General features: G+C 37.0%; 1 protein-coding gene across 1 annotated transcript; it reads right to left on the reverse strand.

Annotated features, from left to right (window-relative positions):
- Positions 1 to 5,849: 5,849 nt before the first annotated feature.
- Positions 5,850 to 119,996, reverse strand: JHY (junctional cadherin complex regulator). Its single transcript, XM_043996665.1, has 8 exons — positions 119,580 to 119,996; positions 87,847 to 88,363; positions 44,500 to 44,607; positions 32,962 to 33,602; positions 30,348 to 30,642; positions 19,068 to 19,148; positions 10,322 to 10,450; positions 5,850 to 6,375 (listed from the first exon to the last, which is right to left on the reverse strand). The coding sequence occupies exons 1-8, from the start codon at positions 119,939 to 119,941 to the stop codon at positions 6,169 to 6,171; spliced, it is 2,340 nt and encodes a 779-aa protein (XP_043852600.1). The 5' UTR covers positions 119,942 to 119,996; the 3' UTR covers positions 5,850 to 6,168.
- Between the last annotated feature and the right edge of the window lie 15,040 nt (positions 119,997 to 135,036).

Below are 135,036 nucleotides of genomic sequence, written 5' to 3' on the forward strand. Positions count from 1 at the left end.
TAGTATTCCATTACATTCATATACCACAGCTTGTTAAGCTATTCCCCAATTGATGGGCATCTCTCCATTTCCAATTCTTTGCCACCACAAAAAGAGCTTATGATCTCTTTGGGGTACAGACCCAGTAGTGTTACTGGGTCAAAGGGTAGGCACAATTTTATAGCTCTTTGGGTTCCAAATTAATCTCCAGGATGGACCAAACATTTTTTCAAATAATTCCTGGCTAATAATAGATTTCAAAATTATAATTCTTACTCATTATCTCACCCCTAATAGGTGATAAGAGATAGCATAGTTTAATGGAAAGAGAGGTTTCTGAGGCATATGACCTAAGTTTGTATCTTAGCTCTGATGTTTACTAACTGTGTGTTTCTAAGGAAGTCACTTCACCTTTAATTTACTTATCTGTAAAACAGTGACAATAATAGTGACATAACACTTCACAGAGTTGAGTTAAGGGTACAGGGTGGTTCAAGGGACTACTTAAATTTGATCTTCAGGGTGGTAAACTTTTGTTTGGGATTTTGATTCATGAACTCCGAGTGAGGCACAGGAAGCAGCATGTACTAGGAAAGCCAAACTATCACCACCACCTTCACCATCATCTTTCCTCAGACATTGACAGTGACAACGCAGAAACCTGAATGCAAGAGTCCTGGGAATAGCAGTGTCCTCTCAAACTACCAGACCTGCTTCCAGCCCAGTTCCCACAGTCACTATTGAAGGGAAAAATCATGATGGATATGAAGCTCACTATCTTCATTAACCCCTGGAACAAATATTGACCAACTGCCACCAAGAGGTAGATTGGCACAGGAGACCTGTTCCCCTTCTCCCTACTCACCTCCCCCAGCATTCCTGCCACAAGTTCAGACCTTACAGCCATCATCTGGGGAGATAACTCCTCTGGAGAAGGGGCCAGACATACCCGCCAAATGCCAGTCACATACAGAGTAGGCAAACCCACCTAGACACCCTGAGGGAGAGACAGCATGTGCCAGGAAAACCAAACTATCACCACTACCACCACCACCACCACCACCACCACCACCATTTTGACCACCTTGTCTCTTCAGCCCCTGATGGAGACAGCCCAGGATCCCGAACCCTAAAACCTTGGAAATAGCAACACAGACCACCGCCTTCAAACATCATCCTGAGGAGCAATTCCTATCAACATGCAGCATGACCACTGTTTCTGCAGGTGCTGTAAAACCCCAGCTATTGAAAAACCATAAAAAAGTTTTTGCCACCCAAATCTTTGGAGCTGTTATATGGTTCAGCATCAGAAGCTGGTATGATTTTACCAGTGGAAGTTACATTAAATAAGAGATATTAACATGTGCTTTGTCACTGCCCCCTAAGGGCTATGATACTTTTCCATCTGACTTGTGGTTGAAATCTTCCATATGTACTGTCTGTCTCCTTCATTGGCATATGAGCTCCTTGAGAGCAGAAATTGTCTTATTTTTCTATTTATCCTCAGAGCTTAGCACAGTGCTTTGCACACAGTAAGTACTTAATAAATACTTCATTCATTTATTCATTCATTCAATCATCCATTTATTCATTCATTTGTTCATTCATCTTCAGATGGAAGTGGTTGATATAACCCCAGCACCTCCTGCAGGACTGATGCTGGATATTATGGGAGGAGCTGTCCCTTTGCATTGGCCTATAAAAGGGAGTTAAAAGATCTGGCTCTTTTCCCTTTTGGGAGAAGAGATCTGGGAGCACAGCAGAGCTAATTATGGACTCTAGTTCACAGCTGCCTTTGCCCAAGGCACATGGGAGCTACATGTGCTCTAACCTGTGTGCAGGGAGGGGAATTCTTGGCCCTAAACTTGAAGACCTCTCGACCACTCCACAGCTATGGAGAGGGGAACCGTGTGGTCTGAGAGAGTTTCTGAACTCTAGCTTCAGAGGAATGTTTAAAGTTCTTCAGGGATTATCTCTACAGCAATCCCAAGTTTGAGAGTTCCAGGATTTAGCCTTCTATCAGAGAAGAGGGAGTTTCTGAGAATTCTTAGAGTCCGTCTCTCTGGAAGAGATCTGCACACTCAGCCCTCTAAGTTGGAGAAATAGCAAGGGAATAAAGGTATGATAAGGAGGAATGAAGAACCAGGACTTTGAACTCTTATTACTCTGCTTAATTTGGACTTTAAGGATCCAGTGGGAAAGAAATTGTCCGTCCCACAACCTCGGTTTTCCTTCTCTTCTGAGTCGAATCCAAGTCCATTTAAACTGTATGCCTGTATGGATCTCTGTGGGGTGAGAGTGAGAGTCGTGAAAATGTTGGGATACTAGGCAACCTAAGGATGCTTCCCTTCTGACAGGACTCGAAGCCCTTGGAATAATAATATATGGTTCAGTGTCTGTATGCGTCTTTGTGGGGGTAAAAATGGAATTCATAGTAATGTCAGGGAGTCATCTGTCCAGCTACCCCTTCTGAGGGGAGTTTACCATTGGGTGGCACTATAAGTCCAGAGGACTTTAGGATTCTGCAAAAGTGGGACTCACCGAAGAGGAAAGAGAATTGTATTAGTTGTTTATGGATCATTGAAAATCCTTTATGTGTTTTGTGCATTTGTTTATGAGTGTCTGAGAATTCTTTGTGTTTTCTCTATCTTCTATGGGGTGGAATAAAGGCTGTCCCATACCTATTATTTGCATTGTTACCTTGAATGTGTGTATATTCAGTATATGCTTGAGTACTAGGTCTGGGTGCCCTTTTTTTCCCTACACTGGTGGAAATATAGTTATGAAATATATATGAGCAAGAGTGTGAGATTTCCCTGTATGTGGGCTAAAAGGTTTATTACTTAGCAGAGGAGGGAAGGGTTACATTCCATGATTGAACTCAGTCTGTATGAACTCAGAGCTGGAAGAAAAAGGGGAATGGGTTATATAAAGTGCTTTATAAACTTTAAAGCACTAGATAAATGTGAGCTATGTCAACCACCTACTTCCAAATGTCTTCACTATTACCCTGGAGAGTCTCTAACTTTTGGAGACTCAAACACTTCAAGGGTGCATGGGAGGCAGTTACAGTAATACTCAGAAAATTCTTCCAAATAACTGTTGTATGTTACTTCACAAGTCACTTAATATCTGTATCCATGTATGTATGCATGTTTGTATATATAGATATAGCATGTGTGTACACGCATACATACATACAAACACACATATGCACAGGGTGGGCCAAAAGTTACAAAGCGGTTTCAATATTTAATAACTCCTTTATTTGTTGTTTTTAATTTATAATACAATAGCATCATATACAGTATATAGGAAATAAATTTATATTACATGTGAATAATAAAATATAGCAAAAAATAAAGAAAAACAATTTTCAAAAATTATTGAAACATAATGCTTTTTGACCCACCGTGTGTGTGTCTTTCTCTCTCTGTGTAAAACAAATAAGTTGGAGTAAATTATTTCTAAGATCTCTCCTGGCTCTAAGATTCCAAAATCCTGACTTTGCATCTCCCTTTGTTAAACTACGTGTGGAAAAAAAAATCCTAGGAATAACTTTCTAGTTCCTCCTATTCTTTTCTTCTTGATCTGATTGCCATTTTGCCTCTAATGGCATGGTGGCTTTGGGAGGGAGGCATCTAGATTTCTGTGCAGCTTTTATTTCACACCAAGTTATATAAAAGGTTTCTGCGCCTTGAGGGCAAATCCAGAAATTGAACACATTTATAATAATGTAAAGGAAAACACAACTTTCCCTCTGCATAGAATTAATATTAAGCATAAGTAGATGTGGCCATGCATATCTAAACTTTCTACATAGGATCAAGCAAATTAAAGGAATCAGTAAAAACCGCTATTCTCCAATAATGGTTTATTTTAAGAGATGGAAAATTTACAGATGCATTTCAGGTGTAACAGGTAAATTAGTAAAGGTAATTATCAAAACTTTCATTCACTAAATGATCCAACTATGAGCAACTGTAAATTACTTAAGTTTGCCTAGAATCACCTTGGAAGCGATGGTGGTGGCATAAGAGCAAAAACAGTTGACATTGTTTTGAATTAGTTGAGATGTACAGATGCCTAAGAAAATTTATGTAACCAGATAAAGATGAGTCTTCCTGAAACCTGCCCCTCCTCCAATTTTTAAAAATTTCTGTTGATGTTCTACCATCTACCCAGTAGTTCAGGTTCAGAACCTTGAGGCCACTTTTATTTTTTCCCTTCCCCTTTCTTCCCCTTCCTCTCTCCTTCAACATCCCTGCCCCCATCCCAATCTATTTCAAGGTCCCATCAATTCAATTTCTACAATATCTCTTGCATCTGCCCCTTCATTTCCATGAACACTTCCACCACCTATCTGAGGTCCACATCACCTCTTCCCTGGACTATGACACTAGCCTCATTTCTTCTTCTAGTCTCAGTCTCCTGTCCAATCAATCCTCAAAAACAATAGTTTTGAGCTCTAAAGTTCAAAAGTGCACTTAAGATTTTGGGGATATCCTGTATAATCAAATCACACCCTTGCACTAGTAGCTCTATTGATTATAGATAGGCTAAAAGAAAAATTCCTTAAACTAGCATTTAAGGACCTCTATAATCTAAATCCATCTAACTTTTTTACTTCACATTCCTCCCCGCCAAACCCCATGTCTTCTGTCTCAGCCAAATTGGACTGGCCAAAGTTTCCCTAATCGTACCTGTAGTCTTTAACTACTGGTATTTACACAGATCATTTCCCATGCTTGAACAACCTCACTCTCTTCACCTTTGAAATTCTTTTTCTTGAAGACTTAGTTCAGATGTCATCTCCATGAAACCTCCCTGATTCCTCCTAGCTGAAAGGGATATTCTTCTTCTTTTTTTTTTTTTTAGTGAGGCAATTGGGGTTAAGTGACTTGCCCAGGGTCACACAGCTAGTAAGTGTTATGTGTCTGAGGCCGGATTTGAACTCAGGTACTCCTGACTCCAGGGCTGGTGCTCTATCCACTGCACCACCTAGCTGCCCAGGGATATTCTTCTTACAGCATTTTATCAGGCTTTCTCCTTTGCTCCTTGAAGATGTGGACTGTGTTGTTTTTCATCTTTTTTATTCCTAGCTGCTAATCTAGTGCCTGGCATCTAGTAGGTACTTAATAAATGCTCGTTGTATTGAAATGATTTTTTTCAAGTATATTTCTTTAGACATGACTGATTTCAGTTGGGTACTTCTGGGTCCACTCAGTTAAATCTAATAATATGCTTTACCTTGATGCTTTAAAAAAAATTTTTTTTTTTTTGGTGAGGCAATTGGGGTTAAGTGACTTGCCCAGGGTCACACAGCTAGTAAGTGTTGTGTCTGAGGCTGGATTTTGTGAGATTTAAAATTGGATATTAGAAACTGTTAATATTAGACATTATTACATAATCTTCTTCTGCTCTTTTGTGGCCAAACCAGGGAGGGTGGGAGGGTCCTTAAGATCCCTTTGTGGTTGCCAAACTGTGATGTTTAATCACAATTTGAACTCAGGTCCTCCTGACCCCAGGACCAGTGCTCTATCCACTGCACCACTTAGCTGCCCTCCTTGATGCTTTCTTAGAAGAGAACACTGAAATCTGCTCATCTTGAATTGGTACAACTAACTGTGCTCCCATTTCTGGATTTTTCCACAATAGACAGCTACACATATATGTTATATATGAAACTCCATCTATGATTTTCACAGTTTTGTGAAATGGTTCAAAATCTACTTGTGCTCAATTAGACCATGTAAATTTTATTGTGGGAGAAAAATGAAATTCTTTTAAAATATTTTCCTTAACAAGAAAGAGACAAAGTATAAGCAGAAAAATTTATTTCATATAACATCATTGGTGGCATTTTGTAAAACAAAAATATGCATATTTTTAAAAAACCAACCCAAACATCCAGTATTATCAAACTAAAAGGCTTTATTGTCTGGTCATTAGTCAGACCAAATTCTTACTGATTTGAAAAGTAAATGATTTCAATATGATTTCTGACCTAAAAGAAAGCAAATTATGGAACCACATAATATGGCTCTATATTTTTAATCCTATGGAAACACATATAGGCTGTATCCTGATTAAAATGAAAAGCAGTCACTGTCTACAGGGATGAGTTGGATTGGAGTTCCCTTTTTTCATCTACCTTGCCCCTATTAGGTCTTCATAAGGACACATTTTCTACACAATGTGAAGGACTTTGAAAGCAGCCACAGCCTGTTTTTCTCTTTCGTGTCTGCTCTGTAGCACTTCTAGCAATGAGATTTCAGGTAAATTCCTTTCTTCTCCAGAATAAGACTGATTTCTCTTTTGCTTCGATTCTTGATCATTCAGATTCGATGGCAAAACTGGTTTAGGTTTCGGAATTTTCCTAGCATATTCCAAAGCCTGAAAAGATGAAGATTAAAATTCATTTGAAAGGGAAAGTGAGACCAGACTGCCATCTATCAAGTCAATTTTAGAAAATAGCTATTTGTATTAGAAAAGAACTTTTTAGTAGTAACCTGTTCTTCCTCTCTCACACTCAAAATCATGTAAAAAATAGAGATCAAATTGAAAATGCACATAATTCAACATGATGCAACACAATTTAAACAAAATAAACTAAGCACAATACAATTCTGCGTAGGAAAAATGCACAGACCAAGATTGAATCACGTTTTCTTTTATTCTTGGAATGACCGCAGAATAAAATTCAGCTTCTTCAAAATGTCAGAGATGTGTACGTCTAATTTAGTCTGACATTCTCATTCAAACCAAGTTTCTTTTACAGAAATAGCAAGACCTTTTCATCTAAAAAAGACTGATTTCAGTTGGAAACTGAATGCATAATTGCAGGTCATGTAAAATATAGCCATGGTTATAAAAGCATTACTGTTCCTAGAGTACCAGAATTCCAGCAGCTTTTAGATACAGGAAATTACCTTCCTCTTCTACTTGGTGTGCTTCTGAGAAACATTCAGTCTGCTATCTGTAATTTTTAATTTTTGAGGTCAATGCTGAGAAAGATATTTCAATGTTTATAAAATTGTTGAATGAAATGTTAAAGCTTATCACAGTATCCAGCTTTAATATTTAATATTAACAAATACATAGTGGAATAACAACAACAACAACAACAACAACAATATCTTCAAGAGCTGAAATGAGCACAAACAGTATATTTAGGGTCAGCAATGGGGAAAAAACTCCCTAGCAAAATTCTAGATCTTTCAGTGTATGTCTAACATAATCACAAAACCCTTTTTGTTTGGCGGTATCAAGAAGTTTCATGGGAGGGAGAGAGAATATGAGCCTTGAGGTCAGGATAACTGGGGATCAAATACTACTTCTGACACATAATGGCTGTGTGACCCTGGGCAAGTCACTTCACTTCCTCAGGATCCCAGCCATTAGTTTAAGAGATGTGGAACTGTCACCCATCCACAGTGGTAAAGAAAGTTTCCTAACTGGAGGCTTCTCCACATGTTTGGATAAAAAATGTAATAGCACATATTGTATACACTATCATATACTATTGTAAAGATGTTATATAATAATTATAATGTGCTGTGCAACATAGCACAATAAACACAAAAAGGTGTTTTGTTGTTGTTCAGTCGTTTCAGTCATGTCTGATTCTTCATGACTCCATTTGGGGTTTTCTTGGCAAAGACACTGGAGTAGTTTGCCATTTCCCCCTCCAGCTCATTTTAAAGATGAGGAAACTGAGGCAAACAGCATTAAGTGACTTGCCCAGGGCCATACAGCTCATAAGTATCTGAAGCCAGATTTGAACTCAATCTTCCTGACTCCAGGCCCAACACTTTATCCCACTGCATCATATATTATCTTATTTGATAATAACAACCTTTTAATTTATGTAGAATAGGTAGTACAATTTCAATTTTAAAAATGAGGAAACTAATATTCAGAGAGGTCACAAAGCTAGTTAAATTGTAAAGGTGAGTTTGAACCTGGGTTTTCCAACTCTACATGCAAGGTTTCCATTGTGCTTAAGCCAATCAATCAATAAATCAACATTTGTAATGGGTTTTTTATGTGCCAGGGACTGTGCTAAGCACTAGGAATACAAAAAGAGGCAAAAGGGGGGCAGTTAGGTGGCGTAGTGGATAGAGCACCGGCCCTGGAGTCAGGAGTACCTGAGTTCAAATCCGTCCTCAGACACTTAACACTTACTAGCTGTGTGACCCTGGGCAAGTCACTTAATCCCAATTGCCTCACTAAAAAACAAAACAAAACAAAACAAAACCCCAAAAAGAGGCAAAAGAGAGTCCCAGCCGCCAGACCTTAAGGAGCTTACAATCTCAGGGAAGTCAACATGTCAACAAATATATACAAAACAAGCTATATATAGGATAAATAGCAAAAAATTAACAGGTTGAGGAAGGTTTCCTGTAGAAGGTGAGATTTTAATTGGGACTTAAGGGAAGCCAGGAAGGTCACTAGTTGGGGTGGAGGAGGGAAAATGTTCCAGGCATAGAGGACAGTGAGTAAAAATGCCAGAAACCAAGAGATGGATTGTCTTGTTCATGGAATATGAGGAGGACAGCATCACTGGATTGAAGAGTGGGTGTTGAGGAATAAGGTGTAAGAAAGGTAGGAGGGGACTAGGTTATGAAGGGCTCTGAATGCCAAACAGAACATTTTGTCTTTTCCCTGGAGGAAACAGGAAACCAATGGAGTTTTTTGAGTAGGGGGCTGACATGATCAGACATGTACTTTAGGAAAATCACTTTAGTGGCTGAATGGGGAGAAGGTTGAGACAGGCAGACCTACCAGTAGTTAGTGGGAAAGATAATACATTGTGTTTTGGACTTAATGAGTTTCAGACATCTAGTTGGCAGCCAGTTTGAGATGTCTGAAAGGCAGATGGAGATGGGAGATTGGAGATCAGCAAAGAGATTCACAAAGGAAAGGTAGATTTGATAACTGTCAGCATAGAGATGGTAATTAAATCCATGGGAGCTGATGAGATCACCAAGTGAAGAAGCACAGAGGGAGAAGGGAAGAGGACCCGGGGAGAACCCTGAGATACCTATGGCTAGAGGATGTAATCTGGAGGAGGCTCCAGTAAAGGAGACAGAGAAGGGGTGGTCAGAGAAGTAGGAGGAGAACCTGGAGGGAAGGGTGTCCTGAAAACCTAGAGAAGAGTATCAAACAGGAGAGAGTCATCAACAATGTCAAAGGCTGCAGAGAAGTCAAAGAGAATGGATTGAGAAAAAGCCATTGGATTTGTCAATTAAGAGATTATTAGCAACTTTTGGTGGAATAAGGTCAGAAGTCAGATTGTAAGAAGAGGAGAGTGAAAGGAAGTTACGTCTCCGGGAATTCCTTGTTAGACAATCTGAATAAATAACAGATTGAAAAAATAAAGTATCACCATGGAAACTTCATCAAGTGGACTGAGAACTTAAGGGGCTTAATTTAAAATTTTAAATATGACAGCCCTTAAAAGGAACATGAAGTACAAATTTCTAAAATCACCAGAGTATCAATTTGTTCCTCATTCAAAAGGTCTGACCTTACTGTCAAAATTGGGTGTTTTTATTAAGTTAGAGGACTGGGCTCCAAAGCCTTGTGACTTTATAATGCAAGTTTCACTAACTTCATAACTTGTGGTTGGATGACTACTGAGAGCAATAACGTTTTGTGTTTTATGAAGTCTTTTTTTTTTTCCCTTGGACAGGTACCTAAAGTATGTCCCTAAGATTTACCTAACCTGGGGGTTGAGGTAGGCAGAAACAAAAAGGTAATTCTTTCTAACATATGAACAAGAAATAATGAGAGGATTAATTTTTTAGTTTATATGTGGTGGGATCAGAGAATCAAAGTGCTAATCAATTAATCTAGAGATAGAAGGGCCTTTAATGATCACATAGTCTAACCCATTATTTTACAGATGAGGAAACTAACGTGATATAACCTTCTCTCATAAAAACACTTCCTTATCTTATTTTTTACATGTTATAAGCTGGAGGGGGGAAATGCTACATAGAAAAAATACACATAGAGAATTAAGCATAACGAACAAAGAACTAGGTGACAGGCTTAAGATAGCACTTTATGTCTGTTGAGTGCTAAATGTTATTTAATAATATTATGTTTTGTCTTTTGTTTTTTTGTTTTGTTTTGTTTTGTGGGGCAATGAAGGTTTAGTGACTTGCCCAGGGTCGCACAGAATAATATTATGTAATTACTTTAGAATGAGTGTTTCTTTGGTAGGGAAAAACTCCTAAAGTTTTAGTCCTCAAAAAGGGACAAAGGGGTCAAAATCTGATTTATGATTAAATCCTTGTTAGAGCCCAGATCCTGGTAAGAGAACTCATCTTACCTTCTGACGAGAAACGGAAGGTTTACTCTCCAGTTTTGCTGTTTGTGGTTTTGACCCAGAGGACAGAGATTTCATGTTGTATTCTTTAACTTGTTTTGCATATTCCTTCTGTTGCTTTAATTTTTTGATCTGTTCAAAGAAATAGATTTGTGATGAGATTCTGGTCTTTGGCACCATTAAATAAATACCAGACCTCCTTATTCTAAATTTATAGTAATTTCAGGCCTCAATGGATGATTAACTGTAGAGAAAAAAAAGTGTGATAGTAATGAAATAGTTAAATTAATTTTTCTTCTACAAGCAGGATCTTTCTCTGCTAGGCAGTATCCGTTCTGCAATAGCATATGCATGGTGTACTTAGCAGTGCATAATTCACATATATCCACTTCTCTGTTGCATTCACCCTATTTATTTTCTTTTTCTTCATTAAAGTATTTTATTATTTTCCAGTTACATGTAAAGATAGTTTTCAACATTTGTTTTTATAAGATTTCTAGTTTCAAATTTTTCTCCCTCCTTCCCATCCCTCCCCCCTCCCCAAGACAGCAAGTAATCTGATATAGGTTACATCCTATTTATTTTCAATTTTGTGTCTAACTTTAAACAATATGTTCTTTCTATGCTGTGTTTCCAATAGAAGAAAGAAGTAGATACACTTTACTCAGTTGGAAATGGTTTACTCTTAAGTGTCTTCTCTGTAGCCACTCTTAGAGATTTAATTCTAAAACATCAAATAAGATGAGCATTTCTATATACAAAGCATCACAGAGAGGTTTCAACATACAGTCACATATACCTTGCTTCTGTCTGCAAGTATGCAACAAACTCAACATGTTATTTCAAAGCCATCTTATTTAACTATGTTTTCTATTAACCTTTCTTCTATTCTTTTCTGTGCATTTTATTTTATTTTGTCCAAAGGAATGTTATATGGAAGGGAGTGATTATTTTTCTAGATGTAAACTCCATATTTAATTTTTTTTTACATTAAGAATGGTGATATGTACACTCTGGTTCTTTAGCCCTTTAGGAATGGAAATTAATCTTTTTATTACCTATAAAAATTAGTTTGCTAAGCAAATAATATGCATAAAGAGTTTCAAAGGAAATGTCAGGTCCATTCAGGGGTACAAATGCAACATTTTATGTAAAATAAAAGTGGTTTAAAAATCCTTCAAAGGCCCTGTATTTCTTTCTTTTTTCTTTTTCATTTTGGTAAACCAAATGCTAGCTCCTCTTCCTCACAACTCTCCTTCCTCCAAACTGAAAAACAAAACAAAACATCTATCAAATAAATACGCATTGTCAACAAAACAGATCCCCAGGTTGGCCATGTCCAGAAATATCTGTTCACTCTGAACCTTGAGTTCATTATCTCACTGAAGGAGGTAGCATGTTTCATCATAGGTCCTATGGAATTGTGGTTGGTCACTGCACCAATCAGAATTCTTTTTTTTTTTTTTTACAATTTATTTAATTAATAAATTATTATTATTATTATTATTTTGCGGGGCAATGGGGGTTAAGTGACTTGCCCAGGGTCACACAGCTAGTAAGTGTCAAGTGTCTGAGGCCGGATTTGAACTCAGGTACTCCTGAAACCAGGACTGGTACTCCATCCACTGCACCACCTAGCTGCCCCCCGGTCATTTCTTAAAGTACAATAATTTCCCTTACACTAATATACCATTTGTTTGGCTGTTACCCAATTAATGGGTACCCATATGAATATTCTGTTTTTTCTAATATAAAAAGAGCAGCTGCAAATATTTTGTACATATGGGTCTTTTTCATCTTTGATTTCCTTGGCACTATACACCTAATAACTATCTTGCTGGCTCAATGATAGTTTGGTAACTTTTCGAGTATACTTCCAAATTGTTCTCCAGAATGGCTGGACCAACTCATGGTACCACCAAGATTTGTCATTTTCCATTTTTTTGTCATTTTTGCCAATCTGATAGGTTTGAGGTACAACTTCAAAATTTTCAGTTGAATTTATCTAAATCTTAGTGATTTTGAGCATTTTTATATGTATATTAGTAGTTTGGATATCTTTCTTTGAGAACTGCCTATTAGTATCTTTTGACTATTATACTGTATTTGGGAATGACTCTTGTTCTATATTTAAATCAGTGCCTTATATATCTTAGATATGAAACCTTTATCAAAGAAACTTGCTACTAAGATTTTTTCCCCAGTTAGTTGTTTATACTCTGATGATTTTAACTGCATTAATTTTGTTTGTGCAAAGTATTTCTATTTTAGACAAATCAAAATATTCTATTTTTTTCCCTTGTGATTTCTCTGTCTCTTCTTTGGTCATGAACTTTTCTTGTTCATCCCATAGTTGCAATGGGTATATTCTTTCTTGCTGCTCTAATTTATATGACCCTTTATATCTGAGTCTTATTTCCATTTGGAACTTATCTTGGTATATGGTGTGAGACATTTGTCTAAACCCAATTTTTCTCTGAATGCATTGCAGTTTTCTCAGAAATTTTTGTTAGTGAGTCCTTGTCCCAGGATAAGTCTTTGGGTTTAGCAAATACTATATTACTATGAGTGTTTGCTTCTGCATATTGTGTACCTCATTTGTTCTACTGTCTTCGCTACTCTTTAGCCAGTACCAAAGAGTTTTGATGATTATAGTTTGAGATCTGATACTGGTGGGCCCTGTTCCATTCCATTCTTTTTCATTACCTTCCTTGATGTAATGTTCTTCCAGATGAATTTTATAAATTTCCTAGCTCTATAATGAAGTCCATTGGTGGTTTAATTGTGATGGAATTGAAGAAGTAAATTTACTTAGGGAGTATTGTTAGTTTTTATTATATTAGCTCAGCCTGACAATCAGAAACTAACAACCCCACAATTACTCAGTTGTATGCTTCTTTTTTTTTTTTTTGTGAGGCAGTTGGGGTTAAGTGACTTGCCCAGGGTCACACAGCTAGTAAGTGTCAAGTATCTGAGGCTGGATTTGAACTCAGGTCCTCCTGAATCCAGGGCCAGTGCTTTATCCACTGTGCCACCTAGCTGCCCCCAGGTGTATGCTTCTATAAAGAATGTTTTGTAGTTGTATAAATATATTTCCTCAATTATCATCTCTGTGCAGATGACTCTCAAACCTATTTATCCAGTTCCAAATTGTCACCTGAACTCCAGTCTTTCATCTCCAACCACCTCTTGGACATCCGGTACAGGAGCTTAAAAATTCATTATATTCATCCCTTACCTTAAACTCTCCCCTTTTTCTTACTTCCCTATTACTATTGAGGGTATCACCCTTCTTATAGTCACCTGGGCTTACAACCTAAGTATCATCCTTGATTCTTCACTCTTACCTCCTCACTACACAGAAGAGAACAAAAAAAAAAAACCACACTTAAAAGGAAGCACAGAAAAGCAGGATAGTTTTGAAAAGAATGTAATTTTTATTAGTTTTTTTAAAAAAGTAAACTGTGAAATGCTGTGAAAGAAAACATGGGAAATGGAAATTTTATGGTTTTATATTGAATCCTCTTTTTATGCTGTGCTGTGTACATGGAAATGCTCTTTTTTGGGGTCTTTTTATATTTAAGACTTCCCTCTCATTATTTAGTCTGGTGCTCTTCCTCAATCTTTTAATTTTTATTTTATTTTATTTTATTTTTTGCAGGGCAATGAGGGTTAAGTGACTTGCCCAGGGTCACACAACTAGTAAGTGTCAAGTGTCTGAGGCCAGATTTGAATTCAGGTCTTCCTGAGTCCAGGACCAGTGCTCTATCCACTGCGCCATCTAGCTGCCCCGCTCTTCCTCAATCTTTACTGGAGTAGTTCAAGAGACCAGGGCTGTACCATTTCGTCTCACGTAGCCATCTTGTCATCTAACAACCTACAACCACTATTTGTTTTGTTTTAAATAACTTTTGCTATTTTATATCACCACAATTTTCCCAAGTGTATTTCTTCCTCCCTTTCCTAGAGAGGCATCCTATGTAGCAAATAGTATTTTTTTAAAAGACAAAAAAGAAAAAGAGGAAAAAAATTAGCATAATTGATCAATAAATTGAAAAAGTCTGAAAATATATGTAATGTACAATACTTGCAGACCTTCTACCTCTGAAAAGGGATGGGGGGAAGTGTATAGGGAAATTTTCTTATCAATGGCCTCCTTGGAGGATAAGCCTAGTAATGGAATCTATCTCTGAATCAAAGGATTTGGATATCACTTTATCATAATTCCAAATTGCTTTCCAAAATGGCTGTATTGGTTTATAGCTCCACCAACAATGTTCTAGTATGTCTACCTTCCCACAATTCCTCCAATATGGAGTATTCACATCTTTTGTCATCTTTGCTATATGAAAGCATGCTTCAAATCATTAATATTAAAAGAGATGCAAAACAAAACAACCCTGAAGTTTCATCTCATACCCTGCAAATTGGCAAAGATGACAAAGGCTAGATAAGAAGCTGATCATATATCCAAAACATATAAACAACACATATGTGTATATGTAGAAGTATGCAATAAATTTAACTCTATATACATACATGTACATGTCATATACATATATGTTATCCATACATAAATATGTTTATTTGTTTGCTTATATAGCCAAAAGTGATTACCCACAAATTAGATGAGTGGTCAAAAGAACTAAAAGTTCTCAAAAAACATGATTCAATCTGTATTCATCAGTTCTTTTTCTGGGGATGGATAGCATTTTTCATATCAAGCCCTTCAGAGTTGTCCTGGAACACTGTATTGCTGAGAATAGCCAAGTCATATTGCTGTTACTTTATACACAGTACATTTCATTTTGCATCAGTTTATGTCTTTCCAGGTTTTTCTGAAAGCATCCTGTTCATCATTTCTTTTCTTTCTTTCTTTCTTTCTTTCTTTCTTTCTTTCTTTCTTTCTTTCTTTCTTTCTTTCTTTCTTTCTTTCTTTCTTTCTTTCTTTCTTTCTTTCTTTCTTTCTTTCTTTCTTTCTTTCTTTCTTTCGTGGGGCAATGGGGGTTAAGTGACTTGCCCAGGGTCACACAGCTAGTAAGTGTCAAGTGTCTGAGACCGGATTTGAACTCAGGTACTCCTGAATCCTGGGCTGGTGCTTTATCCATTGTGCCACCTAGCTGCCCCACTGCTCATCATTTCTTACAGCACAATAGTATTCCATCATAATCACATAATCACATACCCCAATTAATGAGCATCCTCTCAATTTCCAACTCTTTGATACCAGAAAAGAACTGCTATAAATAAATAAACATACACACATATTGCTATATTTTTATACATATAGGTCCTTTTCTATTTTTCAAATCATTTAGCATACAGGCCTAGTAGTGTAATTGCTAGGTCAAAGAGTATGCATGGCTTTATATCCCTTTGGGCATAGGTCCAAATTGCTCTACAGAATGGTCAAATGCGTTCATAACTCCACCAACAGGGCATTAATGTCTCATTTTTCCACATCCCCTCCATTATTTGTCATTTTCCTATTCTATTCTATTAGTCAATCCAATAGGTATGAGGTAGTACCCCACAATTGTTTTGATTTGCACCTTTCCAATCAAGTGAGTTAGAGCATCCTAATTAATTTCTTTCCCAGTTTATAGAACACTGTGTGAGGCAGCTAGGTGGCACAGTGGATAAAGCACCAGCCTTGGATTCAGGAGGACCTGAGTTCAAATCTGACCTTAGACACTTGACACTTACTAGCTTGCTGTGTGGGCAAGTCACTTAACCTTCACTGCCCCGTAAAAGAACATTGTGTTATTGAGTTCCCTTGTTCCTGATTCTCCCTTGTCTAGTCTGTTTCATCAATCCACTCCTTTTTTAAAACAACACCATATGGCTTTGATAACTGCTGCTTTAAAATAAAGTTTTAGGTCCAGAATATTGACCCTTTTTCCTTACCTCTTTTTACCATTTCTCTTGATAGTCTAGATCAGTGGTGTTAAACTCAAATAGAAATTGAGGCCACTAAGCTGTACATAAGGATCCCTGTGGGCTGCACATTGACTTAGTTTAAAATGTAATATTATATATGTTTTATTGTGCTTTTATTTATTTTATTACATTTTAATCTGGCTTGGGCTACACTCAGGAGTATTGAGGGCTGATTAAAGCACACAGGCTGTGTGTGTGATATCTCTATTCTAGAGCTTTTATTTTTACAAATGAATTTTGTTATTATTTTATCAAGTTTTGTAAAGCATCCCTTTGATAATTTTATTGGTATGCCATTAAAATTACAAATTAACTTTAGTAGAATTGTCATTTTTATTATATTGGCATGGCATGGACAGGAACACAGACTATTCCTCCAGCTATTTAAGTTTTTCTTTATTTCTTTAAGGAGCACTTTGTAGTTGAATGTAAATAATTCTTTTGAGTACTTGCGTAAATTGATCACCAGATATTTTATGCATTTTTGTTGTTATTTGGAATGGGATTTCCTTGTCTATTATTGCCTTTTGTATTTTTTATAATTATATAAAATGCTGTGGATTTTTGAGGGTTTATTTTCCTAAAGCTATTGTCTCAGTTTGTATTTTTGATGATTACCTAGGATTTTCTAAGAAAAAAAATCATATCATCAGTAAATAGGCATTATTTCCACTTTCCTCTCACTCTTTTCTCAACCCCTTACAATCTGGTTTTTTATCTTATTTGATCAAAACTGCTCTCTCCAAAGTTACTAATGATCTCTTAGTTGACAAATCCAATGGCTTTTTATGAATCCTTATTCTCCTTGACCTCTCTGCAACCTTTGACATTGTTGATCACTCTCTCTCCTAGATACCCTCTCTTTTTCAGGTTTTCAGTATACCACTCTCTCCTGGTTCTCTTCCTACTTAATCTGACCACTACTCCTCTGTCTCTTTTGCTGGATCCTCCTCCAGATCATGCCTTCTAACTATAGGTATCCCTCAGGTTTCTGTCCTGGGTCCTTTTCTCTTTTCCCTTTATAATACTTCATTTGGCAATCTCATTGAATTTAATTAAATTCACTCCCATGAATTTAATTACCATTCCTCCGCTGACAATTCTCAAATCTACCTGTCCTGTCCTAACCACTCTGTTGACCTCCAATCATCCATTTCCAGCTGCTTTTCAGACATCTCCAACTGGATGTCCACTAGACATCTGAAACTTACAATGTCCACATAAAACTCATTTTCTTTTCCTCAGCCTCCGCTCCCCCAACTCCGCCCCATTATTGTAGAGGGTAACACCATCCCTCCCAGTCCGTCATGCTTATGACTTAGGAGTTATCCTAGTTTCCTCACTAACTCTTACCCCCTCATATCCAAGCTCTTGACAAATCTTGTCAATTTCACCCCCTGCAACATCTCCTGAATATGCCCTTTCTCTCCTCTGATGTTGCCACCACTCTGGTGAAGGCCCTCATCATGCCTAGATATTGCAATTCTTCTCACTCTAATCCATCCTCCATGCAGCCACTAAACCGATTTTCCTAAAACCTAAATCTGATCATGTCATCCCCCAACTCGACACCAGTGGTTCCCTATTGCCTCCAGGATCAAATACACAATCGTGTTTGGTATTCAAAGCTCTTCATGACCTAGCCCCCTTCCTGTCTTTCTAGACTTCTTACATCTTACTCCCCGCATCAGGTACTTGTCGATCCAGTGACACTGGCATTCTGGCTGTTCAATGAACAAGACACTGCATCTTTTGCTCCAGGCATTTTCTCTGGCTGTCCTCCATGCCTCAAACATTCTTCTTCCTCCTCTTCTACTAACTTCTCTGGCTTCCTTTAAGTCCCAACTAAGAATTCATCTTTTACTAGAAAGTTTTTCCACCCCCCCCTTAATTAAAGTGCCTTCAATTTCTCATGCTATTGCTATTGTTAGCATTTTCAGTACTATATCAAGTAACAGTGGGGAGAATGGGAACCATTGGTCTACTCCCATATTTACTGGGAAAGGTTTTAGGGTATCCCCATTTCATATGATGCTTTTGATTTTAAACAGATTAAAAAATTTTTAACATTCAATTTCTTTTTATTTTAAGTTCTAAATTCTCTCATCTCCCTCTTAACCATTGAGAAGTTGAGGAAACCAAATCCATTATAAATCTATATGTATACATATATATACATAAATATATACATATATAAAATATATATTTATATACATATACAAATTCCCATATTAGTTATATACAAAATGTATATTTCATTCTACATAGTTAATACATCATCTCTCCATCAGGAGATGGATAACATTCTACATCATTGATTCTCTGGAATTATGGATAATCTTTGCATTGATCAGAGTTCTTATGTCTCTTAATATTGAACTAATTTTAATTGTAGTCATTTTTTCCACTAGAATACAATTTGGGAACTTTACAACTAACTGAAATGCATATAAATGGATGTTTCAGTTTGTATTGGTTTTATGGAAAAGGAATGGTCTGGGCTACTATTAATCCTCTTGTTAGACATGACTGTTAAAAAATTCTATATTCATGTGAAGTTAAGAATTTATGTTCTAAGGACTATGCTAGCCACTGGAGATATATCAAAGAGCTCACATTCTAATGGAATTTAAGACAAAGAATTAGGATTAGGGGTTGGTTTTCATGCGTGCGTGCATGCATGCGTGTGTGTGTGTGTGTGTGTGTGTGTGTGTGTGTGTGTGTGTGTATAATGTTTGGCTTAAAAATACAGAAACAGTCCAACACCTCAGTTTTACGAGGGAGGGTAAACATTGTATACTGCACTCACTTTGTCTTTGATGGACTCAAAGTCAGGTCCAAGGCCTCCAAGCTTCACATCTTTTTTCTGGTAACCTTTCAGCCTGTAATTCTAAAAATGCAATCACAGAAAAAAAAAAGTTAGAGAGTATCCTTTAAATGCTTACATGTAGCCCAGCCCCCTGTATGCTTGAAAGGGAAAATTATGAAAATGAAGAATGAACAGAGAGCTCTGGTGGTTTGTAACTTAGCCATTTCTGGATTCTCAAACTGGATATTAACACTGTGATTTGTGACCTATGAGTTAATATTTGTCTTAATTTTTCCACTTCTAAAAAAGGGATGATTTAAACTTCTGAAATTGATTGTTTCTAAAACTGCGACATTGAAACATTGTATAAATATAACTACAAAATTGAGTTATTTACAGCTAAATCCAATTTGGTGGTAACTAAACTAAATATATTTCCTAGAAGTAACTTAACTGAAATAGATAAGTATACTATGTATACTGCTTAAATGAAAAAATACACTTTGTCTTACCTTTTCATAATATTTTTCATTCATAATATTATTTTAAAAATTTGCCAGAAAAGAAGCATAGGAATCAGTAATTATACCAATTTTTCAATGGAACAGAGAAAAATGATTAAAAGGAAAAAAATCTACTCATAATCCATTTATCCTATTCAAAAGCAAACAAGCATTGCTATGTCTTAGAAGGACTTAAAATTAATTTTGCTTAGTGATTTTTTAGATAATTTATTGGGCATAGAGAATACTTCTTTTTTTTTCCTTTTGATGAGGCAATTGGGGTTAAGTGACTTGCCTAGGGTCACACAGCTAGTTAAGTGTTAAGTGTCTGAGGCCGGATTTGAACTCAGGTCCTCCTGAATCCAGGGCCGGTGCTCTATCCACTGTGCCACCTAGCTGCCCTGAGAATACATTTTCATAGTATTACTTATCAGCCATTTAATTTTTTTTTTTTTAAGTGAGGCAATTGGGGTTAAGTGACTTGCTCAGGGTCACACAGCTAGTAAGTGTTAAGTGTCTGAGGCCGGATTTGAACTCAGGTACTCCTGACTCCAGGACCGGTGCTCTATCCACTGTGCCATCTAGCTGCCTCTCAGCCATTTAATTTTAAGAATATAACCCAATACAATAAAACTTCTGGTTGTTATTGGAGTATTGGTATTTTGGAATCATCATAAGAAACAAAGCAAAACAAAACACCATTGTTTTCCTGAATTTGGTGGAAGTCTAGGGAAATGATACCACTTCTGTTTTTACCATTATAATTTGAGCCCCTACTTGCCACGGGCAGTAGAAGCCTTTGTGGTAAAACTGATTCCTTTTTCTTCTTCCTTTGAGATTAATTTATTTCTAGACAGTATTGGGTATTATATCAAAGATGATGCAAAGAGATTTAGAAGAAGATGATTAGTTCAGTGTATATCTCCATTGACTTACAAGTCATAGTGAAGGATTGGATCCTTTGTAGAAGCTTTATTGAAAGTAGGTGGAATATTGGTTCTAAACAAATACTAAAAGCTTTTGGTGGATTCATGTCCATCTGTTAAGGTTAAGGACTAAAATTTACACATTTTGAAAGCAATTTTTATTTTCATGTGCATGCTGCTTGGAGGTCTTTTTTCAACAACATTTAAATTAAAAAAAAATTTTATTTATAGTTTTGAGTTCCAAATTTTATCTCTCCTCTCCCTCCCCTCCCCCCTTCCTGAGGTGGTAAGCCATCAGATATGGGTTATACATGTGCAGTTATGCAAAACATTACCATATTAGTCGTTTTGTACAAGAAAACTTGAATAAAAGAAAAAAATGAAAGGAAGTGAAAAATAACATCCTTCAGTCTGTGTTCAATCAATATCGATTCTTTCTTTGGAGGTGGATAGTAGGCTTCATCATTGATCCTTTGGGATTGTCTTAGATCATTGTATTGCTGAAAACAGTTAAGTCATTTACAATTCTTTGGAGATTTTCTTAATGTAAACCCTTTCTTTTCCTGATCTTCCTTTTCTTTTTTTTTTTTTGCCCTGTAATGAAGGTTAAGTGACTTGCCTAGGGTCACACAACTAGTAAGTGTCAAGTGTTTGAGACCAAATTTGAACTCAGGTCCTCCTGAATTCAGGGTTGGTGCTTTATCCACCTAGATGTCCCCCCCCCCCATCTTACTTCTTAAATAACAATTTGGCAGAGATCATACGATCACAGATTTGGAGGCAAGAGAGAACTCAGAGACAGAATCCAACCCCCTCATTTTACAAATGAGAAAAATGAAGCCCAATGAAGTTAAGTTCATTACCCAAAGTCATATAAGTAGTAAACTGCAGAACCAAGAACTGAACTCTAATTTTTAAAAACAGTATGCTCTTTAATATTAAAGTTTGTATATCCATTTAGAAGATACTATGGAATGTGATGCAAGGTGGTCCAAACCTGCTTTTTTTTTTTTTAGTGAGGCAATTGGGGTTAAGTGACTTGCCCAGGGTCACACAGCTAGTAAGTGTTAAGTGTCTGAGGCCAGATTTGAACTCAGGTCCTCCTGAATCCAGGGCTGGTGCTTTATCCACTGCACCACCTAGCCGCCCCCATTTTAGTTTAACATAATGTGGAGAGCAATATCACCAAAAGGTGCTCTATCAACTGCTCCACCTAGCTGCCCCCCAAACCTAATTTTTGCTGGACTGCTTTACAGTTTTCCCAACAGGTTTTTTTTTTTTTTTAATCAAATAGGGAGATTTTCCCCTGGTTATTTATGTTTTATACTTTATCAAACACTGGTAATTGGTTTTCATTGTTTCTGAATTTCCCTGTCCCACTGATCTATCTTTTTATTCTTTAACCAACATTGAATGATTTTGGTGATTGTTGCTTTATTATATAGTTTGAGATCTGGAAGTGTTATTTTCCCTTCATCCATACTTCTTTTCATCATTTCCCTTTATATTCTAGATCTTTTGTTTTTCCAAGTGAATTATTATTTTTTGGGGGGGGCAGTGGGGGTTAAGTGACTTGCCCAGGGTCACACAGCTAGTAAGTGTTAAGTGTCTGAGGTCGGATTTGAACTCAGGTACTCCTGAATCCTGGGCTTGTGCTTTATCCACTGCGCCACCTAGCTGCCCCTCTGAATTACTATTTTTTAAAGTTCTGTAAAGTATTGCCTTGGTACTTTGATTGGTATAGCATTAAAAGTATAAATTAATTTTGGTGTCATTATCTACCATCTGTTGTCCTTTTATTATATTGGTATGGCCTAGCCATGAGCACTGAATATTGCTCCAGTTAAATTGTTATTTATTTCTTTAAGAAACACTTTGTAATCAAATTTATACAAGTCTTTTGTGTATTTTAGGAGGTTAATCCTGATATTTTTTGCACTTCGTAATTATTGGGAATGAGATTTCCCTTCCTATTATTGCTTCTTGGGTTTTGTTATTATTATATAAAACTGTTATTGATTTTTGAGGATTTATTTTCTGTCCTGAAACTGTGCTGATGCTCTTGTCTAACCAAATATCTTTACTGATTCTCTAGGATTTTCCAATAAAGCCATTCTATCATCAGTAAGCAGGTATAGTTTTATTTTCTCTTTATTTCTCTTTATTCCTTTAATTCCTTTATCTTATTTTATTGCAAGCATTTCCAGAACTATATCAAATAGTAGTGAGAAGAACGAGCATCCTTGCTTTATTTCCATATTTATTGGAAAATGTTCTAGTGTATCCCCATAGCACATGAGGCTTATTTTTGATAAATGCTTTACACTCTGTAGGGTTCTTTCTTTTGTTTTGTTTTGAGCATAAAAGTGTTGTTCATTGTCAAAGGATTTTTCTGCATCTATTGAGATGATCATGTGGTTTTGGATGTTTTATTTTTTAATATGATCAATTTTGCTGATTTTCCCCATAATGCTGAACCACACTTGCAACCCTTGTATATATCCCACTTGATTATAATGAATGATTTCTTGGATAAATTGCTGCTATCCATTTGATAGGATTTTGTTTGAAATTTTTGAGTCACTGTTCATTAGTGATATTGGTCTGTATTGTTCTTTGTTTTGTATCTTTCCCTGGCTTAGGCATTAGGACTATACTTGTCTCATAAAGGGATTCTGTTAATGTACTTTCTTTTTTGAGAACAATTTGTAAAATATGGGTACTAATTGTCTTTAAAAGTTTGAAAGAATTCTCCTGTGAATCCATCAGGACTAGTTTCTGTTTTGGTAGCTCCTTTAGAGCTAGATATATTTCCTTCTCTGACATAGGGGCTATTTAAGATCTCTATCTGGTCTTCTGATTGTTTGTATAAGTCTATGTTTTTGAAGGTATTCCTCCATTTCTTTTGTGTTCAAGGTTTTGTTAGCATACAAATGTACATAATATGTTCTCATTATTCTTTTTATTTCTTCTTGTTTTTCTGTGCTTTCACCTTGCTCATTTGCCATTTTATTGATTTGATATTCTGCTCTCTTCTTTTTAATCAGATTAGCTAAGGGTTTATCCATTTTACTAGTCTTTTCAAAGAACCATCTTTTAGGGGCTTTTTTGTTTTTTGTTTTTTTTAGTGAGGCAATTGGGGTTAAGTGACTTGCCCAGGGTCACACAGCTAGTAAGTGTTAAGTGTCTGAGGCTGGATTTGAACTCAGGTATTCCTGACTCCAGGGCCGGTGCGCTATCCACTGCGCCACCTAGCTGCCCCCATCTTTTAGTTTTATTGATCATTTTCATGGGTTTTTTTGTTCCCAATTTAGGCACTTTCTAATTTTAGTATCTTTCCTTTTGTGTTTATTTTAGGTTTAGTTGATGTTCTAACTTTAAAAAATGCATTAATTCTCTCTTTTTATGTTGTTAATACATGATTGTAAGGATATGATTTTTCCGTTGAGGACTGTTTTATCTTTTTGGTATTCTCTTTCATCATTATAATTTTCTTTTACATAGTTACTGTTTCTCTGATTTGTTCCTTGGCCACTAATTATTTAAGATTTCATTGTTAAGGGGCAGCTAGGTGGTGCAGTGGATAGAGCACTGGCCCTGGAGTCAGGAGTACCTGAGTTCAAATCCAGTCTCAGACACTTAACACTTACTAGCTGTGTGACCCTGGGCAAGTCACTTAACTCCAATTGCCTCACTAAAAAAAAAAAAAAATTTCATTGTTAAGTCTTCATTTAGGCCTGTACCTTTTGTTTGTGGTCCCTGAACTAATTTCAATTTTTATTGTGGTATGGTCCATACAAGATGTATTAATTATTTCTGCCTTTTAACATTTGTTTGCAATATCTCTTTGCCTTAGTACATGGTCAATTTTTGTAAAAGCTCCACGTGGTACAGAGAAATATTCATATTCCTTTGCTGTCCAATTTAGAAGATGCCATAAGTCTTTTAACTCTAGTTTCTCCAGCTATTTGTTCAGTTCCATATTTTACCATTTGATTATCTTTTTGTTAAGACTTATTAAAAACTGATAGGGGGATGTTGAAGTTTCCTGTTACTGTTTTGTTACTGTCTATATCTTCTTGAAGCCCAGATGTTTTCTTTAAGAAATTGGAATGTACAAGTTTATAAATGATATTGGTTTGTTGTCTATGGTTCCTTTCAGCATAATATAGTTTTTTAAATCTCTTTTTATTTTTTGAATGTTTGTTTTTCCTTTGTATGATAGAATGGTAGCAATGCCTACTTTTTTGGATGTACTTGATGCATAGTAAATTTTTTCCTCATCCTCTCAGTTTTATTTTTTGTATAACTTTGTTTTTATTTTTAAAAAAATTTTTAATTTTAAGTTTTTGCGGGGTAATGAGGGTTTTGAGTGACTTGTCCAGGGTCACACAGCTAGTAGGTGTCAAGTATCTGAGGCTGGATTTGAGCTCAGGTCCTCCTAAATCCAGGGCCAGTGCTTTATCTACTATGCCACCTAGCTGCCCCTAACTTTGGTTTTTTTTGTTGTTTTTGGCGGGGCAATGGGGGTTAAGTGACTTGCCCAGGGTCACACAGCTAGTAAGTGTTAAGTGTCTGAGGCCGGATTTGAATTCAGGTCCTCCTGAATCCAGGGCCGGTGCTCAATCCACTGTGCCACCTAGCTGCCCCAACTTTGTTTTTAAAAATGTGTTTCGGGGCAGCTAGGTGGCGCAGTGGGTAGAGCACCGGCCCTGGATTCAGGAGGACCTGAATTCAAATCCGGCCTCAGACACTTAACACTTACTAGCTGTGTGACCCTGGGCAAGTCACTTAACCCCCATTGCCTCGCCAAAAAAAAAAAAAAAATTAAAAAATTAAAAATGTGTTTCATGTTAAGTAACAAATTGTAGGGTTTTGTTTTCTTATGCAAACTGCCACTCTTTTTTGTTTTATTGAATTGTTTAATTCATTCACATTTAAAATTATGACTTCAGTTTATATTATCTTCTATCTCTAAAATTGCTTTTTGTTTTTGTTTTGTTTTGTTTTTTTATTTTTTGGGGGGCAATGAGGGTTAAGTGACTTGCCCAAGATCACACAGCTAGTAAGTGTCAAGTGTCTGAGTCCACATTTGAACTCAGGCCCTCTTGAATCCAGGACCGGTGCTTTATCCATTGCGCCACCTAGTTGCCCCCTAAAATTGCTTTTTAAAGTTACAATTTTCCCCCTCTTCTACTCTATCTATCTATCTATCTATCTATCTATCTATCTATCTACCCTCTTCTACTGTAAATAGTACTATGTTCCTTCATTTACTTTAACCTTTAAAAAAAAGATGGTTTTGTTCCCACTTACTTTCTTCCTTTCACCCCAGATTTCTTCTTATTTTTTATCCCTTTATAGTTTATTTATTAGTTCCTTTTCTCTCCTATTTTCTGGTTATGTATTTCTTCCCCCTCTTTTTTCTTCTTAGTCAAATGGATTTCTCCTTCCTCTCTACCCCAATAGCTATGCCTGTTCATTAATTTTTTAAAATTTCATCTTGCACCTCTTACTAGAAAGGGTTTCTTTCACTCTCTTCATTATCCCTCCCTTTTTCTGTTCATTCTAGACTCTCATTTTGATTCACGACTCCTACATTTTTTCTTGACTAAAATATACTTATTGCCTATAAATTACATGTGTTTTTTCCATAAAATGTAATATATAGTCTATATTTTACACACAAATTCAATGGTTTCTGATATTTAGGCATAAATCAATAATCATTTCCCTCTCTTCCTCCCATCCAAAAAAGGGCAAAAAATCATGAAGGCCCACTGTAGGGAGCATAACAAGATAAATGAGAAATTAGTTATAGAAGATGTTAGGTAAATATAAAAATATTGTCATTTAATCCCAAAGGACTAATGATGAAGCATACTATTCACCTCCAAAAAGAAAGAACTGATATTGATTGAGCACAGACTCAAGCATGCCATTTTTCATTTTATTTCTTTTATTTTTTCCCTTTTATTTGAGTTTCCTTGTGCAAAATGTCTAACCTGATGTTTTACATAATGTCTCATGGTTGGGCCCCTCCCCCACTACATCCCTGATTTTGTAGCACACCAATGATCTAGACCTTCCTGTTTACCTTTCTTTCCACACATATGCCTCAAAATTTCCCATGTCTATGCTCTTCCACTCCTGCACATGCCAGTTGTCCCCAGGGGTTCCAACTCCCTCACTCTCAATGTAGGACAAGTAGACTTTTTAAGCATCAAATCTCCCAGGCCTCATCCAGTATAGGGTCCTCATCTTCCTTTACTGACTATCTCTCTTCATCCATAGGAGCATTCCCATCTATGGAATCTCCTCCCATTTCCAAAGTAAGGCCTCCTTTCCAACTTTTGCCCCTTCTTCCTCATTAACTCCCCTGTAAACTTTTTCCTTCTGAGACCAAAGAGGTCACCTTTCCCACAGTGCTAGCCCTTGATTTGACTCTGGCACATTATGTACTCCTTTATATCCCCCTTTCTCTCTCCCTCACCCATTTCAGGAATCTTCCAATGATGTTATATAGTCCCATAAAAGAAGCATTCACCTGTAGACAGTGTTGTCAGACTTATCATAATGCCCCCAAGTCAACCTCTTCACTGTTACCTCTACCAGATTTCTGCCTTCACCCGTCTCCTTATGTACATTTATAAATGTACATTTATAAAATGTACATTTCTTCCTAGTCTCTCTGTTCTCATCTGATTGTAGTTGCTGTCTTTGCCTGCTGCATTTAATTCACTCTTCCTGTAGTTCTGTTGTTTGGGGTGTTCAAGAGGCAAATAAATAAATAATCTCTTCAGTTCTGAAGAACTAAACATTTAAACATCTAAACATGTTTCAAACGATTCTTTATTACTGAACATCCATCTTTTTTCCTTTATGGTCAAGCTCAGATTTGTAGCATAGGTTAACTTGGTCTACATCCTGAAGTCCATTGTTCTCTGAAACCCATTATTCCATTCCCTCTTATATTTTACAGTAGGTGAAGAATAGTCTTGCAGTATTGAAATGTCCCTTCCTTTGTATTTATTTGAAGGTCTTTTCTCTGATGGATTGCAGAACTTGTTTCTGAACTGAATTGTTAAATTACTGTATGTCTTGGAGTCTGCAGCTCTTTTTTTTTCTGGAGGTGATCAGTCAATTCTTTCAATGAAATTTTATTTTCTATATTCAGAAGTTCTAAATAATTCTCTTTTATTATTTCCCTCATTATGATGTTAAGGTGTCCTGTCCTATCATTCTTTTGGGAAATCTCTGATCCTTAGGCTGTCTTTGATATCAGTATGTTTTGCTTGCAGAATGAATATATTTTCTTTTAATGTTATTTTTTTCTTTTCTTCTTCTAGATTGCCCTTCATTTCTGTGTATTTGCGTTAAATGCTCTACCACACCTTTTCAATCTTACTCCTAACTTCATGCACTCTATTTTCTACCAAATTGATCTACTTAGAATCCAACATTCCATCTCACATTTCCTACTACCTCCTTCTTGTTTGGAATTATCACTGGGTTCTGATCCAATCACTGGAAGATGAAAAACAAAACAAAACACACCTAGTCCTAGTAACAAATGCAATATATCTGAAATGGAAGAGAATGAAGAGGTTGATTCCTTGAACTACATATGAATCAGCTTAACTTTTGATCATTCACTAACCACTCACAAAAGAGACAATGTAAGTTTGGAGAATTATTCTTTACTCCTTTCACCACAGATATTCCAGTATCAATTGGAAAAAAAAGGTCTCAATTTTTTTTTTTTTTTGCAGGGCAATGGGGGTTAAGTGACTTGCCCAGGGTCACACAGCTAGTAAGTGTCAAGTATCTGAGGCCGGATTTGAACTCAGGTACTCCTGAATCCAGGGCCGGTGCTTTATCCACTATGCCACCTAGCCGCCCTACCACCTAGCCGCCCGGTCTCAATTTTTAAAGAAAGAAAGCTGGAATTCTAAAACAATGGCAAGGAGGGAAAGTATGCTGCAAAAAAGAGTTTCCATCAAGTGCTGGCTACTATTCCATAATATGTGTTATTTATATCAAAAATTTAATTTTCAAGTGATGAGCTAGAAGCGAGTTGAAGTTTCTTCCAGATAATTTAACTGAAAGTCCTATGTCTGGATTTACTAGAGTTTGGCTCAAGCTGCTTTAGTTGGTTTTCAAAGCTACTTTTAAAATCTTGCCAACATAAGCCCTTTGTAGTCTTTTAATATTGAAAAGAAAGATTAAAGATTTTCTTTGCTTTGTGTCTTCTTTGCAGATACAAGCCTCTAAAAGTTTTTAATTGTGACATGGGGCCACAATAATTTTTTACTAATAGTGAAACCCCTATTCTGAAACCATAGTATTAGGGAGAAGAAACCCTGCTCTAAACAAGCTCTTTCCAGGATGTGCTACTGTATGTATGAGTAAGCAGCAGCCACTGAATCAACTGAAACTGGTGATGTATAAATATTGTAATATTACACATTTACTCTTTAAATTGTGTATCTAATTATTCATGTTTGTGGAGAATAGTACAGAACTCTTCTAGTAGAAGAATCCACAAAGCATGGCCATTTGGCTGCCAGTGACTAATCAAAACTCTTTTCAAGCCTGTAGACTTTGGACAAAGTATGTCTGAATTAAAAGTGACACTGGGTGCTTTGTGAGGACTTGGTTTAACTTTGAAAAGTTGTACCCTGCTGTGGGGACACAGCAGTGTAATTCTCCAGGAAATTCTTCAGATGTGTAAGTGTGAGAAAGTTACTTGAAAAAAAGACAAAAACAATGTCTCAAACACTGTGGAACAGAGAATGAAAGAAATTTGCACTGCAGTTGCTAAATCTAATCCAAATAATGCCTTCTTAAATGCAGTCAAGCAGCAGTACATAGACTGCTTGCTACAACAAATATATAAGTAATTACTTTAGCTTAAAACAGGCTGCTTTGGGGCTTCCAAAAACTTATTAAATGTTTGTATGTCATGGGCACAGATGGATATTTTTATACTATTATATCATCTCCTATGTGTTAATGATTACAGTATAAATGTTGAGAATTCATAAAGTAGTGATCACAGAACTTCTAGGAGGACAGGAATGATGATTAAGGCTCATAATTTTTATAAAAACTGTAACTTCTAATATGGTTCAGTTTGATTCCCTTGGAATCCAAAAGATTTGATCTAACAAATGGGCATGACATGGATAATGATTCACTCCATCTGGTGCCAAGGCTACCTGCTGTCCTATACAAATATCTTTATTCTAAGTCGTTTTAGTCCCTGGAATAACTTAATGGACAAACAGTACTTCTGAGCGTTTGTCAGATAAGGGTCTAAGGTCTTTAAAACAAAGGAGAAAAAACAGTCAAGATATAAATGGATAACATTTTTTTTTGACGAGAAGTAGTTTTTGGATAAAAAGAAAGACTTGGAAAGAATCGGAATCTAATTTTAGAAGTTAGAAATTGGAGGTACTATTCTCTTGGTGTTATGTGAAGGTATATATATATATGTGTGAAGGTATAATACATATATATGTGCGTTTTTCCTGTGAAACAGGAATCTCAGGGGGTTCTTGAAGTTAAGTTTTGAGAGTCTTAAATTAAAAGCACTAAGCAGAATTGAATTCAAAATGTGTTTTTTAAGGGCAATCCCTGATTGGCATGACTCCTAAGTGAGGAAGGATAGATGCCCTTCCAATTCAGCATTACCAAGGCCCTTATTTGAACCCCTGTAATCCACAAGGTTTGAAAGAGCCAAGCCACCTGTATATTCCATAATTACAATCCATACAGCTGCATATCATTAAAAATCTAAAAGTGGTTTAGAAATGTTATGTTCTTTTTTGATGGATAAAGATTCTTACCTTACTGGAAACTCTGTCCTTATGCTTTTTCTGCTTCTCCAGTTGTAACAGGTAGCCTTCAGAATTGCAACGACTAAGTGTTGTCTGACTTCTCTGACTTTTTCCAGTATTGAGCTGGGCTTCACTGTCTACTCTTGAAAATATTGATGGAAATATGGTATTGGAGGAAGTCACTTCACTGGGTTGTACTTCTGTCAGCTGTGTTAAGGCTTGTTGATGCTGCTCCATTATGTGGGTGAGCTGAGTATTTGGAGAAACCCTTGCCGGTTGACTTTCAGATGAAGGGCGGAATTTCCTTGATAAAATGAAATTAGTAAGATTCTGAGTTATCAAAATACTGATGCATAAAATCAGTAGGCTTAACAGTTTCCCCCCAAACATGAATATGATAGATATGTATATACATATATATGTATAAAGTTCTGTTGAACTCTTAAATGATTTTAAAAATTCTTACCCAAAATGACTCTCTGGGTTCAGGAGATCATGGGAAATTTAGGTGATATAAAACAAAAGATACCAATACATTTTAAATGGTTATTACTAACTATATTTCTTTAGGTATTGAGAAAATATTAATTTACCTAATCATATAATAGAAAGGCTCTCAGGAGGTCTTTTAGTCTATTTCCTCGACTCTAAGAAGGATGAAAATTAAACTGCCAATTACAGAAAAGCTTCTTTCTTATGGAAACACTATATTTTATAATTGACCTAAATAAATTATAGGGTTATAGGATTTAGAGCTAAAGAAGGATCAAATTCAACCAATTCATTTTATATATGAGGAAACTGAGGCCCAGAGAGATGAAAAGAACTTCACAAGGTCCCACAGGTTCCAAGTTAAGAAAGCTGGGATTGAAGCCCAGTTCTTTTTACTCTAAATCTAATGTTCTTTTCCATAATCTCTATAGAGCAAATGTATTTTAGGTAATTTACTTGAATGCCTTAGAGCAGCTTTTTCCTTGCTTGTTCATAAGTAATCTTGTAGAATTTTTTCTCTTACTAGTTCACAGAAATTGTATTAAATCCCTTTTAACCATGAATTTTGGGGTTTTAATGGTAAAAAGGGACACAACAAAGTAAAATACTCAAGAAACCTTAGCATACAAATGATTTCTTCTGTATTTAATACAAAAAATAATTTTGCGTTGCATTGTATTTGGTTGTACAAATGACAGAATAATAGGTAGATGTTATTAAATCAACAACTGTATATTTGCTTCAATTAATACACCTGTAACTTATAAAGGCATACAGACTAAGTATAGCAAGACAACAGATTCAGAGATGGAAAGGACATTAAAGAACATCTACTGCAACCCTATCATTTTAATAATGGGTAAACTGAGCCCCAGGAAAGCTAAATGACTTATCTAAGGTCACATAACAGATGTTAGACATGGGATCCAAACCCAGGTCCTCTGACTTTAAATCTCATATGCTTTCCAAGGTACCACGATGGAACATTTATGAAATATCTTCAACAAATAAGAAAGAAGAAATTTCAGTGGAATGGATAATTACCTATCTTTGCTCATGATATTCTCTATCTAAAACCTTTTAAGAACTAGTCTAAAACCTACCTCTACCAAGAAGACTTCTAATAATATAACAGCCCACAGTGATCCTTTTCTTCTCAGAACCTCTATTACATTTATGATTAATGTTATAAAGTTTAGTTCTAAATCATTCTCTAATTAGTTCATACATATTTTGTTTCTTTAAACAGATAATTAGATCCTCTGGGGCAGGGATCATGTCTTCTATTTCTTTTTTTTTCTTTTTTTTTTTTTTTAAGTGAGGCAATTGGGGTTAAGTGACTTGCCCAGGGTCACACAGCTAGTAAGTGTTAAGTAAGTGTCTGAGGCCACATTTGAACTCAGGTACTCCTGACTCCAGGGCCGGTGCTTTATCCACTGCGCCACCTAGCTGCCCCCTTTCTATTTCTTTTTTATCTTCCTAAAATGCCTAATACAACTTGGGTTTTGGTTCTGACCTGTAATTTCATTAGTGTGGGGAAGAAGCATGGAAATGTTCTCCACTGATGTTTCTTTGGTTACTAATTTATAATCTTAGAAAGTTGCCTAAAAAAACTGAGTATTTCTGTTCTTTGCCCATGGTCATGGAGCTAGTAAGTGTCAAAGATAGGTTTTCCTATCTCAAAGGCCAATGCTTTTTCCATGAAGGTGACAATGTTGCCTCCCACTGGGCACACAGATATTTGTTGATTAGCTGATCTTCAGAAATATCACTTGAGGGTTGGTTGTCTTTTGTAAAGATAGTCTTGCTTTCTTCCTTCATTATCGATTTCTAGTTTGTCTTGAGTTCTATGCTCCATCCCTCAACTTCTTATTTCATTTTAATGGCAGAAGTAGAAAAGACAAGTAAAATGAGAAGAAATATGTTCAAAGTAGATTTTTCAAGGGGAAGCAGGAACCAAAGGAATTCTAAATGTTATTCTCTCCCTGCCCATTCCCTTGTACTCTTTAATATCCTCTGATAGTCCATGTGAATATTCCCCAACCCTCTTTTCCTCAAAACGAAATTCCTTTTCCTTTTCCTTTTCTAGACATCCACCTCTGACAGTCCTTTGATAAAATGGATTCCTTACCATAACATATCTAAATGATTATAGCTTGATTCTGAACAGGTCTGTTTCGGTTGTCTCAGAGGTGAAGCTTTGTTTTCAAATGATCCTTGATTATCCACATTAGAAGTGGATTTAGAGCCTTTGTGGCGTCTCTTAGATGATCCATTAATGTAGCTGAAGTCCCAATCAGGTTGAATGTTGAACTTGTAAATCAAAGAGCTACTTTCTTGGAAGTGTTGATGTCCTCTTTCTTCATTAATAAGCAATAAGGAATTCAATCCAGCAGGATTTTTATAAGTGGGTTTATTAAAAGGTTGTTTAGAAAAAGGAATGTTACTGGGAGCTTCCTTGTAATGTTGGAGTCTAAAAGTATTCAAGTCTTGTTCAATATTTATTGAAGGGCCAGTTGGTTTAATCAGTTTATACTGTCCTGTGGACAGAGAATTCTGGTTACCTTGACTTACATCTGGCTCTTTAGGCACACTGGGCTTAATATGCGAGTTTGGTGATTTGGGCCCACTCCAAAGTTTATACTGTTTTCGAACTTTACGTACGCCTTTTCTTCTTGAAGGCAGCGGGCCATCAGTTGTTTCAGAAGTTAGCTGTCTAGGCACTCGGGTGAATTTTGCTCTTTCAGATTGAGACCACTGTTCTTGATAATCCTAAAAAGATATTTGCAATTAATATAAATAAAATTGAAGGAATGGTACTTCCAGGTCTATATACAGGAATTTTATACTAATGAACCCAGATTATGAAAGATATAATGGGATGTGGAGAGAAAACACTTCCATTTAGGGCTTGGGAATCCCCAAATGGATTAATATTTCCCATAAGCTAACCCCCCCATACACTTTTATTATTATCTTATTTTCATATATTTTAAATTAATTTTTCTTACACTGAAGGGTGACATTCTCAAGTAGGTTACCAGGGAATTTGAAAGGGTCCTCTGGTTCTAGGAAGAAATATGGTAATGACATTGGAGGAGGTACCTTTCCCCTCTGTATGCAGTAAAGTCATGTTCTATGAACAGAGAGAATGATTGCACTAAATAGTTTTTGCTGGTGATTTTTCATATTTAGGAGAGGAAGAACACTGGAAGATCAGAGGAAAATAGTAAGCATTGGCAGGCGTGCTATACTTCTAACAAGAAATACTCTGAGTAAACTATAAAGCAAAAAAAAAAAAAAAGCAAACTATGAAGTAAACAAAAATAGCCATGTCATTAAGAAGCTTTACAACATAAGAGTGCATAGTGAATTTTTTAAATGCATTAAAACTTCTGATTGATTGGCCAAGCACAGGTTTGCCATAAAATGCTATTCAGATGATCAGATCTTCTTACCTATACTGGTAATAAGCTAGAAATGACCTCTTCACCAGATGAAACAAATTAGATTTCATTCAGAGGAAATATAAAAGCATCTGTGTAATGATAGGTCATCTATGAAACCACAAGGGTTGTTTTGCTTCTACTCAACATAGTCCATGCTTAGACAATTAAACATCTGGGGGAAGTATTTCAATCTCAGAACAATCTTCATGTTTTTCAAAATCTTATAAAAACAAAATGTACTCTGGTTCCAAGTATAATAGATACACTATGTAGCCATATAGTACTATCTTCATTTAGAAATATTTTCTAATAAATAAAGCATGTATTTGCTTTTAAAAAACTACCTCTGTTGAAAGGACTTTGGAAAGAATGATTATATGATTATAGAAAAATAATAACATACCTTTATGGATCAATGTAATCCATTTTCCCCTCTCAAAACACATGTTTAAAAACCACCTTCTAGTCCAAATGCTACATAGGCTATTTGGAGAACTGAGATAATTATCTAGATAATTCAGGCAAAAAATCTGCTATTGAGGAAGAAGTTAGGTTTTTGCCTAAATTATTATGTAGTAAGTAATGTTTATAAGTAAACTCTCAGCTTACAAAGCATTTTCTTCACAACCTGTGAGGCAGGTAAGGCAATCATAAATATTCTGTTGATATGGAAACTGTGAGGTTACATCAAGTTGTAGAGAGAACATTTCAACCTAGAGTCAGAAAAACCTGAGTTTACATTTTGCCTTAGCCATTTAATAGCCTGTATGTAACCCTATTAGGGGCAGCTAGGGGGTGCAGTGTATAGAACATAAAGCCTGGAGAGACTTACTAGCTGTGTGACTGTGGGCAAGTTACTTAAATCTTATTTACCTAATTTTTTCATCTGTAAAATGGGGACATACTGGAGAAAGAAATTACAAACCACTAAAGTATCTCTGCCAAAAAAAAATTCCATGGACAAAAAAGTCTATGGGGTCACATAATGTTGGACACAACTGAATAAATGAACAAGAAGGAACCTGGTGCAAGTCACTTAACTTGTGTGTCTGTCTCTCTAAGGTCCCTTCCAGATCTAAATCTGTGATCCTATGAGAAACTAACTTCCTCCTGGTCATATAGCTAAATATTGTAGCCAGGACTAGTCAAATCCAGAACTATTATACAAGTGAATTGTACAAATTGGCTTCATTTAAAGAAACTCATTAAAAAAGTTAATTTTTTTACTTCACATTACCTCTGTAAACACTGCTCAAGTCTTCTGTGTTTATGTAATAGTGAATATTATTTTATGTATAATAAAATCATTGTAATAAGGTTCAATTTGGAGTTATTACTGTTGAATCAGTCCATAAAACTTCAATGTGATAAAAATGAGGAGAAAAATACTAATTTGCAAGTTCTGGAATTTGAGTTTTCTAGCAGCCTAGCTGAGATCAGATTTTTCACACAGAAATATTTTCTATTTGCAGTACTCCAAAAAGGTGGGCTTACTTATTCTAGTCCCTCCTTCAACACACTTAAATTGGCTTGCATAGGGAAGTACATGTGCAAAAAAGAATTATCTATTTCAAGTGTACATTTCTCTATAAGGAAAATTCAGCCATCCAGAAGAAAATTATTATTTTAAAGTCCTTGTAGATGAGTACTCTGTAATACTGGCAATGGGTTCCTTTTTCAGTAGTGTTTTGCCCTTTAGTTCTGGACTTTAATTGTTATAAAGGAAAAAAATTTCAGAACTTCCTATCCTAGCACCATCCAAGTCTATTTCTTAGCATCTTGTTTCAATTACCCACCATCACCAAATACACAAAGATAATGCAACCAGTCAAAGAAAAAAAAGCCAAGTATCAGATATGAGATCCTGTATTACCACTTGATTTAAATCCTGTTATTACTACTATTCTAACTACAACAGAGATTACAATGGGGCTCTTCACAGGGTGCTTGGTCAACAAAGGACAAGGGGACTCATCATTTTATGAAACTTCAACTGTCTCAAGTGTTAAATCTCAGATCACACAAAATGTAAGTGCTCTAAGAAGGTGTTTCAGGTTCTAGAAATGAAACAGGTTCGGGACCTGAGGAGATTTAAAACATCTTCTAAGCAGCCTACTTAAGATACCAGGTTTACTGAAGATTTATTACCTCACAATTAAGGCATCATGTGTCACTCTTTAGGTGGCAAGACCTAGGTTCCCTGAAGTTAAAATACAAAGCCAAGCTCAGGCCATTTAATCTCCATCAGCATTGAAATACCCCATTTCATCTCAGTCTCTCTAGGGTTCTTTTGTTATCAACACTTACAGTCACTAAATACTACATTCACTCAGAACTAACGGCTTAATGGTAGTAGGTATTAACTTCTAACAGTGCAAGAGCAGGACATTTTGGCAAGAGCTTTAACAATGGGGAATACTGCCTCCTAGTGCCAAGATGATAATTTGTTAGTAAGACTTTTTTGGGGGAGGGCGGGGGAATTGGTGCTTGCACATCCTGTGCCATGAAAAAAAAAATTTCCTCAGTTCTATAAGAAATAGTAACTAGCTGTTTCTTTCTTACTAGCTTCAAATTTGGATGACCCAGATAGGAGAGAGCATGCATGGTATTGTCTTACAGCAAACATCTCATTTGCCCTAAAAGAGAAAATTGTTCTTAATATTTTATGGTTCTGATTCACTTACCAGAATCCTATCATTAGTGTAGTTACAGTTAATGTAATCAGATAAGAACCACAAAATGAGTTCTGGTTCAGTTTGGTTTTTTGTTCCAACTTTTGAATTAATATTAAATTAATAATAAAATATTACCACTTCAAGCTTGGTTTGTAATTATCACTTTATAATCCTAGGACATTTTAGAGTACAACATTATTAACTAACTATGCCTCTTGATTCAGTTAGGAAACACACAATACAGGGAGTATAGAGAGGAAGTCTATCTATTAATGGTGAAGGGAATCTAGAAAATTGATGGAAAGCTATTTAATATAGCCAAGAGAAGTTGTGAAGTTTCCTTTGGATTTTTTAAAAAGAACTTTGAGATCCCTCAGTGAAAAGTCCAATATAAGGAGTATCACATAGCTTTCTCATTTTAAAACTTTTCTCTTTATCGTTTCTCTTTTCCTAGGCAGAATCTTTCATCTGCTAAGAAGTATGTGCTCTCAAGTCTTTGTCACCTCTTTGTGGGACTCCAGAAATAGCTTCTTAGACTTTTTCTCCTCCATCTTCATACCAGTGCCAAAGTAATCCTTCTAATGAATAGATCTGATTCCAGCACAAAAACCCAACAATCCCAGGTCAAAAACCTTTAGTGACTCCCCTTTGACTGATGAATAAAATGCAAACACTTTATCCTGCCATTCAGAGCCCTCCAAAATCTTTCCTCAACCTATCTTTCCACTGTATGCCCAGTGTTTGGCACAGTGCCTGACACACAGTAGACATTTAATAAATGCTTATTGAATGACTGAAAGCATTCTTGCCCCTTTGTAGCATTCTTACTTGATCTTCTCAGCTATAAATCATCCCTAATCCTCGATCTCTCAAAGCAGTCACTTTCTTTTACTTCTTCTCTGCATTTCATCTTGTAATCAGTTAAGGACTATAAAATGAGGTCTGGTTCAGTTTGGTTTTTGTGTTCGAACTTTTGAATTCATCTATAGTTATTTATGTATAAGCCTAATTTCCTGTACTAGATTGTAAACTCTGAGATCAGACTGTGTTGTTTTCATTTATTTAAATGCTTTAAAAATTTTTAAACTAAACTTAAATAAAACAAGCATTTCCATAACATAGTAGAATAGAAAAAAAGATGACTACATATGAAATTACAAATCTGTTATGTTACAATTACAAACTTGCTATTCCTTTTAAATATATAATAAAGTTATTATGTAACTTTCTTTTTTCCCCTTTTTTCCTCCTTCGCCCCTTGAAGATAGCAACCATTAGACACAAATATGGATATACACATGTAAAATCATTCTATACATACTTCTTTTTATCAGTTCTTTCTCTGGATGCAAATAGTGTCTTCCTTCATAGGTCCTTTGTAGGTAATTTGGGTATTTGTAATTGTTAAAATGACTTAGTCGCTCAAATTGTTCACAAAACAATATTGCTGTTGCTGTATACATTGCTCTCCTGATTCTGTTCCTTTTGCTCTTCATTATTTCATGCAAGTCTATCCATGTTTTCCTAAGATCACTGAGCTCATCATTTCTTATAGCACAGTAGTATTTCATTACAGTCATATACCACAACTTGTTCAGTCATTCCCCAATCCAGTTCTTTGCCACCACAAAGAGAGCTGCTATAAATATTTTAGAATATAGAAGTTCTTTTCCTTTTTCCCTAATCATCTTTGGAAACAGATCTAGTAGTGGTATTGCTGGGTCAAGGGGCATAAGAGTGTTGTTTTTAATATCTGTATCCCTGGTGGCTTTGGAAAGTTCCTTACACACAGAAAGCACCTAAAGAAATGATCATGGAATTGAACTGAATTTCTGTACCTCTAAGCAATGGCCACTAAGAATTTGGCATCTGATTCAAGGCCATACAACTAAAGGTAGATGCAGAAAACCTAAAGAAGTTCTGGGGAGAGCACAAGAAGAATGAAAGAAATTAAGCCTTAAGAGGAGTTATTAAAGGAACAGAGATTCCTCAGCTTGAAGAAAAGGCCTTACGTTGATATGTGAAGGATGATGAAGAAAACGAGCAGCTGTCCTTAATCTTCTCTGGGAGCAGAAGGAAAGATCAAATGTTTACATTTTAATATGGAAACTTTAGCTTAGATGTAAAGTAAAGTTCCTTAATAGTAAGAGTTGTTAAATGTTGTACTAAGTTAGTGAGTGTATGGAAATGTGGAGGCTCCTCTTTTAGAGGTCATTAGAAAGAGGACAGGTTTTCATCTGTCTCAGGAGTCTGTATGTTGTGATTTCTATGTTTTCCCCTTTCCCCCTGGATATACTGTAAGCTTTTTGAAGGAAGAGACCTATTTTGTTGCCTATGGAATCTTACACAGTGTTTTTCTAAGTGAACACAATAAATATTTGTCAGTTGACCGAAGATGTTTAAATGCCATAGGCAATAAAATAGGTCTCTACCCTCAAAGAGCTTACCATATATGCAGGAGGAAAGGGGAAGATGATGTGTACACTTATTCACTTTGCCTGAGTATACCCCAGTGCTCTCTCTAGGCCCTGCTTCTCTTATTTCCCTATGCTTCCTCCTGGTGATCTTCACTTTCCATGACTTCAACTATCACCTTCATGCAGAGGACTCCTGGATGTAGCAATCAATCTATCTCTCTATCTTGCCATCATCTATCTCTTCATTATCTATCAGTTTGTTTATCAACAAATATTTAGTAAGCCCTTAATATATACTGAAGCTCTGGACTAGGCCATGGGACTATAAAGACAAACATGAAAGAGCCCCTGACCTTAAGGATTTTACATTCTATTGAGGGAAACAACATGTACTCCCATATACAAAGCAAACACAAGGCAATTTTGGGGAAAAGGCAGTTAGTAGCTAGGGATATAAGACCTCAGGGGGGGGGCCCACACATTTGAGTTGAGCTTTGAAGATTAGGAGGCAGAGATGAGACGGGAGTGCATTCTAGGTATGGAGATAGCCAGCGGAAGGGCATAGAGAGCAATGGTGTGTGTGACAGTAGCTCTAAGAAGATCATTTTGGCTACATCTTAGAGTACATGAAAAAATAATGTGTAACAAGCCTGGACAGATAAATTGGAGCTAGCCAGGTTGTGGAAGGCTTTAAATGCCTAACAGTAGTTTGTATTTGATCCTAGAGGTCATAAAACATTATTAGAGATTTTTGAGGTGTGATATGGTTGAACCTATTCTATAGGAATATCACTTTGCAGCCGTGTGGAACTCAAGTTCCACAACACTAACTACATATTTGTTCTTTGCTTATTTCCATCATGTCTGAGTCTTTGCAACTCCTTTTTGGGGTTTTCTTGGCAAAGATATTGGAATAGTTTGTTATTTCCTTCTCTAGCTTATTTTACAGATGAGGAAACTGAGGCAAACAGGATTAAGTGAGTTGTCCAGGGTCACAGCTAGGAAGTTTTGGAGGCCAGATTTGAACTCATGTCTTCCCGATTCCAGGCCTGGCAGTCTAGCCACTGTACCATCTAGCTATTTTTCCAAATGGATGTGTGGTAGGCACATCTCAAACTCAAAATGTCCAAAACAGAACTTATTATCTTTCCCCCCAAACCCTCTTCTCTTCCTAATTTTCTCTATTTCTATTGAGAGCACCCCCATCCTTCCCTTCACCCATAATCATAACCTCAGAGTTGGTCTTTTCTCTCTTCCCCACATTCAGATAGTTGCCAAATCTTGTCAGTTCTACCTTCACCACATGTGTCACTTTAGCCTTCTTTTTTCCTCTTAGATACCCCACCCTACTTCAGGCTCTCATTGACTCTCTCTTGGACAATGACAGCTGACTCCTAATGGGCTTCCTTTCATCTAGTCTATCCTTTTTCCAATTCTTCCAAACAGCAGTCCAGTTGATATTCCTAAAGCACAGTTTTGATCCTGTTGCTCCTTTTTGCTTCTGGGATCAAATGCAAACCTGGCTCCAGCCAATCTTTCCAGGCTTATTATACATCCTCTCTCGTGCACTCTCTGTCCATGAAACTTCCTGTTTTTCTGCTTTTACACAAGCTATCCCCTATGCCTCTGTAGGTAGAGGAGAAAATGGAAGCAGCTTCATTTTGTCTGTAGTTCCTTTATTTTTTTCCTGACTCTGTTTGTCTATCACTTTCCTTTTCTACTAAAACAGCAAATATTCAGAACAGTCCTATCTATTAGGGCGGGGATACCATCCCTATTCCTATCCCCAAAGCCCCCAGGAACAAGCCTTTCTAATCAAGAGGTGTTCAGTACCCAGTTTATCTCCAACCTAATCAAAATCTATCTAAATTCCTTCAGGGAATCTCAGCCTGCATAGGTGGTGCTCACTTGCTGGCAAACTCAATAAACCCTCGCTGGTTCCTAAACTTTCTGGTTCTGGTATTGCTTTGTTTTGGCACCAACAATTTTACTCACACCTCAAATATATTCCTCTTTACCTGTGCCTCATGGATTCCCTAGCTATCTTCAAAGCTTGTTTCAAGCTTCATCTCCTACAAGAAGTCTATCTTGATCCTCACAGTTGCTATTGCACTCCCACCAGAAATGATTCTCTACAGATATGGGTACATAGAGGTTGTTGTTGAGTGGCACAGTGGAGATAGAGCTGAACCTTGAGTTAAAACCTGTACTCAAATAACCTGTACTCAAATAATCAAATCTGGCCTCACATACTTACTTGTTGTGTGACTCTGGGCAAGTTCACAACTGGTCTGCCTCATTTTCCCATTCTGTAAAATGAAGATAATAAGAGCATATACTTCCCAGGGTTGCTGTGAAGATAAAATGAGATCATACTTGTAAAGTGCTTTGTAAACCTTAAATTACTGTATAAGGTAGTAGCTGCTATTATCATTATTATTATTATTATTATATTTCTTATTTAATTATATACATGTTACTTTCCCCATAGAGAATGTAAGCTCCCTGAGGGCAGAGTCTATTTTGTCTTTGTCTTTGTATACCCAGTGCCTAGTACAGTACACTGCCTAGAAGGGTGGAAATGTGCATGGTAGGCCTGAGAATCTCTTCCTTACCTCTCTTTGTTGTTGTCCTTTCTAGGTCTAACATTCAGTAGTCATATTTTTTCTCTTTGTATTTAGTACTGTACTAGAAAGAAATATATAGAAGGAAGCAAAGTCTCAATTTCGTCTTCTTCTTCTGTGAAAGTCATCCTTATGTGACTTTTTTTTTTTTTTAGTGAGGCAATTGGGGTTAAGTGACTTGCCCAGGGTCACACAGCTAGTAAGTGTCAAGTGTCTGAGGCCGGATTTGAACTCAGGTCCTCCTGAATCCAGGGCTGGTGCTTTATCCACTGCGCCACCTAGCTGCCCCATCTTATGTGACTTTTTAAATGGACTCCTCCATATGTAGAAGAAGTAGTGAGGAATGCTAGACTTGGCATCAGAGAGAGCTGTGTTCAAAACCTGTTACCACAGCATACTGGACATGTGATTATGGGAATATCATTGAACTTCTCTGAACCTCAGTTTCTGTATGTAAAATGAGGCAAATAATCTCTCTGGTACTTATTCGTAAGGTCATGAGGCTCAAATGAGATAATGTACATAAAGCACTTTGGAAACTTTAAAGTATGTAAATATCAGTTATTATTGTTAGAAATCAGGTAGCATATTTTTACTTCCTATCTAACAGAGTTGTGAGGAAAGTATTTTGTAAAGCTTTAAGGTATATATACATGTAAGTTATGCTATTAGTTGAGTGCTTTTATCCTTTGATTGAAACTCCTGTTCTTTAATTACAGAATTAATAAACTTGTGAACATTGCATACTACAATAATCTTGCATGGTTCTGATGTATAATTTAATCAAACAGGAATAAAAGTCTTCCAGATCTTGGGCGTGGGAGTGGGGCTGAATGGGCATATGTTTTGCCTTCCTTCATTTCAAAGTCCTCTTTTGTGACTATTTTCAGAGCCTTTTTATTATATGTAGCTTAAAATGGACTAGTTATTACGACATGACAATAGGCAATAACTTGTGATTTTACTGGTATGAGAACGCTGTCAAACAAGTAGTAATAATAATAACAACATACATTTATATAGGGATTAAAGGTTTGCAATATATTTAACAGGTTATTTTATTCGAACTTTTCAACAACCCTACATCATAGGTGTGATTATAGATAAGGAAACTGAAGATAAAGGAAATTAATAATGACCATGGTCAAATATCTAGTAAGAATCGGAGGTGTAACCCAAACTCAGGTGTTCTTACTTTAACACTTTATTCACTATTCCAAATGCCTTTCTATCAAAAAAGATTGCATTTTCTGGGTTATTTCAAAAATGTTTCCTCTCTTAAGTAGTGATAAAACCTAGTAATCAAATAATGATTCAATATATACATTTTTTTAAAAGTCACCTACTGGAGCTTATAGTATTGACAAATTCAGTAAAAATCTCTGAGTTTAAAAAAAAGGATGCTGGGGGCAGCTAGGTGGCGCAGTGGATAAAGCACCGGCCCTAGATTCAGGAGTACCTGAGTTCAAATCCGGCCTCAGACACTTGATACTTATTAGCTGTGTGACCCTGGGCAAGTCACTTAACCCCCATTGCCCCGCAAAAAAAAAAAAAAGGATGCTTTGTACTTCCAATGTCCATATTAGTGATCTCATTTCTAAAACAGTGTGCAGTAACTAGCACTAAACTAGTAGATATGAGACATATTCTAGTTGTGTGACCACAGGCAAGTCACTTAATCTCTCAGTCTCTAGGCACTCTCTGAAGCTATAATTTACAGATCAGTTATTGATGTGTATCTATCGAGGTAGTTTCCACATTAGGAGCATCCCATAATGATGAAATCATAGGTCCAGATTAAAAAAAATGGAGAAGCAACTTTTAGGCATTTAGTATGGCAGGATTCGGGAGAGAGAGAGAAGGAATTAATCATTCAAAGGTACAGTCCTGGGGGCAGCTAGGTGGCACAGTGAATAAAGCATGGGCCTTGGATTCAGAAGGACCTGAATTCCAATTCGATCTCAGACACTTGACACTAGCTGTGTAACCTTGGGCAAGTCATTTAACCCTCATTGCCCAACACCCCCCCTTCCCCCCAAAAAAGAAGGTGTGGTCCTACTACAAATTGTTTGTTTTTGTTTTTTAGTGAGGCAATTGGGGTTAAGTGACTTGCCCAGGGTTACACAGCTAGTAAGTGTTAACTGTCTGAGGGCGGATTTGAACTCAGGTACTCCTGACTCCAGGGCCAGTGCTCTATCCACTGCGCCACCTAGCTGCCCCCCCCCACTACAAATTGAAAAGAAAAAGTATAGATTAATGTAGCTGGGGTACTGAGTAAGAGAATGTTCCAGAACATTGATTTTCCAGAACACATACTATACTCCTGGGGGAAGAGAGGCCTTTAGCAATATATACTTAAAATGTAGATTATTAGTTTTCTTCTAGACAAGTAGCTATTTGGTTTCAAATATAAAAATAAACCTTTAAGTGATAAGGAATCAACAAAACATTTTATATTCAATGCTGATGTCTGAAACACATTTAAATTCTATACAGCAAGTAACCTGTAGCAGCTGGGCTCTCTGATGCCATTTGTCTTCAGGACCTATAACAGGATTTTCAGCCTCCTCAGTGCTTGTAGGCTTTTCCTCAGTCACCACTGTGCTGGAGATCTGAGAAGGTAAAACATATACAATATGTTAACTTTATTAATTTTATTCTCGGAGGTTATAGGGAGCAAATCTATGTATTCTAAAAAGACAACCTGTGGGGCAAGATTCTATTTTCAACTTTGTTTAGTGTATTCAATCAACCAATCAACAAGAATTTATTAAGCACTTATTCTTTGTGAAGTCCTTTGAAAAGCAAGACTTCACCTTCACTATGTCATGGATCCTCTTCCAGAAACAATAATGTCAACAACAACAACAACAAAAGATTTTATGGGAAAAGATATGACAAGATTTGCTGACTGTATATATGGGGTGAGAGTGACAGATCAAGAATGACACTGAGGTTGTGAGCCTGGGTACCTGGAAGAAGGATGATGCTCCTGACAGTAATAGTGAGATGCTTAGAAAAGGAGATTTTTTTTGAGAGGATAAGATAATGAGTTATGTTTTGGACAGTTCAATTTTGAGATACTTCTGGGACATACAGTTTGACATCTCTGTAACAGGGGTAGAAGGCCTGAGTGGGTATTAGTTGATGCAATTCCCCATGTAGAAGAAGCGAAAGAGCCTGCTTCCAGAGAAGCATGATGTTGTGTAATAGAAGTGCTTAGGAGATAGTTGGAGCACAAATATCCATTATGTAACTCCAAATTGTTTTCTAGAATGGCTGGACTAATTCATGTCCCACCAATAATGTTTTAGTGTGTCTATCTTCCAATAATCCATTACCTAATTTCAACAAGCATTAGGGAGTACTCACTATATGTAAGTCACTGTATCTAACAGGATCTGATTGCAATAATAAAATTATACTATAATAACAGAAGTATAACAGTCAGCACAAGCACAAGTCAGCAAGGTTATAGTCCTGCTGAATCCTTAATTAGGGCATATATAGAGTGATATGCTCAGTATGAGATGCTGCATTTTAAGAATGAAACTAGGGGCAGCTAGGTGGCACAATGGATAAAGTGCTGGTCCTGGATTCATGAGGACCTGAGTTCAAATCCGGCCTCAAACATTTGACACTAGCTGTGTGACCCTGGGCAAGTCACTTAACCCTCATTGCCCTGGGGGGTGGGGAGGGAAGAATGAAATTAACAAGCAGGAGTTCATATAGAGAAAGGTAAGCACAAATGAGAGTGCTTTGTAAACTTTCTATTCACAGGGCCACCACTGTATTAAAGGTCCTTATTCTCTCTTACTTGAATTAGCTATAACAGTCTTCTCATTAGTCTATCTTCCTCTATTCTCTCCCCTCTCTAATCCATCCTCTAGATGGCTATCAAATAATCCTCCTAGGGCTTAAGTGTGATCAGGTCCAAAAACTTTTGCTCATAAAACCAGTCACTCTTCATTACCTGCAGTATAAAATAAAAATTGCATTCTGGCACCGAAGACCCATTCTACCTCCAACCTACCTTTTACAGCCTTATTTCACATTATTATTCATATTTTCAGACAAACTAGACTGCCAATTGTTCTTTCAAGTTCCAAATGCACCTCTATCTTTTGCTCAAGCTTCCCACCAGGAGTGGAATGCATTCCCTCCTCATCTCTGCTTTTCAGAAGCCATATCTTCCTTCAAGATTCAGCTCAAGTGTCACCTCTTTTCTAGAGCCTTCTCTGATTCCCATCCCTGTTTAAGTGGTCTTTTCCTACCCAAATTATCTTATAAATTTACTTATCTGTTTATATATTATATCACATAGCAGAATACAGGCTCCTTGAGTATGGAAACAGCTTTGGTTTTGGGGGTGGGATTTGAGTCTCTAGTGTCTGGCATGGTGCCTTTCAGAGCATAAGCACTTAATTTATATTTGTTGACATTTTTAACTGAAGGGTATAATTTGATTACCCTTCACCGGAGGTTGCCTTCCTCTGTACATCCCCTGGTTTGTCCATGTTCCTTATTAAGCATATACCTCAGAAATGGAAATAAAATATTCCCAATGTGGTTTGGCCTGCACAGAGGTAGTGAAACTATCACTTACCTTAATTTAAATATTTTATTTCTATTAATTAAACATAAAGTTGCATTAACTTAATTTTTTTTAGCAGTTTCATTACATTTAAAGATTCATGTTGAACTTGTGGTCAACTAAACCACTCAATTCAAGTAAAGAAAGACTTAATAAGGTCATAATAGGATAAAATCACAGATTTAGAGTTGGAAAGGAACTTAAGAGGTCATCTAGTCCAAATCTCACATTTAACAGATAAGGAAACTTTAACCATGAGAGATTAAATGACTTGGTGAAAGTCATAGAGAGCTGAGTTTAGAGTTCTGGTCCTCTGCCTCAAAATTCAACAGTCTTTCAAGACACTAGGGATGCAAAGATTCTCTGCTCTTTTTGTTTGTTTGTTTGTTTTGTTTTTTTGTTTTTGGAGGGGCAATGAGGGTTAAGTGACTTGCCCAGGGTCACACAACTAGTAACTGTCAAGTGTCTGAGGCTGAATTTGAACTCAGGTACTCCTGAATCCAAGGCCAATGCTTTATCCACTGCGCCACCTAGCTGCCCTATTTTCTGCTCTTAAAAAGCATACAGTGAATGGAGGGAACAGAAATAATAAAAACTATATGATATTATAAAATAATTAAGTGCATAGGAAAGGTCAAACAATAGCATGAAGGATTCAAGGAAAGAAAGATAATTTCTAGCAAGGAAAATCAGTGAAGGTGTCATGAATGACATTGAAACTGATCTGGGCTTTGAAGGAAAAGAATTTCAACAAATGAAAATAGGCAAGGAAGTTCACTGCTGGCAGACAAGATATATGGAAATGCACAGAGGTCATAGAAAGCAGAATAAGGCAGGAGAATAGTAATACAATTTGGATGCAGTGTAAAATATACAAACAGGAATAATATGAAATAAGGCCAAAAAGATAGGTTAGAAACAGACTATGGAGAGTCTTAAATGGTAGGCTTAGAAACTTGTATTTTATTTGTTATGTACTAAGGCGCCATTTAAGTTTTTTTGGGCAGAGATTTTGAGCAGCAAAAAAGCTGAGATTGGCAGTGGTGTGAAAGATGAATTGTAGACAGGACGGACTAAGAGTTAATCAGTTAGGAAGCTATTATGATCGTGTAAGTAATAGTAAAAAGCAGAACTAAGGTGGTGGTAGGAGTAGAAAGAAAGGAATAATATGAGGTGTTTTATAGGTAGAAATGACAAGACTTGGCAACTAGTTAGATGTTGAGGTGAAAGAAAGAACACTTCAAGGTTTCAAGTCTGGGTGATTTCGAGATCAGCAGAAATATGGAGGTTAAAGAGGCTGATTTAGTGTAACGATTGGAATGACGGCACCTGCTGGATACTTACTGTAGAAGAGTTCTGCCCATGAAGCGAAGGTCTTTGAGGGCAAGACCAGGAGTCTTTTCTTTGGGAGGAAGTGACACGGACTAGTGGGAGGAGGAAGGAAGAGACTGGCGCTGACTCTGGGGCTCTTTCCTGAGGACGCTGGCGGAGAAGGGAGCTAGAAATGTGCTCTCCCTTTAATAGATAGGAATCTAGGCCTTTTTCTCTCTCTTTACCAAATTCTTATTCTCCTTAATAAATGCTTAAAAGTCTAACTCTTGCTAAAGCTTATAATTTATTGGCGACCACTCATTAGATATTTTAGACAGACTAGCTAGAATTTTAGCCCTTAACAGATGGCTGACCACGAAGAGGAAAGCTGAACCTCACTTCTGATCTTCCGGTTGGGTAAGAAATTTCCCCTACCCTTTAAACTGCTAAGTACTGGTGTACTGGCTGTGTTTTCCTTTAAATTTTTTCGAATGGACCTTTTAAACTCCCTAATTATCCTATTTTTGATTTTAGTCTGTTTGACCAGACAAATGGGAGATAAGATCATGTTAATGCTTTGTTTTTGTGGATTTTCTATTTTTCTTTTTATTTTTGTTAAAAGAGCCAGCAACTTACTCACACAAGGAAATATCTCTCCCTCTCCCAACCATGCTTTTTCAGAGAAACCTGTAGAGATTCCGGCAGCTTTTCCCAGTTCTAACACTAATTGTTGCTCTAATTTTGCATGCCTGGAGGCAATGACCCACCCTCTAGAAGCTTTTAATCCCCTAGCACCTGGAGGCAAAGTGGGGGAAGAGGAATCCAGGCCTGAGTTCAAAATCAAGTCTGATTCAAATTGCTCTGGTCCCTCCCCTCCTCTCCAGACCCCACCCTCTACTCCTCCCATGGCCAAGCCCATTGCTTCCCCTGCCTGGGAAGTCCAGAGAACTGATGCGCATGCTCAACTTTCTCTAACTACATTTGCAGCTTCAGGCTCAGCCCTTCCCCAGCCTGGCTGTGCTTCTGAGACAACCTTAGAAAGCCCTTTAAATTCCAGATATACTCGTTTTGTTCATAATTTTGCTAACCTGCTTTTGTCTTTAATTAGTAATCTTATAAAGCATTTGTATGGTGAAAAGCCCGACAGACAATATAGAGGGGTTAAAGAAGAAAAACTTAAGCTGAATAAGAATGACAATCAACATAGTTCAAGACTCTGCTTCTTTTGCCATGGAAGGGTATATATTTTACAGAAATGTAGAAGTAAGCAGCAAGGTATTGATATGAGTATTGGGGATTTTAGATATCGGAATCAAAAGTGTTCTGAATTCACTCAGAGTAATTGTATCAGTTCAGAGGTTACATAGGATTTCTATGCTATTACATCTACATTTTGAAATTAATGGTAATGGGTTTATTTTCATAGAGATTTTCATGCTTTTGAGATTGTGTCTTATACTTAGTTTTTAAAACAAGGAGAATATTTGTAAAAGCTTTTTATAGTCATGTGATCAAGTTTATATTTTATAATACTCTTATTGATATTAAGTTCATATTCATTTAGATTTCCTTAGTTTGAATTTCACTGTATTTTATTGTTCCATGTGTATTTTCTTCTATTCATTTGTCTATCTAATTTTGAAACATTGCAAGATGGTTTTGATTTTATTATACAATGTTAATTCTAGGAGTATTGTGCTCCCATATTCTGAGTTGTTTGTTTTTGTTATTTTTTCTCAACTGATTATTTGATCAAACTCTTTAAAGCATTTCCCTGGCAAATTGTTTGCCATGGCAAGTGTAAATTGATTCTAGAAGTATTATTTTTGATAAGCATATTCCAAAAAAAAAAAAAAAAGAGGGGAACATTTGTAAAAGTTTTCTTTGAGATTGTGTTGTGCTTTAACTTGTATTTAAATATGTTCAGATTTTTCAAAAAAGTAATTGTATACTAAGTTAAAAAAAAAAGGGGTATTATTTGAAATTGTTGCATAATTATATATTGTGTTCTGAGTCAAGATGTATTCACATTTTTTGCAATCATTTATTATCCTCAATTTTTAAATCCATATGAGACTTGGATTATGGGAACTTATCATTTAAGACATTAATTGCCTTTATTCTGAGTTATCAGATGCCAGTTGGCCAAGATGCCATCCAATCACAAGAGGAATACATGCAAAGAGCAGACATTGAACTGTTACATGAGGGGAGACATGCACGAAGTTAAGGTATGGCCGAGGGAACGGCTTTTGACAAATGTTGAGGTTGGATTCTCTTGGTTTAATATTTTATTTTATTTTTCCCCACAATATTGTACAGATGGCTGGAAGTATTCATCCCACCCATCTCACTTCTACACCTGGCTTCTATGCTCCCTCCTATATGCCTGATGCCATGGACATCTCAATCCCATGCATCTGATTAAGTCTGACTCAGTTTCTTCCAATATGTTCGGTGGCTTGGACATATATTCCATCCACCTATTTTAAGCCTGGCATACTGTATGAGCAGTACATATTGCTCAAGTGTGGGAATGCTCATATCCCATCATTTCTCTGTTCTTTTATGGTAACCCCCATAATTATCTCAGGTGTCATGATAAATACAGTGTTGAATTTGGCCTTGACACCTGTTACCAATTATATTAGATTTTTTAATTTCTCATAATGGCATGAGGATAATTAGGCAGATGATGCAAAAAGTGATGAAACAAAGATAAAAAAATTATTTTTAATAATTAATATCGCAGCAATTGTCTTCTCAATTACCCTCCATAAGGGGGGGACTATAGTAATATTATAATTTTAAAGAATGGTTCAATTTTTGTTTTATTATATGTTTCATGTGTAACAACTAAGATTCTGAATTCCCTTAGACATGTTTTTGAAAACTTTCATTGTTTGATTTGATTATTGACAAAGCTATTTTAAAGTTGTGTTAAGCTCAATTTTGTAGGAAATTTCCTGGCTGATTACCAGCATCCACACATCAACCCCTGAAAAGACTTCCATTCCACGACTACACCTAGAGGACATCTGAGAAAAGACTTTCAGAGACTTTAAACGAACAGTTTTGATTTGTTGTTTTTGTTGTTTTTTTCTCTTTCTGTTATAATATACACCATCTGTAACATGTATTCTCTGCAGAGGCCCTCCCTTTGCAAGACTAATGTCAAAGCGTCGGTTCATGAGGAAAAAAAAAAATCACCCTCTGGACAAAACTTTCCTCTCTTCCTTTTCTATATTGTTGTTCACATATTATTAGTTAGCAATAGTTATTATATTGTTTTTACTGTTCCATCAAGGAAACATTTTGTTTCTTGAGGAACAACAGGGGGGACTGTAACGATTGGAATGACGGCACCTGCTGGATACTTACTGTAGAAGAGTTCTGCCCATGAAGCGAAGGTCTTTGAGGGCAAGACCAGGAGTCTTTTCTTTGGGAGGAAGTGACGCGGACTAGTGGGAGGAGGAAGGAAGAGACTGGCGCTGACTCTGGGGCTCTTTCCTGAGGACGCTGGCGGAGAAGGGAGCTAGAAATGTGCTCTCCCTTTAATAGATAGGAATCTAGGCCTTTTTCTCTCTCTTTACCAAATTCTTATTCTCCTTAATAAATGCTTAAAAGTCTAACTCTTGCTAAAGCTTATAATTTATTGGCGACCACTCATTAGATATTTTAGACAGACTAGCTAGAATTTTAGCCCTTAACATTAGGAGGGATGATGCTTGGTTCTAGTTTGGACATAATTAATTTGAGGTGTCAGTGGAACCTCCAGGTGTAGACGTCAGTGAGAAATGTGGAATTAGAGCTTAGGGGAGATTGGAAATAATAGTATGGATGTCTGCAGAGAGGTGAAAATTGAAGCCATAGAAGTTGATGTGATTGCTAAGGTAAGAAGTAGTGAAAGAAGAGAAGAAGCTTTGGACAGGGCCTTGAGTGACGGTCACACTTATGGGTAAAAAAGAAGAGAAATCAGTGGAGACTGAGAAAGAATAACCAGAGAGGTAGACATAAAGGAAAAAGTTGGTTAGCAGTGTCAAAAGTCGCACAGAAATTCTGAAAAAAGGTAACTGAATTTAACATTTTGGCCAATTAGGAGGCCACTGGTGAACAGCATCCACAAAGTTGTAGGGATGGAAGCCAGGTTGAAAAGGTTTAAGGAAAAGATAGTGAAAAAGTACAATTAGTGAGTATGCATGATTCATTTTTTTGAATGGGAGGATGGGAGGATGAGGAAGAACTGGGGGCAGCTAGGTGGTACAGCAGATAGAGCACTGGGCTGGAGTCAGGAAGACTTAAGTTCAAATCTGGCCTCAGACACTTACTAGCTGTATGACCCAGGGCAAGTCACTCAACTGCTGTTTGCCTCAGTTTCCTCCCCTGTAAAATGGAGATAATAATGGCATCTAACTCCCAGGGTTGTTGTGAGGATCAAATAAGTTAATAATTATAATGTGCTTAGCACAGTGCCTGGTACACTGTAAGTGTTATATAAATGTATACATAAAAATTTTATTGAATGTATCTAGTACATGTTATTATGTATTATATAAGCATATACTATATTATTGTATGTATGCATATTATTCTATTGATATATTATTATTACTATTAATGTTGTTACTGATAATTTTTATTACATCAGCATATAAACAAAAATGTTTTAAAATGTGCAGCCTCTTGAGAGCAATATTAAATGATAGAAATGTCTAACTAGTATAGACTTTTATTTTCAGTTTATGTTCAAAATTTGTTCATGAAAAGATACAGAGTAATTTTGGATATCATTCTAAGAATTAAAAAAATTCTTTGAGAACTGTTTATTCATATCCTTTGATCCCTTAACTATTGGGGAATGGCTGTAAGTTATGTGTGGGGGTATAAATTGATTATAAATCTTAGATACCAAACTCTTAAAAGAGAGATTAAATACAAATATTTTTATCCCATTCAACCACTTCCCTTCTTATTCTAGGTACATTAAGTTTTGTCTGTGCAGTAGCTTTTTGGTTTCATGTAATCAAAGTTATCTATTTAATCTTTTGTAATTACCATTTGGTTAAGAATACATCTACAGGTATCTGTGAAAGGTATATGATCTGCTTCTCTTCTAATTTTTTATAGTCTAACCATTAATATTAAGGTTCCTATATGTTTAGAATGTCTTGTGGAATATGGTAAAAGGTGTTATTCTAAGTCCAACTTCTGCCAGAGGATGAGCAACATTACAAGCATACAGAAAGAAGTACTTCAAGTACAAAGGGACGAGAGTTCCAGGATCACATAAGACCCAGTTAGAAGCTTCTACTAAAAATGAATAGAGGGGCAGCTAGGTGGCGCAGTGGATAGAGCACTGGCCCTGGAGTCAGGAGTACCTGAGTTCAAATCCGGCCTCAGACACTTAACACTTACTAGCTGTGTGACCCTGGGCAAGTCACTTAACCCCAATTGCGTCACTAAAAAAAAATGAATAGAGAACTTAAAATATAATATTCCCACAAGCAAAAGATATAGGCTTACAACCAACAATAATTTACTGAACATAACAAAGTTGAATATAACCCAGTTTGGGAGGGTGGGAGTGGAACTTTGGTGGAATAGAGGACCTTCAAACATTTCTAATGAAAAGGCCAGAGTTATGTAGGAAATTTGAAATATAAACACAATAGTCAAAGGAAACCTAGAAAAGTAAATTTATTTGAGCAATTAGAAGAAGCTGTATGATAATGTAGTACTAATATTTTTATGGTGGAGAAAAAACAAGGGTCCATTCAGAACCTTAATGACTTCAAAGGATTTTAAATAAAAAAAAACAGAGGTTCTAGGTGAGGTTTTGACTTGTTTTGAAGTGTGAAGACAGAAAAGAAAAGGGAGGGCAAAAAGAATACACTAGCGTAGAAAGGAAGAAGAAAGGAGTGTCATAATTAAGATGTGTGGGCAAAAGAGGATATAAACAGAAAAAGAGGTTGGGGAAGCAGGCATCAGATGAACCTAACTCTTACCTGAAATGGACAAAGGAGGTTGAATACACACATACATATATGAACAACTTGAGGTAGAAATACAACAAATTCAACAGGGAAACAAGTGGGTATGTGGAGGGTGAGGTTAAGAGAGGATAATACACAAAGACACTTCCTCATCCTGAAGGGCGGGTTAAAAGAGGAGATAAAAAGGTAAAGAGCTAAAATCTAAGAAGTTGTCTTAGATTGCCTCATAGACAACTGAGGAATGGCTGAAAATTATGGTATATGAATGTAATCGAATATTGTGTTGTAAGAAAGTAAAGTGTCAATGCCAGAGAATCCTGGGTAGTATGAGCTGACAGTGAAATGAGCAGTACAGTTTGTTCATGTGGACTTGCAACAAAACCCAACCCCATACCCTTGTTTCTCCTCAGATCCAGATTCCAGGTTGCAGAAGTTTGCTCAGGCCAGGCTAATTATGGTGGAGAACAGCATTCTATGCTGTAAAAATCTCTTTAGGAGAGCAAGGAGAAAAGGGAAATGGACAGAGGGACACTAGTCTGGCTGCAAAGAGAGCTCAATACCACATTTCCACTCTCCCTGTTCCCCTCCCAGAGCCTCAAGAGACCCATACTACAAATATTAACCCCCCAGCACCAGTCGAGCTGCTCTCCAAAATGCTGGTGTTGGACCAGAGAACTGAGGAACAGAGAGAGTAGAATAGGACACAAGGACAGAACACTGTGTATTGGGGGAAGGCAGCGCCATGGACACTCCACTAAGTCTGAAGTATCTAGCTGGGGCCATCCAAAAATCACATGGGGGCAGAGACCTAGTCTGATATACTGTAAATTCCCCAGTGTGAGGGGAAGCTGAGCCATCTAACCCCCAAAGAAATCATTATCAGAGGGGAGGAGTAATGAGTCAGAGAAAGACTGAAATTACCAAAGATCTCAGAAAGAAGAAAACTCAAAGACCTTGAATGTAAGCAGATAAATCAACAGGGACAACACTAACAACAGAAAGAAATATGGATTTTAAATCTACTAAACAAGTTCAGACATCTATGAATAAACACTACAAAATAAAATGATTTAACACTTGATGAGACAAAGGATCCTGTGGAGGGGAACATAAAATCACAACGTGTTGTTCTAGACTGTTTTAAAAGAAAAATGAGAATTATTATAGCAGAATTTATGTCATGAACAGCAAAAATAATGGGCAGAAGAGAAAAAACTGTCATCTGCAGTGACAAGCTTCACCCAAGAAACAAAAAAGAGAACAATAGATTGGGAATGCAAATACACAGAAGTGAAGGACGATCTAGAAGAAGAGAAGCAAGAAACATTACAAGAAAATATACTCATCATACAAGCAAAACATACTTAACTCAAAGATAGGATGCCCAAAGAAAACCTAACGATCACAGATGTCCCAGAAGAATATAATGGACAAAAATTCTTAACATCAAAATGCAGGAAATAATACAAGAGAACTTCCCAGAACTTCTAAACATACAGAATGAATTATCAATTGCAAGAACTCATAGGTGGTCTCCAAAAAAAAATTCAAGGCCGCAAACTCATACATAGTGGTTCAATTGAACAATTTAACAATTAACTTCAGAAACGACAAGTTCTGTAAGCACTAGAAAAAAGATCTTAAAATACAAAGAAAAGGAAATTCAAATAACATAAGATTTATTCTACATCCACCAGAAAATGCAGGATGAAATGGAATAATATTTCTAAAGAGCAATGAAGTTCAGGATGCAGCTCAGGGTGACCTACCTTGAAAATCTGAGATTAACTATAAATGAAAAAAGATGGACATACAATAATAAAGAGACATTCGGAACATCCTTAGAAAGAAAACCAAACCTGAAGAGATTGTTTACTTTTCAAATGACCCAGATAACAAAAATGCAGGAGGGGTGAACAAAGGCAGAGCCAATAACAGCAATAAAATGATAGCAGAGAGACCCATAAGAGACTTCTTTCTAAATGTACACAAAAAGACAGGAGTGTGGTGGAGGTAACAGTGAAGAGACAGACCTAGAGCATTATAGTCAGAACCTGGAGACACTCTGTTTATAGGTGAATGAATGTTTGTGGAACTATATTACAAAATGACAGGGTGCTTGAAAAGTAGAAGGGGAGGAAAGATGAAGCTGAATGAATATATATATATATATATATACATATATATATGGGTCAAATTAAGAATGAGCAATGAGAGGAAAGTGACCCTGGTGATCTAAAAAAAGAACCTGAGCAGTAGGAAAGTAAGGCTAGAAAGAAGGATGGAAAAAGAGGAAAGAAAGGAGGAAGGAGGTCCCACTGATGAAGGTTCCTATAAGGGAATAAAGATGATCTGTGAAGAAGATGGAGATTTTGTGCTGGTTGTCATCTGGTACTTGAGAAGACTATCTTGTTCTGGACAGCTAGGTGGCACAGTGGATAGAGAGCTGGGCCTCAAGTCAGGAAGACCTGAGTTCAAATTTGGCCTCAGACACTAGCTATGTGACCTTGGACAAGTCACTTGATCTTATTTGCCTCAGTTTCCTCATCTGTAAAATGAGCTGGAAAAAGAAATGGCAAACTACTCTAGTATCTTTGCCAAGAAAACCCCAAATGGGGTTACAAAGAGTCAGACATGACTAAGAACAACAAAAATAAAAGACTACTTGTCCTACCTCTGGAGGGAGGAAGTTGGGATAACTGATTCCTGGGAGAGTGGGAAAGCATGGACCCAGGAAGGAGATTTTGAGGCAAATGGAGAAAAGAAGGTAATCACTAGGCTGCTTAATCATGAACACAGTTTGGGTGTGGGGGTGAAGAAAAAGCAATTGATGAACAAAACCACAAAGGGAAAAGAATGCAAAGAGGAGATCAGGGGAAGGGGAAAAGAGTCATTGGGAATATAGCCACTTTGAAAAAGAATTAAACTAAAGTAACTGAAGGAAAATGTTTACAGTAGAAGAGAAAAAAATGGGTTGAAAAAACCCAATATTAAAAACAAATGGAGGAAAATATAAACATAACACTCACAACTTTAAATGTAAATGGATTAAATATTCCAATAAAATGAAAAAGAATGGCAGATTAGATAAGAAAGTAAAGGCCCACAATCTGTTGTTTACAAGAAATGTATCTATCTATCTATCTATCTATCTATCTATCTATCTATCTATCTATCTATCTATCTATCTATCTATCTATCCATCCTGCAGGCCAGTGAGGGTTAAGTGATTTGCCCAGGGTCACACAGCTAGTAAGTGTCAAGTGTCTAAGACTGGATTTGAACTCAGGTCCTCCTGAATTCAGGGCTGGTGCTTTATCCACTGCACCACCTAGCTTCCCCTACAAGAAACATATTTAAAAGACAAAGACATACATAAAATAAAATTGAGTGATGGGGAAGAATTTACTATGCATCAAATGAATCTAAAAATGCAAGATGTTTGTTGGTTGTTGTCTTTCATTCTCAAAGAGGACCAAAATGACATATTAGAGTCAGGTACAAATAATCCATGTGAACATTTAGGTTGGATTCTCTAAATTTGTGCATCTCGTGTTTCTTTTGAGTTACTTCAATTTTGCTTTGCTGAGAGAGCACAGCACCTTCTCTGATGAAGGCACACTATGCTGGGCAGTCCTGTTCCAGTGTCTCCCATGTGATACAATCAATTTCAGAGTTCTTAAGAAAGACCTTGAGAGTGTCCTTATATTGTTTTTTTTTTTTTAAACTAGAAGCGCTTGCTTTCTGTGAGTTCTCCATAAAATAGTCTTTTAGGCAGTGTAAATTTGGCATTGGAACAATGTGGCCAGTCCATCGGAGTTGTTTTCTCTGCAGTAGAGTTTGAAAGCTTGGAAGTTTGTACAACAATGCTATCTGACAAGCAAAAACAAACACTAACCCCACACGAAATAGATAAACAAGGAGACTACAATATGATGAAAGGAACCATTGACAATAAAGCATTATCAGTAACAGACAAAAATGCTTCAAATGCTTTAGCATCCAAAATTCATAAAGGAGATATTAATTGAGCTATAAGAAGACATATAGAGTATCACTATAATGACAAGAGACTTCAATATCCCTCTCTCAGTTTTGGATAAGTGTAACACAAAGATAAACAAAAGGGAAAAGATGAAATCGAACAAATTGCGAGAGAAACTAGAGTTAAAAGACCTATGGCATCTTTTAAATGGGACACTAAAAGAACATATATTTTTTTCAGCACTACATGGAACTTTTATAAATAATGACCATTTATGAGGACAGACAGATATTGCAAACAAATGTAAAAAGTCAGAAATAGTTAATACATCATTTACAGACCACAACAGAATAAAACTAATTGGTGTGGGGACCACAAACAAAAAACACAGACTCAAACAGAGATTTAATAATGAAATCCTGAATAATGAGTGGGTCAGAGTACAAATTACAGAAAGAATTCATAATTATGAGAAAGAAAATAATGATGAAAAACACACCAAAATTTTTTGAGATAAAGCAAAAACAGACTTCAAGGGAAAAATCATATCCCTACAAACATTAACTAACAATAAAAAGAGAGAATTAATAAACTGAATATGCATTAAAAAGTTAGAAAGTTAACAAAAAGACAAACCCAAAAAAGCTTGAAAAACATATTTTAAAGTTAGAAGAAAAATAGATAAATAAGAGTCCAAAAACCCTATAGAAATCATAAAACTAAAGTTGGTTCTGTGAGAAGACTAATACAATTGATAAACCTTTAATTAACCTGATTAAAAAGAAGGCAGAAAATCAAATCAATAAAATAGCAAACTAGCCAGATGAAATCACAACAACACCAGGAAAAATGAAAATAACCAGAAGATACTGTGTACAGTTATATGCTAACAAAACCAACAACACAAAAGAAATAGAGAATTACTTTCAATAGTACAAAATGCCCTATTAGAAGGCCAGACAGAGAGCTTAAGTAACTCAGTCTCAGAAAAGGAAATAGATTTAGCTAAAAAGAAACTATTGAAGGAAAAAAAAACCCAATTCCTGGTCCTGATGGATTCACAGGAGAATTCTATTAAACTTTTAAAGAACAATCAATACCAATACTTCATAAGTTATTCTCAAAAATTTTAGGGGGCAGCTAGGTAGTACAGTGGATAAGGCACCGGCCCTGAATTCAGGAGTACCTGAGTTCAAATCTGGCCTCAGACACTTTATACTTACTAGCTATGTGACCTTGGGCAAGTCACTTAACCCCCACTGCCCCGCAAAAAAAAAAAAAAAATTAAATCACCCTATCAGAATACTCACGCTTATGAGACAAATATAGTCCATAGGTAGGTATGTTGGCAAACTAGATAGAATTCTGGATCTGGAGTTAGTAAGATCTGAGTTCAAATACAGCCTCAGACACTTACTAGCTGTATGATGTTGGACAAGTCATTTAAATTCTGTTTGCTTCAGCTTCCTTAACTGGAAAATGAAGATAACAGCATGTCGTTGTGAGGATGAAATGAGATAATATTTATGAAGTGCTTAGTATAGTGTCTGGTATATAAAAGGTGCTTATTCCCTTCTCTCCTTCCTCTTAATAACTAAACCAGGAAAAGATAAAACACAGAAGAAATATATTATAGGCCAATATCATTAATGTACATTGAACTCAAAACTTTTAAACAAATCCTGTCAAACAGACTACAGTGTACACAGTGTACACAGTGATTCAAGAAATCATTCATTATGACCAAGTGGGATCAATACCAGGGTGCAAGGGTGATTCAACATTGGGAAAACAATCAACATGATTAATTATATTAAAAACCAAAACATCCCAAACCATTTAATTATCCCAAATAGATGCAGAAAAAGCCTTTGACAAAGTGCAACATTCTTTTATGCTAGAAACCCTACAAAGTATAGGCATAGAAAGACCTTTTATTATATCAAAAGACCATCTATTTAAAATCAGAATAAAATATCATATACAATGGGGATACATTAGAACCTTTTCCAATATACATGGGAGTGAAGAAAAGGTGCCAACTTCCCTCATTATTACTTGATATAGTTCTGGAAATTCTAACAACAGCAATAAGAAAAGGGAAAGAAAGTAAAGGTATAAAAAGATGTAAAGAGGAGATAAGACCTCCCTATTTGCTGATGATATACTTGGAAATTCCTAGAAAATCAGCAAAAATACTCATTGAGAAAATTAACTGCTTCATCAAAGTTGCAGGCTACAAAATAAACTCACAAAAATTAACAGCATTTCTGTATAATAACAAAATCTAAGATGCAAAAATAGAAGGAGAAATTCCAATGCAAATAAATAACTATAAAATGCATAAAATATCTGGGGTCTGACCAAGCACACAAGAGACTTGTTTAGATTCAATTGCAAAATACTCTTTAAAGAAATAAAGAGGGGGCAGCTAGGTGGCACAGTGGATAGAGCACCGGCTCTGGATTCAGGAGGACCTGAGTTCAAATCTGGCCTCAGACACTTGACACTAGCTGTGTGACCCTGGACAAGTCATGTAACCCTCATTGCCTAGCCAAAAAAAGGAAAAAGAAAAGAAAAGAAAAAGAAATAAAGAATAACTTAGCTGGAGGAATAGTCAGTACCCATGGCTAAGCCATGCCAATAAAATGAAGGGAAAATGGGATACTTTATAGAACTTGATAAAATAATGACAAAATTCATTTGAAAAACAAAAGATCTCAAATATCAAGGAAAATTATGAAAAGAAGTAAGGATAAAGGGAAAATAGCACATCCAGACCATAACTATATTTTAAAGCAGTGGTCATCAAAACCAGCTAGTAAAAAAGGATCAATAGAACAGACTAGACAAGGGATATTCAGAAATAATGGAACTTAATAGCCTAGTGTTTGATAAAGTATAGAGACAAGAATTACCCAGGAAAAAATTCTTTATTTGACAAAAAATTCTGGGAAAACTAGAAATCAGTCTGGCAGAAGTTGGACTTAGATTAACACCTTTCACCATATTCCACAAGACATTCTAAACATATATGAACCTTAATATTAATAGTTAGACTATAAAAAATTAGAAGAGAAGCAGATCATTTACCTTTCACAGATATCTGTAGATGTATTCTTAACCAAATGGTAATTACAAAAGATTAAATAGATAACTTTGATTACATGAAACCAAAAAGCTACTGCACAGACAAAACTTAATGTAACTAGAATAAGAAAGGAAGTGGTTGGATGGGATAAAAATATTTGTATGTAATCTCTCTTTTAAGAGTTTGGTATCTAAGATTTATAATCAATTTATACCCGCACACATAACTTACAGCCATTCCCCAAATAGTTAAGGGATCAAAGGATATGAACAGTTCTCAAAAGAATTCCCAAGTTCCCAACGGGGAACCTGAGTTCTGTCTACAGCATAAATAGGATCCAGTTTGAGTTAGGTCCTTCCCCAGGAGAAAGAGCTCCTGTCCTTTCTCCTCCTCTTCATTAGAGTTTAGGGTGACCCAGTTCATGAAGGAGAAAACAAATCAGAAAGAACCTAGTGGGGCACCCAGATTGCTGAAGGGAGCTCATACTTCATGACCAGACTATATTCTCAGCTGACCTCCCCGCTTCTATGAAGAAGAGATTGAGAAAGACTGAGAGCTCAGCCCATCTCCTCATTTAAATGTCCACCAGTCAGGGTTGAGTTTCACTTGTCAGGTGAATTCCCTGTCAGAAGGAACACACCTGATTTAAGGTGTTTCAGAATCTCCTTTGATGTCTTTGGTTACTGAGAGAAGCAACTATCAATTTATTGATTATTGCCTAGCCTAGTCAATAAATGGATTATTAAAAAATTTTTTTTTGCAGGGCAATGAGGGTTAAGTGACTTGCCCAGGGTCACACAGCTAGTAAGTGTCAAGTGTCTGAGGCTGGATTTGAACTCAGGTCCTCCTGAATCCAGGGCCAGTCCTTTATCCACTGTGCCACTTAGCTGCCCTAATAAATTGATTATCAATACCTGGAAACTTTGTCTTTTGGAACTTTACTCATGACACTACAAATGCTGAAGGAGCTGTGGGGAAATTGGTACACTTAGTATTCTGTCAATGGAACTAGTCCAATCATTCTGGAAAGTAATTTGGAACTATGCCCAAAAAGCTATTAAGCCGTGCATATTTTTGACCCAGAAATACCACTGCTATGTCTTATGTCCTGGGGACATCAAAGGAAAAAGAAGAGGACCCATATGTACAAAAATATTTATAGTAGTGGTGGCAAAGAAGTAGAAACTGAGGGGATGTCCATTAATTGGGGAATGGATGAACAAGTTACTGTATATTAATGTGATAGAATGTTATTGTGCTCTAAGAAATGATAAAGGGAATGGTTTTGGAAAGACCTGGGAAGACTTATATGAACTGATACAAAGTGAAGTGAGCAGAATCAGGAGAACAATGTACACAGTAAAACCAATATCTTTTGCATAGTAAAAGATCATCAACTATGAAAGACTTACTAACTTATGAACATAATGAACCACCACAATTCCAAAGGACTAATGATGAAAACTGTTATCCACATGCAGAGGGAGAACTCAGAGTGCAGATTTTTTTAAAATTAAAATTTAAAAAAATTATGTATACATACATACATATATGTATATATACATACATATACATATAGATTACTTCTTTTTTTTGAAACATGAATTACCCAGGAAAAAATTCCTAGGAACATGGCTAATGCAGAAATTTGTTTTGCATGACTTCATCTGTAATGAGTTTTATATTTCTTGCCTTCTGAATAGGCAGGTGAGGGAGGACAAAAATCTGGAATTGAAAATAAGATAGAATAAGATAGAATTGTATTTAAAATAAAGCACAAAAAGTGTTGCAATGACCTTTTTTAAATCATAGAAGTATTTTATTATTTTCCAGTCACATGTAAAGATAGTTTTCAACATTTGTTTTCATAAGATTTTTAATTCCAAATTTTTCTCCCTCCCTCCTTTCCTTTCCTTCTCCCCAAGACAGAAAGCAATCTGATATAGGTTATATATGAACAATGTGATCTCTCTTTTTTTTTAAAAAGACACCAGTTCATCCTTCCTTTCCTATAACAAAATATCAGAAGGCCATGAAAAAAATAAATCACTTTTACCTGAAGGAGAAAATTGATGTTGGGATTATAAGCTACCAAAAAGACTGTCAGGGAGGACTATGAAATATAATAACATTAATTTTTAAAAGAATGTCTACCCATTATCAGGCTATGATGGAGTAAATTAAGTACTACCTAAAGATAGGATATTATAAATTAATCTCAATCTAGCATAGCATCATGTCTATAATTCTTCCCTTCTTGTTTCAATGTCTGATTAATAAGTTAGTAAGTGACCTGAGGTGTCTGTTTTTATGATCCATACGTAATATGAATACATCTATCTTTTTATGTCTTATTCATATCAAAATTGCTTATGGCTGTATCTTTATATAACAGTAGAAAAGAATCTTAACAGGGCAAATAGATCTTTCTGAGTCTAGTATTTGGATTCTATAATTCTTAAACTGTTAGAAAAATCCAATGAAATAGAGAGGACTTTATGGCTTAGTAAATTCGTGGCGTTTTCCTAACATATATTCCACTGAAGATATTGTCTTAACTAGCAATGAGGTAAGCTGTAATATATTTCTGATATGAAGTTAAGAAATTAGAGGGCACTATCCTAAGTTTTATTTCTCAGAGAAAATGGAACATACAACCTTTTCATTCACAGGCTGTTTTGGTGGAACTCACTGACTGAATCATTGTACTGATAGTTTCTGGGCAAGTAAAGCATACTTCTACATTATCTCTTTGAAAGTGGAACGGGACACAACCTCTGCCAGCTATTTTTTTGTGAACTATTCTATTAATACCAATCAAATTGAGAAAATGATCAAATGAAATTGCATTTTGAGCATCATAAGCTGTGTAATGTCTATTCTGTTAAATTGGGGCCTATAATTGCTTCTCTACTGAAAAGATACAACAAAGACAGCAATCATGGCATGTCATTATCCCAGACTAGAAAACCGGCCTTTGCAGTGAGGACTTCAAAGGCTTGTGGTTCTCGAATTGCATTTGGCTGCTATTGTTGAAGCGCAGGCAATCTTGATTAGGTGTTTACACTGAGGTAAGGCTCAGAGCACAGAGAGTCTGAGTGCCTGGGTCTAGAGCCATTAAAAAATTGTACATTATGTTCCTTGCTTTGAAGTGAGGGTTTGTAGGTAGGAAAGCAACTCAGATTGAGTACAGCTGAGCTAGATTGGGCTGCTACTTCTCTCTCAAAGAAATTCATCAGGTTCTTAGAGAATCTGAGTGCACCACAAAAAAAGTTGATGCTTTACCAAATGCTATATGAATTAGTGGGTTTGTATAGAAAACACTAAAGTACATATAGTACACTTGCTTTTAATTTCTGCAATTAGTGAAGGTTTTCTTTTTTAAAAACACTTCTTAAATTTAGGGTGTGGTAAGCCCATATTATCTTACTATTTTCTTTGTTTGCACTTCAGCAGGACTGCCATCTATTAAATATCCAACTTTAACTAAAGAGATTTATTATCAAGTACTAGCTTCCTGCCAGTACTGCCAGAAAGTCTCTAATTCTTCCCTTCTTGGTTTAATGACTGATTAATAAGCGAGTGAGTGATTTGAGGTATGTTTCTATGATCCATACATAATATGTGTATATGTGTCTTCATATGCCTTATTCATATCAAAGTTACTTATGGCTTTATCTTTATGTACCCATTAGAAAGAATCTTAACATGGCAAAGAATCTACTGCCTCTTTATGACCTGTGTTCCTGATTTGTCATTTACCACACTTATAGAACACATTAGGATTTAAAAGACCTTAGAGGTCATCAAGTTCAATTTCCTTATTTCACCAACAAGGTAAGTTTATATGACTTACCCAACATTTACATAGCAAGTGGTAAATGCAAGATTTGAAATCAGCCATGTCTTCTGATACCAATTCAAAATGTTGTGCTCTTTATTCTAAGGTAGGAAACTGAATTGACTATTAAAATCTTTCATAGCAAAACATATGAACTGTTTGTTTTTTATTTTTTTATTTTTAAAATTTTGGGGGGTGGGGGTGGGACAATGAGGGTTAAGTGACTTGCCCAGGGTCACACAGCTAGTGTTAAGTGTCTGATGCTGGATTTGAACTCAGGTCCTCCTGAATTCAGGGCCAGTGCTTTATCCACTGCACCACCTAGCTGCCCCCTACAAAACATATAAACTGTTTTTGTTGTTCTGCAATTACTTCTCAAGAACCTATCATTATGGTCTGTGATATAAATGATAAGGCTCTTTAACTTACTTGGTATAACTCAGTATTATGTTATAAACATACTTAAATATTTTGCTGAAAATATACTTTCCTGTCTTATTATTTGAAACGCTCATTCTCAATGTGAGATCCCTGAGGATGTTTTGTTTTGTTTTTTGGGTTTTTTTTTTTTTTTTAGCATATTACGACTTTTGACTCATTTTCTAGTAAGAATTTTGCTTAGTCCTTTGGATCCAATTTGGATGTACACTAAATCCAAGCAGCTACAATTCAACAACAACAAAAAAAGACTATGAACTAATGGAATAGATGCAATAGATACAAAATATTCTAACCCATCGCTCTTTTTTCTTTTTAGAAAGAGAGCCTCTTCTTTTTTCTTTTCTTCTTTTTTTGGTGGGGCAATGAGGATTAAGTGACTTGCCCAGGGTCACACAGCTAGTAAGTGTCTAGTGTTTGAGGCCGTATTTGAACTCAGGTCCTCCTGAATCCAGGGTCATGCTTTATCTACTGCGCCACCTAACTGTGAACCCATCACTCTTATAGAGTCAGCCAAATAATAAGTTACTCAAGGGCAAGAACAATTTCACTTTGCTCTTTGTGTCATAAGCTCCTAGTATTATACCTAGCACACAGTAGGTTCTTTTCCCTTTTTTGGTGAGGCGATTGGGGTTAAGTGACTTGCCCAGGGTCACACAGCTAGTAAGTGTTAAGTGTCTGAGGCCGGATTTGAATTCAGGTCCTCCTGAGTCCATGTCAGATGCTCTATCCACTACACCACCTAGCTGCCCCTACACAGTAGGTTCTTAATAATACCTGCTGACTGACTGATATAGTAATCTTAACTATCAAGCACAGTCAGGAGCTTGGAAGTAGCAAAACAAATTCTGAAGACGTTTAAAAATGCTTATAATTAAAGCTAATGTGCTTTAGAATTTCTCAGACTTTTATTCATAGTGCATTTATTTGTATTTTAGATATAGGCCAATAGATTGCTCATTTCAAGTTCTATTTTCTTGACAATGAAGTCAAAAGAAGCTACTGTGATTTTGATTGGGGGTTGGGGGAAGGGGGAAGGGAAGAGGAAAGAGATGGGGAAGTAAAGTCCAAAAAGTTTCACCCTGTTGAACTTTTAGGATGCAAATTAAGAGGCTACAAGTAGTGGCAGCTAGGTGGCACAGTGGATAAAGCACTGGCCCTGGATTCAGGTGGACCTGAGTTCAAATCCAGACTTAGACACTTGACAATTACTAGCTGTGTGACCCTGGGCAAGTCATTTAACCCTCACTACCCCCACAAAAATAAGAGAGGCTACAAGTAGTATACATCAAAGCTCTAATGAACAGGCAAAAAGGATTGCAATAAACTATACTAAATATAATGGGCAGCTAGGTGGTGTAGTAAATAAAGCACTGGGCTTGGAATCAGGAAATCTCATTTTCCTGAGTTCAAGTCCTGCCTCAGACAATAATTGTGTGACCCTGAGCAAGTCCTTGTTTACCTCAGTTTCTCATCTGTAAAATGAGCTGAAAAAGGAAATGGCAAACCATTCTAACATCTTTGCTAGTTTTCTTGAACCCCAACTGGGAGCAAGAAGAATTAGACATGAAACAACTGAACAACTACCACAAATATAAATATTTCTTCTGCTAAGGAAAGTAATCTCCCCAAATGTAGGTTACATTTTCAGTTTTAGTTTACAAAGAAAGTATTAATGCAGGAGTTTGGCTCATTTTTGTGGGTAGAAATTTACTGATCAGTATTTCCTTGAACTGTGACGTGAGTGCATAATATTTTGAAATGTGGGGAAGGCCACTCAGAACAGATAAGGTCTGAAAATTTTAGGCTATATAGTGAGTTTGATTTTGATTCCTGGAAAAATTATAAAATTTTTATATTATTAAGGGTATGGCTTGTGAACATTTTAGAAAGATGAGCAGTGATCATTAAGAAACAATAAGGATTCATATTGTTATGGGGTTTGACATATCAAGGAATTTGGAACTATTAAAGTTTAAACTATTAAAGTCTAAACTAAAGGACATGGATCTGGGGTAACTCTCCTTGAGAAGCTAAGCTATTAGGATGGACACACCTAACATGTAAGGGAGATAAAGCCCATTAGGCATGGTTGCTACCTGATCAGTGCCAGGGGATAGAGATAACTCCAGAAGTGAGGACCACCACCTCTCACTCAAATTTTCCCCACGCCAAAGGGAAATTTCCATAGTCAGGTTGTCACACCATCAGTTACCCCATCTACCAGCTATAAAAGCTTTTGCCTTTCTTCTGTTTGAGGAGATAGATATATTGAGAATCATGTCTCTGAACCATCTCCCTTTGAGAGAAGTCTTTTTCTCTTGGTTCCTTTCTCTAGCGCCTAAATAAAAGATTATTTTATTCTAATTGGATTTGTGTGCAAGAGGGTGTAATTCTTTAAAAAGGAATATGTAAGGATCCCCACTACCAATTTACTCCATGACAATATCTAACAGGTCATACCCAAAACTAATGCATTTCCTTTTTGTTTTTGTTTTTGCTTTTGTTTTTTTGTTTTTTTAAGTGAGGCAATTGGGGTTGAGTGACTTGCCCAGGGTCACACAGCTAGTAAGTGTTAAGTGTCTGAGGCCGGATTTGAACTCAGATACTCCTGAATCCAGGGCCGGTGCTTTATCCACTGCACCACCTAGCCGCCCCATGCATTTCCTTTTTAAACAGGATTATTAACCTATTGGCCTGATCAGGGAAATGTGATAGATACATAGTTTATATAGATGTTAACTAAGAACCATTTATAAAGCACCTACTACTTCCAGGCACTGTGCTAAATCCTAGGGACACAAAGAAAGAGAAAAGACAGTCTGGCTTACAAGGAACTTGCAGCCTAATGGAGGACACAACATGCAAACACCTACATACAAACAAACTATAGGATAAATTAGAAATAATAGAAAAGAGAGAAATCATGAGCATTAAGGGAGATTGAAAAAGGCTTCTTGTAGAAATTGGGATTTTATTTGGGGCTTGAAGAAAGCCACAGAAACTAGGAGGTGAAAATGAAGAGGGAAAGAATTCTAGGCCTGGAGGACAGCTGGTGAAAATGCCCAGAATGGAAAAATGAAATGTCTTTTTAGAGGAGAAGTGAGGCCAGTGTCAGTGGATCACATGAGGCTGATTGAGATGTAAGAAGACTGGAAAGGTGTTTATGCGTGTGTGGAAGGGAGGGATCATGTTGAACACTAAACGGTATATTTCCTATTTGAAGCCCCTGGACTTTATTGAGTAGGTCAGACCAGTGCTTGCTCCTTGATACTGGGCCCTTTTCTCTCTCCTTGTTCTCCTTCTCCAGTTAGGTACTGCTCCTTCTTACTCTCCTTTGATGGATCTTTATCCGGGACAGCTGCTAATTTTGAGTATCCCACAGGGCTCTGCCCTGGACTCTCTTTTCTTCTTCCTCTATACTGTTTCATTCAGTGATCTCATCAGTTTTCATAGATTCAATTATTATTGCTATGCTGACAATTCTCAGATCTATCCAGACCTATCCTCTCTATTGACCATCAGTCTTCAATTGTCTATCAACATCTCAAAGAGGAACAGACATTTTAAATTCAACACATCCAAAACAAAAACAAAACCCTCCCACCTTTAAAACTTGCCCATTACTGTGGAAGGCAACACCATCCTTCCCATCTCCCAGGATAACAGCCTAAGTGTCACGTTGACTCATTATCTCATTCATATTCAATCTGTTGCCAAGGCCTGTCGATTTCACCTTTGCATCATTTCTCAAATAGACTTCCTTCAATCCTCTGATATTACTACCACCTTGGTGAAGGCTCTAATCTTACACCTGAAATGCTTAGCCTGCTGGCTGGTCTGCCTGCCACAAGTATTCCTCCATTCCAATCCATTCTCCACTTAACAACCAAAATGATTTTCCTAATGTGGAGGTCGAACCATGTCACCCCATACTCAATAAACTGCAGTGGCTCCCTCTTACCTCCAGGATTAAATAGAAAATCCCATGTTTGATGTTCAAAGCTATTCATAACCTAACCATGCCCCCTCCGCCCATCAAAGTTATTGCCTTTATGGCCTTTTTACACCTTATATCCCCCATGTACTCTTCAATACAGTGACACCAGCTTTCTTGCTGTTTCTAGAGCAAAACAATCCATCTCTCAGCTCTGGGCAGTTTCTTTTCTTTTAAAAATAATTTATTAATGCTTTTTCTTTCTTATATCACCACAGTATCCTATGTATGCCTTCCCCTCCTCTACCCCAAGAGCCATCCTTTATGACAAATAGTACTTTTTTTTGGAGAGGGAAAAAAAATCAATACAAGTGATTGATACATTTAGAAAGACCAAAAACTTGTGCAATGTCTAACACCAGTGGATCTCCCACCTTAACAAAGGAGTAGACTGGGGGTGCTGAGAGGTGCTTTCTCATACTTCATTCAAGACCCACTTTAAATTTTGTTGTATCAACTTTTGAATTTTTGCTGTCATTGTTTTTTATGTTTATGTTGTAGTTACTGTGTATAGTGTTTTCTTGGCTCTGCTTACTTCATTCTGCAGCAGTTCATGTAGATCTTTTTCTGTTACTCTGTATTTATCACATACACCATTTCTTATAGCACATCAATATCCCATACATCACAATTTGTTTAACTATTCCCCAATCAATGGACATCTATTTTGTTTTTAATTCTTAGGATCGCATAAAATTGTTGTTTAGTTGTTTTTCAGTTTTGTCCCACTCTTTGTAACCCCATTTGGGGTTTTCTTAGCAAAGATACTGGGGTAGTTTGGCATTTCCTTCTTCAGTTCATTCTATGGATGTGAACTCAGGTCTTTCTGACTCCAGGCCTGGCACTCTATCTACTCTGCCACCTTGAAATAAGTACTGCTATAAATATTTTGGGGGTATATGGGGACTTTCTTCTTATATATAGCTTCCCTGTGGTATTTGTCCAGTAATGGAGTCTCTGGTTCAAAGGCTAGGCATGTTTTAGTCACTTTTTTTTCCATAATTCCAAATTGCTTTCCAAAATGGCAGGACCATTTCACAGCTGCACCAATAATGTATTAGAGTACCTATCTTTCTACAACCCCTTCAACATTGACTTGCCATTTTTTGTCATTTTTGTCAATTTGCAGGGTGTGAAATGAAACCTCAGAGTTGTGTTGATTTTTATTTCTCTTATTGTTACTGATTTGGAGCATTTTTTCATGTGGTTGTGAATACTTTGCAATTCTTTGAGAACTGTTTGTTCATACTGGGGAATGGTCATTAGTCATATACATTTATTAACTGCTTATATATCTTAGATACCAAGCCTTTTTCAGAGAAATTTTATGCAATTTTTTTCCTATTCAACCACTTCTTATCTTATTCTATCTAGCATAAATTTACTGAGTTTTTAGTATATGTAAGCATACTATACATGGAAAAGGCTGTTATATAGCTTAAATATAACCAACAAAATAACTTTTGTAGTGCTCAAAAATATCATCAAATCTGAAGGTGTATAATAAGAAGGACCATATACTACTAACCAGCAAGATGGCAGAGTAGATAGAATACTGGGCCTGGAGTTAGGAATATCTAAATTTAAACCTGGACTTACATATTTTCTAGCTGTGTGACCTAAGAGAAAATTAATTAACTGCTATTTGGCTTAGTTTCATTATCTGTATAATGAGTATAACAATAGCACCTACGTCTCAGGGTTATTTTAAGAATGAAATGAGATAATAATTATAAAAAGCAGTTAGTACAGTGACTGGCACATAGTAAGTGCTATGTACATTAGCCATCATCACCATCATGATCATTATCACCATCACCACCACCACCATCATCGACAGATATATGGCACAGTAGATAGAGCACTGGGTTTTCAATCACGAAGACTCATCTTCCTGAGTTCAAGTCTGGCCTCGGGTACTTACTAGCTATGTGACCCTAAGTAAGTCACTTAATTCTGTTTGCCCCAGTTTCCTCATCTGTAAAATGAGCTGGAGAAGGAAAAGAAAACCACTCTATCATCTTTGCCAAGAAAACCTCAAATGGGTTAAAAAAAAGAGTTGGACAGGTCTAAACAACAAGTTACTACTACTATTATTAAACAAATACGATTAGAAATAATGACCAAGATTTGAACTATGTGTAGTTCTTTATGGGCATTCCAAAATTACTTTAACAATCTGAAATGTATAGCACTCAAAATCATGAAAAATTAAAGTAGTATGTGATTTGCACTTATAAGGTACTAACAGGGGCAGCTAGGTAGCGCAGTGGATAGAGCACCGGTCCTGGAGTCAGGAGTTCTTGAGTTCAAATCCTGCCTCAGACACAACATTTACTAGCTGTGTGACCCTGGGCAAGTCACTTAACCCTCATTGCCTCACCAAAAAAAAAAAAAAAATCAAAATAAGACACTAACAATTAGAGAAGCCTAGGAGGAGACTCAAATTTGACAATCATATTATTATGTATCTACTATAAAAGATATAAAGAAAAAATGAAAAATAAAGCCTGCCATCTAAGTGTTTACATTCTGCTGGAGGAAACAAATTTTAAAGGATATGAAATAATTAAGAAGGGAAGAGCATTAACAACTGGAGGAATCCAGAAAGACTTCCTATAGAAGGTGACACCTAAGTGAGTACTGAAGTAAGCTAAGGATTCTCAGAGTCAAAGGTGAAGCAAGAGTACCTTCCAGACAACAGGGACAGTTTATATAAAGACAAAAACTGGGAAAAGATTATAAATTCACATAAGAAGTCTAAAAGATATATGCCTTAATAAATACTTCATGGGTAACTGAAGTCTCTGTTAATAATTTATTCATAATTATAACATAATTTTCCAAAGCAGCAGTAGCAAAACTTAAATCTCTAACTTTTAATGAATCTGGGATTCAAAGTGATTGACTGGACCCAAAGACATATGAGCTAGTACAGATTTAATCAATATTTGAAGACAAATGCAATTTAAAAAAAATTTTTTTTGTAGGGCAATCCTCATTAAGTGACTTGCCCAGGGCCACACAGCTAGTAAGTGTCAAGTATCTGAGTCCAGATTTGAACTCAGGTCCTCCTGAATCCAGGGCTGGTGCTTTATGCACTGTGCCACCTAGTTGCCCCTGACAAATATAATTTTTTTTTTTTAGTGAGGCAGTTGAGGTTAGGTGACTTGCCCAGGGTCACACGGCTAGTAAGTGTTAAGTGTCTGAGACTGGATTTGAACTCAGGTACTCCTGACTCCAGGGCTGGTGCTCTATTCACTGTGCCATCTAGCTGCCCCGACAAATGTAATTTTGTTTTGTTTTGTTTTTGGGTTTTTTGCGGGGCAAGGGGGGGTTAAGTGAGTCACACAGCTAGTAAGTGTCATGTGTCTGAGGCCGGATTTGAACTCAGGTACTCCTGAATCCAGGGCCGGTGCTTTATCCACTGCGCTACCTAGCTGCCCCGACAAATGTAATTTTAATAGAATACTGCCAACTACATTAACCACAAGATTACACAGACCTACAATTTTGATGAGGATAATAATGAACATATATTCAAAAGCTTTATCATATATGATAATGGCCAAGGAATGAGGACTGGACCTATTTGTACAAAAATATTTATAGTAGCTCTTTTTGTGGTGGCTGAGAATTAGAAATCAAAGCAATGCTCATCAATTGGGGAATGGCTAAACAAGCTGTGGTATATGATGGTGATGGAATATTATTGTGCTATAAGAAATGAAAAGCAGGGCAGCTAGGTGGCGTAGTGGATAAAGCACCGGCCCTGAAGGCAGAAGGACCTGAGTTCAAATCCGGCCTCAGACACTTGACACTTACTAGCCGTGTGACCCTGGGCAAGTCACTTAATCCCCATTGCCCCACAAAAAAAAAAAAAAAAAAAAGAAGTGAAAAGCAGGATGATTTCAGAAAGGCCTAGAAAGACTTGTATGAACTGGTGTATAGTGAAGTGAGAAGAACCAGGAGGACACTATGCACAGAGACAGCAATATTGTTTGATGAAGAACTTGTGAATGGCTTAACTATTCTCAGCAATGCAATGATCCAAGACAATCGCAAATGATGATATGAAATGATGAAACATACTATCCACCTCCAAAAAAAGAACAGATATTGATTGAACACAGACTGAAGCATGCTATTTTTTTCACTTTCTTTCATTTTTTTCTTTTATTCAAGTCTTCTTGTACAAAATGATGACTATGGTATTGCACATGTATAATCTATATCTCATTGCTTACTGCCTCAGGGAGGGGGAAGGAAAGAGAGGGAAGAAGGGATAGAATTTGGAACTCAAAACTTTAAATAAAGGTGTTTATTATTAAAAAAAAGAAAAAAGAAATGAGGACCATTTGCAGCTAACATGTCAAATGAGAAAAATCTTTTTAATGTCAATATCACAAGAAATATGGTAAGGGTTCTTTGAGAGAAGCACATGAAAGCTGACTCACTATCCATAAATGCTTCTTTGTTGTACCTCATCCTGTCCTTGCTCTATCCAAAGTCACATGTCCCCCCCCCCAAAAAAAAAAACACACCAAAAAACAAAAAAAGGGGGCAGCTAGGTGGCACAGTAGATAAAGCTCCAGCCTTGGATTCAGGAGGACCTGAGTTCAAATCTGGCATCAGAAACTTGATACTTACTAGCTGTGTGACCCTAGGCAAGTCACTTAACCCTCATTGCCCCAACAAAAAAACAAAACAACAACAACATCAACAAAACCACACCAAAAAAACCAAAGTCACACGTCCCTCTTGGGACTATGTAATACAGTATAATTGCAGGAGGTCCTATTATTTGGACTTATTCTATCCTTTCCACATAGCTCAAAAAAGATATATACAGATGCCAAGTTTATGTTGTAGAACTTTCCTCTGGGTCTACTTTGCCACTAAGTAAGTGGGAAATGAAACCTGGCATGATTCTTAGACAAGTTATTATACAGTGACAAAAGGAGGTAAAGTACTAGGTTAAGATTAGGACTTTGGGGATGTGCTTTTGACTCTGTAGCATTAATTTGGGCAAATCACTTTATTTCTCTATTCCTTAGTTCACTCCTGACTCTCCAGCCACCTATTCCTTACTTTGTAGAAACTTTCATCCTGGTCCATTCTTCTCCACCCCATTATCTCCCCATGTTTTACTTTACTTCCTATTTCTTTTTTTTGGGGGGGGGGAGATGGGGGTTAAGTGACTTGCCCAGGGTCACACAGCTAGTAAGTGTCAAGTATCTGAGGACGGATTCGAACTCAGGTACTCCTGAATCCAGGGCCAGTGCTTTATCCACTGTGCCACCTAGCCGCCCTGCTTCCAACTCTATTATCTCCTTGATAGGACCTCAGTCAGGTGGCCATTTCTCTTTACTCTACCCACCCTGGTTCTGTAACCATGAACCATGATCAAATCAGCTATACCAATATTTCTGGATAGGGTGTGTCAATCTTTTCCCCTGTGGTCCAAATCATCATGTCCCACTCCCTATCCCAGTTATATTTAGAACCAAATCTCCTTCCCTGGACACAACTTTCCTTTGTACTTAGCCTCTGTGATTAGAATATAAACTTTTTGAGGGCAGAGATTCTTTGCTTTTTGAATATGTATCTCTAGTGCTTAATACATAATAGAAAGCACTTAAATGCTTTTTCATTCATTTTCACTCATTTAACATTTATAAAAATGTTTGCCACTTATTTCAGAAAATTAAAGATTGAAAACAATTAACTTCTACAATGTCCTCTTCGTCCAACTTCTTAGCAGAAAAGAAATGATACATATAAATTGTTAGAATATTATTATAAATATATAAAAATATTTCCTAACTTTGTCAGTCTTCAAAGTCCTATTTGAAAATGAACAAAAAAGTCCACTTTCAAGATTTCATTTCCTTCAATGATAGATCACAGACTGATGACATTTTTATAAGCTTCAGATAGAAAATTCTGGTTATTGAATAAATCATGATCCACAGTAAGTGCTTGTAATATACACTAGAAAATCCATTCTGCTGTGATGCATAGGTGCCCTCTAGTGTGGTAGCTTTTACATGAGCTCTTTACTTCATCATTAAAAATATACACATATCTTATGTTTCAAAGTCCCAACGTGTTCAAAAGGGTGTTCTTTAAGGACATATTAATGGGACTGAAGAAGTAATATAACCGTGAAATATGATAGAAAGTATGATGATCTAGAGAATATTAAATCCTCTATAGTGGTTTTGATCTTAGCTGCTTTCTTGTTCCCATATTAGGATACATGACAATTTTGAAGAGATGAATCTCAGAGAATGTTACCTGGGAAGTATTAGACTGCAACAAAATTTTTATATCTTTTTATACTTATTTAAAGTTTTTTGTTATTATTTGCCTTTAATCAGGTCTGCTATGTCATCAGTGCAGAAAGCTCCCGGTGAGGAACTTTGCTATTATTACTAAGGGCACCACTATCCCACCAGTCACACAGGTCTACAAATTTAATTTTATTCTAAATTCCTCCCTCATGCTCACCCCTCATATTCATCCAATCTGTTGCCGAGTATTGTCATTTTTACTTTCACGTTATCTCTGGTATATATCCTCTTCTGTCCTCTGGCATGGCCACCACCCTGGTACGGTCCCTCATCATTTCAGTCTTAGACAATTACAATGGCCTGCTGGGGTGGGGGGTGTCTCCCTGCCTCAAGTCTCTCCTCACTCTATTCTACTTTCCATTCAGTTGCCAAAATGATCTTCCTAAAGCACAGATCTGATCATGCTACTCCCCTACTTAAAAAACAAATCCTGTGGCTCCTTATTACTTCCAGGATCAAATATAGAATCCTCTATTTAGCTTTTAACACCCTTTACAACCTGGCCCTTTCCTACCTTTCCAGTTTTCTTATACTTGACTCCCTTCCACATACTCTATAATCCAACAATATTCACTTTCTTGCTGTTTCTAGAACCAGACTCAATGCCTTTTCACGCCCTGCCTCTCCCCACCATGCCTGTAACAGTCTCCCTTCTCTTCTCTACCTCCTTGTCTCTCTGACTTTCTTCAAGACTCATCTCAAATTCCATATTCTGCAGGAGGCCTTTTTTGTTCCAATCATTGCTGATGCCATTTATTCTGAGATTACTGCATATATCTTCTATGTATATAGTTGGTTGCATGTTATCTTCCCCACTAGAATGTCAGCTCCTTGGGGGCAGCTAGGTGGCTCAGTGGATAAAGCACTGGCCCTGGATTCAGAAGGACTTGAGTTCAAATCTGGCCTCAGACACTTGATGCTTACTAGCTGTGTGACCTTGGGCAAATTACTTAACCCTCATTGCCCAGCAAAAAAACAAAAACAAAAAAAGAATGTCAGCTCCTTGAAGGCTAGGACCTTGTGTTTTGGCCTTTTTAAAAAATTTTTTTTTTTGTGGGGCAATGAGGGTTAAGTGACTTACCCAGGGTCACACAGCTAGTAAGCGTCAAGTGTCTGAGGCTGGATTTGAACTCAGGTCTTCCTGACCCCAGGGCTGGTGCTCTATCCACTACGCCACCTCGCTGCCCTCTTTTTTTTTTTTTTAAGTATTTTTTCTTTCTTTCTTTCTTTTTTTTTGGTGGGGCAATGAGGGTTAAATGACTTGCCCAGGGTCACACAGCTAGTAAGTGTCAAGTGTCTGAGGCCAGATTTGAACTCGGGTCCTCCTGAATCCAGGGCCAGTGCTTTATCCACTGCGCCACCTAGCTGCCCCGTTTTGGCCTTTTTTATATCCTGAGCTTAGCATAGTGCCTGGCACCCAGAAAGCACTTAATAAAAGACAACAAAAATTTATTAAGCACCTGCTATGTGCCAAGCACTATGCTAGGTGCTGGGAATACAAATACAAAAACTGAAACAATCTCTATCCTCAAGGAGCTCACATTCTACCAAGAGATAGCATCATAAGTATACATAAAATAAATACAAGGTACTTAGGGATGAGAGAGCACTAGCAGAAGAACCTAGCATAGGCTTCATGTTCAATGGTGGTGTTTAAGCAATATCTTGAAAGAAGTGAGGGGTTTTATGAGGTGGAAGTAAGAAGAGAGAGAATTGCAGATATGGTTGATGGTTTGGGCAAAGTCATAGAATTGGGATACCGGGTATTACGTATGAGGAACAGAGAAAAGACCTGTTTGACTAGAACATGAAATGTGGAAGGGAAGTAATATAAAATATGGCTGGCAAGACACACTGGGGTCAGGTTGTGAAGAGCTTTAAAAGCCAAGTGGAGTTTATATTTTATCCCAGAGGAAATAAGGAATTATATTTACTTAGAGAAGAGGAGTAACATGGTCAGGAAAAACATTTGGCAGTTGTGTGGAGGATGTATTAGAGTTGTACTTCAGATAATACACCTAAAGTAAAAAAATGTGACCTCAGGCAAAGGTCTGGTGTTACCTTGTCAGAGTCCTAGATACCATGATTAGGGGTAGAAAAACTGCCCCCCCCCAAGGCCTGAGGTCTAAAACATCAGAAAAGGTGCCAACAGGATGAGGACTTTGGACAGAAGGCCTGACACAAACCCAACTGCATGTTCCAGGTGTGGTAGATCCCTTGAGTGTACCTCCGTCCCTCAGCATGTTGGGATGTAGGTTCTGAGCTAGTGCCACATATAAGCTTAGTATGCTGCCTGGGGACCCAGACCTCTGGCCCATACTCCACACCACTACATAATGGGTGCTAATATTTATAGAGATATACCCATACCAAAGCTTCTCTTCATCACCATATGGCTCTGGAAAGAAGAGGTTTCAATCAAATGATCCTTTCCCAATCCTACCTTTAGCAAATTCATACCTCTAGCTCCCTAAATTCCTGTAATCCAGAGATATATCTTCTGGGGTGAATGGTTCATTCTCTTGTTTTTTCTCTTTACCATTTGGCCCAATCCTGCCACCCTCCATTCCTTTTTTACTTTGCCTTCCCCATTGTGGCCTCTAGAAGCTGTGTTTCATCATTTAAAAATGCTACATCTACTCTTTTTACAATTTTTCCTTCTTCTTGGCACTAACACAAACCTATCTCTTTAAATAAGTAGCTCTCAAAAAATTTCCAACTATAAAGCACTATATGAAAGATTGCTCCAAATCACTAATAGTAAAAGAGATGAAAATCAAAACAATTCTGAGGCTTTACCTCTCACCCAGCAAACTGACAGAGATAATAACAAATGAGAATAGTCAAGGTTGGAGTCTTAGTAAAAAGAAAGATACATTAACGAGTTGTGGGTGAAATTATGAATCAGTCCAACCATTCTAGAAAGCAATTTGTAATTTTGCTTAGCAACTGACTAAAATTTCAATACCCCTTGACGTAAAGATCCCACAATCAGTTATATGTATATTCCAAGAATACAGAAAGATAGAAAAGTCTCATGAACACCAGAACTTTTAAAGCTGCACTTTCTGTAGTGGCAAAAACTGGAAACAAAGTGAAATTTGAGGAAGAGCTAAACAAACTGTGGTACACGAATGTAATAGACTATTACTGCACCATAAGGAATGATGAATATTCACTAAATAAACATTTCTCAAATGCCTTCTATGTGGCAGGCACTGTGCTAATTACTGGGGTTACAAAAAAAGGCAAAAGACAGTCCTTCTCCTCAAGGAACTTACAATCTAATGGCGAGATACCATGCAAACAAATATATACAAAGCAAGCCATATGACAGGATACATAGGAAATAATTAAAAGAGGGAAACATGAAGAATATAGGGAAGTATAAGAAGACTTTTATGAACTGATTCAAAGTGAAGTAAGCAGAACCAGGAAAATAACATATATTGTTGACCAGGACAATGTAAGTGGAAATAACACCACCACAAGAAACAGAATTCTATGAAGTAGTAATGATCAGGCTTAGCCAAGAAATGAAGAAAATGCATTTCCCTCCTTGCTTGGTTGAAGTGAGAGACTATGGGTATGGAACACTGTATATTACTTTAAGACTTGGTGGATCAATTGGTTAGTTTTACTGAACTGCTTTTTTTCCCTCTCTTTTTTATTCTTTTGTTACAAGGGCTGATTCTTAATGTCAAGGAAGGGGAATGAAGATATATGGAAATGAAGATTATGTAAAAATAAAAGATACCATTAGAGAATTAAAAAAAAATTAAGCACTTGTCCCTGCTTTCAAGGTTGTAGGACAAAATAAAATGTATAGCCACAATAAAAGACATAAAATTTGTTTTGAAAACAAGTATGTTCAAGTATAAATTTGTTTCAATAACCTTGAAAGCATGCCTTCAGAACTAAAGCATTCATTTTGATAACTCAGCTAAGATACTACAGCAGTTCTTTTTTTGTTTCATGATTATATTACAAGCACAAAGATGCAACCTAATTCTTTAAGACTACAGTGCTTGTTTCTTAATCATGAAGCAACTCACCAACTGTTTATCCATCTTACCTATACTAGTCAAAAAAAAAGCTAAAGGGGTTTCAAGGTAGATCATTCTGCTTGACTGATTGAAATAGAAGTTTTTAATAATAAAACCTTGGATTCTGAAGTGCTCTAAGAGCTTTCACATGTAATATAATAATGCTATCCTTTATATTTGAAGATGATACTACTGACTGCACCCTTGCCCTGCCCTTTCTCCCCCCACAACACTACAACATGAAGTTTAAGTTATTTTTCCAGTAGGAGTGATAGATTTGTGTTGATTCATCTGTATTCACTTGTTCATGTCTTCTTTTAATCATGAGCGTATTTGCCAGAAGGCTGGCTCATGTAAGAGGTATAATCTAAGGTTATAGAATCGAAAAAAGATAATTGCCCCACCTAGGTTTGAACCAATGACTTTAGTAGTATAATGGGAGGACAGTGTTGATGCAATGGAAAGAGTTTTATATTTATATATAGAGAACTTGGGTTCAAATCCCAGCAGTCTAACTTTAGACAAGTCACTAAAGTATTCCATCACGTGTACCAGTCCCCTACCTTTGAGTTAAGGGAAGAAAATGCTATTCGATCAGGCCAGGTATCCTACTGGTCTTCTTTATTCCAGGAGAATATGGAGAGCACCATTTAATCACATCTCCTGCCTAGCCTTCTGTTTTGGGAGAAAAGGAGCCATTCCTTCAGCTCCTCTCTCTTCCCCTCACCTGAGCTGCCTAAGAGCCTAAGAGTACTCCACCCCAAGGCCAAACCACTAGGGATTTTGATAAACTACCTGAACTCATTCCTCAATGATTAACAAGCTCCCACTTACATATACCCTCATCATCCCAGTAATTTTGAATCCACAGCTGTTATCATTCAAACCCCATTCCCTCACTTATTGACACTTTATTTCTACTGTCCTGACCCCCACCCCATCAACATTCCTCTCTAAAGCTACTAGCTGTGCTCTCTGGAATGCCTACTCCATACATAACAAATCTACTTTCATATGAAATCTTTTCCATTCCTACTCCTTCCATCTTCCGGCTCTCACTGATCCCTGACTCCCTCCCAATGATAGCCTTCCTGGCCTCAGCTTCTAGCACAAATTGCCCTTTAATTCATTCCTTTGACTCATTGGCCAAAGTGGGGGAGTTGGAATACTCCTTCCTCCTCACTGTCATTGTCAGGTTGTCCCTCTACCACTATCACTCCAGAACCTCTACTCCTTTGAGGTTGACTCCATCCATAATTACGATCCTATCAAAATTCTGATAGTTGTTTTCTATCAGCCTCCAGGACACAACCCTTCAGTCCTCAATTAGATCAGTGCCTGGTACACAGTTTTCTCCCTTCCCCAACCCATACCCTCATAACGGGGGCCTTCAACATACATAATGACACTCTCTCAAACTTTTTTTTTTTGGTGAGGCAATTGGGGTTAAGTGACTTGCCCAGGGTCACACAACTAGTGAGTGTTAAATGTCTGAGGCCGGATTTGAACTCAGGTCCTCCTGACTCCAGGGCTGGTGCTCTATCCGCTGTGCCACCTAGCTGCCCCTCTCTCAAACTTCTTAACCTCATAGTTCCTCAACTTACTCATTTTATATTATTCTCCCTCCCCATCGGAGGTACAGACAAAGATGGTCATACCCTTTCCATCACCCACAAATGCACCACACTCCATCTACATGAACTCTGAAACTCCCTTCTCTGATTACTATCTGTTGTCATTCCCCTTCTCTTTCTGCCTTGCAACTAGAACCCTGTTCTTCATTCTTACTGGGACCTTTGATCATTCAGATTCTCAGTTCTTTCTCAGATCATCCCACCTGTACCATATGCCCTTCTTTCCCATTTTGACCCTTTGAAAAATAAGTTCAATTCTACACTGTCCTCTTCTCTCAGGTTCATTGCTCCTTTATCATATGGCTGACAAAGTTGAAGAAAAATCACAAAACCATGAGGAGTCCCCTACAAATTTATGTTATATAATCTCAAATGAGCTCTCATTATGGCAAGGCAATCCTTTTACACTTCTCTAATTAACTTGGTGACCCACTTCCAAACCTTTTCATTCTTCCTCAAACCTCTTAAGCTCCCTCTTAGATGGGAATTTTGCCTAATATTCACCAAAAGCTCCCTCTTCACTCCTCCTTGCTCTCTCGTTTCACTTAGATGGTGTCTTCTTTTACCTTTCTTCACCTTTATCTCACAGAGTATTCTTTTTTTTTTTTTTTTTTTTAGTGAGGCAACTGGAGTTAAGTGACTTGCCCAAGGTCACACAGCTAGTAAGTGTTAAGTGTTTGAGGTCAGATTTGAACTCAGGTACTCCTGAATCCAGGGCTGATGCTCTATCCACTGCGCCACCTAGCTGCCCCTATCACAAAGAGTATTCTTTCTCTTTGCCAAGGCAAACTCCTCTATATGCACACTACATATTCTTCTTCAAAATATTGGAGAATATCATCCCTATTCTCCCAATAACTTTCTTTTTTTTTTTTTAGTGAGGCAATTGAGGTCAAGTGACTTGCCCAGGGTCACACAGCTAGTAAGTGTTAAGTGTCTGAGGCCAGATTTGAACTCAGGTACTCCTGACTCCAGGGCCGGTGCTCTATCCACTGTGACACCTAGCTGCCCCTCCCAATAACTTTCAATTGCTTTCTCTCTATTGGCTTCTTCCTATTATTTATGAATATGTCCATGTCTCACCTATCCTCAAAAACCCTTACTTGAACCATCCATCCTTACTAGCTATCATCCCATATATCTTCTACCTTTTGTGACAACTCTTTGAAAAGGCTGTCTACAGAAAATGATTCCCATTTCTTCTCCTCTCACTCTCTGGCTTCTGATCTCATCATTCAACTGAAACTCCTCTCTTGAAAATTACCAATGATCTCTTAACTGCCAAATCTAATGACCTTTTTTCAGTCCTCAAACTTCTTGACCTCTGCAGCCTTTGACACCATCCATTACCCTCTTCTGCTCTTTACTCTAGGTTTCCATGCTAAGACTCTATCCTGGTTCTCTTCCTATCTATCTGACCACTCTTTTTTTTTTTTTTTTTGGGTGAGGCAATTGGGGTTAAGGGACTTGTCCAGGGTCACACAGCTAGTAAGTATCTGAGGTCGGATTTAAACTCAGGTCCTCCTGAATCCAGGGCCAGTGCTCTATCCACTGTGCCACCTAGCTGCCCCCCTACCACTCTTTATTCTCTTTTGCTGGATCTTCACCCAGATCACATCCAACAATGATAGGTGTGCCCCCCCCCAGGGTGTTCCCTCTTCTTTTCTGTCTCTATATTATTTCACTTGGTGATCTCATCAACTCACATGGTTTCAATATAATCACTTAGGCTAACTGGTCCAAGTACCCATAAACATAAAAGGAATGACAGCTTATACTTATCCACTGTCCCATTTCAAGCAGTTAAATAATCATAGCTCCTGATTGGTTGAAACCCCAGGCCAACTGTAGCTGACACCCCTCCCTGAGTCTCATTGCCAACTCAAATTCTCATCCAACTTCAGGCCCCAATAAGGAAATTCCCCCCATCTGAGCCTGGTACTGATAAGTGATCTGGGGATCCCCCCATTTAGGTATGCTTAGGAATTCACCCTCCCACATCTAGCAGTGCTTAACTGTTCTAAAGCAAACACATTTTTAAGATATAAAATGTCCCTGCTCAGATCCCTATTCCAAATGTTTATTTCCACTGAGATCTTTGTTGCTATATCTCTCTCCCCCTTAAGATGGGTGCATTTCTTTGATGTGGGCCTAAATCTCTCTCTCAGTATTGCCTTGTGTGTGCAGGGTGCATGTGTTTTGGGGGTCTGCTTTCTGTGCCAAATAATAAAGCTCATGTTTTGTTTTTTAGTTTTATGAGTACCAATTTCCTATGAATCCCTGAACTCAGGTCTTTGTTCTAACTGGAGTCATGAGGCCAAATATAACACTTTACTTTGTTAATCATCTTCAACTTATCCTGAATGTATCTTATTTGTACAAAGTTGTTTTCATGTTCTTCCCCATTACATTGTGAGTTCCTTGAGAACAGGGACTATCTTTTGTCTTTCTTTCTATATCCAAGGTTTAATACATTGCCTGGCACAAGGTGGTGATTAATAAATGCTCATTGACTGATTAACTGATCTCTCTAGGACCTTATTTCCTCATTTAATAAAAAAGGGGTTCTGATTATAGGCTGAGTGTGACTAATTCCTAGAAAAATTCTACAACATATTACCAAAAGGATGATTAATGAAATCTTAAAAAGTAAGCAGTAATTTCAAAGAGCCAGTATTACTTTCATCATGAATAGATCATGCATGATGTATAAATAATTTACTAAGATTTTAACAAAGCATTTAGCCAATTCTCTCATGTTATTCTTGTGGGAAATATGAGGGATTTGGGCTAGGTGATGGGTATAATTAGGTGGATATGGAACTGGCTTTGTGGCTGGACCCAAAGAGTAGTCATTAATGGTTAGATACTGACTTCAAAGTCTCTAGAGGAAGTATTATAGGGATTTGCATTTGGTCTTTTACTGTTTAATGTTTTTGTCCATAATTTGGATATAGGAATAAATAGCATACTTATCAAATATGGAGAAAATCCAAGATTGGGGGCACAACTAACCCAATGGATGATGGAATCAGATTGAAAAAGAATTTGAGAGACTTTAAACATTGGGCTGAATTTCAATTTTACAATACAAGATGAGGGAAGGTGTGATTAGACAGCAGTAATTCATGTGAAAAAGATCAGATGATTTTAATAGACTGCAAGTTCAATGAGTCAACAATGTGATACCATAGTTGAAAAAGCTAATCTGGGGCTGCATAATATTCAAGACTAGGAAATATTCGTTTTGCTTTATTCTGTGTTGGTTGTATCTGTAGCACTGAAAGGCAACCACAATGATAAAGGGTCTTGAGATCCATATGAAGATAAGCTAAAAAAACTGGGGATGTTTGGCCTGAAAAAGAGAACACTGGGATAAGGCAAGTAAGAGGATGTTGTTCAGTCATGTCCGACTTTATGTGACCCCAGACTCTGTCCATGGGTTTTTTGGCAAAGATACCGGAGTGGTTTGCCATTTCCTTCTCCAGCATATAACTGATTAACTGATCTATATAGGCCCTTATTTCCTCATCTAATAAAATGTGTATCCCCATTTTACAGATGAGGAACTTGGGAAAATAGGGGTTAAGTGACTTGACAAAGGTCACATAGCTAGTGTCTGAGGCTAGATTTGAATTCAGATCTTCCTGACTCTAGGCTCAGTGCTCTAGCCACTGTACTGCCTAGCTGCCCAGTGGCAGCATAGTCATCTTCAAATATTTGAACGGCCTATCACATAGAAGAGTAATTAGACTTGTTCTTCTTGACTCTAAAGGACAGAACTAGGAACAATTGGTAGAAGGTATAAAGATGAAATTTCATTTTGATGTAAAACTGACAACTGGAACTATCTAAAGTTGGACTGGACTGCCTCAGCAGTTAATGGTTCCCCCTTGCTGGAGGCATTTAAACAAAGTCTAGATGAGCATTTGTCTGGAATATTATAGGGAATATGCTTTTTTTTTTTTTTTTTTTGGTGAGGCAATTGGGGTTAAGTGACTTGCCCAGGGTCACACAGCTAGTAAGTGTCAAGTGTCTGAGGCTGGATTTGAACTCAGGTCCTCCTGAATCCAGGGCCGGTGCTCTATCCACTGCGCCACCTAGCTGCCCCTAGGGAATATGCTTTTGCAGGAATGGGCTCAACTAATCTTTCTCTTGAGCTCCAATCTCACATTACCAATTATCTTTTGGCCATCTTCAACTCTAGGTTCCATAACAATCTCAAATTAAACACATCCAAAAAGCAAACTCCATTATCTATTCTCCAAATCCCTATCTCTTCAGAAAATTGCTATTTCTGTCAAAGGTAGTACTATTCTTCCCATTACCCAAGTTTGCAATCCAAGTGTTATCCTTGACTCAAATTCAATCAATTGACATCTTGCTGATTCTGCATTCACATTTCTCTTATCCATTCCTACTCATTTTTTACATAGACACTGCCCTAATTCAGGCCCTCATAACTTCTGGTATGGAATTTTACAACAGCCACCATAATTGATCACCTTTCATTCAGTCTCTCCTACCTTTAATCCATCCACCACAGAGTGACATTCCTAAAGCATAAGTCTAAAGTCTTAGTCATAAAGCATATATCACTCCCCTTTCTCTATACACTCCACTGGCTCCCTATTACCTCTAGGATCAACTATAAATTTTTTTGGTTGATATTTAAAGCCATTCACAATTTGGTTCCAACATACCTTTTAAGGGCTATTATTATATGTTAATTCTCCTTCGTACAATCTTCAAGTCCAGCCAAATAGGCCTTCTTGTTGTTCCTCACACAGGATATTCAATCTCCTATTTCCATGCCTCATGCCTACAATGTGTTCACTTTCTCCTAACTTACATCTCTTAAAAACTTTAATTTTCTTCAAATTTCAGCAGAAATGCTGTCCTTTATCTGAAGTCCTCTCTGATATCTACAGCTGCTAGTGCTCCCCCACACAACCACCTTGTATTTATTTTGCATCCTTTTTTTGTTATCTCCCCTGAAAAGGATGAGACCTTGAGGACAAGGACTATTCCATTTTTGTCTTTATATGCTCACCTTCTAGAATAATAGCTGACACACAGTAGGTGCTTAATGAATGCTTGTCAACTGACTGAATAAATTAAATGACTTTTGAAACCCCTTTCAATTTTGAGATTCGTATTCTTCCCATCAGAATTACTAACTTGCAGAACTGGTTCAGAGAATCTTACCTTAAGCCCTAGGACTTTTTCACATTGTATCCTTCCTAACTTTCCTGATTCCTGAAACATCAGTCTAGGTACCAAGACCCAGAGACTTTATCGGCTTTCTTCGTGGCCCCAGATGAGAACATTATCTTCTTTTCTGAACACACTAAGGCACATTTGGGATTCTTCTAAATAGGTTCTCTGGATCCAGCTCCATTTTTCAAATCCTAGGTTTATTCTCAGACAATCAAGAAGCCTTATGATAAAATGTTTGTGGTACTATGGTACATGGTACTGAGATACTACAGTAAAACATAATTCCTTAGCTAAGTGAATATTTAATATATCCTGTTACCTGAGTAGGGGAAAAAGAATCACAAATAGATAAACAGGATAGTTCCTATCACTTCTAATTTTTAGATAGACAAATACAATTATCTTATTTGGCCTTCAATGACTCCAATAGATAGAGGAAGCAGATATTAGTATTATCCTTTTTAAGAGATTTGAACCACTAAAGATAACTATATTAAGTATTTTGTTCAAGAAGCAACTAGGTGGCAAAGTGGATAGAATGCTGAGCCTAGAGTCAGAAAGACTACTCTTCCTGAGTTCAAATCTGGCCTCAGACCCTGAACATCTCACTTAACTCTGTTTACCTCAGTTCTTCATCCATAAGATGAGAAGTAAGTGGCAAACCACTCTAGCACCTTTTCCAAGAAAACTCCAAACGGGGTCATGAATAGTTGGGCATGACTGAACAACAAATCTTGCTCAAGAATATATATTTCAATAGCTCAAATATCCTAATTATCTGCCTTATGTTTTATCCAATAGATGTTATTGTTGTTGTTGAGTCATGTCCGATTCTACATAAACTCATGGACTTGTCCATAAAGTTTTCTTTGTTAAAGAAACTAGAGTGGTTTGCCATTCCCTTCTCTAGTATGCCCCACAGTCACACAATTGTCTGAATCCAGATTTGAACTCAGATCTTCCTGATTCCAGGTCTGGTGCTCTATCCACTATACCACCTAGCTTCCCCCAAGAGATTATATATTGTCTTTACAAAATTTGGTGCTTATATGAGCCTTCAGGCATTGAAGAACTTTTATCAAATAACAAAAACAATCAGGTTCCAGTTGTATTGAGTATTGTTAATTATTTTTGCATCTTATATGAGAACAAAGCCCAATAACTTCACTGATTGTGAAAAGAGAAGAAAAACAGTATATACTACATGAAAATATTGTGGTTTGTAGCTTTGTAGATGAAATTACATGGTGGACTCAAAGGATGATATGGGGAAAATTTGCCTTTCAAATGAACAATGACATTTCTTTTTGTCACTTTTGAAGGTTTTAAGTAGTAAACCACTTACCTTCTCTGGACGAATACCACCCATTTTCTTATTGTGCTGATTAAGGTATGAGCCTGTCTTATGTATTGATAATCCTAATGTCACTTTATTTTTTTCAACAATATCTTGTTTGGACTTCCTTGGTCGAGGCCGTGGTCCTGGCAGGAAGACATCATTATGTGAACTTGAACTCTCGACATGCTCTGATAGATTGGCTGATTTGTCTCCTATATCACTACTACTCAGAAATGAAATTGACTCACTGTTGAGATCACCACGTTCATAATTAGAGCTCAAAAATTCACTGCCCATTAATGTAACTGAACTTTGTGGGCTTTTCTCCAGGTCACTTTTTTCCTTTGACAGCTCAAATGAAGTTTCCTTAGAGGAATAGAGTGGATCCCAAGAAAAGCTTTGTGTGGAGTTTTCTTCAGTTGGCTGCAAGCTTTTCAGAGTTGAAATTTCTCCTTCTTCTTTGTTATTCTTCCAGTTTGGGTCATACCGGAGGTCTGAATATTTGTCCACTAACAGTTGCTGACTGCCCAAAGCAGAAAAGAAATGTTGAATTTTTAAACAACATATTTACCATGATTTTCAGTTTAGTAATTTATCTTAAAATAATCATTTTTCTATCTTATTTCCTCTTTAAATTTTTATATCTGTCAATAAGAGGCATCTTAGGTTCAAATTTAATCTACAATGGTAGCCTGAACTTCAAAGATTAATATTTTAAAGTTAACTTTTCCAGAAGAAAATAATATAGGAACTTGGGTACCAAGAGCTCTTATTTGTCCAAACAACTATACAAGGAATAAAAATGTTATACTTTACTTATGAATACCAGAAAATACACAGAAAGAAGAGAAAGGACCTGTACAATAGTCTTTGCTACTGAATCTTTATGACCTACAATAACCAAACTGACAAGGATTATGTAATCAGTTACTGTTTTTTAAGTATAAAATTTTATTTTTTCCTGATTACATATAAAGATAATTTTTAACATTCATTTAAAAAATTTTGAGTTCCAAATTTTCTCCCTCTCTCTCTTAGCTCCCCCTCCCTAAGATGGTAAGCAAGTCAATAGAGATTATATATGTACAATCATGTAAAACATTTCCATATTAGTCATGTTGTAAAAGAAACAGACCAAAAGAAAAAAAAAACATAAAAAATAAAGTGAAAAACAGTTTGCTTTGATCTGCATTCAGACTCCATCAGTTCTTTCTCTAGATATGGATAGCATTTTTCATCATGAGATCTTTGGAACTGTCTTGGATCATTTTGTTGCTGAGAAGAGCCAGATCATTCATGGTTGATCATCATACAATATTGCTGTTACAATCAGTTACTCTAGATGATAAAATTGTACTCAGTTGATGATCTTAAATCAGTACTTTTTATGCAAACATGTTCCTGTCTAAACAGGCAGAACAAACTAGAGAAATGAGGTAATTAGCCGGAACTTGCTCCAGAGTCTGACATTTTTAGGGGAAAACCAGTCTTCTTGTTTTTATCAAAATAATCCAGATCATTTATTACGATTGAATTCCCTGTATAATTACTTAATTCACATTTCATTTTGTCTGTATAGAATATAAATAGATTTAAATAAAAACAAACAAAAAGAAATGCAAGGCAAAACTCTAAATGAACACTGAAGATTTCACACAGAGCCTACATTTTCTTCTTTTTTTCATTTCAACTTCTGCACTGTCAGTTCCCAATAAAATAACCCGAAAAGGCAATGAATACCATAGCATCTGAACAGCTTTGGATGAATACAAAGTTAACTAAACAGGAAACTTAACCAATCTGTAATCTACTTATAACTCAAGGTAGAGCTCTTCTTTCCACAGCAATCTCAATTTGTAAAGTATTTCCTACTTCCAACCAAACAAGAAAAAAATGCAAGTAGTAATATGGCATATTTAATGGCATCTTTGATCTTCAAAAGCAAAATGGGGAGATTTTCCTTTCTTGAGCCCACTAGCTGAAATCCACTAATCAAAAAGAAAATGTAAATCTTCTAGGCCTTTTTTGTACCATTTGATATACTAATTTACAGAGGATGTAATTTTATGCTAAGTAAACAAACTAATGGTCTACCTAATACTAATTTACTCTCCTTAGTGTGGACTTAGAATTCTTTTATTTGATGCAAACCAAAACCTGGAGCAAAAAGCCAAAACTCCCAAGTCTTGCTCGATCGTCACTTAGAATTTTTTATTTTATAGGTATACACTAAGAAGCAAAACTCCTGAAAGGTTTGAAATTGCTTCCCCTCCAATGTCTTAGTGTATGGTAGAAGGGATCCAGAGGCTATCAACCTCATTTTTTGTAAGAAAAAATGTATTTCTTGGATTCAGGAGGACCCGAGTTCAAATCCAGCCTTAGACACTTGACACTTAACTAGCTGTGTGACCCTGGGCAAGTCACTTAACCCTCATTGCCCTGCAAAAAAAAAAAAAAAAAAGAAACAATATATTTTATTTTTCTGACACCACAGCCCTGGCGAATGGTTTTGTACCAAATTTAATGGAGGTTACACAGAATGTTTTACACTTGGGAGGGGATGGGAAAGGGAAGGAACCACAAGTTAAAAAAAAACACAAAACAAAACAAAAAACCCACACACAAATAAAAACCTGGATAGCTTTTAGCATTTGTTCCACTCCCATGTTAATAAAAATCACTTGGGGGATTCCTAATCAAAGAACAGAAAAAATACTGGGGGAGAAGGGAGATGGAGGGATGGGAAAGTGAGAGGCAGAGAAGAGAATAAAGAAGATTGTAGAACACCAGAGCATCCCAAGGACAGTCTTTCCCTCCTGACACCAAGAGAATTTGAGGCATTTTAAAGATGAGGAAACTGAGGCCCAGAGAGATTGTATGATTTGTTCAAGGTCAGACAGGAAGGAGCTTGTCAGAGCTGGGATGCAAAACCAAGCCCAAATCCTTTGATTATGAATCCAGCACTTTTTCCAATACAGTCTTTTTTTCTCTTCCTTGGCATAGTTTCTAAAACTTAACTGTTATATCATCTATCGCTATTTACTGTCATATAACCTCTACTTCAGGAAGACTGGTCTACTCACTGTCCTTTGAACACACCATGCTCATACTCATTTCAATGCTTGTAGTCTTGTGGTTCTCCTTACCTGGAATGATCCTTTCTATGAATTCTTTTTCTGAAATTCAATTTTATTTTATTTTCAGGTCTGAATTCCCTCCTTCCCACGTTCCCCTCTTTCCTTCCATTAAGAAAACAAGAAAAAAACAAAACAAATTCCCAAATTGGCTGAGCCAAAAACAAAAATTAAAAATTAAAACTCAGAATGTACTCTGAATCCACAATTTCTCTCTCTGGAGTTGGGTAGAATGTTTCCTCATGAGTTCTATGGAACTGTAGTTGGTTATTGTGTTGATCAGTTCCTAAGTCTTTCAAAGTTGTTTGTCTTTATAATGTTATTGTAATTGCAGAACTCACTCTCTTAGTTCTGCTCATTTCACTTTGCAGCAGTTCATACTAGTTTTCCAAAGTTTGTTTAAAGCTATCTCCTTTGTCATTTCTTATAATACAATAGTATTCTTTCATATCCATAAGCCATAACTTGTTCAGCCTTCCCTAACTGATGGGCACCCTTTCAGTTTCCAATTTTTTGCCACCATGAAAAGAGCTGTTATAAATAATTTTGCACATATAGATCCAATTCCTCTTTCTTTGATTTCTTTGGAGGTACAGACCTAGAAGTAGTTGTTGTTTGTCCTTCATTCTCTTTTCTTTTTTTTTTTTTTTTGGTGAGGCAATTAGGGTTAAGTGACTTGCCCAGGGTCACACAGCTAGTAAGTGTTAAGTGTCTGAGGCCAGATTTGAACTCAGGTCCTCCTGACTCCAAGGCCGGTGCTCTATCCACTGTGCCACCTAGCTGCCCCCCTTCATTCTCAAAGAAGACTAAAGAGGACCAACCATCACCCTATCAGGGTGATCACATGACTTGCAGTGAATTGGATTTAAGTGAGGGAGGGCTGTGCAAAGTCACCAACCTCACTTTCTCTTCCAGAGCCATCTGGGTCCAGTGGCAAGACATAGGTAAGGACAACTGGAGATGGCCTCAGATGTTTAAGTCAATTGGGGTTAAATGACTTGCCCAGGGTCACACAGGTAGTAAGTATCTTAGGTCACATTTGAACTCAGGTCCTTCCAACTTCAGAACCAGTGCTCTATCCACTGTGTCACCTAGCTGCCGCCCCACCCCCCACCCCTGAAATGGTATAGTATAGATTGGTCAAAAGGTATGCACTGTTTAATAGCTTTATAGACACAGTTCCAAATTGCTTTATAGGCACAGTTCTACCAAATGTGTAATAATGTACCTTTTACCCATAGTAACAGTGAATTCTTGCCTCAATAACTGGGATTTAAGGGTTTACCAAACACTAGGTTATTGTGCTTGTTAGTTTCTATATCTTGCATACCTAACCTACTAATCAACATATTTCTTACCTAGTACCAAATCAATGATTATGGATTCATAGTATAGTTTGAGATCTGGTACTACTAAGTAGCTAGGTGGCACAGTGGATAGAGTGCCAGGCCTGGAGGCAGGAAGACTGATCTTCCTGAGTTCAAATCTGGCCTCAGACACTTACTAGTGGTGTGACCCCCAAGCAAGTCACTTCACCCTGTTTGCCTCAGTTCCCCATCTGTAAAATGAGCTGGAGAAGGAAATGGCAAACCACTCCAGTATCTTTGCCAAGAAAACCCTAGATGGGATCACAAAGAGTCAGATATAACTGGAAATAAGTAAACAACAAACAAAGAAAAACCCTACAAGGTCCCTTTCTTCCCATTTTTTATTGATTCTCTTAATATTCTTGATGTTTTTGTTCCTTCAGGTGAATTTTGTTATTATTTTTTTCTAGCTCTATAAAGTAGTCCTTTGGTAGTTTGATATGGCACTGAATTAAGTAAATTGATTTAGGTATTATTGACATTTTTATTATATTGACTCAGCCTACTCATGAATAATTAATATTTCTCCAATTATTTAGATGTCGTTATTTATGTACACTTCCAAGTATTTTATTCCATCTAGTTAATTTAAATGGAATAAACTCTCTCTCCCTACTAGATTTTTTCTGGCAATATACAGAAATGCTGATGATTTTGTAAGTTTACTTTATATCCTGAAATTTACCTGAAGTTGTTTCAATTAGCTTTTTAGTTGACTCTCTAGGGTTTTCTAAGTAAACCACCAAATCCATAAAAAGTGCAGAGGCAGATTTCAGAGGAAGAAATTTGAGCTATGAACTGCCATATGAAAAAAAAAAAGCTCTGTATCACTTTAAGGACCAATTGCTTTAAACCCCTCTGAATTCTCTTATCTATGCTTTTCAACACACAAAGTCAACAGCATCTTCTATACTGAATACCAGCACTGTGATCCTTCTATTTTCTTGAAAAACAGAGGTGAAAAATCTTTCACTAAAAAAAAAAAAAAATTGGGGGCAGCTAGGTGGTGCAGTGGATAAAGCACCGACCCTGGATTCAGGAGGACCTGAGTTCAAATCTGACCTCAGACACTTAACACTTACTAGCTGTGTGACCCTGGGCAAGTCACTTAACCCCAACTGCATCACAAAAATAAATAAACAAACAAACAAATAAATATAGTACATATGGAAAACTGAGGAGGGAGAAAACACTGACCAATGGGGAAAGGAGGAGAGGGAGGCATTCACAGGGAAGGCAACACCTAATTTGAGGCTTGAATACAAGAATTCTTGTCTTCAAGAGTTAGGCAGGGGGAAGGGATTGTAGGCCAGGCAAATGGGATTGTTTATATGAATTAATGGAGGGAGGGTTGAGGATGGAAAACAGCTAGTAATTTATTAAGGACAGTAGTTTGAAACAATGTCAGAAAGATAGTTGGGAACTAGTTTATAGAGAACCTTAAGTGTTAGGCTAAGGAGTTACTTTATCCTATAGGCAATGGGAAGCTTTTTTGAGTAGGTAAGTGACATCATCAGACAGTAATTTAGGAAAATAAGGGAGTGGTGTGAAAGATGGAATGGAGAGAGAAAACACTAGAAAAAGGAAAACTATACATACAGTTTTAAAAAATTAAAATGTTTTCAATTACGGCTCATTTATTTTCTCTCCTTCTAACATCCCTCCCCCACCACACTGGGAAGAAAAAAAGAAAAAAAATTATTGTAACAAGTACACATAGTCAATCAAAACAAATGCCCACATTGACCATGAACAAAAATCTGTATATCATTTGACATATTTAGTGTATCACTTTCTATCAGGAAGTGTGTAGCATTTTCCATAACTGGTCCTTTAGAATTACAGTTGGTTATTGCATTGATCAGAGACCTTGAAAGTTGTGGCTCTTTAGCAGTCAAATCATGAGTTGATGGCCAGCTGAACAAGGGTTCTGGTTGTGACAATGAGCAAAAGGTGATAGGGGTCATAGAGGTTAAATTAACAAGATTTGGCAACTGAGTGGGTATGGGAGAAAAATAAGAGGGAAATATCAAGAATAACTTTGAGGGAACAAGTGTCAATGACCCAGAGAAGGATGGTAGTCTCAACAGATACATTTAGAAGAGGATTGGGTTTAGGAAGGATGATAATGAATTCTAATATAAATAACATAATGAGTTTGAGATGCCTATAGGACATGTAGAAAATAGACGACTTCAGATTCAAATATAGGTAACCTGACTATAAATTCAGTGCTCTTTCCATTGTATCACATAAGAAATTATGTTAGGCAACAACTTTCAAGTGATATGAGGCAGACATAGCTACAGCAATAGGTCTATGGGATACTGAAAATGAGTACACATGGTATTTGTGATGTGTGTGCCATAAAATATCCACCCCTGATTAAGATGTGAAGTTGCCAGATGATTTTTAAAGGTCTTTCTATATTAAATACATGCAAAAGTCTGTTATAAAGTGATTTTCCTAATTTCTAATTTCAATTTTTAAGGTCCCTTTATGTTAAATACATACAAAAGTCAGTTATAATGTTTCCTAATTTTAAAATTCCAATCGCAGGTCATCATCTGCTAAATCTGCTATGATAACTGAATTTCTGAACTCATTTTTGAAGTTATTCTTGTTTCTGATTAGTTCTGTCAGATACATGTACTAAACAAAAAGTGGCACCTTATATGATAGGTTGGCTTCTCTAGTTTAAACATTCAATATATTTCATCTAGCAACTAACAGTTCTGATGTGAACAAGTTTCAATAATAATAACTGACATTTATATGGCATTTAAAAATGTACAGAGCGCTTTACATACAGTAACTCATTTAAGCCTCACAACAATACTGTGAAAATGTCTCACTGATGTTATTATCCCCACTTTGCAGATGAAGAAACTAAGCCTCTGAAAGATTAAGTGACATCCATGCTTACAGAGCTAGTAAGCATAAATTCAAATCTCCCTGACTCCAAGCCTGGCACTCTATGCACTCCACCACGTTGTCCCTTTCATGTTGTTCCTTACCAGCCTATACTTTCTAAAGTCATATGAAAAGTCGATAGTACTCTGGTTTTCTGTATAATTAATTCAATCACCATTCTTTGCTTTCTATGTGTCACATTCAGTAATCATTTGATGCAATTGCTAATTATGTTGTTGATAGGTTTCAAGTGTTCTTTTCTCCTTAGTTCTCCTTAGGTAGAAAGTTAGTCTGAAATACACTAAGTGGCACCCCAATGGCCTGGAAGAATTAATATGCCTCTCTGTGCACCTAACTTTCCATGGGGGGTAGGGGAGAGGAGAGAGAGTAATAGGCACTTCCAAGAATCTGGCTCAACAATGTAACTTCAGCAATCAGGTGAATATTAAAATACTTCAACAGCATTTATTTTTAGTTAGATGCAGAAAGTTTTACTTAGGGAGATAAAAATGAACAAAATTACATTGTTCTTTGCTTTCTGAGAAAAACAATTCCTTTTAAGAGACAATATAGCTTTAACCACTTAAACTAGGTAAGACTTAAGGGTTTTGAAACCAAATTATGTAAAAATTAGTTGTTTTGGCTGAGAATAGGATTTTTGAACTAAAACAATCAGAACCTCTCAGAATAAGAACACACACACACACACACACACACACACACAAAGGCCTTTGGATATAAAACTGTAGCTCTCATAAAAAAGCTCTAATTACAATTCACAGCCATTTATACCTGCCAAGTAACAAGGACAGTCTTAAAACATCCATTTCACCTTTGTTGATGAAAACTGTATGTTAAAACAAATAGGTGATGGTGCTTTTGCAATAGCATAAGCACAGAAAGCTATAATACTCCACAGGAAACAAATCTAATGGTTGAAATAGAATATGATACTGAAGAACCCCATTGTAATGGGATTGTGTGCTTAGAAGCTCAATTGTATTATGTGGTCCAGGTCACTATACTGGAACAAAATGAGTGTAAAGTACCCCTTCATCAGTAATCATCTGCACACAAAAGATGCACCCCTTTCCCCCCCATTTGATAAAAGGTTAGATGGACAATTCGTACACAACCGCTTTTGTTACTAAACAGACAACAGATGCCGGGTCTCCTCTTCAGATTCCTAGGTTAGTAATGGATGCATAGAAGTGGAGGAAAGGGGGTCTCATATGCATATGCCATGATATTTGCTGGAGTTAATGGACTATATTTGAGTACTTATAGTGATAACTTCAAACAAAATAAAATCAAATTTCCATTTAATGAAGAGCCTCATATTCAGCATAGCATTCAGTCAAAAAATTACCAAAATTAGAGCATGTTTCTAGTACAATTAACATCCTTTGCACTCACAATAAAATATTCAATAACTGGCCATTTTGCCTGTTGAGGAGGTGAATAAAAGCATTGCTATTAATCATTTAGCTGTTATTTGTTTGCCACTTTATTTTAAGTAGGCAGTTAAATTGAAACTGCACATGTTATTATTGATTCAGGTTAAATTTAATCCTTTTAAACAGAACAATTATTCTCAATTTATATGGCATTAAATCTTTTATGCACGTGAAAAGTAAATTCAATTTTATTTAAGTATAAAGTTTTTAATGTTTCTTTAAAGTCATGTGACACTGACAATGGTTCCCAGATTTCTAAAGTCTATGTTCAGCTTAACTACCATCTAAAATTGCTTAACCAATGGCATTTCAGTAACATGAAATAAACCCAAAAGATTAAAAATAACTTCAAACAGATAAAATAAATGGTTACACAAGTAATAAGCTGAAATATTTCATGTTGGTTTTATCACATTCCAGAAAACAGAGATGAAAACCTTCATATTCTGTAGTCATTTATAAGCGTCTCCAGGGCCAAACACCAATATCTTTTATAATAACAAAAAGAAAGGTTTAATGAACTAGATTATAGCTGTGTCTACACAGGCAAAGTGAAGAACTAAGCAGTAATCCTGTTAAATTGAATAGTTTTAGTTACATATGGATACACTCTAAATAATTCCACCCACAGTCCTTTTTTTTCCCTCAGTCACAGGATTTGCTTCAAATATCTATTTGTATTCATGGATACAGCCCAGGAATAAAATGAAAACAATGAAACAAAAGATAATATGATACCAACTACAAGATGAATTTTATTGTCTTACCTCCACTAAGATGATCATTTTGTATAACAAATTGTAACAATGAAATAAACAGTAAGCATGGTACGTTATTTAGGAAAAAAATAATCTTATGCTCTGAAATATATAGTACATACTAATTTGTGGAGCTTAAATTTTCCAGAGAAGCCTTAGAAGTTCCTTTACTTCCCTCTAAGTAATAACCGAAGTAGCAAAGATCACAGCTTTTAAAAAACAAGTCTATTTCTTGAAAAGAATATTTTCTTCCTATATGCTTGTATTGCTCTTAGTCTTTGGTTTTGCAGATTTGGGAGTCAATATATCCCATACTTTGCTTAACTCTACTGTGCAATGCCAGCAAGGCATATACATTTATTTTGATGAAAATCCAAATAATCGAAATCCATAGCAAAACAAAATTTCCTACATTTTCAATTTTTTTTTTCTGGTTTGAAAAGAAAGGGTTAAATTAAAGCTCATAGGGATCATAGGGTTTAGAAGTAAAGGGGATCTTAGATCTCTAAAAATCTGATTAAGCAATTTTTGATAACATTTAGGTTGGGTATAGAATCTAGTCTAACCCTGTCATTTTACAGATGAGGAAACTGAGGGCCAGGGAGATTAAATATTTCATATGAGTTAGAACATCACTTTAGTAATTTGGTTGTCATCTGTATAAATCTTTTTAACTGTCTAATACACAGTTTTGGTTTATTTAAATGATCTGCACTGTAGGTGCCAGCCAGCATTTACTATTTTTGAAAAAATCAATAGTGAATCCAGGTTTTAAATTTAAAAAGAACTAGTGGGCAATTTTTCAGGTAGAAAAACCTGAAATCCCCTATAGATTTTAGCATTCCTAATTAGTAATTTTCCATTAAAAAACATACTTTAAAACCACACAAACCTTCTACTTGTTCCTAAGACTACTCATGTTATGGTAACACTATGTCTATCTAATCAAAGGACAAATGTCAGAGAGTAATTAAAGCTGAATGAAAGCCAGTTTCTCAGAGAAGAATTATACTGTGATAACAGATAATGAAATTTAATAGTAATAATAATTACTAGTATTTATATAGCACTTGAAAATTTGTAAGCACTTTATGAAGAATATCTCATTTTATCTTATTTAGTTGTGAATGTCATGAAAAATTAGGAACTAAAAAATAATAGCTTGGGAAATACAGGTTTCCGCCTTTTCTGTTCTCCCTTCTTTCTTTCCTACATTTACTCCATTTCTCCTGTTATGCATTCCATTAGGCAATGGAGGGGATACAAAGATAAAAAAGACATAGTTAGTTCCTGCCTTCAGGGAGCTCATAATCTAGATAGGGTGATTTACACTTCCGTAGTTCAGTATGACAATCATAATACAAGTACAGAAGAGAAGTAAAAAGTGCTATGAGATCAAATGAGGAAGAAATCATTGTTCTAGGTTAAAGGAATAGAAACGCTTTATGTAGAAGAATAACGAGTTCTGTTTTGGACATGTAGAATTTGAGATGCCAATGGGATATCTAGCTTGAGATGTTCAAAAGGCAATTGGTGATGTGTGACTATAGCTCAGAGGAGGGAGTGATTGGATATAGGACAAATCAAAGGAAAAGTATAGTTATCCCTTCCACATCATGGGGGTTGGGGGTATAGTGCCCCCATGACATTGAAAAATGTGCATAAATTTTTTTGGCCCTCCCTTCATGCCAGAGAAGTCTGAATTTTGTCTTTTATAGGGTGCTTAAACTACCTTATTATAAAATTTGGGTTGATATTATACAATACTATACATATATTTTATACATTTCTGAGCTTCTAAACTTTTTCTGTGTTGTCTTCTGGCATTCACATGTCTGAAGCTTCAACAAACACTCCCCTGCAAAATTCTCATTTAATTTCATATGCTGCCCTGAGATATATCGAAATCACAATGGGAAAAGTCTTGATGTAGAAGGGATAACTGTTAACTGCCAGGGGAGAAACCTGCTATTATTTTAACAACTTATTATAACAACTCACTCAAGAGTTAATAAAAGGCTAAAGAGGGGGGTTATGTGTGGGGATTTGATAATGACGATATAAAATCTTCACCATTTGGTAACTGGATACGTGAAAAACAATGGGGAAAGTTAGAAGATAACTATGAGTGACTATGAGTATGAGGCACTTGAAGAAGGATGGTGCTACTGACAGAACTGTCGAAATAAAGAGGAAGAATGAGGTTTGGTTTCCCCCCTACCGTTTAAAAAATGCTGCTCCCTTAGGGACAGCTGGGTGATGCAGTGGATAAAGCAATGGCCCCCAAGTTGGGAGAATCTGAATTCAAATTTCACCTAAGGCACTTACTAGCTGTGTCATCCTGGGCAAGTCATTTAACCCCAATTGCTTCAGACATCCAGGGCCACCTCCAGTAGTCCTGATAATATATCTTGCCACTGGCTCCAGATGGCTCCAGAGGAGAGAGTGAAGCTGGTGACTTTACACAGTCCTCCCTCACTTAAATACAATTCATTGCAAGTCATGACATCTGTCATGGTCCTCTTCAAGAATGAAGAACAAACAACAGTGCTGTTCTCTATTCCTAGAATGTCTTCTGTACCCTATACTTCCGCTGTTAAATTCCTATCATTTAAAAAATTCAACTCACATGTCTCTTTCACCATTACAGCTATACCAGTGTCCATCAGTAATATCCTTTCCCTTTGGATCTCATATAGCACTTTGCTTTTTATCTTTCTGTAATGCCTTTTTATATATTATTATGCATTATAATAACTATCTGTGTATGTGTAAATGTACTTGTATACATATATACATGTATATATACGTCTATGTATGTATATGTGCCTGTGCATATGTACAAATAACTATATCTTATTTCCCAATTTTACTGGTATTTTTATGAGGCCAAGTACTATATATTACCTAAACTCTGTATTATAATGCTCTGTACACAGTAGGTATTTAACAGTTATTCAATTGGATTTCTTAATTTTGGGGGGAAATTATGAGTTTGTTTTTAGACATGTTAAGTTTGAAATCTCGGGTAACCATTCAGGTAGAAATGTTCAATAAGTTGAAAATGCTAGCCTGTAGATGGAGAGAGAGAGAGAGAGATCAGGCCTGCAGATCTATGAAGTTATATGTATAGAAGCAAAGTTAAAACTGTGAGAGTGCATGAGGTCATCAAAGATTCAGAGCAGGGATTCCTTATCATTTTTATTTCATGGAGCCCTTGGGAAGTCTGGTGAACCCTATGGGCCCTTTCGCAGAATAATGTTCTCAGATGTATAAAAATTACAAAGGAAACCAATCATTGAAATACAAACCATTTTAAACGTCAAACCACTTTAAAAAAATTAAGTTCCTGCACCCCATCTTAAGAGCCTGTGGTTTAGAGAGGGAACACAAGGATGAAGACCCTTGTATAAGGAAGAAGAACCAGTGAAGAAGACAAAGGATATGATCAGAAGGGTAAGGGGAGAACTAGGAGAGTTTAGAAGGTTTAATGATGTTTTTTGGTTAAAGGACATATCCAAATGATATACTAAAGTATAAACATTAAGAAACCATAATTTGGGAGTTCCCTGTGCATTTCAGTTTTACTTTTATGAAGCTTAGTCAACCAGTGCTATCTTATACTGACATGAGAACGTGAAGACTATACCTTCCTATATTCAGACTTAGACTCTGAGAGTTAGAAGGCACCTTAAAAGTTATATAGTTTAAACTCTTATGGAATGTAGGATTTCCTTCTTTAACATCTCCAACAGATGGTTATTCAGGTTTGCCTCTGGCACTTAAAAACTGTGTGACTGTCAGAAAGTAATCTGGGCTCCTTAAGATTTAGTTTCTTCATCTGTAAAACCAGAATCAATCATTCAATAAGCATTTTATTAAGCTTTTACTATGTACCAAACACTCTTCTAAGCACTAGAACAAAGACAAATGTGAAGCAGTCCCTGCCCTCAAGGAACTTACATTCTAATAAGGGAGACAATAAGAACATATATAAGTATGTACATAATGTATACAAAATAAATATAAAGTAGTTTTGGTAAGGAATGCACTAGCAGCTGTGAGATCAAGAAAGGCTTCAGGTTGAAGCTGGTATGTAATCTGAATTTTGAAGAAAATCAGGGATTCCAAGAAGCAGAGGTTAAAAGGGAGTGTCTTCCAAGCACTGAGGGGAGGGGAGAGCAAGGAGGTTGGAGAAGTGTCATGTTCACCGAATAGCAAAGAGGTCAATATGGCTGGATCACAGAATATAAGGAGGGGAGTGATGTGAAAAAATAGTGGAAAGTTAGGAAGGGGCTAGGTTGTGAAGATACTTAAATGACAAAAGGCAAGAGGAACCACTGAAATTTATTGAGCAGGGGGAAGTGACCACTTTGGTAGCTGTGTGAAAATGGATTAGAGTAGGGCTTGGCTTGAGGCAGGATGACCAAATAGAGGCTAGTCTAGGCAAGAGGTAATGACGGCTTTAACTAGGGTAGTAACTATGTGAGTGGACAAGAAGAGAGGAATACAAGAAATATTATGAAGACAGAAATGACAAGCTTTGATAACTTTGCTTCAACTGGCATTTTCTTAGTCTGAATTCTTATTGACCCATCTGCTTTATGTTATATGCATTTTATACATATTTCTTGTCTTCTCTATTAGATTGTAAATTCATTGTGCTAGGTAGCACAGTGTCTGACACATAACAATTATTTGTTAGCTGATTCCTCCTCAGAATTCTTTCCTCTTCAGAAAGATATGGAGTCCTGTATCTGCTACTTATCATCTGTGTGATCTTTGCTAAGTTACTTAATATCTTTATATCTCATTTTTCTCATTATAAGATAAAGAAGTTGAACCAAATGGCCTTTAAGGTCCCTTTCAGTTCCAAATCTATGATCCTACTCATGTATGATCCTGCTTAGAACCCAGTTCACTGCTTTTTCCACTATATCATAAGAAATAATAAATGCTCAACATCATCTGAAATATAGCATCGATTTTTATTTCATTAGCTCATTAACTGATTAGCACAGTGTTTGGCACATAGGAACTTAATTTAATTTTACTTGCTTTTCGTGTGCATCTCAATTTAAGCTTTTTAAATGATAATTTCTAAGTTTTAATTAGATTTTTATATTATTTTATATTATTTGTTCTTTGCCCAGACACTTAGTCTAGGTATTTCTTACAAGATTATGAAACACAAAGTACTACTTCTACTCTCTGATTTCTTAATGTTGAAGACTTCATAAAAATCTTTGAGATGGTTGATATTGTTTATAATGATCCAAGAATTACATTAATTTCTTTTTTTTCTCTGTTAACCTTGAGTATCATAAGACGAATTCTGGAGTTGGGTTTAAGGATTATTACAAGATGATCCTCTACTCCTACCTCATTCAGTACAGTCAATGCTACTTCTATTTCCATTAAGTAAAAGGTTTTCTCTAATCCATATACATTGAATTATGGATTGACCATGCTGAGCTACAAGAGAGTAATTGCTTTGAGGAGGTTATAGAAACATCAAAACACAAGAGCAAAGGCTCAAGTGATTTGTCAGGCTGCTTTTAAAACTGTGGCTTATAAAAACAAGAAATATATTTCCTTTGACTCTAAGAAAAAGATTCACTTTGTTCATTTTAAACTATAATTATGAAGATGTATAACTACCTTATAGAAATTGAAGCATATTCCATTTACATTGTGAAAGGAGTTTTAAGATTAACTTTTACCTGATTCACTGCTCCTAAGTAATCCAGATCAATGCAAAAAGTATATATTTAGGAAAATTCTCCACAGGTTAAATGAAGCAAAAAACTGAACATTTAACTAAATAATCCACTGTCTGAATTATGCAAATAATACTTTTGTGGATTTGTTTTAAAAAAAAACGGCCTCAATTTTCTGTTTTATTTTGCCAGTGTAGGATTGGCTTTGCTTATGATGAATATAATCTTATTCAGAAAATTGCACCAGTTTTCTGTTTTACTTTGCCAGTAAAGAACTCATTTTACTTATTGTGAACTTAACAAATACCCAAACAGTTGCTAAAGAGAGTATGTACTATGCCTCTTCACACAGATAACAATATAAATGGGGAAAACAGATTGCGGAATCTTTTTTTTTTTTTTTAAGTGAGGCAATTGGGGTTAAGTGACTTGCCCAGAGTCACACAGCTAGTAAGGGTTAAATGTCTGTGGCTGGATTTGAACTCAGGTACTCCTGACTCCAGAGCCAGTGCTCTATCCACTGCGCCACCTAGCCTCCCCCAGATTGCGGAATCTTAAGAGTTGGAAGGGACTTGAAAGGCCATCTAGGTCAGCCTGTACCTAAACAAGACACCCCTCTACATCATGCCAGACAAGTGGTCATCCAACCATTGCTTGAAGTCTCCTAGTGAAGGGAACCTACAAGATAAGGTATGTGAAACGCTTTGCAAACCTTAAGTAGCTAGACAAATGTTATAGCTCTTACTGTTATTATTATCTCCTAAATCAGCCTATTCTACCTTTGGATAGCTCCAGTTATTAGGAAAATTTTCCTTATAATTGAGCTTAAATCTGCCTCTTTGTAACTTCTACCCACTGTCCCTAGTTCTTCTCTTTCTGACCAAAAAGAATGTCTAATCTCTCTTGAAGTAACTGAAAATAGCTAACTTTTCTCTACCACTCCCCCTGCCCCCCCCAACAAAGTCTTCTCTTCTCCAGGTAAAATATTCACAATTTCTTTGTTCTCATTGGACATTCTAATTTTTCAACATCCTCCCCAAAATGAACATAATATTCCAGATATGCTCTGATCAGGGATCAGTACATCAAGTCTATCATACCGTTAGTCCTGCACACAACATCTTTCAATAGAATTTAAAACTGCATTAGCATTCTTGAATGCCATATCACAATGTTGACTTGTATTGAGCTTGAAGTTCACTAAAATCCCTCCCTAGATATTTATTCAGACAAATTGCTGTAAAGCCAAGATTTTTCTGTCTACTTAAGTTTAAAAACAGTTATTTTTTCTAAATTTTTTTAGACATTAATTAGTGGCTTCCAGTAAGGGCATGAAGGTCAGAGAACAGGATTCTAATCCCTTTGGTTTGCCATTCTGGAATTAGCCTCTATTCTACAGTGCATTAGAGATCAGTCCAGATGAAAAAGCAGGAGGAAGCATTATAGTTCAGCTCTCCTTCACAACTACTCCAGTAAAGATCTAGGAAGAGAATCAGACTGAGAAGTGACTGAGAAATCCAAAGAGAAAATACAGTGAGTCATTTTTCAAGCCCAAGTATCAGGAAAAAGAGCCAGTTTCTTTGACCTAAAGTGGGTTATAGATACAGTATAGACCTAAGGAAAGAATCTGCATCTTGGTAGAGAGATAGTCTGCAGTTGTGTTCTAGGTCAAGGAGAGGTTGAAGACCAATCAGGGACAGGGCCTGATCCTGTATACCTTGCAAGCTAGCTACAGCTGGCTGCGTTTCTCTATCCTCAAGAGATATGTTAGGGATCCATCATGGACTTTGGTAGGGATATAAGGTAGGGACCTACAGCTGTGCTTTAGAACAAGGAGTGGTAACCAATCCTGCTCAGATCTAGCCTGGACTATGTCCTAGGTATTCAGCAGAAATAGATATAAGCAGCAGCAGCTATGTTGCACTGACACCAGAGTAGGGTCATAGATTCAGCCTAGAGACCTGAGTTAAGGCCTACAGTTGAGGGAGCAGGACTGGGAGTTCATATTAAGAGAGAATCTACATTTTTTTTAACGTCGAGCCAGCAAAACCTTCTAGACAGGTTATAGGAGCTGAGGCCATCAGTAGCAGATTGAAACTTCAACCAGGACATGTCACTTAGATACAATCCTGGGTCGGGAGCTTAAAAAGCTCAGATCAAGAAGACAGTGATCAAACCACTCAGGGTGCCTAAGCTACCCCTGAGATCCCTGAGGAACAGAAAATTCAATACACAAAGAATGCAGTAACATGTCCCCAGATAACACAAATAAGGACCAAATAAAACCCTGGTATTCCCTCTAGAAGTGCACAGAAACTGGCCATAAATTACAAAGCCCAAATATGGGAAGTAAGGCTAGAAAAAGGAATTTAAAAAAAAGATTCCCATAATAAAGAGATATGGTGCCAGGGATATCCAATACACAAACCAAGAAGAAAAGAATGAATTCAAAATCTCTACAAGCAAAGCTTCAATGAAAAACACAACTTGGTTACAATTTCAACTAGATTTCTTAGAAAAAAATGAAGCAAAAGTTAAAAATTATTTTCTAAATGAAAAGAGAGCTGATGGACTCAGAGTGCAGATTGTAGCATATTTTCTTCTCTTTTTTGGTGAGGTTAATGCAAAAATCTGTTTTATATAACTATATATATTTGTAATGCATTTTGGTTTTTGTTGCCTTAATGGGTAGGGAAAGAAGAGGAGGAAGAAATGGAAGATGATAATTCAGAACTGAAAATAAAATAAAATAAATGTAATGTATTAATGTTGAAAAAAATTTTAAATGAAATGACAGCACTAGAGAAAAGGAATTAAAAAGAAATTAGTGTTTTGGAAGAAAGACTTGATTGGAGAACTAACAGCTTAGCACAAGAAATAAAAAACCTCATTCAAGAAAAAGACTCCTTGAAAATTAGAATAGACCAAACAGAAATTTTTAAATCTGTAAGAAAAAAGAAATATTAAAACAAAGTCAAATTACCTGCTGTCTAGGGGAGGGGGGAGGGAGGGGAGGGAGGGAGAAAAATCTGAAATTGTAAAGCTTGTAAAAACAAAAGTTGAGAACTATCTTTACATGTAACGGAAAAAATAAAATACCTTATATGTATTAAAAAAAAAAACAAAGTCAAAAGACTGAAAAAAACTGAAGACAATATAAGGTGTTTTATAACAAAAAGAACCTGAAAAATGGATCAAGAAGAACTCGTATAAGAGTCACTGGACTACCTGAAAGTCATGACCAAAAAAAGGGCCTGGATATAACATCTCAAGAAAACATAAAATAAAACTACCCAGATCTCTCAGAACCAGAGGGAAAAGTGAAGACAGAAATAATCATTGGTCACCTCCTGAAAGAAATGCCCAAAGGAAAATTCCCAGGAACTGTGGTCCCCACCATAATCCATTGACTTGAACTCAAAGTAGAGAAGAGAGATGCTCTAACCCCTCAGGGTACCCTTGATCCTTGAGGGGAAGATGTAACAGTCTGGCTTTGGAAAAGAGGGGTAAGGCATATCTATTACAATTAGAAAGAGAAATTTCATTAAAATAATTATAGAGGAGGCAGAGCCATGATATTAGTGTGGCAGAAAGATGTATAGCCAAGCTCTCCCACACTATTCTTCTGTAGAGATATAGAAAATGTACCAGACCAAGTTGTGATTGAAAAAGCCAAGAAAAATTGCAGTAAATCATTTTTTCCAGGCCAGGTTGGCCCAGGGAGAGAGACAGAGAGGTCTACAGATACTGGAGATCAATGTCTAGCCAGGAATGGCTACATGGAACACTCTAGTACAGGATGAAAGAGGTTGCAGGCTGTATACCACAGCACAGAAGGGCTGCAATGTGTGCAGAATGCAGGAATAGGTGCCAACAAGCAGTTCTGTATCTCACTATCTAGTTTCAGGTCATAGATTCAGGGTAAACCTGCACTTAGGGATGGCATTCCTGGGTAAGGAGCTATCATGGGCTTTAGGCTATGAAATGGGTAAGAAGTAAGTTCAGAGGCAAACAGCAGTTTTGTGGCTCTGACTCTAGAAGCAGACTGGAATCTCAGTACTAGCCTCCAGACCCATCTGAAACCTGAAGCAGAATAACTAGAACAGAAATATGAGATCAAAAGGAAAACAGCAGTTCTGTCACTGAACCAATAGAGCTACCCCAAGTTAGCTGATGGTATCTGAGTCTAGCAGTAGTCTACTAAAAGTCCAACACGGAAAGCACACAGGTATACTGCTCAGATTGACACTAAGGCCAAACAATTACAGAGCTAAGAAAAGAAACACAGTCAAGAAGTGTCTCTTTGGGAACATTGAAATCTTGCAAATCTACATAGTCTGTCCTTGAGATTCTGGAATAACACAACACTCAATAACCCAAGAAAGCAGCGGCAGTACTAGAGGACACAAAATCAGCCCATGTATTCCTTGCAAAAGTACATAGAGCCTGGTTCTAACTTTATGTCAGGAAGCAGGCAGGATGAGAAAATAAACACCATAAAAAGCTATTATGGTGACAAGGATGCTCAAGAACAAACCCAGAAGAAGAGAATGACTTCAAAACATCTACAAGCAAATTTATAAAAACACAAAAACATAGCTTGGGCACAAGTTCAACTAGAATTCCTGGAAGAGATGAAGCAAGAGTTCTTAATAAAGAATTTAGGGGCAGCTGGGTGGCGCAGTGGATAGAGCACTGGTCCTAGATTCAGGAGGACTTGAGTTCAAATCCGACCTCAGACACTTAACACTAGCTGTGTGACCCTGGGCAAGTCACTTAACCCCAATTGCCTCACAAAAAACCCAAAAACCCCCCCAAAATAAAGAATTTAAAAGTTTTTATTAATGAATTAAGAATGCTAGAGAAAAAATGAGAGTTATGAATGTAAAAACTAGAAAGGGCATTAACAGATTGGCACGAGGTACAAAACTTTACCCAAGCAACAAACTCCCTGAACACCAAAATGGATTAAATAGAATATAAAGACTCCATAAGACAAGAAGAAATATTAAAGTGAAATCAAAATATTGAGAAAATAGAAGAAAATATAATGTAACTCATAGCAAAAACAACAGACCTGGAAAACAGATTGAGGAGGGATAATTTAATAATCACTGAATTGCCTGAAAGCCATGACCAAAAAAAGAACCAGACATATTTCAAGAAATAATGAAAAATTGCCTGAATTTCTTACAACTTTTAAAGGGCAAAGTAGAAATAGGATATGTCACCTCCTGAAAGAAACCCCAAAATGAAAACTCCAAAGAACATTATAACTAAAATCCTGAGATTCTAGGTCAAAGAAAAAATATAGCAAGTAGTCATAAAGAAAGAATTCAAGGGGCAGCTAGGTGGCGCAGTGGATAAAGCACTGGTCCTGGATTCAGGAGTACCTGAGTTCAAATCCGGCTTCAGACACTTAACACTTACTAGCTGTGTGACGCTGGGCAAGTCACTTAACCCCAACTGCCTCACCAAAAAAAAAGAAAGAATTAAAATGCTGAGTAGCCAGTACAATTACTTGAGGATTATACAAGATTTAGCAGTCACCACAGTAAAGAAATGGAAAGCCTGGAAGTTAATATTCCAGAAGACAAAAGCTATAGACTTACTACCATGAATATTACCAGAAAAACTGAGTGAAAAGGAAAAAAAAACAGGCCTTTAATGAAATAGAGAACTTCCAAGCATTTTTGATAAAAAAAATACCACAGCTTCAAAGAAACTCTGAAATACAAATACAAGTAGCCAAGAAAAGTATAAAAGGGTAAACATGAGTGAGAAATCACAATGGAAAAAAACAAAGGTAAATAAAGAATCTAATGTGGGGAGACAATACATACGTCCTCTCAGAATCTCATCATCAGGGTCAGAGTGAGTCTAATTAGACAGAGGGCCTCAGAGTAAATGTGTTGTTTTGATGATCATAAAAGAAGAATGCAAAGGAAACAGAAGAGGAAGAAAAAGGAAATGAAGAATGGGAAAAATGATCTCTCAAAATCTGGGGGCACGAGTTGAAGTCTCTATGAATAAGGGATGGGAGGGCTGGCTAACACTTGAACCTCATTCTCATATTATCTGGTCTAAAGAGGGAAGAAAATACACACTCACAATTGGGTATAGAAATAGATTTCATTGAACAGGGAAAGGAGGGAAAAGAGAGATGAAAGAAGAAGGATTAGGATAAAGGGTAGATTAAAAGAATGATTTGTCCTAGGCAAAACAAACTTTTAACTATGAAAGGTGGATTTTGAAGAGGAGTTTGAAAGAAAGGCTAAACACCTGTGGTTGGGATCTGGGGGAGGGAAAGAGAAGAGGCAAAGGAAAGTAGAAGTAGACCACACCAAACCAAGGACTGGCGCTAAGCACATTGCTTTGCTATACCACCCTCTTCTTTCTAAAGAAGGGGTGAGAAACAAAGAGAAATAAAAGCATTCAAGATAATAATGAAGGGAAATATACAATGAATAATCATAATTGTGAATATGAATGAGATTAATTCAGTCATGGTAGCTAGGCAGTACAGTAGATTGAGCCTTGGGTTTGGAAATCAGGAAGACCTAAATTGAAATTCAGCTTCAGACACTTACTAGCCTGTAACCCTGGGTAAGTCACTTAACCTCTGTTTACCTCAGTTTGCTCATCTGTAAAATGGAGATGATAGTACCTACTACCCAGGATTGTTGAAAGGATAAAATGAGATAATATTTGTAAAGCATTTTGCAAACCTTAAAGTAGTATATATGCGTTAGCCATAAATTATTAGCTATTATTATAAAATAGAAAAGAATAGCAAAATGGATCAGAAAGCAGAATACAACAATATGTCCTTTGCAAGAAACACTTTAAGCAGAAAGCTGAACACAGTTAAAATAAGGAGCTGGCACAAAATCTATTTTGCGTTAGCTAAAAGAAAGTAGACACAGCTATCATGATTAGTCAAGAGCAAAACCTGACTTAAAGAGATAAACGGTGGAAGTACATTTTGCTGAAAGATTTAATAGACAATACTAAACAGATAAGCACCAAATTGCATAGCCTCTAAATATCCACAGTTAAATGAATTCTAGGGAGAAATACACAGTTAAGATTTTAATAGTGGGGGACCTCAATTTACTCCTTTTGGACTTAGATAAATCTAACCAAAAATAAATAAGAAAGAAGTTAAGAACCTAAACAAAATAAATACAGAAAAGATAAAATATATTGGAGTCTACCTACCAATATACACATAGTAACCAAATGAATACAACTACAAAGCACTATTTATGGAATTAAAAACAAACCTAAAAATTGGGAAATCAGTTGTTTATTGTCAAATTTGGCCAATTTAATAAAAGTGACAATAACATCCAAATTAATTTACTTATTCATTGTCATATCAATAAAACTACCAAAGGATTGCTTTAGAGCTAGAAAAAATAATAAAGTGTTTCATCTAGAGCAACAAAAGATTAACAATCTCAGGGCAGCTAGGTGGCATAGTGGATAATGCACCGGCCCTTCATTCAGGAAGACCTGAGTTCAAATCCAACCTCAGACACTTGACACTAGCTGTGTGACACTGGGCAAGTCACATAACCCTCAATGCCCCACAAAAAAAGATCAACAATCTCAAGGGTAACAATGGAAAACAACTAAACCAACCAACCACAGAATGAAAGGGGACTTAGAAATGCCAGATATCAAACTATATTGCAAAATAATAATCATCAAAATGACTTAATATTGGTTAAAAATAGAACAGTTAAATGGAACAGATTAGGTACTCAATCTACAAAAGAAAACACACCTAATAGTCTATTGCTGGGTAAACTCAAAGATGCCATCTGCAAGAATAAAGACTCACTATTCAAAACAACAAAAACTGATAGGAGTGTGGCAATATGACATATCATATATAAGTTCCAAATGACTTTATATAAAATGTCACATCATAAACAAATTAGAGGGGCAAGAAAGAAATTGTCTATTTTATCTAGTCATATATCCAAGTGATAATTTTAATTATATAAAATTTAAAAGTTCTTGTACAAACAAAACCAACATAAGCTGATAAAACAAAAAGGTAAACAATTAAATACAAAAATCGGTGTAGCAATTTTCTGACAAAACTCTTCTAACACAAACACATATGAAACAGATTCAAATTTATAAGAATAAGAGCCATTGCCCAATGGATATTACATAAGAGGATAAAAAGATATGAACAGAGAGCTTTATTTGTTACTGTTATTGTTTTTAAATTAAGTTAATTTTTTCTATTAATAAAAATTGATTTTCCTTCATTCCTACTTCTTCCCTCCTGAAAAATAAAGAACAAAGCCCTTGTAACAAATAGGCATAGTTTAGGAAAACAAATTCCCAAATTGGCCATGTCCAAACTATACCACAATATGCACTCTAAATCCCTCTTCTGGCAGGAGGTAGGTAGCATGTTTCATCCTAAGTCCTCTGGAATCATGGTTGACCACTGTGTTGATAAGAGTTCTTAAGTCTTTCAATGATGTTTCTCTTGGTAGTATGTTTTTTATTATACGAATTGTTCTCCTGGTTTTGCTCACTTCATCTTTCTGCAATTCATACAAGATTTCCCAGGTTTCTCTGAAATTGTTCTTACAGCATAATAATATATTTATTATTAATTATAATTACATTTATTTTATTACTTATTTAAATATTTATCTTTATTAATTATAACAATACATAAAATAATAATACACAATCTATTTCTTACAGCATAATATTATTCCATTACATTTATATACCATGATTTGTTCAGTCATCCCCAATTTATAAATGCCCCCATAGTTCCAGTTCTGTCTCTATAAAATTTTTTGTATATATAGGTAGCTAATTTCTTTTCTTTTTCTTTTTTTTTTTTTGTGAGGCAGTTGGGGTTAAGTGACTTGCCAGGGTCACACAGCTAGTAAGTGTCTGAGGTCAGATTTGAACTCGGGTCCTCCTGAATCCAGGGCCAGTGCTCTATCCACTGCGCCACCTAGCTGCCCCACAGTAGCTAATTTCTAAGGAAGAAGTCCAAGCTATCAACAACTGTATGAAAAAATGCTCCAAATTACTAATAATCAGTAAAGAGCAATTCTGAGATTCTACCTTAGATTGGTAAAGTTAATTTCAAAAGTCGGAAGGCTACAGAAAAGTAGGCATATTAATGCAAATACACTGCTGGTATTTCCATTTTAGAAAACAATTTGGAACTATGACCCAAAAGTCACCAAATTGTGCATATGAACTAGTGAAACTATTATTATAAGGCCTACACCCCAAAGAAATTAAAGAAAGAGAAAAAGGACCTATGAGTACAAAAAGATTTATGGCAGATTTTTGTAGTGGTAAAGAACTGCAACCAACTGGAGAGTGCCTAAACAAATTATGATATATGAATATAAGGAAATACGACTATACCATAAATCTGAGAAAGACTTGTATGAATTGATACAGAGTGAAATGAGCAAAATCAGAACAATTGATACAAAAATGTAAAGATAAACAACTTTGAAAGACTTAAGAACTCTGATCAATAAAATGATGAACCATGATTCCAGGGGAGCAGTGATAACACTTGATGTTCACCTATTGATAGAGAGGTGATAGATTCAAGATGAAAAATAAGATACACATCTTTGGATATTGCCAATGTAGAAATTTGTTTTGCTTGATCATGCATATTTTTTAAAAGAGGTTTTATTTTCTTTGACTACTCTCTCCCTCTCCTTTCACATGAATCATTTACTAATATCTGTAAATTCTAACTCCACATCTTTTGCAATCCTTCCCTCCATTCTATTCCCATTACTACCACACTACTACATGTTCTCATTACTACCAACTAGATTCCATTGCCTTTTCAAACTACCACTCATACCATTGACAGAATGATCTTTTTTATGCCTAAATCTGTTTATAAAACTCCAATTCTCAAAAATATTTAGTGATTCCTAGACTCCCTATTGCCTCCTGAGTAAAGTTGGCATTCAAAGCTCTCTATAATCCCAAATCAGGGCAGCTGGGTGGCTCAATGAATAGAGCAGTGGCCCTGAAGTTGAGAGGACCTGAGTTCAAATCTCACCTCAGCCATTTACTTGCTGTGTGGCCCTGGGCAAATCACTCAACCTCAATTGCCTTAAACATTGGGGGCCATCTCCAGTCATCCTGACCTATGTCTTGCCACTGAACCCAGATGATTCTGAAAAAGTGAGGTTGGTGATCTAGTACAGCCCTCCCTTACTTAAATCCAATTCACTTAAAGTCATAGAATCACTAGCTGTCAAGGTCCTCTTTGAGAATGAAGGACAAACAACAACAATCCTGAATCACCTGCCTTTAAAATCTCATATTATAATACTCCCTTCTACACACTCCAAGTTCCAGCCAAATGGATTGTCCTTTCACCTATAACACAAACCTCACTTTCCTAATCCCATGCTTTCATTCATATTATAACCCATAACTCACTGAATCTCTACTCATCCTTTAAAACCCAACTTAATCACCATCTACTCCAAGAAGTCTTCCTTGAGTCATTTCCTACTAACAACACCTTCCTCTTTAGGTCAAACATTAATACTTTTTTTTTTCTACAACTCTTGAATACATTTGTTATATCATTTTGTTTTATCCTCTTATTACCAGACTGTATAGTTTGAGAACAGAGGCTCTGTCTTAGTTAAGTTTTGTTTCTTCCCTATAAGACAGTACTATGAGAGTACGTTCTTAATAAATATTGCTGTTGTTGCACCATAAACTCTGGGATAGCAGATATCACAAAGTTAAGTGAAACGATAAGCATGACCCCATGGCTTGAGACTATAAAAAGTATGCCCTTTAAAATGGACTGGAAAGATTCTCAAGAAAACAATTCTGAATACATTACTATGAATAACTTTTTAAAGAGAGGGAACATCTAAAGAAACTACTGTGGTTACAAAGAAAGCTCTCTAATGAACTCAGCTTTTAAAAAGACATGCAAAAGATGGACGCAAGGGTACTTAAGGATAAATACAAGAGTTGAAAAGAAATGTGAAAGAAGGTGGTCTAGCAGTACCAGATCTCAAACTGTATTATAAAAGAGTAATCATCAAAACAATCTTGTACTGGCCGAGAAATAAAGAGGTGGATCAGTGGAATAGAATAGACATGAACTGCACTATAATAAATGACTATAGTAATCTAGTATATGATAAACCCAAAGAGCTAAGGTTTCGAAACAAAAACTCATTATTTTACAAAAATTGCTTGGAAAACTGGAAAACAGTAGGGAAGACCAACATCTCACACCATATACTAAAATAAGGTCAAAATGGGTACATGAGGGGCAGCTAGGTGGCACAGTGGATAGAGCACCAGCTCTGGAGTCAGGAGGACCTGAGTTCAAATTAGCCCTCAGACACTTAACTCTTGCCTGGGCAAGTCACTTAACCCCAATTGGCTCACCAAAAAAAAATGGGTACATGATTTACACATAAAGGGTGATACCATAAGCAAATTAAGAGCATGGAATAGTTTATTGGTCAGATTTATGGACACGGGAAGAATTTAAGACCAAAGAAAATATAGAGAGCATTACAAAATGTAAACCAGATGATTTTGATTATATAAAATTAAAAAGCTTTTGCATAAACAAAACCAATGCAACCAAAATAAAAAAGGAGAACAAAAAACTGGGCAAGAATGTATTGTAACACATATCACTGATAAAGGCTTCATTTCTCAAATATGTAGAGAACTGAGTCAAATTTATAAAAATACAAGTCATTCCCCAATTGAGAAATGGCCAAAAGATATAAACAGGCAGTTTAAGATAAATAAATTAAAGCTATCTATAACAGGCTTCTACCAGTTGCCGATGACCATGGATCAGCGCCTTGAAGAGCCACAGGCCACAGTGTGGCTGTGCAGTCCGATACAGGAGCTGCAGCTCCTGTGGCAATGAGGACATTGGAAAACTGCACTCTCTGTTGCCCGTCAGTTCCTGTGTCTCATTCGTTTTTCTTCCTCCCGAGCTTGAAGGCCCATCAGCTATCTATAGTCATATGAAAAAATGCTCTACACATCACTATTGATCAGAAAAATGCAAATTAAAACAACTCTGAGGTATCACCACACACCTATCAGAGTGGCAAACAAAAATGGAAAATGTTGGATGTTGGAGGTGATGTGGGAAAACTGGGATGCTAATCCACTGTTGGTGGAGTTGTGAAAGGATCCAACTATTCTGGAGAGCAATTTGGAACTATGCCCAAAGGGCTATACAACTGTGCATACCCTTTGATCCAGCAATACCACTTCTAGGTTTATATCCCAAAGACATTCCTCAAAAGAGAAAAAGACCAATTTGTACAAAAATAGTTATAACAGCTCTTTTGTTGTGGCTAAGAATTGGAAATCAAAGGAATGCTGATCAATTGGTAATAGAACAAACTGTGGCATATGATTGTAATGGAATATTATTGTGCCAAGAAATGACAAACAGGATGATTTCAGAAAGGCCTGGAAAGACTTGTATGAACTGATGTATAGTGAAATGAGCAGAACCAGGAGAATGCTGTGCACAGTGACAGCAATTTTGGGGGGGGATTTTATTTTATTTTTAATCATAAAAGTATTTTATTATTTTCCAGTTTCATGTAGAGATAGTTTTCAACATTTGTTTTTATACGATTTCTAATTCCAAATTTTTCTCCCTTCCTCCCCCTCCCCAAGACAGCAAGCAATCTGATATAAGTTATATATGCACAATCACATTAAATCTATTTCTCCATTAGTCATGCTGTGAAAGAAGAATCAGAACAAAAGGGAAAAACCTCAAAAAAGAAAAACAAAAAAGTAGAGATAGTATGGTTCAATCTGCATCTAGATTCCACAGTTATTTTTTTCTGGATTTGGATTGCATTTTCCATCATGAATCCTTTGGAACTATCTTGGAATCAAGTCTATCACAGTTGATCAACATACAATGTTGTTGATACTGTGTACAATGTTCTCCTGTTTCTGCTCATTTCACTCAGTATCAGTTCATGTAAGTCCTTCCAGGTTTCTCTGAAATCTGTCTGCTCATCATTTCTTACAGCACAATAGTATTCCATTACATTCATATACCACAACTTGTTCAGTCATTCCTCAATTGATGGGCATCCCCTCAATTTCAAATTCCTTGATACCATAAAAAGAGCAGCTATAAATATTTTTGTACATGTGGGTCCTTTGACAGCAATATTTTTTGATGAATGACTGACTTAACTATGACAACTATAAATGACTTAACTATTCTCAGCAATACAATAATTCAAGACAATCCCAAAGGAATAATGAAGCATACTATCCACTTCCAAAGAAAGAATTGATTGAACATAGACTGAAGCATGCTACTTTTCACTTTATTTCTTTTATTTGAGTTTTCTTATACAAAATGACTGATATGGTAATGTTTTACATAATTGCATATAACCTATATCTGACTACTTACTGTCTCAGGTAGGGTGGAGGGGAGGGAGGGAGGGAAGCAGTGATAGCATTTGGAACTCAAAACTTTAAATAAAAATGTTTATTATAAAAAACAGAATAAATTGGAGATAATCAACAGAGGGAGATACTAGATAAATATAGGACTATTAAAGGTTTCCTGTAAAAAGGTGGATTTTAGCTAGGTCTTAAAGTAACCCGAGAGGTAGAAATGAGGAGGGAGAGAGCATTTTAGGGATGGGAGATAGCCAGTGAAAATGCTCAGAGTTAGGAGATGGAATATTTTGTTTGAGAAACAGCAAAGAGAACGGTGTTATTGGATCACAGAGACTTTTGGGGGGGGGAGAACATAAGATTAAAGAAAGGTAGGGGGAGCAGGTTACTTGACTTTGAATGCCAAATAGAAGATTTTATATTTGATCCTGGAGGTGAAAGAGAGTCATTGCAGTTTACTGAAAAGGTGGGTGACAGTTTTATGGCTGGGAGACCAATTGGCATGCTATTACAATAGTCCAGACATAAGGTAATGAGGGCTTGCACCAGTATGGTGGCAAGGTCAGAGAGAAGGAGGCTTATGAGAGAGATGTTATGAAATCAACAGGTCTTGGCAAATGATTGGATATGGAGAGATGAGGTGAGAGACAGAGTGGTTAAGGATGGCACCTAGGTTGTAAGCCAGGAAGAATAGAAGAATGGTGGTACGCTCAACAATAATAGGGCAGTTAACAAGAGGGAAAATGTTGGGGTTTTTTTGGGGGGGAGATACTAACTTCAGTTTTGCACATACTAAATTTAAAATGTCTAGAGATCATACAATTTGAGATGTCTAGTAGACAGATGGACTCGTCTGGAAGTCAGGAAAGAGGTTAGGACTGGATAAGTAGATCTGAGAATCATGAGCAAAAAGATGATAATTGAAACCTGTAATGACTGGAATGACGCCACCTGCTGGAGAGCTACTGTAGGAAAGCTCCACCATGAGGAGAAGGCATCTGAGGGCAAGCCATGCGGTTTTCCTTGGCGTCAGGGAGTGACGTTTGCTTGTGGGTACTGTCTATAAAAGAGGCGAGGCTTGCTCTATCGCTCTCTTTCTGGAGGACCTCAGGGGGGAGAGGAGCTGAAGACATTGGCTCCCTGAGATAGGCCTAGATTCAGCTGTCTTTCTCTCTCTCTTCACCAAATTCTTATTCTCCTTAATAAATGCTTAAAAGTCTAACTCTTGCTAAAGCTTATAATTTATTGGCAACCACTCATTAGATATTTTAGACAGACTAGCTAGAATTTTAGCCCCTTAAAAATCACATGAGTTGGTATGATAACCAAGTAAAATAATATAAGAGGAGAAGAGGGTCCAGAACTGAGCCCTGAAAAAGGTAAATATTAGTTCATAATAAAAAAAAAACTTCTCTAACGACAGGCTACCCAAAAATGAAATAGGCTATTTCATGAAGTAGTAAGTTTTCTACTAGTGGAGCTTAATGAATACTTGTTGGAAATGTTGTAGAGCTGATTCCTATTTCACATATAGAGGCTAGACTAGATGATTTCTAAGGTCCCTTTCAACTCTAAGAAAGGAGGCAGTGCAGTCTAAAGTAAAAAGAGCACTGTCTCTAAAATCAGAGGAATCATATTCAAACCCCATCTCTGGTACTACCTGCGTGAGCCTGGACAAATCACTTAACCTTCCCTGGGCCACAGTTTTCTCATCTGTAAAATTAAGGAGTTGGACCAGATGACCTTTGAAGTCCCTTCAATCTCTGGAGCTATGATTCTATGATTTTGCATCCATTGTTTCTATTCAACCTTATTTCACATCCAATAAAACCCCTCGCATCTATCAAGAAACTCTCTTCACTGTGTCCCACACATGCCATGCTAAATTGTCTCCATGTTTTAATTAATGTCCTCCTCCCCACAGAGTAAATGTTCTTTGACTTTCTTCACAACCAAGCTCAAGATCCATCTACAAACAAAGCGGAGGAAACCAGGCCAGCCAACTAAGCCTAAGACAGTTTCCAATATATAAAAAGGGTTCTATGACACTTGGAATGGTGATCTCCTGTTAAAATCTTTAATAAAAACTTAAAAAAAAAAACAGCCACTACCACCACCATCCCTCCGCCACCTAAGCCTTCCCATATGTTCTTTCCCTCTTTAAGTTGCCTTCTCTCTCTCATATGTGTGTGTGTATATATATATATATATATATATATATATACACACACACACATACATACATTATGTATATAATGTATATATATGTATAGTGTTTCCTTTACCAGCAGAAGGGAAGGTCATTGGGAGAATACATTGCATTATTTTTGTGTTTGTATTCCCAGAAAGTAGCAGAGTTCCTGTCACATAGTAGATGCTTAACGTTTGTTGAATTTTCTTCTATAAAAGCTTTTCTCTGGCCCTGTCCTCATTTTTTCTCTCTTTTCTGAATTTCTCTTGCACCAAATTCTACACTATTTTACCTACTAAATTTCACATGTAACAATCTTGTTCCCCATAACCAGACCCATACATTTCTTGAAGGTAGCCATGATGTATTATACTTCTTTTGTACTTCACAGCTCCTACCCATAGTGTTGGTTATAAAGCAGGCACCTAATAAGTACTTGATTGATAGAAAACTTAAAACTAATAAACCCAACAATCTAGTTGAGGTCTCAGGGACTGATTTGCCACAAGGAAGTAAAAAGGTTGTAAAATTAATATTAATTGTCTTTTTTTCTTCTGTAGGTTCACTGAAAATGGAGAGAAAAAAAGTAGCTACAAGCTTCCCTCAACTGGCTACTCAAAGATGTCTCATTTTAAAATCAACCCTTGCTTCTTTCCTCTTGAAACTATACCAGTGATTTTGAAATAGCAACTTCAGAACCCACTATTGATTTATATAACATACCTTTTGTTCTCATCAGGGACCTGAGGATGGGGATGCTTCTCCCTGGACAGCTTAACTATTTCATTACTGGCCTCTTCTGATTCATTCAGATTTTGAAATTGTGGACTTTCTTCTTCTAAGCTATCAGGCTCCATTTCCTCAAAAACTTCCTTCATTAGGGATTCATGGTCTTGGTTCTGTTTTTGAAGATCAGACTGGAATTTTATTTCTTGGATGGGGATTTCTGAGTCAGATTCAAGAGAGTCCTGGAAAATCTGATGTAAATCTTTGTTTAAAGGTGGTTCACTGGATCTGACTTTTAAGTTGGTATGATGGACAGGGGGGTGAATGGAGAATTTTGGAACTAGTTTAATGTTATTCATGTTGCGAAAGTGTGAAGATCTGCTGATCTGAAGAGTTAGTTGTATATGTAAATTTGAAGTTCATAATAGCACTACCTGAAAAAGAAGATAATGCTTATTTTATTTTCTATGTCTACTGAAAATTATTAACACAAAAATTAAAATGAATTACTAAAACAACTGCACTGAATTACTTACAGGCTTTCATATTTTTCTTTTTTTCCTCAAGGGAGAGGAGAAGGTCTATACTTAGACATTTATGGTTTTTCTCTCCACAGAAACATCCTTATGTGAAGCTAATAAGCAACCTTAGTAACTGAGTGCAATTTATAGAAGGCACCAAATTGCTGTTTGGAGGCAGATTCCCATTTTCAGCTTCCAAATGGTTTGTTATAAATAAGCCAGGACAAAGCCAAATGGTTAATTATGGACAGCACTTTGATGAATTCATTTCAAACAACCTGGACAATTCAAATGAGTCATGTTCATTTATATTCATGTATGGAGTACTAGGTCATCATTTGTTAAAGCAGAACAGGTACAAGGTCAATGCTTCAGGGAGGGAAGGAGAGACACTATACTCTGAGAGCTGGAATTCTGAATAAGAAGCCTGTTCTATTCCTGGCCTTACCTTGACTGGCTGAGTGATTTGGAGCAAATTACTTATCCTTTTTATGGCCAAGTTGTAATATGAGTCTAATATGAGATCCCTTCCTATCCCAGAAGTATAACATAAAGATAAGTTGGAGTCCCTGTAGGGGGAAAGGAAAATGCATTTATTCATTGTGACCTAGAGTTCCTTTCTTCCTTTTCAGAAATCCACTCTTTTGTGATCTCTTTACTTTACTCTCCTGGCATCTTTACAAATTTTCTACAGGTTTGATGACTATAGCCATCTTTACTATTAGCAATTACTGAATGGCTTTTGCTGTTATTCTTTTTAGCTAATCATGACTTTTAATCAAATAACTGCAGCTTTACTTATCTCACAGGTAATTGTGAGAGTTAATGTTGACTGTTGTTAATGTTTCCAAGGAACACCATGAACTCCTTAGGGGAAAAGAACTGTGACAAACATAAGAGGCCAAAAGCAATGCTTATCTTACATTGCTAATAGTGGTTCTTAGCAGCATCTATCATTTACAGAATAAAGTTTCCAGGATCAAAATCTCATGAAAATAGATTATAATAGCTAGATTCCATAACAATTTTTATTTCACTACTAATAAGCATATTATCCCGTTGCTGTTTTTGAAAAAATAAAACACAGCAAATGATAAGTGGTTTCATCAAAAAATGGAAAATAAACTCTAGCAAATCTTTTGGCAGTAATTTTTAAATGGTTAAGGCCAGTATATTTGGAGGTCTGAATAATGAGTATTTTACAGCTAAAAGTTTCATTATGTCCCTTTTCTCAGTGATATAAGAATTTAGATCCTTTTGATTTCTCTTATTTCTTTAGAGGTCTGGAAAGAATAAGCAGGTGAGAAAAGAAGTAAAACTTCAATACTAGACTAAATTACTTTAGTGTTTACATATGAATATTCTTTGGCAGGGCAAAGTCATGAACTACAAAAAATGGATCTTCAGCAGAAGGCTACTTTTTTGGAGGGGGTGAGGCAATTGGGGTTAAATGACTTGCCTACAGTCACATAGCTGGTAAGTGTTAAGTGTCTGAGGATGGATTTGAACTCAGGTATTCCTGACTCCAGGGCCCGTGCTCTATCCACTGTGACACCTAGCTGCCCCTAGCAGAGGGCTGCTTTTAACAAAAGCCTAACGCTAAAAAAGCAAACACAGAAATCTAGAGTAAATTGTGAGACAGTTTTAAGGGCAGCTTAGTGAATGCAACTCTGGTTAACTAATCTCATTCTGTTTTTATTCTATGGAGAATGGGGGATGGTTAGTTGAAAAACTGCCAATAACTAAAGCTAGAATACCTTTCTCTTTATGATAAAAGAGGGACAATTGTTTTTCTAGAGATATCTGCAAGTAAGAACTTAGATTATAGGTTTCTAGATACTCAGAGAAATCCCTTCTACCTTTGGGAGTATGAACACTACAATTCTTGTCCATTTTCAGGGGGAACAAGTATTCAAGTCCCAGGTCCAATTAACTGTGTCATCTTGGGCAAGACTTTTCATCTCTTGGGGCCCATTTCCTCCTCTGTAAAATGAGGAAGCTCTACAAAGCCCCCTTTACACTGGGGTGTTCTGTGAATGCATCAGGGAGTTTATGTGCATGGCAAAATTACTTTCTTGAAGTCCCAGATAAAATTCTACTTTCTATAAGAAGACTTATGCTAGTAGTGCCTTTTCTCCTGATGGTTCTAGATCTGGAGGCAGCAAAATCTGAGTTCAAATCTTATTCAGTTTCTAGCTATGTGCCTCTGGGCAACTTATATAACTTTTTTCTCCCTGAGTTTCTCCATCTGTAAAATGAAGATAATATAAGTATCTACCCCAGGGTTGTTGTAAGGATAAAATGGGCGATTTGTAAAGTGCTTTGAAAAATTTTAAGCACTACATAAATGCTATTATTCCAGGCTGTTCCATAAATAAGACACTCCATCATGGGGCTCTGGAAATTTCTTGACTGTCCTCCATGCCTCCAACATTCTCCCTTCTCCACTCTGCCTAATGACCTCCCTGGTCAGTTGGGATTTTAGTCCCAAATAAAATCCCACCTTCTACAGTAAGCCTTCCCCAACTCCTTTTAATTCCAGTGTTTTCCCTCGGTTATTTCATATTTATCTTGTATAAAGCATGTTTTGTACATATTTGTTTGCATGTTGTCTTCCCCAATAGATTGGAAGCTTAAGGGCAGTGACTGTCTTTTGCTTCCTTCTGTATCCCCAAATGTGCCTGACACATGGTAGGTGCTTAATGTTTATTGATTGATTGATCATTAGAATTACGACCGTGAGCTCCTTTAGGGCAGGTCTTGTTTTTTTTTCTTTTCCCTGTAAATCCGGAGCTTGGCACAAGGCCTGGCACATAGCAGGTGCTTGTGGTCTACATTAACCGGTTTCGCCTTTCCCTGTAACCCCAGAACTTGGTACTGCGCCTGGCACACAGTAGGGGCTTAATAAATGTTCATTGACCGACTTGATAAAACACAATAGCTCTACTGAAGGACCTCCCAAAGCGGGAGGAAAAGAAGACTCCCACCCCCCCACCCCCGCCGCCCCCGCTCGCTGTGGGGAAGGCAGGTGCTGCCAGTTAGCTCAGGCTCTGCACTCTTAGGCTGGCAGCTGGGGAATTGGGCGGGGGAAGGTCAGAGAGTACGGGATGCTGGTCGCGGCCGAGGCCCCGCCCCCACAAGCCCCTCCGTGTTTCCTCCTCTAGCTCCACAGGTGCCCCGCTCCGCCCTCCCAGACCGGCATCGGGCTCCGTTCCCTCCACGCTTCTGCCCCAGCTCGCCCTCCTTCCCTTCCGCCCGCGGCCGACACGTCCCGACTCGGCGGATGCCCCTGGCCTGACAGGACTAGCGCACCGTCAACGTCCGGTCAGTCACCTGCCCGTGCTCCTCCGCGGCTACGACCGAAGCACCCCCACATCCTGCTCCTCCTCCTCCGCCGCCGCCGCCCCCCAGTCCAGGCGGCGGGAGCACGGCTAACCCCGCCGGCCTCATTATCAGAGTGACGCCGGCCCCCACCCCAGCCTCCCGCTTGCTGTGTGGTTGCCTTGGCGCTACCCTAGCGACCGAAGCACAACAGATTCCATTCACCTCCACCCCGAGCTGGGGCATCTGGAAGAGACCATTCGGGGCTTCTCTGAGGGGGTAGTGAGGGGAATAAGAGATTAAGGGAAAGGCTGCGGGACGGCGCTAAAAGACGGAACTGAGACGCTGCTCAATATTCGAAAGCGCTCTCATTGCTTGGCCATGAGCCCTTTGTGCTCCTCGCACCGCCACATCCAGGTAAAGGGCCGCCCCTGAGGCCCTAGATGGTAGCTCCTTCTCCCTCGCTCTGCTGGGGGCGGGTACACGGGGGTGGTTTGACTTGCTCGACCACACCTGTACCTGGTGATGAGTATACTGGTCAGTGTTTGATAATCGGTCCTCCGGACGGGGAGAGGAGATGTGTACACAACGCACTTTTAATCTGTCTTGTTAACATTATTCATTATCATTTGTAGAAAACAAATCAAGCCCCGATTTGTAGCACTTGCCGGTTTCCCAGGTGTAAATGCTTGCTCCGAAATCGGTTCTTCCAAGTAGGTACCGGATGGCTCCAGCACACCCCAATACGTCTTGGGGTTTGGGAGAGTTGGAGAAGGAGGGAACGGAAGGGTCAGAGAAAGTAACCAGCGAGGGAGAGATGCACCTCATAAAAAGGGGTCCCGTGGATAGAACACCCTGGGTTTGGGGGCAGGAGAGCCTGTCCCAGACGCTTGACGAGCTGTGTGGCCCTGGACAACATCTCTCCACCTTGGAAATAGTAAAAGCAGCAGTTGTGGGGAAGGTCAAATTTGATAACACAACGGTGTTATCCTCAATTCTCACTCCCAACGATGAGCTGGGTCCCAGAGAGCAGCTAGTCACTGCTACCCTCAGTGTGTCAACAAGCAATTACTAAGGGTTTACTTAATGTGCCAAGCACTGTGCTACACGCTGGAAATACAAATGCAATGCAATCGATAATAAACATTTATTAAGCGCCAACTATGTACCAGGCACTGTGCTAAGCTTTGGGGATATAAAAAGAGCCAAAAACAGTCTTTGCCTTCAAGGAGCATACAATCTAATGGAAGCGACATCATACATACATACATACACACACCATATATATGATTAATAGGAAAAAATTAAAAGAGGGAGAGCACTGGAATTGAGAGGGGGAAAACCTCTTATGAAAGTGGGATTTTAGGACTTAAACATAAAGATAGTCCCTGCCCTCTGGGTGCTCATAACAGGAATAACCCAGAAGGGCTGGGATTTTATGAACTGCTGAATATAGACCTCTACTGGTGTGTTCCTCATTATCAGCCAGATTAGTTAGCTTTTCAGAAAGGGCATTTCTTCAGCAGGTAAAGAGGGTAGTTACAAAAAACAAACAAACAAAACACCATCTTCTCCCTTACTCAAACCTGGGAGCATATTCTTTCCTTTCCCCATCACACACACAAAGTCTTTGTGAAGAATGGGCTCAAACTTTTGGTAAATGATAATGAGAACATATATGACAGAGCTGTTGGTTGCTGGGAGTTCTTTTCTTCCTCTGTAGAGTCCTTATGAAGTTATCCCCTAGGTGTAACTCCTTGTTAGGTTTCAATGATGGTTATCTTTGTAGAGTTCATAGATTGTATTCCCTCCACCATTGGGCTGCCATTCCACAGTGTCTTCCAAAGGGCATGAAGCAAATGTTGCTGTAAGCCACAGCTGGTCCAGGGATTCTCAGTCCTCACCATGGCTTTGACTCCCTCTATCCCTTGATTCTTTCCCAAGTCAACATCCCTACACTGGCTATAGTCTCCTTTCTTTCCATCTCACCATCCTTCATGAAACTGCTCAACTCTACACTATCCTCTAACCAAAACCCAATTCTGGGTTACTATCACCATCTGCCTCCTTTGCTCCTATTCAGGTGCTACTGAATGGAGCTTTAGGAAATCATGAAAGAGAGTTGACTGGACCTATTAACAATTGTGTTATCAACTATCAACTGGACCCTTATTGCAGTAACACAAACATCCCATTCCTCTCTGATTACATATTCCACTCTCCAACAGTGGCTATTGCAAAGTGCTTATTTTTTTCAGGCCTCCTGTACAACCTCTTATCCCCCATTCTTTCAGTTTAAGACCTTACCTCTTCAAACACACACACACACACACACACACACACACACACACACACACACACGAGATCATTATAATTATTTCTTGCCTCCTCCTCATATAACATCATCTGGACATTTTCCCCCACTACCTTCTTCACTCCTGTCTCACATAAAGCGGTGGCCCTTATCTTTGCCATGGCCAAGTCTTGATCTCCCCTGCTCTTCTCCTCTCCTGGAAAATTGCCTCATTATTTTTCTCACTTTTCAGTCTCCTCCTCTCTACTAGCTCATTCCCTGCCGTATACATACATACCCATGTCTCTGAAATGTTTTGCCCCCTTATTGATTTCTCTGCCTTCCTTCAAGACTCAGAAGTCATTCACTCATGGTAAAATTGTCTGAGGCTCCCAGGTACTGTTTTTTCTAAGGCATTTCTCTGAGAACAGAACCAGTTAAGATGTTTCCTTTTCCTTATAGAATAGAACCTCATCATGGCAAGAGAGAGCCCCTGGAGTTTCTTGAGCAGGGGAGTGACCTGGTCATACCTCTGCTTTGGGATATCAATATGGCAGTTTGGTGGAGGATAGATGGGAGCAGGGAGAGCTCCTGGAAGGTGTGGAGAAGAGTAATTAGTCATCTAGTGTACTAGTTCAAATGAGAGGTGATAGGGGCAGCTAGGTGGCGCAGTGGATAGAGCACTGGCCCTGGATTCAGGAGGACCTGAGTTCAAATCCGGCCTCAGACACTTAACACTTAACTAGCTTTGTGACCCTGGGCAAGTCACTTAACCCCAATTGCCTCAAAAATAAAATAAAAAAACCAAAAAAACAAATGAGAGGTGATGAGGTCCTGAAATGGAATGAAGATGGGGACAGATATGAGAAATGTGGAGGTAAATTGACAAGACTTGGCAAATGATCTGATACTGGAATGTTTGTGAGTGAAGAGTTGAGAATGACTCTTAGGTTGTGAACCTGGTTGCCTAGAAAAATTGTTGTAATCTCAATACAAACTGGGAATTAAGGATGAAAAGAAGATTTAGGGAGAAAGATAATAAGTAATATTATAGATATGTTAAGTTTAAGATTCCTATAGGAAATCTAATGTGAAATGTTTTATAGGCAGTTGGTGATGTGGTATTGGAGCCCAGGATAGAGACTAAGGCTACAAATAAAGATCCAGGAATCATCTACAGAGAGATTATAATTGAACCCATGAGAGCTCATGAGAACATTGAAAGACAGTTTAAAGAGAAAAGAAGGTCAAGATGGAGTTTTGTGGAGCACTCCACAGTTAGGGGGCAATGCATGGGTAATGATCCAGTAAAGGAGATTTTGGAAAAGCTGCCTAACAAGTAGGAAGAGAACTAGAAGAGAGTACTGTCATGAAGATCCAGAGGGGAGAGAAAGTAGTCAACAGAGTCAAGTGTTATAGAGAGATTTTTAAAAAAGATGAGAACTGGGAAGAGGTCATTGGATTTGTCAATTAAGTGATCACTGGTGATTTTGGAGAGCAGTTTCTGTTGGAAGCCAAATTGTAAAGGGTTGAGAAAAGAGAGGAAAGGAGGGGAAGTGGGAGAGAATAAGTGGAAGAAGGTTTTTTTTTTACACTGGTTTTATGCATACTCTTTGACCTCGTAATACCACTATGAAGTCAGTGTCCAAAAAGAGATAAAAAACAAAAAGTTGAATTTGAAATTGAGGAGATGCCTATCAATTGGAGAATGGCTGAACAAACTGTGGAATGAGGTTATGATGGAACACTATTGTGCTATAAGAAATGATGAGCAGGATACTATCAGAGAAACCTGGAAAGACTCACATGAGCTGATGCAAAGTAAAATGTACTATATATAAAGTAACAGCAATTTTGTAAGATGATCAGCTGTGAATGACTTAGCTATTTTCAAGCAATACGGTGATCCAAGACAACTCTAAAGGACTTATGAAAAATGCAGTCCATCTCCAGAAAAAGAACTGATGGTGTCTGAATACAGATTGAAGCATATTTTTTAGTTCCTTTTTCTTAATTTTTTTTGGTCTTTTTTCTTTCACAACCTGACTAATGTGGAAATGTCTTATATGACTACACATGTATAATTTACATTGAATTGCTTGTGTTCTTAAGGGTGGGGGTAGGAAGGGAGGGAGGAAGAGAATTTGGAGCACAAAGTTTTAAAAATCGACATTAAAATTGTTTTACATGTAATTTGGGAAAAAATAAAATTCTAAATAAATGGGGAAAAACAAAAAAAAACTGGTTTCAAGAGAGGAGTGATTATAGGACAATAGCTTGAGGGAATAACAGGGGTCAAATGATTTTTTCAAGGATAGAGCATGTTTGTAGACAAAAGTAAAGGTCGCCAATATATTGAGAGAGTTTGAAAATTAGAGAGGAGAGATCATTTAATTGAAAGGATAAGCTACCAGGAGATGGAATAGAAAGAAATGAAGGACATAAATAAAAGGATTGGCCTTGGTGAGTACCAGGTCATCTTTTTTTCAGAGAGTGGAACAAATGAGAAGATTGGAGATGTAGAATAGAGGAAACCAGGGAGTTCAGGGTAAATAATCTATTTTCTCAGTAAAATATGAGCCAAGGTCCTTTAAGGAGAGAGAGGCAGAAGGGAGTTTAGTAAGAGGCTTGAGGAAAGAAGAAAGGGTTTGGAATAGTTGTGGGAAGTTTAATACAGAGACAATTAGGGAAGAGTAAAAGGATGGTCTTGATGTAATGAAGACCCAGTTAATATTAAATAACAGGGGCAGCTAGGTGGCACAGTGGATAGAGCACCAGCCCTGGATTCAGGAGAACCTGAGTTCAGATCCAGCCTCGGACACTTGATGCTTACTAGCTGTGTGACTCTGGGCAAGTCACTTAACCCCAATTGCCTCACCAAATATATATATAATAAAAAATCTGTAGTGGACCTAGTTATCATGGTGACTTCCTCCAGCTTTGTTAAGCAGCATGTGAGTAAAATCAGAGAAAAGAGATGGTGGAGATAATCCAAAATTGGGATTAATAAGTCATGGTGGCAGTAGGACAAGGAGGAAGGGGATTTGCATATAGAACACAGTATATAGCTAAACTGGATCACTATAAAGTCAAGGCTAGGAAAAAAGGAAAATAAAGCCAGAGCATGGGAGAGTCCTGGGGAATGGAAGACCTGGAAGTTGTGGTAAGGGTGAAGAATAGGTTTCAGTGAAACAATTATTTAATCAACCTACTCCATTTTTAACAACTAAAGCATAAAATAGAGAGAGAAAGGGTCATAAAAGGTGCTTGCCACTCTCATGACAAAAATGATGTCGAGAATTCAAATGGAAGAGAGATTATCTATAAATGTTGAGATCCTACAGATATTCTTGCTTATGCATGACACTCTATTGATTGCCTCAGGGCCCCAGAATATTACAGGACCTTCTTAATGAATAAGAGACAGCATATCAGAGTGGAGGGAGAGCTGCCTTTGATGCCAGGAGTACCTTGGTTTAAGTCCTGTGTCTGTATATGACACTAAGCACTCCCTTGCCTCTCACTGCTCAAGGCAACTCTCTAAGACTTTAACTTGCAAAGAAGATGCTGACCTACATTGGGAGAGGGGGTTCCCTTACCTGAGAGTCTCCTATACCAGATGTGTTAAATGCAGTCTATGAGTAGGACCTGCAATACTGCAGGGTGTAGCCAGAGCTAGATAAAAATATATAATATTTAACAAAATGAAATGTAAACCCCCCAATCAATATAGATAATATGGCATTTTAAAACTAAGCCAATATATACCCAGCAGGGATCCTTATATGGCTTAGTAGCCCCCATTTCTATTTGAATTTAACACGATTGCCCTATACTAATAAAATCACTGGTCCAGTCCCTATCTCTAGCCCCTTCTCTTTTATTTATTATTATTATTTTTTTGGTGGGGCAATGAGGGTTAAATGACTTACCCAAGGTCACACAGCTAGTAAGTGTCAAGTGTCTGAGGTCAGATTTTAACTCAGGTCCTCCTGAATCCAGGGTCAGTGCTTTATCCACTGCGCCATCTAGCTGACCCCAAACAACTAACTCTTTGGGGGGGAGGGGCAAATGAGGGTTAAGTGACTTGCCCAGGGTCACACAGCTAGTAAGTGTCAAGTGTCTGAGGTCACATTTGAACTCAGGTCCTCCTGAATCCAGGGCTGGTGCTTTATCCACTGCGCCACCTAGCTGCCCTCTATCCCCTTCTCAATGAGATTGATGACTGCTCAGTAGAGATCAGGTGAATAGTCCATACAGGAAAAATTAAAAGGCTGAAAATTTATTATTGACATAACTGTGATATGTTGTTGACCAGACACTGAATTAGTACATCAGTATATAGGTATATCCTGCAGTGGTACAATAAATGGAGGGAGAAGTGAAGAGGAAGAGAATGGGCTATATTGCATTTAGGAGATTATTATCTCATTTGATCCTCACAACAATCCGGAGAGGTAGGTGCTATTATTATCCCTATTTTACATATGAGGAAACTGAGGCAGAGGTTAAGTGACTTCCCCAGGGTCACATAGCTCATAATAATCTGAGGCAGGATCTACATTCATATCTTCCTGTCTCCAGGCCCAGAATTCTATTCACTGCACCACTTAACTGTCTTTGGCTGGTCCTTGGGATTTTTAAGCATTGTATATAATGTATCATGAGGTTTGGTTTTTATTTTGGATCGCAAACCTCTTATAAAGGAAGATCTATATTTTTGGACAAAGTTACTAGGTTGGTAGACCAGCGGAATACTAAAGATATAGTATTGTTTAGATTTCAGCAAAGTACTTGACAGCCATATCTCTCATGGAGAGACTGTTGTTGTTTGTCCTTTGTTTTGAAAAAGGCCAGTGACATCACAGGGTGATGTCTTTATTTGTGCATGAATTAGATTTAAGTGAGGCAGAGTTGCACAAAGTCATCAGCCTCACTTTTCCAGAGTAATAAAAATCTAATGGCAAGATAAAAGTCAAGACAACTGGCAACAGCCTGGGATGCAGTGGATGACCTTGGGATCTTTGATGTCTGACCACGATCTCAGTTCTCCACAGTGCCTACTTCAACCACCTTCATGCCCTTTGAAACAAATTGCTCTCATCTGCCAGAGGAAGTTTTCACATTCTTGGAGTAGACACTCCCCCAACTCACTGACAGGTTCGTGGACCATCAGTTGCCTTCAACCTGATTTAGGCCATCTGCCCAGATAGTTTTTCTAGGGTGTGGCTACTTCAAGTCCTACAGCTTCTTGGAGCTTACTTGGAAGTAAAAGTTGAGTGACAGGTGGACACCAAAGGTAGATAAGCAGTCCTGAAAAGAGCTCAGTAAGTCATCCCACCAGAGATACTAGTTCTCCCTGAATACCCAATATACCCCTGTGGAGAGATATGGGCTAGATGATAGTATAGTTAGGTATATTTGGAACTGATTGGGTGACTATGTCTGAAACTTATAAGTTAATGATTTGATGCCAACCTAGAGTGATTATTTTTTTTAAAAAAAGAACATGTATTTGGATTGAATAAATGAAGCCAAGTAGCTTTCTCCAAACTAGGTTAGAGGAGGTTGAATATAGTATTTTTTCTGAAGGGACCAGCTTTGGGAGGGGGTATATATTTTAAGAGTTCATTCAGGATGAAATTTTGTTTTATTTTCAGTTTTTAATAAACTAATACTCATAGACCTAGAGAACATCTGCTAAGGATGCCCATCTGGCACCCCCCCATAAGCCACCCCTAGAATTAGACTTTCATGTTTGTTTGAATAGGTTTTAAGGTATTTGGGGTATAGGATGCTTTTACTGCCTTATTTTTCTGTTCCCTCAAGTTTGCAAAAGAGCAAAGAGAGGGAGGAAAAACCAACATACATCAACAGGTCTACAGTAATGACCACAGATGACAAATTTGCACATGAATGCATTTCAGGAAGGGAGAGGGCTCCTTCTCTTAGAAGGTGCAGCATTGTAAAAATAGAATTACATTTCATCTAGATCAAAACGCCATTATAAATATAGTAAATTACCATGACTTCAACCAGGAGATGTAATAGGAGATTATGTTGTTGGCTTAAATTAGTGGACCCATTAGTGAACAGCGGTTCCAACCATCTTCTTCATCTGGTACTTAGTTGTGTGTAGACTAAACATGATGTGTGCTCAGTATGTTGGGTAGTATAATTTTCTTTCTTCATACTCTAGTGTAATAGTGGACTGTATGGTTAATGCCTAGAGCTTCATGACTTTAGCATATATTGCTTTTTATAATTTGAGGAAAACAAGAATTAAATTAAAATAAACTTGGCTTTGATTTGTATCAGAGAAAGAAAATTAAGGGATCACTTGTTTATCATATTTACATCTATGAAGGATTATTAGTTGAAGATTTCTCATTAGTTGTTCCCAAGTTCCATTTTCTCTGAGGAAGAGAAAATTTTAATTCATCATAAGGGATTTTAGTTAGGCATAAGGAAGAGTTTTATGACTGAAATAATAGTAATAGATTAGATTATTGAATAGAATAAATTATTGAAAAAGGATATGAAATCTTCCTTAGAAAACTAAGAACAGAACAGATATTTATATGAAATGATTTCGATATTGATTCAGAGCAAGAGAGAAAATGGCTCCTCCAATTTTCATTTTGTAGTATTAGTCTCGGTTCCCTTATTAAACTAAAGCTGGCTACCAGTTTTTCTTTTGTGGGTTTTGGTTTGTATTACAGAAAAATCATGTCTAAACACAATGTCCATGTACAATGTACTATGTACTGTGTAGAAAAAATGCAAAATGTACTCACACCAATGTACTCTGTAGAAAAAAATGAGATATTTTCTGCAATGGTCAATACATGTAATAAGCAGTTCTGTAAAGAATAGAAAACTAGGAGCAACCATGTGAAAGATAGTTCCAAGTCGCTAATAACACAAATTCAAAATATCTTAGAGTTTTTCACCTCACAACCAGCAAGTTGGCAAAGAAAACAAAAGATGAGAATAATCAATATGGAGGAGTTGAATCAAGACAGGCATATTAAAACACCATTCCTGGAGCTGTAAATCGATCCAACCATTCTGGAGTTAGCCTAATAAATTTAGAACTATGTTGGGTTTTTTTTAAAGTGACTAAAAGTCTCTTTGTCCTAGAGATCCCATTTCTATACATATACCTAAAGAAGTTCCAAAAAACCAGAAAAATCTCAGAGGTACCAAACATTCTTTGTGTGTTACAGAAGAACTGGAAACAAAGTCTATGCTCATCCATTGGGAAATGGCTAAACAAATTATGGTATATGCATGTCATGAAACATTTTTGTGTTGTTAGAAACAGTGAATATGAAGGACTCAGAAAAGATGGAAAGACTTGTATGAAGTATTGCAGAATAAATTAAGCAAAACCAGGAAAAAACAAAGGTCCCTCATTATCTCTAGGACTCCAATATTTAAGCGAGCCACCCAATTAACTCTTCATATATTAAATTTGGCCCCCACACTACATATGTGAAAAAAAAACAAACAAAAAAATGATGCTGAACTTTGTATTGTTTTAATGACAACTTGGCCTAGGACAAGGAAATGTACCTCCATCCTTTCTTTGCCGAGGTAGTACTGTAGGTATGGATTATTCTGTCATATGTATGTTGCTTGGTTTTGCTACACCATTTATTTTTCCTCTTCTTAAGAAATCACTGTTACAAAGGCTGTCTCCCTGGATAGAGGAGGGTGGAAAGATATATTGGGAAATGTACAAAAAGATATGATTTTAAAAATAATAGCATGAAATGAATGTTGCCAGAATGTTTTGAGTCCCTGAAATGGAAAGATTCAGACCAATATGAAGCATTGCTCTGGGCTTTTAAACTTGGTGAAAGAGAACTCACTACTACACACTGGCAGAATGTTCATTGGACATTAAAGGGCAGTCAACTCTGAGGGGAAAGTAGTTTTCCACTATGTATTACCTTTAGAACACCACTGACTTGAGAAATTTTTCTATCTCACATAAACATGTAAGCTACAATGAAAAGAGTGAATTTGCTCTTGCTGTTCTTGTACTTTAAAACTCTTGTGGAAATCCAGTCAGTAGTCAAATTTAACCCCTTAAAAGTATCAGATCACCAGGTTCCTCAAATGAAAAAAGGTTTTATTTTAGATTCAATTTATTCATACAATCAGAAATCTGTCACATTGGAAACGTGGCATCACATTAAGGGCAGAAACTGATTGATCTTGAATAAGTCCTGATAAAAAGGAGAGTAAAGCACAGAGTAGGTAGCACAACTTGAAGCAAAATCATTAAGAAGAAAACACATATTCTTCTCTTTATTAAATATTAAATGATAACTGAATTTATAAGTGTAAGGTTGGGATCAAAATCATTTCATCTAGTTTAGTTCTGATGCATTTATTTTATTTTGTGGGGCAATGAGGATTAAGTGACTTGCCCAGGGTCACACAGCTAGTAAGTGTCAAGTGTCTGAGGCTAGATTTGAACTCAGGACCTCCTGAATCCAGGGCCGGTGCTTTATCCACTGTGCCACCTAGCTGCCGCCCTGATGCATTTATTAAGCAAGAACACATCTTGATGATTCATTGGTCATGTACAAAGCACAAACACCTCCCTCCATAGAATATCTGGTCAGATTGTCTGAGCTGATGGTTTCCGTTCTCTAGGGCCTCTCTAAAACCATCAAGTTTGTTGGAAATGTGTATTAGCGTAAAGGAAGAGGTCAGAAAGAGTAGTTCCAGCCAATCCCCTGGAGAAGGAGTCTGGAGAGAACACCTCAGCTTTAACATCACTTTCCTGTCTCCCTACTAGGTTCTGTAAGGACCTCATTAACATTGGAGGACCAGAGGATTGGGACATTCTCATCAGCATCCTAGTCCAAACACTGCCCTAGAAGAGCTGATGCAGTATCTTCATTGGGAACTGAGGAAAAACTGGAAACACTGAGGAAGTGCCACCTCAGAATTCCACAAGGATCCCAGAAGAAAAGTAACACCATATCTAAGGGGAATGGCTTGAGGACTCTAGCAAAAGGACTTCCAAGAGATATGTTACCTCTTTTACTACATATTACTCTCCAATCTTGAACCCATTTTGCCATGTACTTTGTCTTTTCTTTGTCTTTTTCTTTTTTTTTGCAGGGGAATGAGGGTTAAGTGACTTGCCCAGAGTCACACAGCCAGTAAGTGTCAAGTGTCTGAGGCCAGATTTGAACTCGGATCCGTCCTGAATCCAGGGCCAGGGCTTTATCCACTGTACCACCCAGCCACCCCCTACTTTGTCTTTTCTTATTGGAGAGTATGTCACAGACTTTTA

This window comes from Dromiciops gliroides, chromosome 3, assembly GCF_019393635.1.
Source record: "Dromiciops gliroides isolate mDroGli1 chromosome 3, mDroGli1.pri, whole genome shotgun sequence".
NCBI lineage: Eukaryota > Metazoa > Chordata > Mammalia > Microbiotheria > Microbiotheriidae > Dromiciops > Dromiciops gliroides.

Coding starts and splice junctions, on each gene's coding strand:
- JHY (XM_043996665.1), bottom strand. CDS start 119,941: ATGAATAACATTAAACTAGTTCCAAAATTCTCCATTCACCCCCCTGTC. Junction 10,451..19,067: donor TTGAGTCCATCAAAGACAAA/GTGAGTGCAGTA, acceptor TTCTTTGAACAG/ATCAAAAAATTAAAGCAACA. Junction 6,376..10,321: donor CTTCCGTTTCTCGTCAGAAG/GTAAGATGAGTT, acceptor TCATCTTTTCAG/GCTTTGGAATATGCTAGGAA.